At 37.0% G+C, this 144,179-nt stretch overlaps 1 protein-coding gene across 10 annotated transcripts; it reads left to right on the forward strand.

The window, feature by feature from the left end:
* Positions 1-37,410: 37,410 nt before the first annotated feature.
* Positions 37,411-115,603, forward strand: TANK (TRAF family member associated NFKB activator). Of its 10 annotated transcripts, none has more exons than XR_014294859.1 (9): positions 37,411-37,699; positions 58,379-58,526; positions 79,473-79,584; positions 80,687-80,805; positions 101,673-101,749; positions 102,405-102,520; positions 108,036-108,616; positions 109,839-110,003; positions 112,066-112,137. XR_014294859.1 is itself a non-coding variant. In XM_082630531.1 (9 exons), the coding sequence occupies exons 2-9, from the start codon at positions 58,428-58,430 to the stop codon at positions 113,872-113,874; spliced, it is 1,224 nt and encodes a 407-aa protein (XP_082486657.1). In that variant the 5' UTR covers positions 37,411-37,699; positions 58,379-58,427; the 3' UTR covers positions 113,875-115,603. The 10 variants fall into 10 exon arrangements, 9 of the variants coding, with proteins under 9 accessions (XP_082486657.1, XP_082486658.1, XP_082486652.1 ...); XM_082630531.1 differs by lacking the exon at positions 109,839-110,003 and adding an exon at positions 113,836-115,603 and having other exon boundaries at positions 112,066-112,146; XM_082630527.1 differs by lacking the exons at positions 37,411-37,699; positions 109,839-110,003 and adding exons at positions 54,018-54,200; positions 55,595-55,663 and having other exon boundaries at positions 112,066-112,871.
* Positions 115,604-144,179: the final 28,576 nt, after the last annotated feature.

The raw sequence follows: 144,179 nt of genomic DNA on the forward strand, positions 1-144,179 counted from the left end.
TCTTTTATACTGGACAGCAAGCACGCCTGCCCTTTGTTCTGGTGGGAAACACTCTCTCTGTCTTCAAAGGCTGTTTGCTATATAAACCTTCTTGAAAAGACATTCCATAGCAAAGGGCAGTCTGTGTCTCTGCTCATGCAGAAATGTGAGAGACACACAGAAAACAGTGCTAAGTCTACTGTAGCATTTATAAAGGCCTCAACCTTCAGATAATCCAGGAAAAGAGATCAATTAGCTGGTATGGGATTCTAAGCAAAAAATTTCATTTTCCAGTGCCTCTCTTCCTGTGATTATAAAGTAGGAAAGATATCTGCCCACTCACTGCTTATTTTGAGAAATAAAGGAAAAAGAACAGTCTGACAAATGTGTTGAGTTTCATGATGGACACACTAAAATAGAAGAACACCATATAAAAACATACTGGGTTCTAATCACAATTTTATTCTCTGATGCCTTTGAAGGAAGTGTGATAAACATATAGATATTTCATTCTGAGAACATGGAGATATTAATTTTTTAATGCTAACATGAATTTAAGCCATTAATCTCATCAAACTGTAAAGCTGATTACATGTATTTAAATATTCTGTTTTTACTTAAATCACTGTTTAGATTTCTTAAGAAATCCAATAGGTGTGCTGTCTCTTTATCACATCACTTTGTAGCTCAGGGATCCCTGGGTCCTTCTTACGACATCTTCCCCACACCCCACATCAACTCACACGCACAGTGGGCAGGACTGCCTTCCTGTCTGTCTTCCAGCTCAGGGGCAGCTGATCTCCTCCTCATTCCCTCAGTCTCACTTCCTCTCTACTGCCTGGTGAGTGATGACATAAAGTCAAAACTAGATTTTATGCTTACAGGTATAAGAATCACTAGGTTATACAGACTATATTTAAAAGTTTACTTAAGCTCAAATATAGAACCTAAGCATTCCATGGTTAATTCTAACAGCAATTGTGTTAAAAGATGTCCTAAATTTTCCTGAAAACAGTGTTTACTTATCAAATGTGCTCTGTAACCCCTACACAAGAAAGTCTAGGCCCACACTCTAGATCTAGTTAATCAATACATCTAAGGATAGAGCCAGAAATGTGCTTTTTAACAAGTCCCACAAGTGATTCTGACAGTCACTAAAGTTTGAGAACCAATCCTTTAAAATAATCACCAATAGAATTTTAGCAATTACATTCATCTTCTAAATTACAGAATACAAGACAGGAGCAGAGGCCAAGCAAGAGACAAGCAATGTTTTTTAATTAAATAGAATGATTTCTAAAGACCAAGTATATCTCAATTTTATGTGTATATATAGATATATATAGTATGCATAAATAGCCTGATTACCTTTATTAAAAAGCAAAGAGTCTAAAAGGATTAAATATCCAACAATAGGAAAAGAGTTAACTATAGTACATCCACTCAATGGGATATTTTGCAGTTGTTACAAATGACCATTATGAAAACTATTAAACAATATAAAAATATCTATGAGAAAATACATCAAAATGTAGAGCACAAAATTGCATGTACATAATTACTACAACTAAATATATGTGTGTGTTTAGGAAAATCTAAGAGAGAAAAGGTCAGAGTTATAAGATTACGGATGAATACACCACTCCATTTTTTTTTCAAAAATATATTTAATGTATTTTTTCTACAATTTCAGCTAAAGAAGATTGTGATAGAGCTTGGGAATCCAAATTGCAGCCTCTGACAATTCTATCAAGTAGATTAACAATGCTATTTTGTAAGTATTATGACACGAGAATAAGTGAAAGTGACTAATTCTGTTAACCTTGATTTCTGATGGGGCCTAGATTTCACATGAACATATTACGGTCTTTTCATTTCCATCATCTTCCCACTAATATCCAAATGCTTACCATCAAGACTTTTAACTCACTTCTCAAACTAGAAACCCAATACTCTCCTTCTTCTCCTCCCTCCCTGAATGGCTTCAAGTTCCTACATCTGTTCACTGTCTCTCAAGGGGTAGCACCAAGATCCACCCTCCAGAAAGTACCTACATTTCCCCTCTCTGGAAACCCACGGTAGAATCCACAATAAATTTTGCTCTGCAGTACAAAAGCCACTGACTTTTGGGGGTTTTGTTGTTTTGTTCTTCTTAGAGTTTCAACTTAGGAGGGGAGAAATTTTTCCCACTACATACAAGTTGAAAACATACGATACTGAGACTCTGAAGATGAAATACTTTTCTTCAACCATTCCCTTATCTTATAAGCAGTAAACTAATATAAATAAAATAAAATCTTGTGTCAGGGATGCCATGAATGGTTATTCAGGAGGTACACTACACAAGAGCTCAGGCAAGAGATTAAGTGGCGGCCAACATCGAGTCAGAACTCTGCTCACTACGTCTGTTCTTTTGTTGATGTAACACCTGGAAGGGAGTGTACGTTCTCCACTGGGAGAAGGAGTCTGCTATGTTTGTCTATTTTTAAAGCTCCTTGATTGCATGATTTTCACTGCATCAAAAATGCCTGCCCAGGGGCTTCCCTGGTGGCGCAGTGGTTGAGAGTCCGCCTGCCGATGCAGGGGACACGGATTCGTGCCCCGGTCTGGGAGGATCCCACATGCCGCGGAGCGGCTGGGCCGGTGAGCCATGGCCGCTGAGCCTGCGCGTCCGGAGCCTGTGCTCTGCAACGGGAGAGGCCACAACAGTGAGAGGCCCGCGTACCGCAAAAAAAAAAAAAAAAAAGCCTGCCCAGGAAAGGCTTCGATATAGCAGACAACCTGTGAATACAGACTTATTCCCTTACTTCATGCGTTTTTTCCCCTGTAGTTTTAACTATACTGGGAAACAAAGGAACTGGATCAGACCCTGCCAAGACTACGCCTGATACTCAGTTTCTTCAGGGAATACAGACTCCTGAGCAGAGCATGACTTCTGTTTCCCTGACTTAACTCTAGCATCTGTCCCACCCAAGCACAGTTCCAGGAGAGCTCAATAATAATGGTGCTAGTGTCCCTGAACATGCTATAGCTCCTTCAGAATATGGAGAACAAGATGGAAGCTGGCATTTTGTATCTACAATAAGTCCTTTCTATCAAAAGATACAAACTTCCAGTTATAAGATAAACAAGTACTTGGGATGTAATGTACAACCTGACAAATGTAATTAACGCTGCTATATGTTATATATGAACGTTTTTAAGAGTAAATCCTGAGTTCTCATCACAAGAAAAAAAATGCTTTTTTGTATCTCTTTAATTTTGTACCTATGTGAGATGGTGAACGTTCACTAAATTTATTATGGTAATCACTTCATGATGTATGTAAATTAAATCATTATGCTGTATACTGTAAACTTATACAGTGCTGTATGTCAATTATATCTGAATAAAACTGGAAGAAAACTTTTTAAATAAAGAAATAAGTCCTTTCTATTTATGAGCTTTAACTTTAGAGCTAATGTGTGCGTACAAGTGCCTAACACAAAACCTAGAACCACTGTGTACCTAGTGAATCACAAATATTCTCATCATTGTTGTCTCTCTCATCTAAACTTTGAGTAAAGAGGAAATCAGTCAAACACTAAGTTGGAGGTGGGGAGATCCCAAAGTAATGCACTGGCTAAGTTTCAGACTAGTCCCAAAACTGTATTTTCCACTTAGCTAACTCTTACCCAGATTAATGAATGTTCACACCATGCTTAGTATTGAAACCATAACTTGTGACAGTCATGTGCCCTTACAGCTGTCCCAAACCACCACAAGACTGCTTCTGCTGCCAAACCAATCTTACAACTGCTATCAATTCTTTAACCACCAGTACTTTTTTTATAGAATTGCTTATTTTTAACACTTTCTCTCATTCAAATCTAATGAAAACTACAGTTTTCATTTTAGGTGTTTAATATTTAGTGTCCATTTTGCGGAGTTGCTATCAAAAAAATTTTCCCATGAGCTCACCCTAGTGATTCAAGCAGTCTTGAATACATCAAATTTTACAGAAGAGCCAGCTCCAGAATTACCTTTGACAATAGTTTTATTCAGTTCCATCAATAATTCAGAAATATAGTCTTAGAAAACCACAATGTTAACTATTGAGTGTTAAGCCTGAATGAATCTCTGAATTAGAGTATCTGAAGTTATGATTCTATCCCAATTCCACCTGGATCGAAGTCAAATCAAGGCTCAAGCACCATGCAACTCGTTGAATTCTCTTGGGTGTCTCCAGGCTTGGTCCAATCTGACCCTCCACCTAAACTGGCAAAGACTGTCAGGCCAGAAGCATCAGTTATAGGATTTATAGAGAGTCTGGGAGTTAGTCCAGCATTTGGCTCTTCAGCTCCACAGGGAGAGAAGGAGTATACCACAGGATGGGAATAGTTGAAGATTTACCAGAAAGAGAATGATGGGATGTGATGGGAAGTGAGAGGAGCCAGATCACAGTCCATCACCACAATGTAAAACACAGCTGGACACATCTACTTAATATGCGTTTCACATGCCACTTGGCTGTGGATTCCTAAAGAAATACTTGTCAGCCATCTATCATGTGTGGGAAATATCTTTTTGGATATCAAAAAAACACGATCTAACAGGCCCTTCTGCCCTCTGGGGAACACAGCATGTGTGCCATACAAAGACCACAGGCCCTAGAGATAGACATACCTGAATTCAAATCCTGATCTGCCATTTACTATGTCCAAGTTACTTAGTCTCTGGGAGCCTACTTTATCCTCTGAAAAATATCTAATTCACAAGGTAGTTGTGAAAATGCAATGAGAAAGCCTAGCGCAGCACAGAATAGGCTCCCAATAAACGTTAGCTTCTTGCTCCTTTCCTTCATAGGAATTTTCCAACTAGGTGTTAAGGTAATAAAAAGAATCTCTGCATTTCCAGGATTAGCCTTTTGTGGAGCTGCTCCACTTCAAGGCAGTCTAATTAACAGCCACTCTTCACCTTCACCCACGCTTTCATCAGTGTCAACATGGTTAATCACTAGCAGAAGGTCACATATCACATCCAGGCCTCCCGATTCTTAACCCCAATTTAAACTTCTGAGTATCTGTTTGCGACAGGAAATTTAAAGTATAAAGACTTTATTTGTAGTTTTAGAAAAATATTTAGCTCTTCAGATTCATGCCCCTACCCCCATCCTTCTAGGTTCTAACACAATAAAAAGATATTTCTAATTAAATGCTTATCTAATTTTTTATTAATTTATGTGAGCATGTATTTATGCTATAGGAGAGCTGCTTTTTTTACGGAGTGTAAACACTTATTATTTTTTCCCCTGAAAGTCTTTATTCTAAAGGTCTTTAAAGAAATAAGATATCACAGACTTTGCAATGCAGTTCGCACAAAACAATCAACTGGGGAAATTTTAAAAATACTGACACTTGGGACAGACCTGAGACCAATTAAGTCAGAATCTCTTGGGGGGGTGCCCAGGCACTAGAGGGTTTCTAAGGTTCCCCAGATGATTTTAATGAGCAGCCTGAGGGAAGTAGGATGGAAAAGATATGACTAGTTCTCTCCCCTTTTGTTTATTATACCTCTCCCCACTGATTAATCTCTGAGTCCCAACTCCAGCCAAGGCGCTCATTGGGATTTTAGAAGAGCCACATCATCTCTTCCCAGGAAGGAGCCTGGTGAGTTTGCACTGACTTTCCAGGCACAGCCCGGCAGCATTTCCTATGACGCAGCTCTTCCTTTCAGCCCTCCTGATGACTTGGCCTGCCACTGTGTCCCCGCTGCCCTGGGCTCCTCTCTGAAACCTGTGCTAAGAATGCCCTCATCCTGTGGTCATGATAGACTTTGTTCGGTTCGCTACTCTGCCAGGTCCTGGTTTCCTTGACAGAGCAAGAATCACCTGGGGATCTTGTCAAAAGGCAGAGGCAAGGTCCTAAAATTTTGCATTTCTAATAGTCTAATGGTGCTGATGCTGCCAATCTGTCAACCACACGTAGGTAGCAAGGACATGGATGGTCTTTTTTATCTCTAAATTCTAAGGAAGAAAGCAATTCTCTTGTTTCAAGGCCTTTTTTCTTTTGTGGGACCTTCTTTGTTTGCTATTTCTGGTATATTTGATGTTGAGTCTGTGGGTAGAAATATATCCCACAATTAAAGCATTGCTCCTATGGAAAAGCACAATCCATTTTATGAAAACCCACTTTTATATTCAGTTCACAGGAAGCACCATGGTGACAAGAAAGAGAGTCTCTGTGTAAATTAACTGATAGCTACAATTTAGAGGAGTATATGCTACGTATCAAGTGAGGGTAGTGATCCAAGTTGGTAAATACATGGCCACCACACATATGTCCCACTACCTTGCCTCTGGAGCCTTTGGAAGATATCAATGACCACTGATAACATTCTTTCTCTTTGAGTACATATTTAGCCTTAGAATCCTTCCCAACACAGCAACCTAACCCAATGTCCAGCATGTGCATCCCTGACATGGATATGATGAGAGTTTAGACAAAGACACAATCAATTCCAAGAGGAGCATTTCCCAAAGGGAGTGGATTTTGATTCAGCCTGGCCAGACAATTTGACAGCATCTCTTTGTGACACCAACTTGACAGTGAATAGTAAACTAATATGTTTAAATGGTCACACACTTAAGATAACATTATATATTCATTTTATCTGTATTTATGTAATTATAGTTTGTGCTTTATCAATATTTCTCATGAAATCCTTGATTTTCATCTTCCTGATTTACTATCAATAATAACCAAACAACAGCAATAATTTCATATGGTACTCAAAAATAGCTTTGATAGGGCTTCCCTGGTGGCGCAGTGGTTGAGAGTCCGCCTGCCGATGCAGGGGACGCGGGTTCGTGCCCCGGTCCGGGAAGATCCCACATGCCGAGGAGCGGCTAGACCCGTGAGCCATGGCCACTGAGCCTGCGCGTCCGGAGCCTGTGCTCTGCAACGGGAGAGGCCACAGCAGTGAGAGGCCCGCGTACCGCAAAACAAACAAACAAACAAAAAAAATAGCTTTGATAGAAAACCCATAGATGACATTTAGGATGGTCAGCAGCTCCTACTGCTGACTTATAGGGTCTGGAATTCGATGCCACTTTTGTTCCACACTCTGTTTGCTACCATGCAAAAAACATGGTCTCTCCCTGATTAGGTTTCCTATTTCCTTGTCAGTTGGTATATAGCTGGAGAGTGTGTGGCTTAGATCAGAACTTCCAAAATGTTTGGATTTTATGAACTAGTAATATTTTCAAAAAATATTTTGGAGACTAATATAAGGTTGTTCACCTTCAATTTGCCAAGCAAAGATATAAAAACCAATAATGACCATCCACTAACACTGTTGTTTTATTTTTTAAAAGCACATATTAATACCAAAGAAAATAAAGTAGGAGGGAACAAATCTCAGACTAAAAAGCAATTCTTTAAAGTGACTAAATTTAGCTTTAGAGGAAAAACCACTACATTATCCTCCTCATTTCACGTGGTCTGATAATAGACAACAGTCCATATACTGTTTTTTGGGTACTACAGGCTTAAGTAAATGAACTCTGGGCAGCAGGTAATGTTTTCCTCATCAACAGCAAGGACTAGGGTCTTCCTTTGCTCAGGGAATGAATTGGCTCTTTTTGAACCAGGCTAGAAAATCAGTACCTGCCAAAACCAGCCCTGTGCAAATCATGCTTGTTGTGCTCTGCGTGGAGGACAGCCAGCTGTCCCTGGAAGGGCAGTTCTGTATCCATCCTTCCCATTTCAGCTTCTTTCCCTCACCTGCTTGTCCATATTGATAGATTCTATCATGTCTAAGTATGGCAATCCTCTCTCCTATCTATTGAGGAAACGCCAGGTTATAGACAAAATAATCTTTCCCAGTCTTCATTTATTCCAGAATGTGAATCTCTGATTTCTATCAAGTTGCCACAGACTGTTTTACACTGTGTGGGCTGCATTTATGAACCCATTTATGAGGCAGCCCATGCAGTGTAAGTACTTAGAAGAGGAACAGGTCTCCAAGTCTCTGTCAGGTTTTAATTCTATCATTACTTTTAAGAAGTTATGTTGGCTTTTAAGGGAAGGCAAAGCAATTATGTTTTCTCCCAGTCTTAAACTGACCTCAATGACAGTAAAGATGAAATCAAAAAAAAAAGATTTGGGGGATTAGAGATATGTTAACTTCTTAAATCTTTACTAGCAGGCAAGCTGTGAAAGCAGTGGCAGGATCTTTCCTGATGAGTCACAACAATGGGATGATTCATACTCAAGCAAATTCAAGGCCACGGAAACCAGAACTCTAGCAAGGGAGAAGCAGGAATCAGGCCAAGATTGTAATTTCAAGATTGGAAATATGATTATTGAAATCAAGAGTAAAGGTTAGAAATAGCACAGGCCACAGGCTGTTTGAGTCTGTTGATCATGCCAAAATTAGGAACACAATAGATCAGAATTGGATCATAATTTGAGGATCAGGAATGTAAAAGACCAGAGGTAGATGGATACTAAGTGAAGCCCCTTGATTCAGGCTTTCTGGGAAAGAAAGCCTAAAAGACCTTAAATAGATGTTTTGGAAATCTGCTCCTCTGTTGGCTCTAGCCTAACAAAATAACTCTCATTTGCTCAGTCTATTCATTGCCTGTGTGTGGGAACCACCCTGAAAGAGTGATGAAAGTCTCTGAGGCTAATTCTACACACCAAACTGGGTTCAACCATATTGACTGAAGCAGTACTTCAAATAAGTCTATAAATTAAGCCATTGTCTTGTTGAAAGATATAGCCCAAATCTACACTTTGTGTTTAAATTGTCTCAATAGTAAAATTACTGATGTGTGTAGCAGTATAAGTAGACTTGTTCCTGTTGCCTCTGATTTTCTTTTTTTTTAATGTTTTTTTAAAATTTTTATTTTATATTGGAGCATAGTCAATTAACAATGTTGTGTTCATTTCAAGTGTACAAGAATGTGATTCAGTTATACATATACATGTATCTATTCTTTTTCAAATTCTTTTCCCATTTAGGTTATTACAGAATACTGAGCAGCATTCCCTGTGCTATACAGTAGGTCCTTGTTGATTATCTATTTTAAATATAGCAGTGTGGATTTTACATGTCAATCCTAAACTCCCAATCTATCCCTCCCCCACTCCCAACCCCAGTACCCAAAATTTTGTTCCTGAAGTCTGTGAGTCTGTTTCTGTTTTGTAAATAAGTTCACTTGTATCATTTTTTTTAGCTTCTGCATATAAGCAATAGCATATGATACTTGTCTTTGTCTGACTTACTTCACTTAGTATGATAATCTCCATGTCCATCCATGTTGCTGCAAATGGTATTATTTTATTCTTTTTAATGGCTGAGTAATATTCCATTGCATTGCATATATGTACCAAATCTTCTTTATCCATTCATCTGTTGATGGACTTTTAGCTTGCTTCCATGCCTTGACTATTGTAAACAGCACTGCAATGAACATTGGGGTACATGTATCCTTTCAAACCATGTTTTTCTCTGGGTATATGCCCAGGAGTGGGATTGCTGGATCATATGGTAGCTCTATTTTTAGTTTCTTAAGAAACCTCCATACTGTTCTACATAGTGGCTGCACCAGTTTACATTCCCACCAACAGTGTAGGAGGGTTCCATTTTCTCTATACCCTCTCTGAAGCCCAAGAGCAGAGAACAGTGTTAAGAGCCCACGTTATCTGTACATCTGCTCAGGGGTCACCAAAAAAGCTAACCCAGAAACTCAACCCCAAAAATAAAAAGAGGCAAGGTGATGCATCCTGACAAGATTATAGCTGGCCCAGGGGGTGGAGTTTGGGTTGGGGGGTTTGGGGACAGGAATTGTTCAGAGAGAGTAATTATTTGTCAAGAAGTTTCAAAAGGGAATGGTAACAAAAAGACAAAAGATAAATGCTGGTGTGGATGTAGAGAAAAGGGAACACTTGTGCACTGTGAGACTGTAAATTGGTACAGCCACCATGGAAAACAGTATGGAGCTTCCTCAAAAAATCAAAAATAGAACTACTATATGATCCAGCAATTCCACTTCTGGGAATATATCTAAAGGAAATGAAAACACTAACTCGAAAAGATATCTGCCTCCCCATGTTCATAGCAGCATTATTTACAATAGCCAAGACATGGAAGCAACCTAAGTGTTCATCAGTGGATTAATGGATAAAGAAGTTGTGAGATATATACATATTATATTATTCACCCACACAAAAACATGAGGAAATCCTACCATTTGTGACAGTATGCATGGACCTTGAAGGAATTATGCTAACTGAAATAAGTAAGACAAAGAAGGAATAAGATCTTACTTATAGGTAGAATCTAATAAAAATCCACACAAACAAATAAATACACCAAACTCGTTGAAAAAGAGATCAGATTTGTGGTTACCAGAGGCAGAGGGGGAGGGGAAGGGGGAATTGAAGGAAGGTGGTCAAAAGATACAAACTTCCAGTTATAAATAAGTAAGAGGGATATAATGTACAACATGATGACTATAGTTAACATTGCTACATGATAGATAGGACAGTTAAGAGAGTAGATCCTAAGAGTTCTTATCACAAGGAGTTTTTTTTTCCCTTTTATTTTTTTTTATCTTTAAGAAATGATGGATGTTAATTAAACCTAGTATGGTAATTATTTCACAATATTTGTAAATCAAACCATCATGCCATACACCTTAAACTTAAACAGTGGTGTATGTCAATTATTTCTCAGTAAAATTGTGGGGAAAGGGGGAATAATGATTGAGATACAGAACTTCAATTCCAGTCTCCTCAGACTCTTGGTAGGATTTACCACCTTAATACTTTATGAGTGAATATAAATCCTGGCTAAGATATCTCCACATGAATGCTCGATTGCCTCCTGAATATCAGTTTCCATAAAAGTGAACAAATCTTCTCCACCACCATGGTCTTGTTCTCTCTACATCTTTCATCTAGGTTCTAGCGTGATTACAAAGATTCAGTGAAATGAAATATTTGCATGCAGCATCTAGAATGGTGTCTGGCAAGCATTCAGCACTCAGGCACCGGCATTACCAACTTTCCAGCCATCCAGAAACCCAGTAGCATCGTCAGCAACCTTGGTTTCCCACATTTAATCAGTCCCCATATTCTGCTAATTGTACAGTCAAATAATCATTCCTAACTGATCTCCCCACCTCTAATCTCTCTTCTCTTCATTAGATTAGATTATAATGTTTTATACCTCTCTGTATCCCATATACTAGTACAAGTAATTTATTCTACTCAGAGCTTTCAGCTATTAAATAACCGTTTCCTCAGAAAGAGAATGCGTGTATACAAAAGCTGTCTCCTCTAGATGACAGAAATTTTAAAAGTGTAATGGGAAATCCCAATAAATAAATATTTCAGGTACTTTTAGCTTCAAAACTTTACAAGGCTCCAAAGCTATCCCATCTGTGGTACTACCTGTTTCCAGATAATGCCCCCTCATTTCGGCAACTGGAAAAAATCTTCTCCGTCACACCCCTGCCCTGCTGGGCCACCAATTGGATTAAAACTGGTTCTTGTCTAGGCAGTTTCCCTGACAAGCCCCACTTCATTCTAGCTAATTTCATTCAAAGCTACAAACTTAATCCTCAAGGAAATGTTCTCTGTTTTTAGAGGAGACCCAGGTCATGCACCTAAACTAAGTAAGTGCATTTCCCACTTATTCTGATGATTATAGATTCTCTTCTCAAGAGAGACTATGTCATGTGGTAGAAAGAGCCTGGGCTCCAGAGTTAGGCCTCAATCCAAATCCTGGTTCCACATCAGTGACTGTGTGACCCTGACATCTCTGTTTTCTCATCTGCAGAGTGAGAAAAAAATCTACTTAATAGTGTGGTTGAGATGAGTCATTAAGATAGTATGGCACCTGGCACAATGAAGTTACTTGATAAATACGTTTCTTTATCTTTTTTTTTTTATTCTTTTTTTTTTTTTTTTTGCGGTACACGGGCCTCTCCCGTTGCAGAGCACAGGCTCCGGATGCGCAGGCTCAGCGGCCATGGCTCACGGGCCCAGCCGATCCGCGGCATGTGGGATCCTCCCTGACCGGGGCACGAACCCGTGTCCCTGCATCGGCAGGCGGACTCTCAACCACTGCGCCACCAGGGAAGCCCACTTTATCTTTTTTATTAATATTTATTTTTGGCTCTCTCGTCTTATGCCTTGAATTATTTTGAGGATCTTGGAAAAAAAGCTTGGAGTCCTGCCAGTCATGACTTTAGCTCGTACTGAGCATTGTCATAAAGTTTCTTTGTTTTATTTGGACCATAATTGTTATAAATGGGCAGGACCAAGGTATTCAATTGGGTGGTTTCCTTAAGTTTCTGGGTGGGATTCAATTCAAGAAAAGAGTGAATGCCCAAAGCCTTTAGCCTTTTGTTTCTGTGAATAAGAGTCTTGTTGCTATAGGAAGTTTTTCTTAACATGTAATGCCAAATAGGAAATTCTTCCTTTGATTATATAATTAACTCATAATATATCAAAACTCAAATATATCATTAACCTCATAGCACTTCTAGGTGCCGTGAGAGTATAAATTATGTGCAAGTCATGGCCTTTGCTTTCAAAATATGTGGAATAATTCTAGAACAATGAAGGAATATGTAAGATATAGCTAAACTGTGTGTTTCAGAATCTCATTGATTAGAAAAGTTCAGAAGAGACAGGAAAGTTTCCCTAATGATAGGGGAAAGTTTCAGCTTAGGGCAAAAAAAAAAAAAAAAAGACTTCTAATTCAAGAACAAAATGTCCACAATGAATGTACCATCAAATACTAAATTCACTATATTTGTTCCAAGTTGGATAGTTTCATTTTTCTTCTCAAGAACCCCACCTTCAGCCTTGCACACTGAGCAAGTCGTCTCTGCAGCCCACCTGCCTGCAACCATCCTGGCACACACTTTCACTCCCCACCTTTACCTCCACTCCACCTTCTTTTCTTCTCAATTTTCCCCTGTGTCCTGTCCCCTCATAAACAAGCTCTGTGTTAGAAATTCGATCATGCCAAGGAATAGAATGACAAATTATTGACGTGTTGGAGCCAGATGGCATCTTAGACATCATAGGCTACCCTCCCCTTCATCCACTGTATGCAGTTGAGGACTTTCCATCTTCTACTACTGTTCAGTTATTCATTATTTCACTTCAAAAATATCTAAGCCATCCAATCATATACAAAGTTCCCAGTAACTGTATTTACTGCTAAATCTCCCTTATCTTGAAGAGTCTTATTCCCTGCCTTTTCTCTATGTGATCGGTTTAGACAAAACTGAGAAATGGACAAAACTGTCTTTTGTACTCCTAGCCTCTTCATTCTTAGCCCATGTTCCTCTTCAGTGACCACCCCCATCCTAGTTCCTCAAAAATTTCTCGTTTCCCTTATCAATGGTTATCATTAGAGTCTTCAGTCACCCTAAGGTTTAATGACCCATAACAGTAAAGCAGTTTTCTTTCATGAGGTAGTTACATTTTAATTGGGGTCAAAGTCTTATATTACAAATAAAAGTCTAACCTATTTTGGACCTTAGTCAAGGAGGATTTGGGGAGCCCCAAGACTTTGGTGAGGACCTGAAGAGACATTTTATAAGAGACCTATTTTACCTACCTTCAAGTAATATAGATGATATACTTAAATAAAAGCTACCATTGAATACTGACATATCACAGGGTAAAATGAAAACGAATCCCCTACATTCAAAAGTGTTCCAGCTAAAACTGTATTGCTTCCTAGTCCCAAAACCACCTTTGTTGTCTGCCCTAAAAAAATGGAGCTGGAATGTTGGAATATTTCTTCTTTGCAATGAGCACAATGTTAAACTTTGTCAGTAAGAGAACTGGAGAGACACTACAAGAGGAACAGGACTTCTCCTACTGGTTCTGGTATCTTCCATTTGCTTCTTGTTCCTATCTCATGGCTGCCAGCTTCATGCTTGCATTTTCTCCAGTGGCACTCACCCTCATCAAGTTTCTGTGGCACATGTGCAGGCAGCTTCTCATCAAGTTTCAGTAGCATCTTGATTGACAGCTTCCCAATGAGTCTCACAGTTATCCCAGAAGCCAGTTTCCCAGCCTTGGTCCACCTGCACTTTGGAGGAGTGGTTCCTGCTTGTCCAGTATCTATGGATCAGTCCTAGTCTGGGCAACTGGATTGCAAAATTCTCTGCAATCCAGGGGTCCACAGCCACACCTTTTCCAATGTGGCCTTCCTTAATCTCAACCTTGGGGAAGAGAGATCTTTTCCACATTAGTTCCCTCCTTGGGTACCCTCCTGAGCCCTAGAGTATTCTTTTGAGTTATCTTTACATTTCATAGATCACCATCTGTTACAGTTAATTATTCTTGATATAAAACTTTCCCTGTTTAAATTACTCTAGTGAGTCTGTTTCCTGATTGGCTTCTCACTGATTTAAGAGAGGGGAGAAAAGATCTTCATTCCTGAGGAATAAACCTTCAAAGCATTTGTTTAAAAACCCAAAGAATACAAAGAACCAGAAAGATAGTTTGACTTCCTGCCGGAGTAATCTATTGCAAGTGAGCCCAATATCTTGATTATAATAAATGAGATAGAAAAAAAGGCAGTGAACATTCAAATTTTAGAAAAAAAAAATTTTCATATTAAACCTGGAATAAAATAAAGCAAAATGAACAAACAAAATTAAAAATTCAAACTTCAATACACAAGGGCCTTAATTGTCAAGTTTCAGTATTGCTGTGCCCAAATGATTATCTTCTGTATTTAGTTTAAAAAATTATCTGGGGGATCAAGGAAGAGGATGCCTGAATAATTAGACATTTACATTTGTTTTCTGTAAAAATATTAGCACAAAAATATGCCACAAACAGGACCTGCTGGAAGTATAAGGTCTATAGTCATGACACTTTGCACATGGTGTTCAGAGTTTCACTCTTTGACTCACAGAGAATGAGAATCATAATACCTGTCTCATGGAGTTATTATAAAGATCAGTACCTAAGAGAGTGCTTGCTGCATAGCAACTTCTCCAAAAGACTATTTTTTGTGGTTATTGTTGTTATTCATGACTTCTTTTTTACTATACTGAGTATTATAGCAAGAAGATTTCAGTTGCTAGTAACAGAAAATCCAGCCCAAGTTAGCTTAAACAATAAAAAAAGTGTTTTGGGGACTACATAATAGGAAAGTCAAGAGGTGAAGGGAAAGTGAGCTATGTATTCCAAAGCAGAGTCCTGAAATTCACTCAGATTAGATTGGCTTGGGTCACATGCTCACTCCAATAGCAAAGTTCAGAGAAATGTAATGTGCTGACTGGCTTAAGCCAATCCTAGCTTACCCGTGAAATCAGGGGTGTTTTCCCAAACTGCACATAGGCTATAAGGGGGAAAAGGAAAAAGAAATATGGATGTTGCATAGAAAAATAATAAGATTTCTTAAATAATTTAATTTCCCTTGTCTATTTTTCCTGTAAAGCTTGTATAAATTCACATTATGATTTTATAGATAGTGAATACAAATGTAACAAAGAATAAACAACAACAACAATCTCACATAGTCTCATCATGCACTCAGTGTTATAAATGCTTTAGATATACTCATTCATTCAATCCTCAAAACTACCACAAGATTTAAGCAAGGAGCTATCCAAGAATGGAATCAGGATTTGAAACTTAGACAATAAGGCTCCAGAAACTGTGAGCCTAGCCCTTCTATTAGACTGTCTCTCAACAAAGCGGTGATACTTAATTCCTCTGGTGTGCTACAGAAATGTTGTGGAGCTTGGTTCTATGATGCCCTCTGTCCAGGGGTGATCAGCACAGAGCAATTGATGAATGAAGGACTAATGAGTAAATGAATGACTTGGGAAGGAGGTGTTCTAGAAAGCTTTTTTTTTTTCCATTCAAACAATATTTTAAAACCTGAAACCCAATGACAAGAGACAAAGTACATAGGCCATTCACCAACAGAGTAATCTGAAGTTCTCCAGTCACATTCCACTCAGCTTCCAAACCTTAACAGCATCCTCAAATTGTAAAGTCAGAGATGATCTTGGATCTAGGATCTCTAATTCCAAAGATTAGAAAGCTGTCAACACCATCAATTGAGAAAATCAATCTGAGTCTCAGATTCTTCCCCTGTGAAGTAAAGGAATACAACAAGGTTATCCAAAGAACAGCATGTACACACACACACACACACACACACACACACACACACACACACACACAATTTCTCCTACGCTTCTAGCACTACCTCAATTTTTCCCCCTCAAACAATAGCTTGTGATTTTACTTGGAACCCGTGTTTATTAAATCTTCCATCATGGCTCTGGCATCCCTCCAAATATGATCAAACTAAAAAGGAACGTAACTGGTAAACCAAAGAATAAATAACACACAAGAAACTTTGAAATCTCTCAGCAAGATTCAGCTGGTTAATCCTCCCAACATCCCCCTGGAGTCAAGCTAATCGTTTTCAAAGGTCAGATCTTTGAAAGCCTTACTAATTTTATTAAAGCCATAGAAAAACCCAGAGTTTAAGGATTATCCTTCCTGTCTCTCCCTCTTTTCTCTTCTCCCACTGCGTTGTGTCGTAGAGGCTATAGATGGGCTAACATGTTTTTTATCTCCTTATTTATATAGACTTACAAATTGGAACTATTAATCCTGCTAATGTTAGAAACTATATCAGGACTAAGTTACTGTACTGTGTGCTCTCATAGAAAATTATTGATGACCTTAAGCACCTCACAGCAATTTCAATTTCATAAATTTATAAATCCAAAATAAATATGTTTCAGGTAATGCAAAAGCACCATTCATAAATTCTGGACCTTTGTGAAGGATCCAGGTAACTTCTATTTTCTCTATTCTAATAGCTAAATCATTTTCTGGGTGTCTCAGCTTAGAAAGAAAGTGCCTATGAGACATTCTTTTGGTTGGTGATTCTCATTAACCTCAGACAAGAGAAATCCCAGTACATAGATCAAAATGAAAGGGCTATTTGGCAATAAACTATTGCTACCTCGGCCACTAAAAGAGAAAGTAGAATGTATAATACCTGTAACAAACCTTTCCATGGTGAGGTACCTTCATTCCCTGATGAAATTCTGTCAATTTATAGAGATTTTTTTATGGAGACCTAGATAGTTCACCTTGTATCCTGTAGAAAGTATCATGGATTTTTTTTATGAGATTTACTTAGCAATCCATAACAGATTAGAAAGGAAAAAAATTGAAGGCTAAGTAAATCTGCAGAAACAAAATGTGCACTCTCATCTTCCTTAACTAATGGCATTGAATCTGTTCCAAGGCTGCCCTTTTTTTCTAAACTGACACTTGAGAAAAGGCAGCAAGTCTAATACCTCCTCCGCTTCTCCACAGGAGCCCAACTTCTGCCCCACCCTCCTTGCTGTCTCCAGTTATACCATTCTTACATGCCCATCCTAAGACCAAACTGGTAGATGTTGGGCCGGGATTGGAGGTGGCATATGCTCAGGTGATTAACTTCTTGGCAGGCTGGAAGCTTTCAAAACTGGACATAAGAAGGAATAAAAAGTGACAGAGGGGCTTCCCTGGTGGAGCAGTGATTGAGAGTCCGCCTGCCGATGCAGGGGACACGGGTTCGTGCCCCGGTCCGGGAGGATCCCACATGCCGCGGAGTGGCTGAGCCCGTGAGCCATGGCCGCTGGGCCTGCGCGTCCGGAGCCTGTGCTCCGCAACGGGAGAGGCCACAGCAGTGAGAGGCCCGCGTAATGAAAAAAGAAAAAAAAAAAAAAAAAGTGACAGAGAAAACACCTGAATTTCTTTTCACTGCCTCTAAAATGTTGTCCCCTCAGTAAATGAAGGAATTTGTATTCAATAAAGTGCATTATAATGGACATCCCAACTGCACTATAGTGAATTTGTTAAGAGAATGGACTTTGGAGACAGATATCTGGGTTTCCACTTAATAGCTACATGCACTTGGATAAATTAGTTAACTTTCTTTATGCCTCAGTTTTTGTGTCTATAAAAGAGCACCTTCCTCATAGGATACTTCTAAGGATTAAATGAGGTGATACGTGTAAAGCACTTAGAATTGTGCCAGGACCACAGGAAATGCTATATAGGTATTACTCTTTATTATCTCATCTGAGATTTTAATAACCTTTCAATATTCCCAAGAGTGGTCATTTATCCTATGCTTGATTTTTCCCCAGAACATGGAACTCATTATCTCCCAGGGTAACTTACTATTGTTCTTACTATTGTAATGTTGACCTTTCTACAGTGAACCAAAATTTGTTTTCCGTTTAGCTCCTACTTACTGGTCTGAGGTTTACCTTGGAGCTCTATAGAAGAATTTAATCCAGGTATAAATACTGTTATTTCCTTCTCATTTTCTTTAAGCTAAATATCTTCCATTCCTGCAATCATACATATATAATATGGATGAGTATTTAATAAATAGTTTGTCTATGGTCTTTTTAAAGTGTGGTACCTGGAAAGATGTGTCTGAAAGCAGAACTAGTGCTTCCCTCATTCTAGAGGGAATTCAAAGGTCCTATTCATTTTGGAATTTTTTTAGCATCCCCATATTTCCACCTCAGATGAAACTCTTAAGTCATTTTTGTATGACTGTTACAAATTGCATCTCACCACCCCTTTCTGGCCTTATGCAATTTTTTCGTGTTTTTTGTTTGTTTGTAGGATGGTGGATGGTTGTAGGGTGATGTAGGCTGTAAGTGAGAGTAGCGATTACTCCTGTTATATTTCATGTGGCAACAGCCTACAACATGAGTTTGTCAAGATATTTTTAGATTTTCGTTTTATCAACCTTCATTTCATCATACATCACAAAGTGTCCTCTTCCTTTCGGTAGTCAAAAGTAAATAGCCATCATACAATGAGGATGACAGAGTATTGTGGAAACCAGGGTCGGATTTTTATTCCTAGTCTCAAAAATAACAGGCCTAACCTACTTCTTAACTGCTCAGGCTATCTGTGCACTTCGCAGCTTTGTTTTGTAACGAGAGTTACCCAAAACACTAAAATGGTATCTACCTATCATCAAGACTGTAAATAATCCTCTAGAATGTTAAAAACCAAATTAAGATGTTAGAAAATTTTTACTTATAAAACTATGGAAATGAGCAGAAAGCCACAAGGTTAGCCTAAAAGAAATCAGAATGAATTTACTGAGAATATGCAGAAAGGTACAAAATTGATTTTTAACCCTTGATCTTTTGCTTGCTCAGTTCCTGGGTGTCTAGGTATCTCCTCATGAGTTGCTCTAGCTCTGAGAACTGCCTCTCTGCCCACACGGCACTTTGTACAGATCTCTGCTCTCATTTTGGCAATGGGCGGAGGAAAATGTTGTTTGCCTGTCTGTCTCTTTCTTAAGATCATGAGCTCCTCAAAGGCAAGAAAAAGCATTTTAATAATTCCTACACCCAGCACGGAACGTAACACCTAATAGATAATACATGTTTACTGAGTAAGCATGCTAAATGCATGTACCTACTGATACGAGGCCCGTCATTAATTTAGGCTACAGCTTAAGTAGAAGAATTGTAAGAAGTAAGGACATTTCCCCTTCCCTACCTCCTCCCTACTTCTACCAAATCCCCTTCCCCTGTTCACTATGACCAGAAATTCAGTTAAATAAGGACATTTTAATTCTACAAGCCTCTAAGAGAGAAAATGTAAGTATCCCCACTGGAGCAACACTTTGGAATAAATTTACATTAAGTTGCAAAGTAGTGATACCAACTACTCCCCACAGTGCACTTTATAGAGACCGAGGTGGTAGCGAAAGAGAGTATCCACCATCCCTGCAGATCCCAGCCCTGCTGCGGCCATGGGCCAATGAAATCCTGTAGCATCAGCTCACCAGCAAGCAGAGGCTAGAAAATCCTGTTCCTCCCACAAATACCATGCCTGGAACATGGATTTATACTGCAGGTGTCCTTGTAATAGTCTGAACGAAGTTTCCCAATTAAACACCTACCGCATGCAGCCCAGCTGCCTAACTAACTTCTTGGCCAGAGTTACAGGCACCTGGGTCCCCTCCTGAAGGAGGAGGTCTATCTCTGAATCCCAGTCAGCAATGAAGAACACAGGCTTCTGTGCCCTCCGCTATCCCCAGGGAAGATTCTGCTTTCCAGGGATTCTTCTTCGGGAGGTCTTTCACTCAGACCTGCCTAGAGAACCTTGTTGTCCCTTGGTAGTGATTTCTTCATTCTTTGACTAGCAAACCCTTGGCCATTCACCTCTGCTTAAATGGGAACCTGACTTGTGCCTCCCATCGTCTAATTTGGGATGGGAGCTCCCCACCCCCTGAATGCCCCCTCTTCTAATCATTGGACCCTAATCCTTGCCAATCCCTCAGTACCAATTTGCTCCTTCCTCCCCGGCAGGAATCTCTGCATTTCTATCTGCTCCCGTCACATGGTTTATGACTCTGAGAGGAAAAAAGGAGGGGGAGGGAATAGGAAAAGGAACCACTAGAGACAACAAAGATAAAAACTTCCATCCGCCTCACATGTTTTGCCTAGAGCCAGAACCAGTCCGTGACAGAGGTTCTAAATTCCATGCACGCAGCCAAAATTTCCTCCACAAGCGTCTCTAACTATAGCTTCTCTGTCTTGGCCTCGGGATCTTCTTGCAAACAGTGCCCTGCCAGGTTGAGACCAATTACCCTGGATTAGCCAGTTCTGCTGGGGCTTGGGCTCATGCCAAGCTCACATGCCAAAGTAAATAGAAGAGGGAGGGGGCACAGAATAAAGAGATCAAAGGGGCATTTCCCAGTTAAGACATCAGCACTGCTTTAAAAAGTAATAATAAAAATTAAAATTTTTTTTTTTTTTTTTTTTTTTTGCTGTACGCGGGCCTCTCACTGCTGTGGCCTCTCCCGTTGCGGAGCACAGGCTCCGGACACACAGGCTCCGCGGCCATGGCTCGCGGGCCCAGCCGCTCCGCGGCATGTGGGATCTTCCGGGATCGGGGCACGAACCCGTGTCCCCTGCATCGGCAGGCGGACTCTCAACCACTGCGCCACCAGGGAAGCCCCCCCAAACCCTCAGTTTTAGCTTTCAGTTTATTTAATAGAAAGTAAATAGAAGAGGGAGGGGGCACAGAATAAAGAGATCAAAGGGGCATTTCCCAGTTAAGACATCAGCACTGCTTTAAAAAGTAATAATAAAAATTAAAAATTTTTTTAAAACCTGTTTTAAAAATCCAATTCAAAAGTGTAAATTCTTGACAAAAAAAGTTTTCCTTCCACCAATGGCTATCTCACTATTTTGTTTTGATTTGCTGTATTTACAGTATTAGATAGGTTTTATTTTCCCATTACACACAAGAAAGTTTAATGTTTGATATCAGTAAGTTAATTATAAAATGTAAGGTGCTAAAGGAAATTAATACTTCATGATATGTTAGATGAGTAAATGGAATGTTTTTAATCGTAAGCTTATTCATCACTTTAGATTAGTTCAGAATTATTTCCTTTTTATAGAATAATTTTTTCAGGAATAGAAATAACTCAGGCTTATTTAACATCTAATTTAAAAGAGGTGGTGTTTTAAAGTGGAAAAGAGACTAGACCAAGAATCCAAAGTTCTAAATTTTAGTTCTTTTGCTAATTGCGAACCTTTGGGTAAGGTCTCAAACTCCTCATCTATAAAATGCAGGAGTTGAACAAGGAGACTGCTCAATTGCTATAGTCCTTTTCCTGTTCAATAACTTGCTACACTGAGAAAAATACACTCAGATTCAAAAGACAGATTTTACTCTGAGTGCTGCCTCTAACTTTCTCGGTGACTTTGAGCATTTACCCTCTCCTGTTTCCTCATCTGTAATAAAAAGGAAATGGAACAGATGGTGTCTAAGGACATTTCCAGCTCTAAAATTTTATAACAAAGAAAAATGTCTGGGGTGCATATGCTGCCTTCCATTTGCATGTAGAACTTGATGTTTTGCTCCAAGTAGCCTGAGAAGAATATATGTATTTGTAACGCATTTCCCCAGTGTGCTGGCATATATGCTTATCCACCTGAAGAGAGAATCTGAGGTCCCAGGGAGAAAAGCTCTTAAGAGCCTTTTATGTTTCACTTCTCTTCTAAGTACATGAGGTCAGGCTCTGGAATCCAGCATAAACTTTAATATTACTAGGCTTCATCCTAGTGACCTCTGTAGGCCATGAAGCAAAGACAACTATACTCAAATCTAGTCTTCACCTACTGTTTATAAATATACTGCTCAGGTTAAAAAGTGACTTCTTAGAACCTAAAAAAAGCCATTTATCAAATAAGTTTACTTTAAAATTTTCTTACATGAAAATGTGCTTAATCCAAATATAATTTGGGGTTTACAATTTCTGGATTTTTGTTAAAACGTCCTAGCTCTTCAAGTAAAGTAACTTTGCTTCAAAAGGAAGTCAAAGCTACAGCTACGGTGGTTTACAGAACATTTTCTGATAGTCTTTTACTTCATTTCAATATCTTGCCATGATTGGCTGTTGAAAGTTACAAAAAAGGAAGTCTTCAAGGCGGGGGATTTCTCAGTGGAAGTTCCCAGTTTAACTCAAGGGAGATCTCAGAACAGTTTGGGCGGCACTGCTAGAGACTGGAGATGAAACTTCCAGACTCTGTAACTGACTAATTCTTTAAAAGCACTAGACAATGAAGGAAACCTTGTAACCTGGAGAAGAGGTAATCAAAACTTTAGTAGTTCCTACCGATTCTCAAGCTAGCAAGGTGGCCTGGATGTCTTAAACTGAAGTGCTGCAGATTTGCTCTACAATTCCTTCTGTTAAGTGAGTAATTTATGACATGATTCAGTAATGCCTTTTATTTATTGCCACAGTTGGAAATTCAGCCTTTTAAAAATGGGGTCCCTAGCCAAGACTAAAGGAAAAAGTTTTAAACTGTGATCTTTTTGCATTCTTCTCAACTTTTAAGGTAGAATTTATGTCTTTATTTGAAATGATTTTTTAAAGTTTATATCTGGAATATAGCCTTCTCCAGTGAGTGGTTTTTATAACATGACTTAAAAGATATATATTTAGCATAAGTTAAGTTGTATACCGCTTACTAGGTTGAAAAGTAAATACTGTATATATTCATACTTTTTTGGTTAAATTTTTAAAGATCAATTCTAGCCTGATCCAGTGTGTTCATTCAAACATTAACTCACATTTACTATTTTTCTATCTTCTAAGAAACACATGTTCATGAATATTTCTTTACAGTAAAGTAGTAACCTTACAGAAAACTTTGCATTTCCTACCTTCGAACATTTAAATTTACACAATAATAGCAATCCAGTCTTATTCTATTACCAATTTGCCTTTATTTTCACAAAAAGTGAATATTAAAGATTGTATAGTATATTCTTAAGAATAAGTAGGTAGTTCAAAAAGATTAAACCTCAAGGATCATTACTATTGTTATATTAATAGCTGCCATTATTGAGTGTCTGCTACAGGGAAATGGTCACAGGATCTCCCAGCTAGTAAGTGGTAGAGCCAGAGCTTAACCATAAAATCCACATCATTTCTTTTTCCATGGCTCTCTGTTACCACTGCCCTGCCTTCTTACAATACTGAAAAAGTATTTTGAGTTATCTTATCTAAACTGCAAACGGATGGGGGGAAAAGGACAATACTTGGCCAAGATCACAGAGAAGCCAAGTCATTCATAGAAGCTTAGAATTCATTCCTAGGTCTTCCTTGTCCTCACTTGCCCACCCCATCTCCTCACTCCCTCCAGGACTCACTTCCACCTGGGCACAGGTGCACACATTAGTCTGCCTCCATGCAGGAGGGGGGACCTAGGCCTGTGTACCAGGTCTAACCTGACTGAAGTTCCTGCTAGCAGCCAACTAGAGCAACATCCAATTATTTCTCTTAAACACTTATGACAGTGAAAGAGATGGCCAACTGGAAGATTTAAAACAAATATGTTAAATTCCTCCCCAGAAGAGCTGGTTGGAACTTCATGAAACTTATGCACTAATTTGAAGAAAATAATCATCCTTACAGGAGAGAACCTTACTGTCTGCAAACATTCTTTCTCTCCATGTGTTAAGGCCTCAGGAAACATAGGTTGTTTGTTTATTATAAAATGTATTCCAATATATTTTATCTTCTTCATGTGTGTCATAGGGATGCTATCTTGATAGGGGTATTCTTTCCACTATATTTTCTAACTAATTACTGCTGACATTTAGGAAAGTTCTTGATATCATAATTTTATCTTGCGTCCAGTCATTATATTGATATTTTATTTATTTCTAAATTATTTTAGGTAATTCACATGCAAAGCCTAGATAGGAAGAATTTACTTTTGTCTTCTTTTTTTCTTCTGGTGGTGAAATTTGCCAGAACTTCTAGAACAGTGTTTAATAACAGAGGAGATAGCAGCCAACCTCATCATGTTCTCATCTCAGTGGGAATTTCCCTAGTGGTTAACATTAAGATTGACGTAGGCTGTTGGTTTGAGATAAACACATTAATCATAAAGACCAAATAACTACCAAATATGCTTCTAACCCTAGTTTGCTAAAAGTGTATCAAGACTTCATATTAAACTATATTCATTGTCTTTTTGATATCATCAGAGACAGCTGTATGGTTTTTCTACTTTAAACTATATAGTGCCCTGTTGTTACACAATAGAGTAATTGTATTTTTAAAAAATTACATGTAGTTAAAAATCATCCCTCGGTAATAAAAGTAGGTTTATAATTATAAAGTGTATTTTGTTATTGCCCTGGTTAAGATAATAAATTGGTTGATCAAAACAAACCAAACCTACACATTTCCTCATTTTCTCTTCAATCCACATGCTTAAACGCCTCTCCCCTATTATTTTGGCTTCACAATTCAGTTCACAACTCAAATTAACAGAAAAGAATGAAAACAACGTGGCATAGCCAAGAAATCCTATCAAGGCAGAGCAACCAATATCCACATTGTGCAAAAAGCTTTCTCCCTATTTTAACACTGCTAGCTGCAGACCACAATTCAGTTACAACCAACAGTGGTGTGCAAAATGTGTGTCCAAATTGATTTATCTTACACCAATTTATATTAAGAAAATACATACTGAAAAAGAATTAATGAGAATTTTTGCATTCCTATTCATAAGTGAAATTCATCTGTATTTTTATTTTCTGATAAAAATACCAAAACTCTCCATGTTCTAAAAAAATTTCGTGGGACTTGAAATGTTTAAAGAGCATATCTTAGCATTCTGTCCTTGACACGCACTTTTAGAAGTAATTCTTTAAAAGCTTTTCAATGTTTTCTATTGTTATTGAACTATTCAGGTTTTATGCCATTTTTTTTGCACAGTTTAGGTTATTTATCGTTTATAAATAAAATTTTATCAAATTTTTCAAATGTATTAGTATACATGGTATTGTAATTTTTACTGTCTCCATAACCATATGGATAACCCTTTTCGTTATGTTTTCTCTCTCTTTTTTTCCTGATTGGACATGTCAAAGGGTTAATCTCTTGTATGTATCTCATTTATGGTTAGCTTTTTAAAATAATTGGTTTTTGCTTTTATCTTTATTACTATTTTCTTACTGCCTTTCCTTACTTTTAGATTATTTTACTTTTCTTTTCCTCAGTTTTAGATTTGGATGCTTAGTTCGTTTATTTTTTTTCTTTCTTATTTTGTAATGAAAGTATTTAAGACTAGGAATTTTCTGAGTACCATTTTAACTGTTCTTACACGTTTATATCATTTTCACATTATTTCATTATTATTTTATGTTTTTCTAACTGCAGTTTTATTTCCTCTCTGATCCAAGAGTTATTTAGGACAGTAAAGGTTTTTCTTGTTTTTTGGATTTTTTTTACCTAACAGACTTTATTTTTTTCGAACAGTTTTAGATTTACAGAAAAAGATGAGTAAACACTACAGAGAGTTCCCGTGTACCACCCTGCCTCTTCCCCCCCACCCCTGCTCCCCAACATAGTTTCCCCTGTAATTAACATATTAGTGTATGGCACATTTGTGACAATTGAGGAACAATATTGGTACATTTTTATTAACTCAGTTTATAGTTTATTCAAATTTCCTTATTTTTTCCTTTTACAAAAATGGAGGTAAAATTCACATAACAAAGTTAAACATTATAAAATGAACAATTTAATGGTATTTAGTCCACTCACAATGTTGTGCAACCACCACCTCTATCTAGCTTCAAAACGTTTTTATCACCCCAAAAGGAAACCCTTTACCCATTAAGCAGTTGCTCTGCATTTCCTGCTCTCCTCAATCCCTGGCAACCACCAATCTGTGTTCTGTCCATATGAATATACCTATTCTGGATATTTCATATAAGTGAAATCATATAACCTGTGACTTTTTCTGTCTGGCTTTTTTTCACTTAGCATAGTATTTTTAAGATATATCCATGTTGTAGCATATGTCAGTACTTCATTCCTTTTATAGCCAAATAATATTCTGTTGTCTGTGTATACACCATTTATTTATCCATTCATCTATTGATGGACAGGATAGTTGGGCTGTTTTCACTTTTTGGCTATTGTAAACAGTGCTGCTATGACCATGCATTTACATTGTATGATTACCTATTTTCAATTCTTTTAAGTATATACATCACAGTGGAATTGTGGAGTCACATTGTGGGCTAATTCTATGTTTAACTTTTTAAGTAACTGCCAAATTGTTTTCCACAATGACTGAACCATTGTATGTTCCCACCAGCAATGCATGAAAGTTCCAGTTTCTCCACATTCTTGCCAACACTTGTAATTTTCTGGGGGTTTTGTTTTGTTTGTTTTTTGTTTTTTGTTTTTGGCTATATTGGGTCTTCGTTGCTATGTGTGGGCTTTTCTCTAGTTGTGGCAAGCAGGGGCTACTCTTCGTTGTGGTGAGCAGGCTTCTCATTGCGGTAGCTTCTCTTGCTGCGGAGCACAGGCTCTAGGTGCGTGGGCCTCAGTAGTTGCAACATGTGGCCTCAGTAGTTGCAGCACGCAGGCTCAGTAGTTGTGGCAGGTGGGCCCTAGAGCGTGAAGGCTTTAGTAGTTGCAACGCATGGGCTCAGTAGTTGTGGCGCACAGGTTTAATTGCTCCACAGCATGTGGGATCTTCCCAGACCAAGGATCGAACCCACGTTCCCTGCATTGGCAGGCGGGACTTCCCTTAACCAGGGAAGTCCCCTTTCTGTTTTTTAAGTTATTATTATTACAGTCCTCCTAATGGATGTTACATGGTACCTCATTGTGGTTTTGATTTGCATTACCCTAATGACTAATGATGTCAAACATCCTTTCATGTGCTTGTTGGCCATCTGTATAGTCTCCTTGGAAAAATGTCTTCAAGTCCTTTACCCATTTTTTAATTGAGTTGTCCTTCTGTTGTTAGGCTAATATAATAAAAGAGTTATTTATATATTCTGGATACACGACCCTTATGAAATACATAATTTGCAAACATTTTCTCCCATTCTACAGATCGCCTTTTGATCATGTCTTTCTTTTTTTTTTTTTTTTTTTTTTTTTCTTTTTGCGGTATGCGGGCCTCTCACTGTTGTGGCCTCTCCCGTTGTGGAGCACAGGCTCCGGACGCGCAGGCCCAGCGGCCATGGCCCACGGGCCCAGCCGCTCCGCGGCACATGGGATCCTCCCAGACCGGGGCACGAACCCGTATCCCCTGCATCGGCAGGTGGACTCTCAACCACTGCGCCACCAGGGAGGCCCTGATCATGTCTTTCAATGCACAAAAGTTTATTTTCAAAATTTTTTAGAGTCCAATTTATTTTTTTCTTGATTGTATTTTTTTGTTTATGATTTTGGTATCATAGCTAAGAATCCATTGCCAAATTCAAGGTCACAATGATTTACGTCTTTTCTAAGTTGTATAGTTTTAGCTCTTATATTTAGATTACTTTTTCACTTTGAGTTAGTTTTTGTATATAGTGTGAGATAGGGGTCCAGTTTTGTTATTTTCATTATGGATATCAGTTGCTCTAACATCATTTGTTGAAAAGACTATTCTTTCTCCATTAAATGGTCTTTGTACCCTGCTCAAAATCAGTTGGCCATAGATGTAAGGGTTTATTTCTGGACTCTCAGTTCTATTCCTGTGGTCTATATGTCTATCTTTATGCTCTTATCACACTGTTTTGATTACTGTAGCTTTGTAATGAGTTTTGAAATGGGGAAGTGTGAGTCCTCCAACTCTTTTAATTTTTTCAATATTCCTTGGTTATTTAGGGCTCCTTACAATTCTACATGAAACTGAAGATTGGCTTTTTCATTTCTGAAAAAAAGTCATTGGAATTTTGATACAGATTACATTAAATCTGTAGATCACTTGGGGAGTATTGCCATTTTAACAATTTTAACTCTTCCAATTCATGAACACAGAATGTCTTCCCATTTATTTAGGTCTTCTTTCATTTTTTTCAGCAATATTTTGTAGTTTTCAGTGTACAAGTCATTTGCCTCTTTCGTTAAATTTATTCCTAGATATTTCATTCTTTTGGATGCTATTATAAATTAAGTTGTTTCCTTAATTTGCTTTTTGAATTGTTCATTGATAACATATTGAAACACAACTGATTTCTGAGTGTTGATCTTGTATCCTGCAACTTTGCTAAATACAGTTATTAGCTCTAGTAGCTTTCCTGTGGATTGTTTGGGATTTTCTCCATGTAGGATAATGTCATTTGCAGGTATAGTTTTACTTCTTCCTTTTTAATTTAGATGCCTTTTCTTTTTCTTGTTTAATTGCTCTTGCTAGAACTACCATGACAATGTTGAATAGCAGTAGTGAAAAAAACACCCTTGTCTTGTTCCTGATCTTAGAGACAAATCTTTCAGTCTTTCACCATTGAGTATGATGTTAGCTGTGGGTTTTTCATAAATTTAGAATGTCTTAATTTCTCCTTCATTTTTGAAGAATGGTTTTGCCAGATATAGAATTCTTGGTTGGCACCTATTTCTTTTTTTTCCCAGCATTTTAAATATGTCATCCCACTGCCTTCTGGCCTCCAGGATTCCAAAATGAAATTGGCTGTTAATCTTACAGAGGATCCCTTGTAAATAAAGAGTTGCTTCTCTTTCGCTGCTTTTGAGATTCTCTCATTGTCTTTGGCTTTCAACAGTTTGATTATAATGTGTCTCAGTGTGAATCTGTGTTTAGCCTACTTGAGTTCATTGAACTTCTTGAATGTGCAGATTCAGTCTTTCATCAAGTTGGGAAGTTTTCAACCATTATTTCTTTAAATATATTTTCTGCTCCTTTTCTCTCACCTCTCCTTCAGAACTTCCATAGTGCATATTTTGGCTTACAAGATGATGTTTCACAAGCCTCTTAGGCTCTATGCACTTTTCTTTATTCTTTTTCCTCTTTCTGTTCCCATATCTAGATAGTTTCAATTGTCTTATCATCACATTCACCGAAGTCTTCTGCCTGCTCAAATCTGTTGCCCCTCTAGTGAATTTTTCATTTCACTTATTGTACTGTTCAGCTCCAGGGTTTCTATTTGGTTCCTTTTTACAATTTCTATCTCTTTATTGATAATGTCATCTTGTTCATACATCATTTTCTGATTTCCTTTGGTTTATTGGTCCACAGTTTCCTCTGGCTTTTTGGGCATATGAAAGACAATTGATTTAAAGTAAGAGATTTTTCTTGTAAGTACAATCTCTACACTTCCTTAGGGTGAAATTTTAAAGACATTTTAAATGATAATTCTGACTACTTACTTAAATTAAAAATCAACTGCATGGGGGCCTCCCTGGTGGCGCAGTGGTTGAGAGTCCGCCTGCCGATGCAGGGGATACGGGTTCGTGCCCCGGTCTGGGAGGATCCCATATGCCGCGGAGCGGCTGGGCCCGTGAGCCATGGCCGCTGGGCCTGCACATCCGGAGCCTGTGCTCCGCAACGGGAGAGGCCACAACAGTGAGAGGCCCGCATACCGCAAAAAAAAAAAAAAAGAAAAAAAAAATCAACTGCATGTAGAACCAGCTACTTAAGTTACAGATATTATCTATACAACATGGGTTTGAACTGCATGGGTCCACTAATATGTGGATTCTTTTCAATAAACATGTACTACACAATCTGCAGTTGGTTGAATCTGCAGTTACAGAACCATGGATATGGAGGGCTGACTGTAAAGTTATATGTGGATTTTCAACTGCATAGGGGGGTTGGTGCCCCAACCCTCTCATTGTTCAAATGTCAACTGTATTAGCTAATATTTATTGAGTTCCTCCTATAATTCAGGCCCTGTTCATATATTATCTCACTGTGCACACACACATACACACACAAATTTTGAGGCCAGTATTATTATAATCTATACTTGACAGGAGAAGAAACTGAAGCTCAGGGTTGGTCATATGGTTAGTAAATGGCAATACCAACATACGACTGGGGCAATTTTAGTGAGAACTCTCATTTATAGCCTGCTTGCATTAGCCTATGTCAGCTTGAGTTTGCCTTTGTGAGGGCAATGATCATCTAGGCCTCAGACTGTGTTACAAGTTTCTTTAATATTAGTTGTAATAGCCATCCTAACTTCAAAAACATCCAAATATGTGTCTTGGAATTTCAAGTGTGAGGCATGTCATAAAGGGGAAAGGACAGGGTGAAATAGGAGCCCATAGTTCTAACCTGGAAGAGAAGTCAAGTGGGGCCCTGCTTTGAATCAGACCATTCAGCTGAGGCCTTCACAGACCAAGCAAAATGTGAGGGAAACATGTTCTAGGATGAGGAAAACACACTAGCAAACACCTGAAAAAGACAGAACACGGAGCATTCGAGGTGTTGAAAGAAGCCAGAAGAAGAGACAGGATATGAGTCTAGAGAAGTAAGAAGAAACCTCATACTATGTTTAGAGTTTGGATTTTATTCTAAGGTTAATAGAAAGTGACTTTAGGTGCTAAAGGAACATAATAAAATTTAGAATTTGACAAGAGAAAAAGTTAGGAGAATAGTTAAGAGATTGTATGGTAAATATGAATTTGATGATGGCCTGAGCAAGGGGTGTCAGTAGAGTCAGAGTGTGACAGTGAGGACAGAGTTCATGGTGAGGACAGAGTATATGCGTGCAAAAAACTGTTGCAGAGGAGTGCTCACAAGAGTTACCTTATTGGATGATTGATAAAATGCTGGGAAGGAAGAGTTTTACATCTTCATTACATGAGCAATGTTTTCCTTTCTTTCTCCTCTATTGAGGAGCATAAAAAAATGGGGAATTCTATGGTGTCCAATGGTTAGGACTCCTCGCTCTCACTGCCAAGGGCCAGGGTTCAATCCCTGGTGGGGGAATTGGGCCCCACAAGCCATGAGGTGTGGCCAAAAACATAAACATAAACAGTAAGCATATAATTTTTTAATGGCTTTATTGGAGTATAGTTGTTTTTAATTCTACTTGTAGTTATTTACCTTTATATTTTTTTAAAAACCTAAAATAATATATGTTCAATTATAATATCATTGTTAGAATGAGAGCCTATCATTTCCTTGTTTTCACATATAGAAGATAAGAAAATGAGTAAATTAGAACGTTCTCCTTCCTGCCACCTCTCTTCTACCCACTTGAGTTTTTGTTGCTATAATCAGGAAGTTTAGAACAAATTATTACTAAACTATTTATTTATACTTGGACCTTATATCTTAAAGATTACTATTAATATTCTCATTATATTTGCAACAAGTTTTTACCTAATCCAATATTTAAATTATTTCAAATATTTACAGATATTTCTTTTATATCAGAATTTCACCTTTCTTAGTTTTTGCACTTTGATCCCCTTCTGACTAACTGTAGTGTATGTCCAGTTATTTTGGACATAGGTGAAATATCTCTGAACTATAAGGTATCTAAGAATGTCTTAGTGTTCCTTTCCTATGAAAATGATAATTTGAGTGGGTATAGACTTTGTAAGTCAAATCTTTCTCAGGCTGCTGTACGTGTTATTCTATTCAGCTTCTGAAGTTTAACGTTGAAGTTAAATCTATTTTTCATTTTTTTTCTTTCTTTGAAAATACTTTCATTTTTTAATCTGTATTCTTATTGAATTTTTTCCATACTTTAGATTCAGAAAGCTTTCTCTCACCCCCTCATGACTAGACTAAGGCCTCTCCAATGTGTTTTTTGAGTACCCTATTCTTACCCTTATTGTTATGGCGTAATACCACATTGTATAGCAATTGCCTGTTTCTTGTATGTATATCATCCACAGTAGACACTAAGTTCTGTTAAGGTAGAACTGTGTCTTGGTAACCTTTGTAGCCCTAACTTTTAGCATATAGCAAGCACTCACAAAATAGTTCCTGAATAAATGAATGAATTGATACATAATTTAACATTACAATTTTTATCAGGATAGGTCAAAATGCTCTTTTCATTAATACATTTCAAAATTCACTGAGTTCTTTTCATCTCTGATTGTCTTATATCAAAGTATTACTTTGGATATATTCTGATATATCTTTAGTTGCTATTTCTGTTCCATTTACTCGGATCTATTTTTCAGAAGTTGGAGCACTATCTTTCCACTATTACATTTAATGGTTTTCATCTATTTATCCTTTCCATTCACACTTTGAGAGAGTTTTTCAAGCTTTTTCTCTAATCATTGATTTAACATTCTGCAGTATGGATTCCATTTTTTATTATGTTCAAATAATATTTGAATTTTGATGTTGAATGTTCTGTGTCCTTACAGCCTTAACGTACCCAACTTTGTTTTTATTTCTCCCTCCTTAGCTTAGCTCAATATCATGTCTTAGATTTCAACTCTTGTATCCCAGAAAATACAAATTGGATTCTTTCCACTTACTTATGCTTCTGGCAAACTATTTTCTAGAGTCTTCACTTTCTCAGGATTTGGGTGGACTTTGCTCTTCTTCTTTTATGCAGCACAGTCTTTTCAAAGGGATGCTTTATCTTGTATTACACTCATTAATACAAGTATATTATATCTTGTATTAAACTCATTCCAAGGTTTGTGTAGCCCTTACTAACCAGATGTGTGGATTTTATTTGGTTCTTCTCATTATCTTCCTGATTTCTATTAGCTCCTCAGCACAGATCTTGAGCTGGGAGACATAAAGACATGCATAGTTCACAGCTAACTTTTGGACCTAAGGCTAACATTTACCAACCTTTGTCACTATGAATACTGGCCTGAGGCAGAGATCCCTCACCCTTATTGCCTAGTTGTTTTAATATGAAGAAGAGAATTCCTGGTTAATCAGGAAAAAATCATTGGTCTTTTCCCTGATAGGAGCCATGTATGAAAAACTAAACTCCCAGAGAGTCAAACACACAGCTCTGTCTGCCCAGGCTCTTCCATTATTTGCTTCACATATCCTTAGATACAGAGTATCACATCTGTCCACTCCCATTTAGATCATGTTGGTATACTCCAAACCAGAGCTCCAAAATATCAATAGATAATAAAAAACATACTAATGGGGGACAATGGGGCAACAAGTTGTAAAATAGTACTTGCAGGTGACACATAGTAGCGGGGTTACTGTCCAATTCACTAGTAGGTGCCATGAGGCAGATAGCTTTCTTACTATCCTTCAGGGTCACAGGTTTGCTCACCTTCAAACAACAAAGTTCATGTCCATTTCAGCCCTACAGTTCTTGCACGTGGTGGAAAATCTTGTCAAATTCTGTCAGTAGGATGTTTATCAGCAGGGTTATAGCAACTCTGGAAGACTCAAGCCCAAGTTAGCAAGGCTTGTCAAGTGAGCACCTATTTCAGCCGAGTGCCCTGTACAGGGCACAGCCTCTCAGCCTATGCGCTGGGTCTGGTCGTCAATCCTGCCTTTTGATGCTATTATGAGTTCTCATATTTTTCTGATTTTTCATTAGGAATTTAATTTAGAGAGTCTGAGACAAAAACAGCTAGTCCAGATGTCATCCTAAATCAGAAGTCAACCAGATTCTATTAATAGTGATATTTCACATCAAAGATTTGACTAAGATCATTGATGCATACCTGGCATTCCAAGTTAGTTGTAGTAAGTATTTATACCGGCAGCTTTCCTTGTTTCTAGATTTATATTCAGAACTCTCAATAAAATATTAAGCAGTTTTGAAAACAGGTCCTGAAATAGTTTTAATAAAGCTGCAGTTCTCATTTTCATTCCACCCTATCCTCCAGTACTACTTGTTAACCTGAGGTATATAATAATGTAAGGAAAATTAGAGTGAAATTATGTCATTTTTAAAGAATTACTCCTCAAATGAATATCTGAACTCAATTCCTAACCTTAATAAAACATATTGTATGTCAATTCTAAAAAATTCATCATCATTATAAAAAAAGGAAAATGTTTGACACTGTTTTAGCACAAACTCATCCACTTACCCCAGCATTTATGCATGTTTCAGACATTGGAGCAGTATGCAGCCACTTCTCTTCATGACTACAACATCATGGGAGTGGAAAGAGATAAAAATATATAGTTAAGAAATGTGTGTTTAATTTTTTCTTTCCTTATTTAAAGTGTTTAGCACTTTCATATTTCAAAATGTTCATGAATTCAGTTTTAGATTCTGAGTGTATTATTAAATTCTACTATTTAAATTAGAAATAGTCAAAGTAGCTCCTTCAATTTGCTCAAAAGCAGTGCTGGATAAGTTAGATTTTGTTAAAATTAAATTTTTCTGCTCTGCAAAAGACACTGTAAAAAGAATGAAAAGACAAGCCACCGACTGGGAGAAAATATTTTCAAAAGATACATCTGATAAAGGACTGTTATACAAAACATAAAAAGAACTCTTAAAATTCAACAATAAGAAAACAAACAACCCAATTTTAAAATAGGCCAAATACCTTAACAGATAGTTCACAAAAGAAGATATACAGATTGCAAATAACCGTGTGAATAGATGCTCCACATTATATGTCATCAGGGAAATGAAAATTAAAACACAATGAGATACCACTGCACTCCTATTAGAAATGGTCAAAATCCAGAACACTGACAACACCAAATGCTGATGAGGATGTGGAGCAAAAGAAACTCTCATTCATTGCTGGTGGGAATGCAAAATGGTACAGCCACTTTGGAATACACTTTGGCAGCTTGTTACAAAACTAAATATACTCTTGCTCTACAGCCCAACAATCACGCTCCTTGGTATTTACCCAAAGTAGTTGAAAATATGTGCACACAAAAACCTGTGCACTAATGTTTATAGCAGCTTTATTCAAATTGCCAAAAGTTGAAGCAACCAAGGTGGCCTTCAGTAGGCAAATGGATAAATAAACTGTAGTACATCCAGACAATGGAATATTATTCAGTGCTAAAAAGAAATGATGTATCAAGCCATGAAAAGGCATGGAGGAAACTCAAATGCATATTACTAAGTGAAAGAAGCCAATCTGAAAAGGCTACCTACTGTATGGTTCCAACAATATGACAATCTGGAAAAGGCAAAACTATGGAGACAGTAAAAAGATCAGTGGTTGTCAGAGATTAGGGGGAGGGAGAGGTGAATAGGTGGAGCATAGAGGATTTTTAGGGCAATGAAATTATTCTTGTATAGTATAATACTATAATGATAGATACACGGCATTATGCTCTGTCCACACCCATCAAATGTACAACACCAAGAGTGAACCCTAATGGAAACTATGGACTTTGAATGATAATAGTATGTCAATGTAGGTTCATCAATTGTGACAAACATATCACCCTAATGGGAAGTGTTGATGATGAAAGAGTCTTATGCATGTTTCAGGGTAGGGAGTATGTGGTAAATCTCTGTATCTTCCTCTCACATTTACTGTGAACTTAAAATTACTCTTAAAAATTCTTTTTAAAAATGTGCTGTACTGTCATGTTTAACTCAATTACTTATTACAAGAAAACTGTTCAACTGGTCACAATGCTATACACAAGAAGTTTCTGGGTTTTTTTTTTAAATGTTTTTTAAATTATGTTTTGGCTTTGACTTTAAAAAATAAGCCCAATATTCAAGTGAACCAAGTAGAATACACTTCAATTTGGCAAGTTTTAAAATTCTTGGACTTACTGGCCTAAGGAAAGAAGTATAAACATCCATGATTCAGAAATGTAGGGAGAAACTGAGGCAGTCAGAACCCCATCCTTCTGCTCTAACAGAGAAAAGATACTATCCTAAGAGGAGCAAGATCCTGGACTCCCCTGGGAGATAGCAGCTTCTAAGTTATATGGGACAGCATGACTAGAAAAAAAGGAGTTCAAGATTCCAGGGCTAGGCTTGCAACTTTCAGGATGAATAAAGATTCTTGGATGGACTGAAGACCTGTCCAGGTACGGCTTAGCCAAGACCACTAGGATAGGACTGTTCTCAACTTTGGAAATTTCATCAAGTCTATGGATATAGAGCTATGTTCTAGAGCAGGCTCTGCCTGACAACAATATACAGTACTCATGGTCATTTTAATCTTTGCTATGAAATCACTATTTCAGCACCCTTAGTATGCTTGTGCTTGGTGATAAAGTCTTTTTCAAATACCATTAACCCTGGTCAGATATATGCAAAAATAGTGAGTTTTAAAAATAATGCTTAATTAAATAAATAGTAGGTCATCACCATGGAAGCTTCTGAAAGTGCTACATGCATTCACCCAGAACAGTTATGCTCCAGTCCATGTGGAGAGTCCCAGCCTTCAGTGCTCTCAGGAAGCTTCCACATGTGCTGTGGATTTGACTGCTCTTTTCCTGAAAGGGAGTCCTAGGGATGACCTTGGTGGTGGGAAGGAGCCAGCATGACATGAGTGACTCCAGACAACACCTTTCATTTACAGAGCATTCTGAACTTTACCACGACTTTTGCTTACATTACGGATTGATTCTGCAACCATCCATCCAGTGAAATAGGTTATCATTGTCATTTGTCAGATTTTAGAGTATCAACGTTCATTAGGTTAAGCAACTTGCCTGAGGTAGTAGGTATTCAAGCTAAAGCTTTTCCTGAGGTATCTGTCTAAACTTTCTATCTTGGAGAAGAATATTCAAGCATGGCTAGGAAATGGAATAATGGGGAATCATAAGTCATGGGAAATGTTAAACGTCTACTTGCATGTAGCAATCATTCAACTTTAGCAAGTACTTTTAATGAAAGGTGTTACTAGTTGGGGGAAAAACAAATGTGTGTGTGTGTGTGTGTGTGTGTGTGTGTAATTTTTCTCAGAGTGTGGAGCTTAATCACCTTAATCACATTCATATAGGGATATGTTGAAAATTCGGGTTCCTGGGCTTCACCCCAGTTGCTCTGAACTCTGGGAATCTCTAGGGGTGAATTTACATCTTTAACAAGCCTCTCAGGTGATTCTCAGCTCACACGCTGGGTGATGCTAGACCCTGTTATTTGTTGTTTGGCAAAAAGCTAGCCAACACACTCAGGTGACCTTTAAACTTGACATTGTACGCCTTTCCGTGGCTGTGGTTTTCCCTGCGAGGAGGGGCGGGGCTGCGCTGGGCGGGGCTTGAATGAGAGGGGCTTGGATGAGCGGGGCTTGGCTTTGATGAGCAGGACAAGGGCGAGAGTGGGCGGAGCGGGTAGGGGCGGGGCCGGAGAGGCCAGGCCTGGAGAGGTGGAGGGTGAAGGGTTAATGCTCCGCGCGCAGGCGCTGCCCTCTGAACTGGAACGGAAAACAACTTCCGGTTGGAGTCCCTCCGCCGGGCGCCGGCGACCCGAGGCGTGAGAGACCGGCGCGGAAGCCCTGAACTGTGAGTAAGAAACTTCGTGAGCTAGTTGGTGTGTCCGAAGCCGTCGGGCACGGCGACGGAGAACTTGTGTGTATGAGCGAGAGGGATACGCTGGCCGTATGGGCGCCGCAGGGAGAGAAGCCGAGGAGCTGCAGAGACAACCAGTTCTCAGAGTAGGGAGGGACTTAGTGCGAGAGAAACCACCTGGGTCCCCATTCCCGAGCAGACCCGGGAGGGGCTTTCCGGGCCCGCGACGTCAGCGCAGCAACGACGGCCCCCGCTGCGACGGCAGCAGGCGAGGGATCCTGCCCGACTCCGCGTCGGCTGCTCTCGGTGACTTGACTTCTTGACTAGCCACCGGGGAGACAGGGCTTGCGATGTCAGGGTGAGCAGCGGACCCCGCCTGGAGGTCCCAGCCTCCTTTGAGGACGCGGGCTGCCTTGCAGAAGCTAGTACTATCGTTGTTACTCTTCCGAAAACTTCGTCGGTTCTTTCTGTTGTTTTTCCTCCCAAGATTATTGCACAGTTCCGCTCTCAGCTTTCCTGTGGGGTGTCATCATAGCCTTGTCAATGAGAAGTTAGGTAACTTCCCCGAGGGTCACGGAGAGAATAGATGGCTGAGGCGGAAAGAGCAGAAGCAAACCCTGTCCCCAGTGGGAACCGGGCGATAGGTGGAATCCCCAGCGCGGCGTAAACTGACTAGCGACGAGTTACGGGTGTCACAAGCTGTGCTTGTCACGAAGTGAAGAAAGAAGGGGGAAGACACTCAAACCAAAGAGTCTTTGTGTCTCTTATTATGCTGTAACAAGCAGAAGTAGAGCAGCCTTTGCTATGTCAAGTGTCATTTATCTCACAGATTCTTTTGACAAGTTATATCTTAAGAGAGAAACGGTAGTAAAGGAAGTGAAATGACATGAAAGTGAAGGAAAATAACGTGATCTGCTTCCCTACCACGGTTGGAAAACACATTTCAAACGAGAGGTAGCAGAGAAGCAAGCTCTGTATTCTGCTGAAAAATTATTTTGCCCCTCTCATTAGGGAGGGGAGGAGAACTCTAAAGTGATAGTCATGCATAAAGCAGAAAATGTAACTCCTTCACAGCCCTCTCCCCAACCACAGGTACTCCAACGCCTTCCACATCTCTCTTATGTGTACGTAAACATGTTGTTTCGCTTTCTTATGAAAATGAGATTATATACGCATACAGTTCTATTTGGTTTTTCAGATGAAAAATATATAGTGGAAATCTTACCACATGTAGCTCTACTTTATCTTAATGTCAGCATGGTATTCCTTTGCCCGGATGTACCATATGTAGTTAACCATTTCTTGATATGGCCTTTCTATATATTTTGCTCTTGTTCTACAAAATTATCCGTATTTCATTAGGATACAGATATATTAATCCTCTGTGAATTATATGGCAAATATTTTCAAGAACTATCAGTCCTGGTTTAAATGCCCAGGTTTTGTATCGCATAAGAATGCTATCCTTACTCAAAAATTATTAAAATATTTTCCTGTATTGTCTGTTAATTCTTTTTATAGTTTTGTATGCTTTACTCATTAAAACATATGAAAATTATTTTTGTACATTGTATAAGATAGGGTTTAGCCATTTTTCCTGAAATCATTTGCTGAAATCAATTCTTTCCCAACTGACTAGAAACACTACCTTAATATAGTAAATTTCCACCTGTACATGAGCCTTTTTTTTTTTTTTGGATTCTTCTGTTGCTATGTTCTATTTGCCTCTTCCTATACAAATACCAATCTCTTTGATTAGGCACTTTTTAGTAATTCATAAAGCAAGTCCCTCTTCATTTGCCTTTTTCAAAATATCCTTGGTGATTGCGTTCTCTTCTCAGGTAAAATTTAAAGTAAACTGTTTATGTTTCATTAAAACATAACTTTTTTGGGGGTGTTTAGCCATCCACTAATGTTTTGTGACTGGTATGTAGATAATTTATATATCTGGCCAACTTTCTAAACTTATTAGTTGTAATAAATTTTTTCTCTTGAATTTTCTAGGAAAAGAGTCATCTAAATATAATCTTATCTCCTTCTTTATACTTCTTTCTTTCTTTGGTTTAATAAATTTCTAGCTTCTCCGGAACAATTGTATATAATAATATTGATACAGGCCATCCTTATCATATTTCTTAGTTTGTGGATTTTTTTACTGTGTCATCATTAAATATGAATTTTAGAGTAAATTTCAAATAATTTTATTTATCAAGGAAGTGTCTTTAATATTTCTGGTTACTAGGATTTTTGCAGGGGATGGATTTTGGATTGTGTCTAAAGTTGGGTTTTTTTGGTTTTGTTTTTTCTTTTGGTCTGCTTGCATTGGCTAGCACTTGGAGAGCAGTTTTAACTAACAGAGGTTGAATGTTCATTTGGTCTGTATATTTCTTGTTGTCAAGATGTCTTTTCATTACTACTTAACTAAACATTTTTATCAGGAGTAGAAGTTGAGTTTTGTCATACAACATTTTGGCATCTATCATAGCCTATCATATGCTTTTCTTCCTTGACCTATTAGAATGGAAAATTGTTTTAGTAGATTTTTAGGGTTTTTGTTGTTGTTGTTTTGTTTTGTTTTTGGTTTTTATTGGAGTATGGTTGATTTACAACGTTATGTTACCTTCAGGTGTACAGCAAAGTGAATCAGTTATACATATATCCACTTTTTTTTTTAGATTCTTTTCCCACATGGGCCATTACAGAGTATTGAGTAGAGTTCCCTGTGCTATATAGTAAGTTCTTATTAGTTATCTATTTTATATATAGTAGTGTGTATATGTCAATCCTAATCTCCCAATTTATCCCTCCCCCCTTTCCCCCTTGGTAACCGTAAGTTTGTTTTCTACATCTGTGACTCTACTTCTGTTTTGTAAATAAGTTCATTTTTACCCTTGATTTCTAGTTTTTGAACCAACCTTACACTTAGTCATTGTGTAATATTTAAGCATATAGGTTTCTTTTCGGTCACATTTTTATTTAAAATCAGTAATTGAGTTTCATCTGTAGTTATCTTTTTACTGTTATCTTTGGCAGAGGTTGATATCAAGGCTATGCTGATTTTCTAAAAAGAATTGAGAAGAGTTCCTTCTTTCTCTGCTCTGAGGTAGTTTAAATACAGCTTAAGAGCTCTCTATTTGAAGGTCTGAAAGAATTCACTCATGAACCCATCTGAAAGTACAGTGGACCCTTGAATAACACTTGGGGGTTAGGGGTGCCGAGCCTACCAGCAGTTGAAAATCTGCATGTAATTTATAGTCAGCCCTCCGTGTCCGAGGTTCTGCATCCTCAGATTCAACCAACTGCAGATAGTATAGTACTGTAGTATATATTTAGTGGGAAAAAAATTCACCTGTAAGTGTATCCATGCAGTTAAAACCCATGTTGTTCAAGGGTCAGTTGTACATTGTTCTTAAAAACAGCAATAATATTCAGCAAAAAGGTCCAGAACTTTAAAAGGCGAACAAACAAAAACTCCTTAGAGTAAATCCTTATAAAAGAAAGGGTGTGAAACACCAATAATGTCAAGAAAGGAGAACTGCTGTACTGATCCTGGTTATTTTTGTCCCCCACCTTCCCCCCCCCCGCCCCGTTCTGGGAAAATGCTGTAGGTGGACTGAGGCTGATAATAAAGTGTTTTACTGTTTTTTCTCTTCTCTACTCCAGTTTATGAAGGAAAGAGTGTTGCTTCTACATGGGCAAGCTCTTCTATGCCCTGAAAGAAACCAAGAGGGAAACTCAACTGAGAAAGCATGAGTTTCACTTTGTTGTCATCAGCTTCCCAATTTTGCCAGGAAATTTCTTGCTTTAGAGGTAGTAACCAAGCCGACATTCTACTCTAGCCAAATCCCATAGGGGAGTTTCAGAATGAGTGGTTGAGAACATATGCAAACTCAGCATGCTTTTACTTATTTAATATGAAGTGAAAATCAGTAGCACAGTCTAGGTATGTACATGGCCTGTGCACACACATAAGAACAGGGCTGGCTTCTAAGGAATACAAACCATCTAACCAAAGCCCACCGTTTTACTCAGCTAACGGTTTACTGTTAATATGTGAATAGTATTGTATTATGTAATCTTTGGTAGAGTTATTAACTTTTATAAATGATTATTTTAAATACTTTTTGATTACTTTCAAGACTATTACCTTAGATAATGCAGTTTAGCAGTGTACATCTGTGAACTGTGGAGGAGAATTCAAGACACTCGTAAATGTTATTTACAGAAGAATACAGGCATTATGTCAATGCTTGGATATTTGAGTATCTTAAATTATCATCTATTAATCTAGAACAGATCATTGTTGGCATAATTTGGGGGTGTGCCCTAAATAAATAAAGACTTGCATGTTTTTTAAAAACATACCTATTATCTGTAAGGAAATGGTAAAAAATAGATAGCCTGTTGATGTAAAACTTCACTATTCTAACTACAGTTGATCCTTGAACAACACAGGGGTTAGGCATGCCAATCCTCTGCTCAGTTGAAAATCTGCCTATATTTTACAGTCAGCCTTCTGTATCCAAGGTTCCTCCATATCTGTGTTTCCACCATACTGGCAGTTCCACATCCAGGGATTCAACCAACCACAAATCATATAGTACTATAATATTTACTCTTGAAAATATCCGTGGATAGGTAGACCTGTGCAGTTCAAACCTTTGTTATTCAAGGGCCAACCGTATTCTTATGCTTTAGCTGATTAGCTCTTCCTACTATTTATCCTTTTGTTTTCTAACACCTTTCTAAGCATGAATAAATATTAACTGTTCAATTTCAACTTGGTTGTGTTTAATTATGGCAAGCCAAATTCTAGTTTCTATTTTCTATTGGATTTATGTTGTGGCTGCCATTCCTCCCATGCTATCTCTTACGCTTGCCGCTTTGGTTTTCAGTCATGGGTAGAGGGAAAGAGGAGACTATTACCAAGAATAGGTAACCAAATTTCTTTTTGGTCCAGGACCAAGATTTTGAATCATTTTCAAAAAAGGATAAGAGAGAATATGTATTGAACTCCCTTGTGGGTGGGTGACTAATTAATTAGTGTACAGAGTCTTCTGAATTACATGCAGTGTTTGACAGCTGTTCAAAAAAGTTGAGGAGGGGCTTCCCTGGTGGCGCAGTGGTTGAGAGTTCGCCTGCCGATGGAGGGGACACGGGTTCGTGCTCGGTCCGGGAAGATTCCACATGCCGCGCAGCGGCTAGACCCGTGAGCCATGACCGCTGAGCCTGCGCGTCCGGAGCCTGTGCTCCGCAACGGGAGAGGCCACAACAGTGAGAGGCCCGCGTACCGCAAAAAAAAAAAAAAAAAAGTTGAGGAGGATTGGAACAGGCAGTGGTTCCAGAGCCTTTGCAACTGAAAACAAGCCTTTGGGACCTAGTAATGCATATGTTATAGGTTTTCAATCCCTATCTATAAAAACATTTTTTTTTAATTGTGGTGAAATTTACCACCTTAGCCATTTTTAAGTAGTGTTGAATGTATTCACATTGTTGTATTATACAAGCAAGAGAAACTTCCCTAAGAGACTTACTTTTTTTTAAGAAAAAAGTTTGGGAAGTAAATAACAATGATAATTATTTGTCTCATGGGGGAAATGTCCTGGACAGTAACCTGAGTTTTCTTCCTTTTACCTTCAGAGATACACTCTCTATGATGGTAATTACCATTACTAAATTATGAAAGTAGACAGTTTGAGCACCAATGATCTGTAATAGCTTTCACTTACCACCAATACTTTTTCTTTGCGAAAAAGAAGGGTCTATTGAAAATAGGTCGTTAACAGTGAAAACAGTCTGTCTTTCAAGTCATTCCTGTAAGGAATTAGAGGAAATTGAGTAGACTAAAAAATAATATGAGTTCCATTTTGATGGTTACTTAGTCAGTTGAAGTTATAAGAATGCTTGAGATATTTGCAGTAGAATGAGGTATGGAGAATTGTTCTCTTGAGCAGCAGAATAAACGCACTCAGGTAATTTTGCTGTGGAGAATGACTTGCTCTAAGGGCAGAAATCAGGGACTCAGGTCCCTTCAAGATAATATACTATTTTAAATTGCTTGAAGAAAATCAACCGTTCTTGTGGGATATTTAAGTGGTTTTAATATTTATAGTTAATAAATATGTGGCTTTTACTTTAATGTAATTTCATGATTTTATATATTTGCTATCCCTAAACTAGAAATGCCTTTCCCTTGATATTGATGTTTTTCAACCTTTTTAAATCCATATTTCCTTTTTTATAAACATTAAAATACCACAAATCCTAGGAGGTATGTGCCCTTCCTTCCCACAAAGTCCTCTCTTACACCTCCTCATACTGAATATAAACTTTCTCTTGCAGTTTTCCCCATCCAAGCATATTCTGTAGAGCCTTTCTTTATATGATTTATGCAAACAGATTTTTAATATTAAATAGCCATTTTAAATTGATAACTCCCCCTCCCCTATCTCTAGATTCTAACATGGCCCCTACTCAGAAGAGAGGATACCCCTTACATGGGCTGAGCAAGCTAACTGAGCAATGCAGTGTTTATGTTTACCTCAGATGGGTAGAATATCACATGCCTAATTTCCTTTTTGGTGTTAATACTATTTAGTTTTGCACTTCAATCCATAGAATTTGATAAACAGTTTGAGAGAGGTCCTACTGGAGATAAAAAAGGAAATGAGGCAAAGCTGAGACTCATGGGTGTGGTCTTTGGCTGTAAAGTCTTCTTTTAACTCTTAGAAGATAGCACAAAAAGTTTCACCAAGTTTTAACATCCAGCAAAGTGGAGAACCTGGTCTGGGGAGCTTTTGGTTTGATCAGTGGGATTGTCTTACCTTGTTTATCCTGATGCATTTAGCAATCCAGCTTATGAAAAAAATACAAAATCCGAATTCTGACACTGCTGGATCTATGATATTTAAGTTTCTATTATTTTAGTTGCCTGAATGGAACACAGTAACAGTGCAGTGCAGTGTGCTATGGGTATATCCATAACCGAAGTTTACAACCTGGAAAGTGAGAACAGAAATGCAAGCTGTCATTTTGGGGAATTGGCTGCTTGTGTTATGGAACTTTCTTAAAAGTGGGAAATGATCGTAAGTAAATGTCAGGAGTGACAGTTCTCTTCCATTTCCTCTCTTCAAGCAAGGAAAACACACATACTTTTTAGTGTCTTTAAAGGTTTACCTTAACCGTCTAAGACAGAGGATGTTATTTTATTTATGTGTATATACTACATTATTGACTTATTTTCTGCTTTTTGCTTCTGTTGCTTTTTGTGAGTGAGGAGGCAAACATAGAGCTAAGATAGAGAAAAGACAGGATGTATCTCACTTATTCACCTCTTCATTTGCTAAGATGGCAACTTTTCTGAGATAGAATATGAACTCTTATTATTATTCATACCCCGAGGGGTTGGAAAAAGCAGGTGACTTTCTTTTCTAGGGCAGAGTGGAAGACGTCATAGTTACTCTATGTGATCCTTCCCCCATCCTGAAGCTTCTGTAGATTTAAACTGGCCTCTTACCACAAGTGTGAACCCTGGTAGAACACTTACCCAGAAGCAGAATAGTCTCAGCAGTGGGGGAAACCCAGCAGAGGACCTTTTTCTATTTACTAAATCACCCACACTTGTCTCTACTTGTCCACAAAAAGGAGACTTGATAAAGATTTATAAATCATTTTAGGGGTAGAGGTGGTGGATATCTACCTTTAGGCCTGTGATTCTTTTCAAACTTGAAATCCCAATGTATATAACTAATCACAGTTGAACTGCTCTGGTTGAACTGGGCAATTGGTGGTAGAACATTGTTTGGCTCATACACCTACAGCCTCAATGGAGCTCCAAAAGCACCACTACTTTCTTTGATTATTACTTTTTATTCAGGATTGGTTAGATATCATTTGGTATCATAATGCTGGCTGTCAAAGACAACAGGCTTAAGATATTTTTATCTATAAAATAAGGGAAGAAATGTTTGTTTAAAAAGAAGGAGGGGTACTTCCCTGGTGGCACAGTGCTTAAGAATCTGCCTGCCAATGCAGGGGACATTGGTTCAAGCCCTGGTCCAGGAAAATCCCACATGCCGCAGAGCAACTAAGCCCATGTGCCACAACTGCTGAGCCTGTGCTCTAGAGCCCACGAGCCACAACTACTGAAGCCCGAGCACCTAGAGCCCATGCTCCACAACAAGAGAAGCCACCACAATGAGAAGCCCGTGCACCTCAACAAAGAGTAGCCCCTGCTCGCCACAGCTAGAGAAAGCCTGCACGCAGCAACGAAGACGCAATGCAGCTAAAAATAAATAAATAAACAAACAAATAAAGAAGAAGGAGGGTGGGAGGAGTTAGAGTACCACTTCAGAAAATTTAACATCCAGATAGTAGGATTCACAAAGGGAGACAGAAGGAATGAAATTGCCCAAAGAGTTATTCAAGAAAATTTGCGAGAACTGAAGGATGAACTTCCACATGGGTTAAGTACAAGATCAGAAATCATAATGGCTCTGGACTTCAACAAAAACAAAAGGGAGCATAGTAAAACTTACAAAATTCTGAGGAAAAATTACTTCCAACCTAGAACTCATAACCTGGCAAACTATCAGTTAAATCTGAGGGTAAAGATATTTTCAGTTATGCAGGGTCTCAAAAAATTTACTTTGCAGGCACTTTATCAGGAAGCTACTAGAGGGTTTACTCCACCAAATTGGGGGGTAAAACAAGAAGGATGAAGATTCGGGATACTGAAAATGAGGGATTCAGCTAGAGAGAGAGGTGAATAAAGGGAATCATCAAATTCAAGTTGAAAGAAGGTCTCAAGATGAAGGCTTTCCTCTAGGCATAGAAATCAACAAATCTAGACTTGAGCAAGTCAGAAAGCTCAAGGAGAGATTCTTCTAAGTAGATGAAATTGATAGAATAATTGAAGTGTCTCAATGGATTGAGGAGTTGTAGTAATGATAATAAGAAATAAAACAAACAAGAAGTTTTTTCAGGAAAAATGTTTTTCAGGAAAGGAAAAGGAGCCATAGTATATTATATGGCTCAGCAGTGAATAGCATTACGTAGTCATAAGAAAGTTAAAGTAGAATGCAAATCTAACCAAAAAATAGGATATAACTATATGAGGAGAATGGGGAGGATATAAAGGGAGGGGAGATTTTAAAGAGAGCTGAATCCTTATTTTGCATAGTGGGAAGACAAGTAAAACTGAAAAATCAGTAGTGGCAATATTAGCATGTTATTTAGAGATAATACCAAAAAGAATCAACCAAATGGGACTTCGCTGGTGGTGCAGTGGTTAAGAATCTGCCTCCCAATGCAGGGGACATGGGTTTGAGCCCTGGTCAGGGAAGATCCCACATGCCGCGGAGCAACTAAGCCTGTGCGCCACAACTACTGAAGCCCACACGCCTAGAGCCCGTGCTCCACAACAAGAGAAACTACTGCAATGAGAAGCCCGTGCACCGCAACGAAGAGTAGCCCCTGCTCGCTGCAACTAGAGAAAGCCCACGTGCAGCAACGAAGAGCTGACGCAGCCAAAAATTAAAAATAAAATAAAAATAAATTTATTTTTTAAAAAAAGAGGAATCAACCAAAAGAGCTGAAAATTGTTGCCAAGGTGAAGCAGGAAATGGGAAGGGAGGAGAGTAAGGTACTACTGTTTTTCTTAAACCTTATAAAGTTATTTTACTCATTAAAATGTAGGTGTGTTATGCTTTGATTAAAAATAAAATAAAAGGGCTTCCCTGGTGGCGCAGTGGTTGAGAGTCCGCCTGCCGATGCAGGGAACACGGGTTCGTGCCCCGGTCTGGGAAGATCCCACATGCCGCGGAGCGGCTGGGCCCGTGAGCCATGGCTGCTGAGCCTGCGCATGCGGAGCCTGTGCTCCTCAAGGGGAGAGGCCACAACAGTGAGAGGCCCACGTACCGCAAAAAAATAAAAAATAAAAAAAATAAAATAAAATAAAAACTAAATAAGGGTGAAAAGAGCTAGGATGTTGGACTTTCACATCAAAGAGACCCAGGTTTATCTGGGTCTTCCATTTTCTAATTCGTTGACCTCAGGCAACGTATTTAACCTTTTGAAGCTCAGTTTCCTTATCTGGAAAGGGAACATTAAAATAAGGTGGTTTATGTCAAGCAGCAAGCAATTTTTACCTCAGCAGGTGTCAGTCTCTACCCCTGTCCCTAATGTTTCCCGGGAGGAAATAGGGAACCACCACCACTGTTGGGAAGCTTCCCATTCAATTATAAGACTAAGATTGTCCTTCTGGTTCATAGCTGTGTGCCTATTCAGATCGAAGGCATGACACTGTAGCTGTGTGCCTCTTCAGATTGAAGGCATGGCACTGGTATCTATGCCCTTTCTAAACTATCTGTAGATAGTTAGAGAATTTAAATAGAATTGAGATGATTTAGAGTATTGGTAGGGGTAGAATCAAGTTATAAGGACTGCTTGGTGGGAGAAGAGCTCTGGTCACACTCAGATTTCTCTTTCAGCATGAACTTCAGTGCAAATGCCATTAATGGTGTCTCTTCCATTAATAGAGAAAACAGTTGTCACATAGACTGATGAATTGTGGAAATTTCATGGAACCAAGATCAACAAGAGTGCTGTTGCTCTGGACCATCTGCCAAAGTATCAAAATACCTTTTTTTTTCTTTTTTTAAGAATATCTACCTTAGCAATTGCTATTTTTGTTTCTCAATTCTATACACTTCTTTTGGAACAGTTCATAAAGCAGATCACCGTGGAACAAAAGGACAGTTTATGAAAGCCTATTTTCCCACCTTGGTGCATATTTGTGTAGTGTTTTACAGAGTACAGTGCTTTTCCAGTTATGACTTGATCCCCTATGGCAGTGATTCTAAATCTATCACACTTGCTTCTCCCTCTTCCTCCCCTCACTGGCCCCCCTCCACCAAAAAAATTATGATCCAAGAAGTCTTGGACAGGGATGGCTGATCTGTTTTTTGAAACTGCCCTGGATTATTCTAATGTACTGACAGGTTGGGAACCCATGTCCTACAGCATGCTGTACCCCAGACATTCTAAACTGGGGCAGATGAGGGAACTGAGGTCCACAGAAAGGTTACAGCTTATTCACTCTCACCCATCAACAAGCATATCTAGACTGGACATGTTTTCTGCACTTCAACTCTGATTTTATCTTTGGTTGACTAGGCTTTTTAATTTTGATTCTCTGACTTGTATTAAGAGAGAAATTAACACATTTTACACAAGATGTGGTCTCAGTTAAAAATAAGATTTGGAATCTTTATTTTATAGCATCTTTTCACTTTTTCCAGTTGCAAAAGGAAATGAAACAGAGAATCAAATTTTTTAATAAACTCTTGCTCCTCCACAGTAGGGTAGCATAACAAGTGTTGGGACTTAACTAGATCTGAATATTCACATTTGAGGAAAACTGGAGTGGCCCTGAAAAGGGTAGAGATTTGGGTAATTTTGGCACAGAGGCAGGTTTGAGAAGTTGGTTTGTCAGGCTACCCAGGGATTTTTAGTCCTGTATTCAGGAGTATTCAACAATAGGAGTAAGAAAGTGTGTTGCATGGTATAAAAATATTGTATCTGGTTTTAACCTTTTATCATATTATACATTTAAAGTCACAACCTAAACATCTTGGGAATGACTAGGAATGGAGATGTGGATATCTCTGAAACCTTATTTATTTTCCCACTGGAGTTCTCTCAGTTACTTCTAATAAGACAAGTTGTGACTTGCAAACATTTGCCCAGCAGCCTCTAGGTGTCCTCAGGGAAATTAAAAGCAGGGGTATGAAGAGCCATAGAGTTCTGTGCTGGTAATTAAGAGCACAGAGTACAGCTTATAATTATGTAGGCTTTTGCCTGTTCCCATTTATCATTGGTAATATTCTCAAGGCTAAATGACTGCTCAGCAATTTCAACTGCGATTTAAGAGAAAATAGGCCTTTTTGTGAAAAGGTCCTCTGTCTCCCGAAGTTTCATTCTCTTTTCATAGAAGAGCTCTGTCCTTTCGTAGTGGTTATGATTTAGTAAATGACTCAGAGATGCTGGAGGGGCCCCTAATCTGTGAACTCATGAGATTTTAACTACTTCTTTTTCAAAAACAACTTTGCCCTTTATGAATCTGGTACATCCTGTGTCATCTCTTCTGGTTGGGGGGACCTTTTTAAGATTACTGAAAATATTTTTTCACACTTTTTAAATTAAAACCAGAAGATAGGTACAAACATTCTACTCTTGTGAAAGATCATTAATAATACTATTTCATTATCATAAATTTGGTAGAGTAGAAGAGAGAGACTTAAGAAAAATAACACTCTACCAGAAAGTTATTTTTCTTGTTATTTAACACCGTATAAATGTTAACAGAACAGAACGTCAGATAACATTCCTACCTGTTTGGCTAATAATCTCTTCATATAAGGTAACAGACTTATACTAAAATGCCTTACTGTTTTATGCATATCCTAGTTTTCCTTCTGACATTGTCCAGTGGGCCTATCCTCTTTTTTGGTTTATATTTGGGAGAAAAAAAGTGTGCATCTTGTGACACAAAGTGGTACAATAACAAGTATTGCTTCTTTCTCTCTCCACTGTTTTCTTTTAAAAAATGTAAGGGTTTTGTTTGTTTGTTTCTTTTTTGGTAAAAAGATTTTGGCCTGGTTGACTGTCAACGAGTATCAGAGGACATTAAAAACTTTAAGAATATAAGCAGGAGGGAAGGAATACTTAGCCATCATTTCTTCCTTTAGATTTCATTATCACTCAGTTGGTACATTTTTCCTGACTGTTGTTAATTATGTTTCTGTTAACACTTTTGTTCAGAATTGAATTCAATATCCTCTCCTCTCCCCCTCAGTATTTCTTCCTGTTTCCCTGTGGCTGACTAGCATCACTGTTTGCCTAATTTTTGAAAAATATGGCTGGTGGACTATCTTTAACAAAATAACCTGATTACTTTACTTATTAAAATATAGATTAGAGGACTCCTTCCCAGGCCAACTGATTCAGAATTGCTGGGCCCTGAATGCTTCCTTCTTGTCTGTTGTACAGATCCAGTTGGCCAACAAATCCTGTTGATTCTACCTTTAAAATGTCTCTTGAATCCATTCATCTTTCATTTTCCCTACTCTAGTTTAAGCCCTCATCTTTCACCCAGAATACAGCAGTAGTTTCTTAAGGATATCCTCACTTTGTCTCCCTCATTAGTTTATATTCCCTGCTGGTATCCAGTTAATCTTTCTAAAACATATCCATCTCCTGCTTGACAATCCTCCATTATTCCTTAATGTTAGCAAGTTAAAGTCTAAATTGCTTAGAGTGACATTCAAGATCTACTGCAATCTGGCCTTATCTAATCTGCTGTGTATAGTTTATGTAGTTAGTGCACTCTGTAACTCTAGGGTGTAACTCTTTCCAATTATGGTCTACATGAATGGTACCCGTAGGGTTCTTTCAGTGCCACACAGTCACACATGGTGGCCCTGACTCTGCACCTGTCTTAGCACCCTGACTTAGCACCCTGACCTCTCCATCCTATCTGTACATACACCTTACTTTCATAAATACAATACTCGCCAGCAGTCCCTAAATGCACTATACTAGTGATTTCTCAGAGCCTCTGCTCTTTCAGAGTGAATGTTCTTTCCCCTCTCATTCTCTACTTGTTGAAATCCTTCTCATATTTCAGGGCCCAGTATAAGTGTCAGATCCTCTGTGAAGCCTTCCACAGTTCCTCTCATGTTAATTGTTCCTTCTATTGAGCCTTTTTCCTGCCTATACTCTTTTTTTTTTTTTTTTTTTTTTTTTTCCTTTTTGCGGTATGCGGGCCTCTCACTGTTGTGGCCTCTCCCGTTGCGGAGCACAGGCTCCGGATGCGCAGGCCCAGCGGCCATGGCTCACGGGCCCAGCCGCTCCACGGCATATGGGATCCTCCCAGACCGGGGCACGAACCCGTATCCCCTGCATCGGCAGGCGGACTCTCAACCACTGCGCCACCAGGGAGGCCCCTGCCTATACTCTTTATCTAACAGTTCTTTCTTTTCTTCTTCTTTTGAGATAAAACTTAAATACAATGAAATGTACAAATCTTGAGTGAGCTTTTGGGTCAGTTCCTACAAATGCTTCTACCTGCGTTTCCCAGATACCTATCAAGATACTCAAGATACGCTTATACATTTTTACACATTTATAATTGACCTGCTAATATGGTTAATCATTTCCATGTGTTTCTGCCTTACTAAATTATAAGCTCTAATTAGAGCTTATAAGGCAAAGACTATGAGTTTTGTCTCTTTCCCATGGAAAAAGGAGAACCTACTGTGTGTTCGGCACTGAACCAATCTTGAATATTGTACCAGTTAGGATACAGCTCAGCTCCTCTCTTAAGAGACCCCCAAAGACAGTGGCTTGAACAAATAAGACAGATATTTTATTTCTCTCACGTATTACAATTCAAAGTATAAGATGTCCAGAGCTGATCTGGCAGCTCTATTACAATTCAAAGTATAAGATGTCCAGAGCTGATCTGGCAGCTCCACAGTGTCAAGGACCTGGGCATCTTCATTCTTGTTGTTCCACATCTCCTTGTTCCACCATCCTGGAAGTGTTGCCCTCACCACAGTGTTTCGGATGACTAATCACAATATTCCATCCAACTGAGAAAGGGAAAAAGAAGAGAGCTTGTCTTGGAAGTTACACTTTCTTGCCAATGACAGTCACATGACCACATCAGCTAAAACTCAGGAATACTAGAAGAGGAGAGAATGGATATTGAGGAACAGTTAACAGATATTGCTTCATATATGATCTCAATCTTCACAATAATCCTACAAACCATGTATAAGAAAACTAATACTCAGAGAAGCTAAGTAAATGGCTAGAAAACTGCAGATCTGAGATCTGAATTCAAAGCCTGTACTTTTTTTTCATTCTACCTAGTAAAGTGTTAGGAGGGACTATATAATTGTTATGAAATAAATAAAGTCATTCATTTTCACAGTGGTACATCATGTATTTTCATATCACATATTTTCACAGTATCGTATCTCTTCTAGGACATCCCATATAACTTTATTCCATACTTCTCACTATCTTTAAACAAATTACCATATCAACTGGCTTGTAACTTTTAAATCTATGATATCATTTATGAGGAAAAATAAATCACTATTTGCCAAGTAAAAGCTTCTATACTCTGTATTTGTTTAGAAATGCTGTCTAATCATAAAGTTGAAGGAGATTGTCTTGTAACCCCTTCATTTTAAAAGCAAGGAAAATCGAGGTCCAGAGCAGATATAGGACTTGTCCTTTATTTCATTACTACCCTTGCTTCTTTTCAAGCATCATGGACAAGCACTAGCCTAATTAATCACTTCTATAAGTAACCATAATTGTTATACTTAAGAATTGTCTCAGGTTTTCAGAGTTGTCCTGATCTGGAAATTCAAACTGAACAATGCATAAGAAATGTATGTAATCCTGGGCTGTTTTAGTGAAGAATGGATATTATCTAGCACAAAAAGACATCTTTATAGCTGTCAGGAACCTGTTTTAGAAAGGATGACTGCTACTTGACAGTCAAATAAAAGGAATGGGTGAGGTCATTCCTACCCATAATTCAAAACCCAAGTCAAATGCCATCTACCTCTCAAAGCCTTTCCTAAACCTTGTAAATAGAAGTGAGCACTTTCCTTTCCAAACTCTAGCCTTTAATATCTCCAGGTACTCATATATATTCTTTAAGTTACAGCTAATGGTGCCTTCGTCAGGGTAGGTTTCATGTCTGTTTTGTTTTCACTACATCAGTGGCGCCCAGCCCAGGCTTTGTTTTTTGTTGGCACTCAGTAACTGTTTTATGGAATGAAACATCCATCATGGCATTTTAGGAGAATACTTTGCAGCTGGCTTTAATAAATAATCCTTGAACTAAGAGTTTCAAAGATTTAGTCCCAGTCACTTGCTTATAGCTTTGTAGCTGTATGCAGGTCATTTAACTCCTCTGAGCCTTATCAGTCAGATTGGAATACCAGTAACAGGAAATGAAGAGCTGGTGAAAAACTTTGTAAAAGGAACACAACATTAAGGTGGCACTATCCCTAAAGCCCCTTGCTGCATCCCACATAGTGCCTTACATGTATTAAGCAAACAAGTACTTGAGTTTTTCTAATTTAATTGAATCATAATGGTATATATTTTATTGAAATCAAAGTTTGGCCCTAGTAGTTGACATACCTTTGTTGGAGCTGAGAAATTTTACCAAGGGAAAATAAAATTATTGCCCTCATGCAGGCTGATTCTCCTATCCTAGAACAGTTTCATTATGAACCAAGGATCAATGAAAGAGGAAGCAGCCTGATGCCCAGGGATTTTCTTAGTACTTCTTCCTGTGCAAGCACATGCTGGACCTGGGAGGCAGAATAGGAACTTGTCACCCTCCATTTTCCATCTTACAGGAACAACCCAAAAGAAAAAAGGAACTTCTGTCAGAGGAATAGAGGTAGGTGTGACAGGACTATCCTGAAGCCAGGATTACCCTGGGGGTGGGATGCTTTGTATTCTGCCCACCCAGATATACTGTCTCGGGCATCAGTGAGTTAAGTTTTTCCTTGTGTGGTATGAGGAAACTAGTAAACGAAACCTAGAAATAAATTACCATGGAAGGCTTTCCTTAAAATACATTTAAAAGAGTGAAGCCATAACTAGAAGAATGTTTCCAAGGCAGAGCTGGCTCTAGCTTGGACCTCCTGGGTTTAGGGGATGAGAGTGGCCATTTGATTTGAGTTTGAGCATGTTTATTGTAAATAAAACCATTTCCCTGGAGCCTGGCAAGTTTTGCAGAAGGCATACCAAAATGTAATTGAATTGTGACTGCCTCTTAAATTGTGAAATTAATTTTACACTTAACAAATGCTTTAAAAAATAGAGGAACAAGTGGCTTTAAAGTTCAGAGTGTTAATATTTGAAATCTGTCCAATTTAATTAGCTGGGTCCCAGAGACTCTTTCCTTTTTCTCTGGTCAGTGTCACTGATCTAACACCCAATTTTCTTCTTGGTTGTGAGATAGGAATTAAATGTATCATTTATTTAGTTGTATTGACCTGAATCATATCTCCCAGCATACATTCTTATTTCAAAAAATAGGATGCCTCCATGTGGAATTTACTCAGTAACTCTTCCTAGTGACATTTGTGTGATCTAATTCAAGGAACTGAAATGAAGGCTGCACATGATTTACTTGCATATGATGCAGCTGTTTTTAGTACTGTATTTACATTTTTTAAAGCAAGAATGCACCTTCTTGATGAAACAGACATGCATTTTTAGATTCACAGACTCAAGAACTATAGAACAAAGAAGTTCCTTAGAAATTGAATCCAGACATCTTTTTTTGTTTTGAAGAGACAGAAACTTGAGTCCCAAAAGATTTAGTGGCCCTGAACTAAGCTCACAGGGTCAGTCAGTGATAGAACAAAACAAGAAACGAGATGGGTTCCCAATTCAAGCCTCTTGTTTGTCCCAGATAAATATAGGTGTGGTTTACATTGACAATTTGTTATGACATCTGCAGCTTATTAAGACAGTGATAGACAACCTAGCCACTTAGCTACTTAAATTGTCTAATTTCTGCATGAGCATATTACAGTATACTATAGTCCCTGTAGCTACCTACCCTTATTTTTCTTTTCCTGTTTATATACTTATTTTTAATCTTGTGTGTTTTTTTAAGCCACCCTAAATCAATTTTTTGAATGATAATAGTATCTAAATAAATACTCAAAGTGATGCTTTGTGTTCATGCTAATTACTCATGTTTCCATAGTGTCTATGGTATGTCAGAGATCCTGGCAATGTTAATTATCCTAACAGTATTTCATCTTTTCCATCTATCAGAGGTAGCAGTAAAAACAAATTTCAAGTGGAGTGCCTAAAAAATATATCATTCTTTCATTGCTTCACAAGGTAAAGACACTGTAATCCCCATAATAAAATCCATGAAATTGTTTTTATCAAGCCTAGAAAATAACTTAGGAGTGTATTTAGTATCTTAAAATGAAAGACTGGCTGATGGGATTGAAATACTACCTAGGTATTTAAAAGGGCATTGTGATTTATGGTCAACTGATTTTCAACAAGGCTGCCAAGGGCATTCAGTGGGAAAAGAATAGCCTTTTCAACAAATGATACCAGGACAACTGGCTAGCCACATGCAGAGGAATGAATCTGGAGCCCTGCCTCATACCATATTACACAAATTAACTCAATATGGATCAAAGATCTAAGTGTAAAAGCTAAAATTGTAGGGCTTCCCTGGTGGCGCAGTGGTTGAGAATCTGCCTGCCAATGCAGGGGACACGGGTTCGAGCCCTGGTCTGGGAAGATCCCACATGCTGCGGAGCAACTAGGCCCGTGAGCCACAACTACTGAGCCTGCGCGTCTGGAGCCTGTGCTCCGCAACAAGAGAGGCCGCGACATTGAGAGGCCCGTGCACTGCGATGAAGAGTGGCCCCCACTTGCCGCAACTAGAGAAAGCCCCCGCACAGAAACGAAGACGCAACACAGCCAAAAATACATAAATAAATAAATAAATTTATTTTTTTTAAAAAAAAGCTAAAATTATAAAATTTCTAAAAGGAAATGCAGGTGAAAAATCCATGTGATCTTGGGTTAGGCAATGGTTTCTTAGATATGATATGAAAAGCACAAGAACAAAAAAAAATAGATAAACTGGACTTCATCAAACTAAAAACTTTGTCAAAGGGCACTATCAAAGAAATGAAAAGATAACTTATAGAATGGGAGAAAATATTACAATTATATATATATATGTATGTGTATATGAAAAGTGGGCAAAGGACTTTACTAGACATTTCTCCGAAGAAGATATACAAATGACCAATAAGCACTGTAAAGATGCTCAACATCAAGTATCACTTCATACCCACTAGGATCCTAGCATATAATTTTAAAATGACCTATAAGCACTGTAAAGATGCTCAACATCAAGTATCACTTCATACCCACTAGGATCCTAGCATATAATTTTAAAATGGACAACAATTATTGGTGAAGATGTGGAGAAATTGGAACTCTTGTATGTTGCTAGTGGAAATATAAAATGGTACAGCTTCTGTGGAAACGTCTGGAACTTTTGTGGAGTTCCTCAAAAAGTTAAACATAACTGTCATCTGACCCAGGAATTCTGCTCCCAGGCATATATCTAAGAGATTAAAAACATATGTTCACACAGGTATATACACAAATTGTAGCTTTATTCAAAATAACCAAAAAGTGGAAACAACCCAAATGTCCATTAACTGAGAAATGAATAAACAAATTATAGTATATTCATAAAATGAAATATTATTCAGACATAAAAAGCAATGAAGTACTGTTACATGCTACAACATGGATAAAGGTTGGAAATTTTATGCTACATGAAAAAAGCCAGACACAAAGGCCATGTATTTTATGACTCCAAATGTCCAAAGTAGGCAAATCCATAGAGTCAGAAAGTAGATTAGTGGTTGTCAGGGGATAGAGGGGAGATGTGAATTGGAACTAACTGCTAATAGGTACAGGGTTTCTTTCTGAGGTGATAAAAATGTTCTGTGATTAGATATTGGTGATGGTTACACAACATTGTGAATATACTGAAAACCACAGAAGTGTATACTTTAGAATGGTGAATTTATGTTATATGAACATCTTAATGTAAAATACTGAAAGTTTTTTAAAGCATGTATACCCGACGATAAAATAAAGGTGTTATAAAAGGTTAGAGACGGTTATGAAGGATTTCTAATCATAAGGGAGTGAAATAATTTGGTACCCCCCAAAATCCCCTATGACTGATAGAGAACTTTGTCTACTCTGGCTTTCAGAGGATTAAGAGAAAGGCTCTGTGCTGTGGTTTTCACAGCTTGACAGGAAGAATCAGTCATTAGATGACCCTCTGCTCAGAGTCAGGGAATGTCATTAGAGATGTTATCCAAGTTGAGACGATAAAAGTAAATTACCTCCACTGAGTAAATCACCTGTAGTTCAGAAATAGCAAAAAAGTTGGCAAACTAATAGAGCATAGGGGTAGGACTGATGGGATGTGATTTTTCTTTTTTAATGTAGAGTCCAACGGCAGCTCTCCCTAGATTTTGTGCTAAAATAAGAGCATTTTCACACATTTTAATTGCTCTGTGATAACAACAGTGTGAACTCCATCCACAAACATTTATCTACTTAATTTTGCTCTAATTTCAGTGTAGCAGGCATTTACCTTGTAAGTGGGAATAACTGTCCATTTAGTAAAAAGAAGTCCCTTCTCACATTGCTAATCCTGTTGTGCATTTCTGTAATAAAGATGAATAACAAATGGCCTTTTATATTTTTCCATTTTTAGCTTGCATTTATAGAATACCATTTGCAGAGTAGCATCTTTATGAACTGGAACCCTAATTGCTCCTTAAACATTAGTAAAGAATATTTAAAAATTGTAGAAGTTAAGGTTTCACAATATTTCTGATCAGGATTTTAAATGAGGCTTTTTTGCCTTTATAAAACTTTATAGTACTTGGTGCTATAATGTTCATGATAAACCATATAGAACTGTCTTTGAGGTACATTTTTTAAATGAGATTTATATAACTTAATAACTATCTAAATTTTTCAATTATTTGCCAGACCTGTCATTTACTCCATCATTTATAGTGATGCTACAGGACAGAGAGGAATGGATAAAAACATTGGCGAGCAACTCAATAAAGCTTATGAAGCCTTTCGACAGGCATGCATGGATAGAGATTCAGCAGTAAAAGAACTACAGCAAAAGGTATGTGGTTTTGGTTTGAAAAGTTATTTACCCTGGTAAATGGAATTTGAGTGTTGTGCAATGGAAAATATTATATTGTTAGAAAGTGCCTTGAAGAACTAAAACAGTGATATATTAATGGATGAAATTTGAGATTTTTATTTGCTACCTTTTTTAAAAACATTGTGTGACCTGTGGGAAGAATTCATTTTAAGGTGATTGTATTGAGGAAAGATAAGAATGTTATCTTCCATAAATAATTTTTAAATAAAATGACAAACTAAAAGTTAGAAGTATTACTATCTCAGCTAGTTTTATTTTTTGTATTTTTTTTTACCTGGTTATTTGGCTGGTGAGAGGACTATACAAATCTTAAGATATCCTGGAACTAAATTTGTTATTAATTTATAATAGTCTTCCATTCTTTAAATGTAACAGTTAAAAATCAACTATTTCAGTGAAATCTTTAGTGACTTACCAGAATGTTCAGCTTTTTAAAATTACTCCTGTACACATAAAACTTCTGTTTAGTGCTTTCAGTTTCAAAAGAAAGTAAATTGGAAGAAAGGTATACCCAGGCAAAAATTACTTGGTCTAGTAGTTACCAGGCACATGTCTGTTACTGGTCCATTATAAGGTTTTCACTGGTCTACAGCAAAATGAGAAAAATGAGAATAATGTAATGAACTTCTTAAAATGCTAAATTTATTCCGTTTAAAATTCTGTCCTTTATTCTGATACTGTTTCCATGTTTCAGTACTGTCAGAATAAAGAGCAAAGTTTTATTAACATATATATTCATTGAATGATGATCATAGAGTTTTTTGTTTGCTTGTTTAATATCATTATTTAGTGTTTTGGGGGTCCCCAATACCATACACACATTCTGCGATTCTCTAGAAGGACTCACAGGACTTAGTATACTGTCATACTCAGAGCTAAGATTTATTACAGAGACATTGTAAAGATAGACAGCCAGATCACTAATGGAAAAAGACATCAGGCAGAGTCTAGAGGAATCTGTGTGCAGGCTTCCTATGCTCTTTCCCTCCTGTGAGAGGTCACACAGAGCACCCTCTCTCCAGCTTCAAAAATTCACTCAACACACTTGCAGTGTTTTGGCATGGGGAACTCCATTTGAGACTCAAGAGCTTGGGGTTTTTTTAAGGGCTGGTTACATAGGCACCCTCTGTCAACCAAAATTTCAGATTCTCAGAAGGAAGGTAGTTATTTACCATAAATCTCATGGTACAGTCTAAGTAGGCTGGCAAAGCATTTAGAATCATCACTTAAATGTTTTCAAAAATCAAGTTCCCAGATGCCGTCAAGGCCCAGCCTTGCAAATAGGCCTTTCTGAAGATAAACAGCCTAAGGCCTGCTATGTTGAATTATTCCTGCACAGGCAGTTGAAAGTGGAGGATCTTATGTTGGTTCCCTCAATTAAAAAAAAAATTTACTAGCCTGTGAAATTCTGAAGTCTAAGAAGTATGCTAGCCATGCGGTTCTTAGTTTCTTCCATAAATATAGGAACTACACAATTCCCTTCCTCCTTTCCATTTAATACATCTATTATAAAACTAGCTGTTATACATACTTCACTGCATTCCTCAGAAATTATCATTATTCTTTGTGATTCTCCTTTTGATTTACAAAAGAATACTCACAGTTATATAGGTAAACTTAATGGGCTAGAGGTCTTCATTAGGGGTGCATAAGAGAAACAGAGATGGGATAATGACAGGTACTTTCTCAATTATTGAAATGAAGTTTGGATTTCTTTTCCTTTCTAGTTCATGTATAAGGCATAATCACTTTTTAAAAAACAAAACAAAAACTCCCAGCTTTTATTATTCTTATTTTCCCATTAGGTTCATTAAGAAACTTCAACAATGCTGTACTTGTCCTAGAAAAGTTAGGAAACACAGAATTAGGGAAAAGGAGTATTGAGATATTCTTGGGTTAAGGCAGACACAGGAATTTCTCTGTCTCCTCCTCTTTCTGCACTGGCCAGTGGTAAGCAATTGAAAACTTTTGTAATTTAATCTCTTATCTGCCATGGAAGAAACCTTCACTCACAGCAGCAATTATCTTAAAGAGGGGAAAGGGAAATATTTTTTTACATTTCTCAAGAACAGGGGAAGAAAAAATGCATACTATGTATTCTTATATGTTAAACTCTAAATATTCTGATTTATTTAAGAAACATTACTGAGTGTCTGCTGTGTACTGGGTCCTTAATGAGGTTCTGAGAATACTGAAATAAAATATAGTTTATGTCCTTAAGGAACTTTCAATAAGTATAAAAGGAAGATCAAGTTATTACCATAGGATACTAAGTGCTACAGTAGAGATCTGTGCAGGATAATATGTGAGCACAGAGAAGAGGCATCTGTCTCAGTCTGGAAGGATCAGGTCATAAGCCCACTACTAAGCCCAACCCTTTAGCTAAGATTAGGAGGAGTTGGGTAAATTAGGGAAGACGGATCCTGCAAGCAGAGAGAGAATAGTATATAATAAAATCTTAGAAGTGAGGGAATGTATGGTATGTTTTGTGTACCATAAGGTGATCCTATGGCTCCAAAAGGAACTATAGGGCAGTATAGGAAAAGAAGCTGTGAAGGTAGATTAGAGCCCTATCTCAATGATTATGACTATGTAGTTTGTACTGTATTCTTATTCATTCAAAATTTATTGAAGGATTTAATATATGCTTTAGAAGAGTCTTCCTGACAGTGGGATAGAGGATAAATAGGATAGAGAATAGTCTGGAAATCACTCAACAAACATACATTGATGCTAAGCAATGGTCTGAGATCCAGGAATATAAAAATAAGTGGCAAGCATCAAGTTGCATATATATATATATATATATATATATAAAATTATATTTCTGTTAATATACATATATTAAATACATATGTACATATGCTTCAATTTACAAAAGAAATAATGCAATCATTTCAAGTGATCAAAATGAGGACTTAAATTAAGCATTGGGAATAAATTTGGGAAGAAATCTAAGATTTTATTTAGGAGATAGAATGAAAAGCAGGTGGCATCTGAATGTAGGCCACTTCTGAGGGTGATGGCATAGATTCTAAGATGATACCCATGTATCTGGAAGAGAAGACTGGATTAATCGTGGTGCTGATGAACTGAAACCAAGAATGGAGAAGAAGGTTCAGATTTAAGGGATTGGGAAATAAGATGTATAGATTTTAGTTATTAGGTTTGGTTACCTATGGGACATGCAGGTGAAAATGTCCAATGGATGGTTGCAACTATGGACCTAAAAGCCTAGGTAGAGTTCTGAATTGGAGATTATAGACATAGGTTATAGAACAACAGATTTCATCATAGCCTTGAATGTTTATAACATTTCTGAGTTATATGTATGGGGTGAAAGAATATATGAAGGACAGGAGGGTAAGAGGAAGAAAATAAGGAAAACCAGTTGGTCGCTAGAGATTCAGAAATAGGTTAAGGAATTTACTATGAACAAGAGGAGAAACACCCATTCCTCTAAGAATTGGAGGGAACAAGAGGGAGAAATAGCTGCAAATGAAAATAAGTTTGCAGATAAGAGGTGGAGGTGGCAGGAAGTTAAAAGGGTTATCATGAATCACTTATATCTGGAATCCAAAAAAAGTCAAACCTGTAAAAAACAGAGAGTAGAATGGTTGTTACTAAGGAATTGGAGGGGGCAGATAAGACTGATGGTGTTTAAATTTGTAACAAGTAGTAAATAAGCCATAGAGATCCAATGCACAGTATGATGAATATAGATAATAATATTGTACTACAATTATTTAATGTGATAAATATGACTATAACCATCCTATTACAATATATAAATGTATCAAAGTAACACACTAAAAAAAAAGTAACACACTGTACACCATAAACTTACAAAATGTTACATGTCAAATTTATTCAATTTAAAAAATCAAATAAACAAAAAATAGGGTTATCATATGAGAGTCCATTTTTTTTCCTGTTAAATACAAGATAAGGTCATCTACTGAGTGAAATGATTTTAGGATATTCTGAAAGTGGTAATAAAGACTTGAAAGCGTCAGTTAAGAAAAGAAAGAAGAAAAATTTTGCATCCAGCCTTTACCATGAATTTTTGGTGGTGTCAATCCATGTTTGCTGGTTATTTTTTCAGCAAGTTTCTTGGTATAGAAGTAGAACAAGTGGGTGGCCAAATCCAGGATTAAGAGATTGTAGAGTTAAGAGTAGAAGAATTTCTGGTTAGGTGGCCAGAAAGTGCATACTAAAACAATTGAAATTATGTGCTTTGCAATATAAGCTAAAATCAGAAAGAAGCTAATCTAGGAGGAATCTAACAGACTAAGAACAAAAAGGTTTATGGCTGAAGTGTTCATGAAGTGAGAGAACAGATATAGAGGGAGTAGAAGAATGTGAGAGTTCAAAGGATAGGTTATTGTCAATGAGTAAATATTGATGTTTAGGATCTTCTATCTTCATAATGAGTCATAAAAGTGGGTAGCTGGAATGAGATTGAGGAATTCAAGAAACTCTAAGACTAGAGCAATTCTCCCAGAATGTTGGTAGGTTTAGGAGCATTTAGAGAGACTGTTGTGAAAGGAAGAGCAAACATTCTTGAATGTGAGGGAATGACTAGTATCTTGGAAGATAACTGTTTTGAGGAGAGACTGGTATAATTGAATGCCTTGTGAATGGTCTTTTGCTTAAGTTTAAACAAGTAATGGCCCAGAAGTGGCAATAATGAAGCAAGATCATACTTATCTTTTTGTTCTCCCACATCTAACTCCATCACCCAACCCCTGTGGTTTGATATGACACTAGACAGCTTCATATGAGGGGGTTACAGAGGCATCTGTATCCTCAAGAGACAACATAATCATTCCCATTTTAATGTGAGATGCCAGGCTTGCTGAAATAAACATTCTTTTTTTTTTTTTTTTTTTTTTTTTTTGCGGTACACGGGCCTCTCACTGCTGTGGCCTCTCCCGTTGTGGAGCACAGGCTCTGGACGCACAGGCTCAGTGGCCATGGCTCATGGGCCCAGCCACTCCACGGCACGTGGGATCCTCCCGGACCGGGGCACGAACCCGCGTCCCCCGCATCGGCAGGCGGACCCTCAACAACTGCACCACCAGGGAAGCCCTGAAATGCACATTCTTAACCACTTAACCACTGGGCCACCAGGGAAGTAACATAGCCCTTTCAAAAGAACAAAATAAATTTCCAGAAACAGCCCCTGAAGAAACACATGCATCAGACTTAACAGACAAAGACTTTAAAATAACTGTTGTAAATATGCTCAAAGAGCTGAAGGAAGCCAGACTCAAAGAACTAAAGGAAATCGGGAAAGCGATAATATGAGCAAAATAAAAATTTTACTAGAGGGGTTCAGGAATACCCTTGAACAGGCAGAGGAAAGAATCAATGAACTTAAAGACAGGTCATTTGAAAAAATGGAGCCTGAGGTACAAAAAGAAAAACGAAAGAAAAGTTAACAGAACATAAGGGACTTATAGGACACTATCAAGTGCAGCAATATATGCATCATGGGAGAAGGAGAAGAGAGAAATTCTTTTGAAGAAATAGATTATTTGAATAAATAATAAAACTTCTCAAGTTTAAGGAATAACATGGATATACAAATCCAGGAAGCTCAACACACTTCATGTAGGATAAATCCAAGAGTCCTACATCAAGACAAATTATAATCAAACTGTTGAAAGACAAAGGTGGAATCTGGAAAGCAGCAGGAGGAAAGTGACTCATCATGTACAGGGGAGCCCCAATAAGGCTGTCAGTGGATTTCTCAGCAAAACCTTGCAGACCAGAAGACAATGGGATGATGTATTTAAAGTATTGAAGAAAAAAACTATTAACCAAGAATTTTATATCTGGCAAAACTGTCCTTAAGAAATGAGGGAGAAATTAAAATATTCCCAGACAAGCAAAAGTGGAAGGAGTTCATTACCCCTAGACCTGACTTACAAGAAGTGCTAAGGAATGTCCAAGTTGAAGTGAAAGAGTGCTAGAGAGTAACTTGAAGCCAAGTAAAAACATAAAGTCCTCTGGGAAAGGTAAATACATAGACAAATATAAAAATCAGTATTACTGTAGTTTTGGTTTGTAACTCTGCTTTTTATTTTCTACAGGATTTAAAAGACAAATGTATAAAAAATAATTTTAAGTCTATATTAATGGGTACACAGTATATAAAGGTGAAATTTGTGACATCAATAACAAAGTGGGGGGCAGAGCTATAAAGGCATAAGGTTTTGGATGCAACTGAAGTTAAATTGTTGTCGATTTGAGATAGATTGTCATAACTTCAGGATATTATATGTAATCTCAGTGATAACCACAAAGCAAATATAAAATATGCACAGAAGGAAAGGAGAAGGGAATCAAAGTGTGTCACTACAAAAAACCAACTAAATACAGAGGAAGGCAGTAGCAGAATAAATGAGGAACAAAATGCTATAAGACATACAAAAAATAAAGAACAAAATGACAAAAGTAAGTACCTCCCTATGGGTGATTAAGTATAAATGGGTCACACCCTACTCAAAAGACATAGATTAGCATAAAGGATAGAAAAACAGGATTCCACTATGTGCTGTCTATAAGACTCACTTTAGATTTTAAAACATGCATAGATTGAAAATGAAAGGATGGGAAAAGACTCCATGCAAATAGTAACCAAAAGAGAGCAATTGTGGCTATACTAATATCAGACAAAGTAGACTTTATGTCAAAAATTGTTACAAGAAAAGGAGGGACATTACATAGTGATAAAAGGATCACTGTATCAAGAAGGTATAACAGTTATAAACATATATGCACTGAACATCAAAACTCAAAAATATACGAAGCAAACATTTATAGTATTTAAGGGAAGAAATAGATGACTCTACAGTAACAGTAGGCGGCTTCAATATCTCACTTTCAACACTCCCATTAATGGATAGAACAACCAGACAAAGATGATCAATAAGGAAATAGAAGACTTGGAACAACATCATGGACCAACTGGAAATAGCAGACATATACAGAATATTCCACCCAGCAGTAGCAGAATTCACATGTTTTTCAAGTTTACATGAAACATTCTCTAAGACCATATTTTAAGCCATTAAAAAGGCACCATAAATTTAAAAAGATTGAAATCATACAAAGTGTCTTTTCTAATCACATTGGAATGAAACTAGAAATCAATGGCAGAAGGAAAACTAAGAAATTCACAAGTATGTGGAAATTAAATAACTCTTAAATAACCAGTGGGTCAGAGAAAAAATCATAAGGGAAATTAGAAAATATCTTGGAGACAAATGAAAATGAAAGCACAACATACCAAAACTTATGGGATGCAGTGAAGGCAGTGCTGAAAGGGTGAAGAAAGATCACAAATCAGTAACCTAACTTTACACCTTAAGAAATTAAAAAAAGAACAAAATAAACCCAAAGCTACCAGAAAGAAGGAAATAATAAAGATTAGAGCAATGATAAACAAAATAGAGACTAGAAACTAATAAAGCCAATGAAACCAAGAATCAGTTCTTCTAAAAGATCAACAAAATTGACAAATCTATAGCCAAATTGATTAAGAAAAAGAAGACTCAAATAACTAAAATCAGAAATGAAAGAGGGGACAGTACTACCAATTTTACAGAAATAAAAAGAATTCCAAAAGTACTATGAACAATTGTACACCAACAAATTGGATAACCTAGATAAAATCTACAAATTCCTAGAAACACACAACCTACCAAGACTGGAACATGGAGAAATAGAAAATCTGAATAGACCTATATCTAGTAAAGAGGTTGAAACAGTAACCAAAAAGTTTACAACAAAGAAAGCCCAGAACTTAATGGCTTCCCTGGTGATTTCTACCAAACATTCAAAGAAGAATTAACACCAGTCCTTCCCACACTCTTCCAAAATATTGATCAAGATGGAACACTTTCCTAACTCAGTTCTATGAAGCCAGCAACCCTAATCCCAAGGCCAGACAAAGGCACTACAAGAAAACTACAGGCTGATATGTCTTATGAATATTAATACAAAAATCCTCAACAAAATACTAGCAAATGAAATTCAACAGCGTGTTAAAAGGATTATACACCTTGACCAAGTGCGATTTATTCCTGCAGTGCAAGGATGGTCAAGTAAATCAATGTAATCAAAATCAGTTAATGTAATACACCACTTTAACAGAATGAAGAGGGGGACAAAAACCACACGATCATCTCAATTGATGCAGAGAGTTGATAAAATAACACCTTTTTTTAAATAAAAGCGCTCAACAAACTAGGACTAGAAGGAAACTATTGCAACATAATAAAGGCCATATATGAAAAACCCACAGCTAACATAATACTTTTTCTCTGAGATCAGGAACAAGACAAGGATGTCCACTTTCACTACTTCTATTCAACATAGCACTGTAAGTCCTACCCAAAGCAATTAGGCAAGAAAAGCAATATCCAAATTGGAAAGGGAGAAGAAAAATTATCTCCATTTGTTTTCAGATTACTTGATCCTGTGTGTAGAAAATCCAAAAGATTCCATCAAATAAACTAGTAGAACTAATAAACAAATTCGGCAAAGTTGAAGGGTACAAAGTCAACACTCAGAAATCATTAACATTAAACAAACTGAAAAGGAAATTAAAAATTCAATTTACAATAGTATCAAAATGAATAATATACTTAAGAATAAACTTAACCAAGTAGGTGACAGACTTACACACTGAAAACTACAAAATGTTGCTGAAAGAAATTAAAAGAAGAGGGAGTTCCCTGGTGGCTTAGTGGTTAGGATTCCAGGCTTTCACTGCCGTGGCCCGGTTCAACCCCTGGTCAGGGAACTGAGATCCTGCAAGCTGCACAGAGCAGCCAGAAGAAAAAAAAATTAGAAGAAACATATGGGGGAAAGTCTGTGTTCTTGGGTTGGACCCTTACCTTTCACCATATACAAATTAACTTAAATCTGATCAAAGACCTAAATGCAAGAGCTACTATAAAACTCTTAGAAGAAATTATAGAGGGAGAGCTTCATGACATTAGGTTTGGCAATGACTTCTTAGATATGACACCAAAAACACAGACAACAAAAGAAAAATTAGATAAGTTGGATTTCATCAAAATTAAAACTTTTGTGCATCAAAGGACGCTATCAACAGAGTGAAAGGCAACCCAAGGAATGAGCGAAGATAATTGCAAATCATTTATCTGACAAAGGATTGATATTTAGAATATATAAAGAACTCCTACTCTCAACAACAAAAAACAACCTGATTAAAAAATAGGGAAAGAATTTGAATAGACATTCTCCAAAGAAGTTACGCAAATGACCAATAAGCACGTGAAAAGATGCTTGAAATCATTAGGGAAATGCAAGTTAAAACCACAGTAAGACACCACTTTGTACCCATTGGGATGGCTATTATAAAAAATTAAATTAAAAAAAATCAGTATTGGTGAGGATGTGGGGAAATTAGAACTCTTGTACATTGCTGAAGGGAATGTAAAGTAGTGTATCCACTGTGGAAAATAAATGATGTTTCTTCAAAACAAAACATAGGATTACCATGTAATCTAGCAATTCCACTTCTGGGTATATACCCAAATGAACTGAAAGCAGGGATTCAAAGAGATATTTGTATGCCCATGTTCATAGCAGCCGTATTTAGTGGCCAAAAGGTGGAAGCAACCCAAGTGCCCCTCAGTGGATGAATAGATAAACAAAATGTGGTATATACATACAATGGATAGACTAGTTGGATTCAGAAAGACAGAAAGTAGTAGGGTGATTCCTAGAGGCTGGGGGAAGGGAGTGGGGAATTAGTGTTTCAAAGGACAGATTTTCAGTTGGGGAAGATGAAAAAGTTCTGGAGGTGGATGGTGGTGATGGTTGCACAACAATATACGTGTACTTAATGCCACAGAACTGTACAGTTAAAAATGGTTAAAATGGCAAATTTTATGTTACATATATTTTACCACAACTTTCAAAAAATCTATCACCAAAAAACAAAAATCAGTGTAGCCTAGATTCTCCTACTATCTATGTTTTATTGCTGTTCACCTGTCATTCATCAGTTTGTACAGACTCGCCTGCCTTTTACCACTTAGCTGTCCATACTCCAAGTCAGTTCTTCTCACAGCATTTCTTCTAGTTCACTGCAGTTTAAGACTCAGAAGCTCCTCTTTGAAAAGTCAATGTGCTGCATCCATTTAAGAACATTCTGTCAAGCAAAGACATCTGAGTATTCCAGATCAATAAAGGAGACAAAGACAAATAAGGCAGGTAAGTGATTTTTTTAAAATACTATTGGCCAAAATTACAAAAGCAGCACATGCTTATTGAAAAAAATGCAAATAATCCAAGATACACAGAATATAAAGTGATGGTCCTCTCCCTCACTTCCCAGAGGTAATCATTGTTAGTAATATATGTACATCCTTCCAGAATATGTGAATCATGTTTTTTCAAAAATGGAGTTATGCTAATTTGAAAAAGGTTTTAAATTTTTAAAAATATCTTTATCTTCACCATCATCATCACTAAGATTTACTGAGGCTTACGTTTGCCAAATTGCTTTACAGTCATCTGATTTAATCATTATACAGCTATTACGAGGAAGCATTATCTTTCATAAGAGGAAACTGAAGTACAAAAAGGGTGAAATAACTTGCCCACAACCATATCACTAATAAGTAGTAGAACTATGATTTGAAAAAAAAAAAAACTGCTTGACCACAGAGTTCATGTCTATGACTTCTTTGCCTAAAACCATCCATAGTCTTTCCAGTTCACATGTACAGAACTACCTCATTCCATCTAATAACTGATCATATCTCTTGTACTACCTCTTACTTAAAGCACTATTTTTCTTTAACATTTCAGACACCATATTTGATTTTTCTCATTCCTTTTTGGGTTGCATTTCCTCATTCTTCTCTGTAGGTTTATTCTCTACTACCAGGTCACTAAATATTAGACTTATTCAAGGCCTTCTTTGCATCTTACTTTATATTCTTGTATGAGCTATTTCATCTTCTCCTGTGGCTTCAAATACCTATGACAGTGACTCCTAAATTTAACTCCCTACTCCAGATTTACCCTGTGAGCTCTAGACCTATATATCTTATTGTCACTTGGAAGGCACATTAAACTGAATGTCAGACCTGAACTTATATATCCACTATTTTTTCCCACCTATACCATATTAATAGAGTAATGAGTTTTATAAGGTACTGTGTGGAATAATACTGCCTTTTATTTATCCTAAATTACCTCACTTAAATTTCAAAGGATGATCCTTCATACTTCTACTAATATCCTACTATTGATCATCAAGTATATTTACTTTCCCTGGCCCCTAAGAGGTGTTCTTATCTATACCAAATTTTCCATTGTTACGTCTAGGCACTCCTACCACCATGACATTAAATTGTTTGTCTTAGAACCTCTAGTCTGTAAGAAAACATGACTGTTTTTAGCCCTTCCTTACAGTATAGCCTTTATTCTAGACCATATTAAAATGACAGGTAATCCCAGAAAATACTGAACCAATTGTATCCTTTTCCCTCCTTCAATCCTTAAATTCTTATTACTTCGGAAAGCAGAAAGGAGAATTAACTTTTTATGAATGAGTATATTTTACAAGAGTCACATACTTTATATGTAAATACTCCCAGCCCTACAAAGTTGGCATTGGTAGCCCCGTTTTCAAATGAAGAAACTGAGACTCTCAGAAATAAGTTAATTTTTTAAAGTAAGTGGCAGAATCTATACTGAAACAGTTTATCTGACTCAAAAGTCCGCATTCATTATACTAACCTAGTTAAATCACAGCCCATTCCAGGTTTTCAAACTGTTTTCTTCCCATTGCTATAAATAACCAAATATAATCTTCCCTATCCTTGGATAAATCCTTACTTTGTGTTATACATCTCTTACTAAGAGAGGCTAGAGTATGAAGTTTGCCATTCATATTTCTTTTATTCGTCCTACAAATAACTTATGATGTTCCAGGAACATAATAAATGCTAGGGATTCAAAGATACATAAAACATAAAATGTACCTTTTAAAGGATTCACAGTCTAATATGGCTTATTCTGTTTCTTGCTTTGTATAAGCACTTAGGTATACCCAGACTAAAAGGTTTTCTGACTGTTGCAAAGTAGAGGAATATTTTAATCACAGTAGCCCCTGACATAAACAACTTTTAATGTGCTAAAGAATAAGAGAAGAGATTATTATATAGGGCAGTTGGTAGAGTTGGCTTGGCCCCTGAATTTTGTGCAGATAGAATAAGCTATTGTTACAAAGAGATCAGGAAATACCATGCTTAAATAAGATAGAAGTTTATTTTTCTCTCATGTAACAGTCCAGAAGTGAGTAGCCAGGGCTAGTCAGGCAGCTCATTCACCCCTAAATTACAGTTTCCCTCTCTGGAGTCACAGTGGCTGCTCCACTTGTTATCATTTCCCTGCCAGTAAGAAGAGAGAGAAGTGGGGAAGAGCAAACAACTTCCTTTTAATGATGTAGTCCAGAATTTGGACAGGTCACTTCTGTTCATACCCTGTTAGCCAGAACTTAGTTACATGGTCACACCTAGTAGTGGGGAAGGCCAGTAAATATATTCTCTAGCTGGATGATCATGTGCCCACTTAAAAGTCTGTATTACTAAAAGAAAGAATGAGAATGCATACGTGGTAATAATTAGCAGTCTTTGCCATATCTTGTGACTGACTAGTTAAGTTGCCTAGGGAGTTTCAAATATCACAAGATTCCACAGTGTGGAATTAAATATTAAATCAGTTTTATTATACCAAGTTGCTTGTCACTCATTTCTGCCACTGTCCTGTGGGAGAAACCAAATATATTTTTAAAAGACTTAAGTACCCTCTATTGTTTCATTGACCAAGAGAAGAATCATTAATAAAGTAATAAAAACATCTGAAAATTTAAAAACTGATTGCCAGTTTAAAAGTCAGATTACCATATTCATAAATGATTAAGTTACAGAAAACTTCCTGCATTTGATCTGCTTGTCCCCAGAACCTTTGTATTTGTATTATGTAATCAGAAAATATCTGCTTGTTGAGAAAAGAAGTATTTGTCTCTTCTTGCCCAGTTCTTGATTAAAAGAGAAAAATCTACAATAACTTGTATAGAAAGGAAGAAATTTTCTTAATTCTAAAATAGTTCAGATGCTGTGCTATAAAACTGCTTTTTCTTTGTACTGATAAGTAAGGTGAAGGATATAAAATATTTCAAGTCATGCTGTGTGCTAAGCAGAGAGCCTTATTGACTAACCAGTGGGTATAAGGTGAAAACCTCAAATAAGACTAAATTTATGCTGTCTTTTTATCATAAATTACAGTTCTAAATGTTTTTCTGACAATAAATGTAAAGTCATAAGGATTGTGTTGTCCGATTGCTTTATTCTAGAGCTAGTCTTGACCCATGTGAAATGTAAACTCTCAAGGCTTATGTTACCTATTAAAGCTTGTAAAACATGTTTTAAAGGAATGCATAAAGGCCTAACATGCCTTTATTTTACGTACTACTTTATTTATTTATTTATTTATTTATTTATTATTATTATTTTTTTGCGGTACGCTGGCCTCTCACTGCTGCGGCCGCTCCCGCCGCGGAGCACAGGCTCCGGACGCGCAGGCCCAGCGGCCATGGCTCACGGGCCCAGCCGCTCCGCGGCATGTGGGATCCTCGCGGGATCCTCCCGGACCGGGGCACGAACCCGTGCCCCCTGCATCGGCAGGCGGACTCTCAACCACTGCGCCACCAGGGAAGCCCTACTACTTTATTTATTTATTTATTTATTTGCGGTACGTGGGCCTCTCACTGTTGTGGCCTCTCCCGTTGCGGAGCACAGGCTCCGGACGCGCAGGCTCAGCGGCCATGGCTCACGGGTATTAGCCGCTCCGCGGCATGTGGGATCTTCCCAGACCGGGGCACGGACCTGTGTCCCCTGCATCGGCAGGCGGACTCTCAACCACTGCGCCACTAGGGAAGCCCCCTACTACTTTATTTTAAAATGCCTTTATTTTCACTTAAGATGTGAATGGCCTCATTATTGTTTACTACTCTTCCTTTTTTCCTTTCTTTGCTCCTCAAAACATTTATCTTGGTGTAAAGTGTCGGTGGGAATAAAGTAGTTCACTCTTTTTTTTTTCTACTGAAGCTACTGGTATTAGAATAAAGGTGCTTCTGGCTGTTTCTGATCGAAGCCTTATTTCTTTTATTGTACATTGTGAGTACTTTGCCATAAACTTGTTTTCCATCTATTAGAATTTAAAATGTTTGTAGCCTTTGTTCCAGATCTTAATTTTCAGAAATATGTCCTGTCAGAACTTTTAGGCAGGTATGCTAAGATACATATTCAAGAAGATTCATTAATAATTAGGAATATTTAAATTATGATACCAATTCAAAGATTATTTTGAGCACCTACTCAATGTACTGTATCAGGAACTGCTCTAAGTTACTGGGTCTACAATGAGCAGCAGAAATGCTCCCTACTTCATGAAATGATGGCACAGACTAGTTAAGCAGAGACTAGTCAAACAATCCTGTAAATGTAGTTTCAAACTCTGATAAGTATTAGGAAGAAAAGTAAACTGCTTTTTAAAATGTCTGTTAGGGATTTGACCTAATTTAGAGAAGACAATTTTTATGAAGCGATGTGGAAGGGCAAGGTTGGGGGGCTTTCCAGGTACAAGACCCTTTGGCCTAAAGAACTGAAAGTATAAGGGAAATAATGCATTGAGAAGAGTCAAGGGCAAGACTTTGTAGAGTTTTAGAGGCCATATTGAAGATTTTTGGTTCTTTATTCTATAATCAGTAGGGAGCCATTTAAGGTTTTTTGGGGGGAGGCATAGGAGGAGGAAAGAGTGGGTCTTATGATTAGATTTACATTTTGCAAAGAACACTATGGCTACAGTGTAGAGAGTGGATTGGCTGACAGATTTACGAAGAGCAGTTAGGCCGTTGCAGTAGTTCATTAATGTTTGATGCTTGAACTGTTACGTCTACATTGGAAATGAACAAGTGGATAGATTTGAGAGTATTTAAGATTAAAATTGACACTTGGTGGTAGATTGGCAATAGAACAAGTAAATGTCAAGGATGGTTGTAACTTTCTGGATAAATAGCGGTGCCATGTATTGAGAGAAGGAATACTAGAAAAGGACAGATTTGGTGGGGTTGCGGGGGGTTTGAGGGGTTTGTTAGTTGGAGAGAGGAGATCATTGGATTTGAGTAAGTAAAATTTGAAATGCTTTTTCAGTAGCACTTGGCCACATAGATATAGAGTTCAAAGGAGGGTTCTGCTAGAAGGAGAATTTGAAAGTCTGGGAAATAACCAACCACTGGGAATGAGATTGCCTGAAGGGAGAATATATAGCAAAAAGAGGACCTTGGTAGAGCTAGATAGACTCACATGAGTCTAGCCATGGTGCTTATTTAGGGGCTTGGGCATTGTAGTCAGGCAAACCTGTATTCAAATCCCAGCTCTACTACCTACTGAGAAACCTTGAGCAGGTTATTTTGTAACTCTTTGTGCCTCAGTTTTCTCATCTATAACATGTGGGAAATAATCTCAGAAGGTTAGTTTAAGGATTAAGTGAGATAGAGGAAATAAAGCTCTCTAATTTCTGGAGCATAGTAAATAGTGAAATGATAACGTGTTGATGAAAAATTTGGTTGCAGAACAGTTCATGTTTTTAAAAAAAGATACATACACATGTACACAGAAGTTTTGAAAGGGCAAATGCCAAAGTGTCAGTAGTAATTACCTCTGAGGAGGAAAGGAGAGCAAAGTAAAGGAAGAGACTGTCACTTTTACTTTGTACGTATCTGGGGTTTTCTTATGGTGGTGATGGTGGACATTTTGTTGTTTTTTGCATTGTTTTCAACAAACGTGCTACTTTTGTAGTTTTTAACTACAGTTTTATTTCTTAATCATTTCTGAGCCTATTTTGTCTCTTTGTAAACTTTGAACAACCAGAGTTTGTTTTTTTGCTTGACAGAATGTTTTTGATTCAATGGAGATACCACACTGATTTCTTGAAGAGAAGCTTCTGAGTCCTAGATTACAGTGAACTAGAAGGACTAAGAAACTGGCTTAGAGAATGGGGTGGTTGTGTGGTAAGTCTGGTGACAAATTGCCTATGTACAGTGATAATCAGAGCTTTAGTTAATGGACATATGCACTACATGCTATAGTAACAGATATTATGTGGAAACGTTCATTATTACAGGAAAGTGACTAATGTTTACAAAGAGCTTATTATGTGCCATAATAAGCAATCTCCTTCAATCCTGTAAGTAAATATTATTTTCATTTCAAAGTGAAAGAAACCAAGGCTCAAATAAGATGAATAAATTAATCAGGACCAAAATGAAATATTGTAAAATAAAAATAATTTACCATTTGGCATGCAGAGAAATTGGTGACAGCACTGTCACTTAATAGTAGATAATCAGATTGATAATCTGATCTGTCAAATTGCAGATCTCCTAGGTAAGTCTTGGTATCAGGAAGGTGGGAGAGGGCAGGGTTTATAACTCCCTAGTTATAGGAGAATACAGCAGAGAATGGTTTAGCAATGAGCTGTGTAAACCAGATTTCTGAGTTGCTAATCCTATACCATCTCTTTTTTTTTTTAACCTAAAATTGAAGTTGGTTTTTAGTTTACCGAAGTTTCAAGATAAGACAATTAGTTTGTGTCTGAAGTGTTATATATTGGAATAACTGATATTTAATTATCTTCCTTCATGAACTGTGGAGCTTCCTATTGAGAGCTTTTGTGGTAGCCAAGCAAATCCTTCAATAAAGATTTTGTTCTCTTTGTTAATCTTGGAACAGTTTGAAAGGTTTTTAAACCAAGGCTTTTTCTTTTAATCCATTCAATATTTACTAAAATTTTTATTCTTTTTATACTTAGAGGAAAAGAATGGTATGTCTCAGAATATTGGGATTAGTTCTTGAGGATGGGAAGAGATAATGTTTGACCTATTTAGAGAATTATGGATGACTTAAGGACACTTGAACTTTTTTTTCCCAGTTAGGAAATACGTGCTTTGGAAAATATGAAAAGTGAGAATTTTCAGTATCAGCAGTAGGAAAAAATTCAATTTATAGAACTCTATATTAATATTTATGAAACCCATGAAAACTTGAGCAGCTGTATGTCCAAAATTATAGAGAATATGCTGCCTTAGTTTTGAAGATGGATTGAAATTTTGCCTGGATAAAGGGACATTTCTTAAGATAAGCTTTTTGCTTTATTTATGATAGTTGAGAGTATGTATGGACAACCATTTATAGTAAATTCAAGATGTGTACTGTATTTAATCACCATTGTTTTAAGTTTTGCTTTTGAACACTGAGAAGGAATACAAAGTACATTCTGGCACCAAGTACCTAAGTACCTGTTTACCTCTTTAGATGCTGATAGACCACTTGTTTTGCTAGTCTTTGGAACTGGAAGGAGTGTCAAATACACAGAAGCCAGAGTCATCTCGGCCAGATGGTGTTTGATACAGATGGATGGTTAGTTGTCATGCAGATCTCCTAGCTGGTAACTTGTTGCTGCCATCTGACTCAAAGAATCATTCACACACACTGGCTGTCAAAAGCATCTTCTCTTCTGTCTGTTTTAGCTGTCATGTCTGTGCTCTGTACAGAAGTGTTGACAAGACATTGCTGTTGTACATTTTCAATGTGGTTGTTAGTGATTTTTCTGTTTTGTTGGGTCTTTGGTAGTGCTGGAATGTACTTGCTTTTTAATTGTACTGTTTTTTTTTAAAAAAAATACTGTGACAGTGCAACAATTATCTGACCTTTTAAAAAGACTTTTCAGATAGTAAGTTTTTTAACATCTGTTCAGTGAACAAAAGCATTTACTAAAAAGAAAAAAAAAACCAAACTTCTTGTTCCTGTTAGTTTCCAAACATAGCAAGTAAACTGAATTCTGCTGGTTATTTCCTAGTTTGATACAGTATCCTCTTCTGGACTTCCCCTCTCATAGCCTTGTGGTCAGAAGCTTTATACTATTTTCTAAATATGTATTTTCTCTTCTCAAATTAGTACATTTTTTTCTGAGAGTATAAGCTTCCCTTTTTTTCCAGAAAAGGAAAAAGAAAATCTTCAGACATGGCCTTTTTTTTTTGCATCCATCTTCTGAAACTTAATTTCCTTTTGTCTTATTTACCTACTGACCTACTGTCTCTATTTTTCCTATTTTCCTTATAGAAATGTAAGCAAAACCTTATCTCCATTCCTTCAGGTTACTTCTGAAGGCATATCTATTTCTCTTACATTTCCTTATAAAACTTAATTAGTTTATTTATTCGACTAATATTTATTGAGCATCTCAGTGTGTGCCAGGTACTCTGCTGTACTTTGGAGATGGGGTACTCAGGAGAAAATAGTCTCTGCCCTTGAGGAGGTCATAGTCTAAAGGGAAATCATACATATAAACATTTAGGCTAGACTACTATAATTGATATAATGTAAGTATGTGGAAAGAACAGTAAAAGAACATGGGTCATTGCTGTTCTATTTCCCCTGCTATACTTCCAGAGTATTGGTTTTTAAATTATTACAGAATTTGCTTAAGTTTATAAAGTACTTTGTTAAGTTGTTTAAGAAATAGTTCAAAGCTTCAACTTGAAATTATTGTTGATCTATAGATTTTTTTTCCAGCTAAAACATTTTCAGCATTATTCATGTATTGTAATATGTTATATGCAGATGTGCTAAAGTATGTTTTTAAGCCAAAAACTAGAAGATGAAAATTACCTGGCAGAGGCTTTCTGAGTTGATTCCAAGAGAAAATGCAAGTCATTTGTTTTTTCATTAAGGTTGGGGGAAAATATATAGTACATGGAGAATGGACTGAGGCTTGAATAACTTATACATTTATTCTGGGCCCGTCTCTAACTTACTAAGTTTTTTGTACTGGTTACTTAATGCTGGATAGTAGAATATATATAGCTCTCAAAGAATAGTGAAAGAATGGGTAATTTTTCATTGATATTTATGAAAAGCTTTTGAGTTCTTTAGAGAAAGTTCTAAATACACAGAAGTAGATAGTACAGACTGTAGTATCAGCGTGTTTGCTGATTCCTCAGCCCGGGTGGCTCTGTGTAGCCAGGTAAATTTAAAGTATTACAGAATTTGCATTAGAGGTTTAAACCCTTCTTACAGTCAACCTACCCACTCTTTCTAGGGACTTGGATGTAAGTTTATTTAGGAATAAGAAGTCTTATTTGGGGAAGCCTGGCCCTCGACTGGAATATGGTATCCAAGGTTCTGTTCTCAGACTCCTAGTCATATGACATATGGTTCAGACAGATTCAAAAGACTCATTCTTTTATTCATAATAATAAAATTTACTGGGATTTTCTTTTAATTGGATTCTTTCTTTTATTTTATTTTTTCAATAAGCATGTACTGAATTCCTCCTATGTGTAAGTTACTTTGCAGAGTTCTATGGGAGTATCAAGTTATATGGTACTACCCTCAGGCAACATGCAAACACACCACTTGGGTTATTTACCAGCTTTGTCAGTTACTCATGTTTGAAGTGTAATACTTATAAAATTTCACCTTTTATTTGGGAAAATGTGGTGTTTTGCTTTCATTTCTTAAGCTAATTTGCTTTGGGAACCTAGGAACAGCTGTATATATAAAGAACTTTAGGTTTATAGATCGCTGAAAATAATAGAGCTTCATTAATTTTGAACTTTGATTAAGTATCAATTCAAAATAGAATATTTAGTATCTATTGAAGGACAGTCCAAGATTATTAGAACCCCATTTCATATTTCAAGGAATTTACAATTTAGTCATTTATATGTTCTTCTAGTGATAGAAATTGTTAAAGAATTCTCTGTTATTTTTTGGTCATATATTTTTCAGACTTTGTGCTAATTTGATAATTTTAATGGAACGTTTTCAAATTTCGGGTTTGCAACATTTGTATTCTCTAATGCAAACTCGTGTCTTCTTTCATTGCTTAATTCTCACAGCCACTACAATGAAATAGTAAGGTGAATGGATTAAAAATATAAGGGAGGGCCTCCCTGGTGGCGCAGTGGTTGAGAGTCCGCCTGCCGATGCAGGGGATACGGGTTCGTGCCCCGGTCTGGGAGGATCCCATATGCCGCGGAGCGGCTGGGCCCATGAGCCATGGCCGCTGGGCCTGCGCATCCGGGGCCTGTGCTCCGCAACGGGAGAGGCCACAACAGTGAGAGGCCCGCATACCGCAAAAAGAAAAAAAAAAAAAAAAAAAATATATATATATATATATATATAAGGGAAATTGTAGTGTTTAAGATATCCACTAGAGATTAACCATGTGTTCTCTTGACTTCTTAAAACTTAATCTTAGAAGTTTCTGATCAATGTATTTTATAATTTGTACACATCCCTTTGATTTTCATAGTGTTTTAGCTATAGCTACTTCCTTTGTGTTTTTGTACTCTAAAAGTAAATTCAAAAGTATGTTTATTTAAAAGACATGAAATCTTCACTTTTTAAAGTTAGTGGGTATTTTTATAGAATAACTTTAATATAATATCCATTTTGTCATTCAGTGCTTTTTTTGTTATTATTAAGGATTAAATTCTAAATTATAATTTTTATCCAAGAAACTATACATTGAACTCTTAACTGAACTTTCTTTAATTAAGAAGATTTTTAAAATTTTACAGTGTTTAAAGCATTTTAAATCACTTATGTTTGTAATGATTATAAATGCATTATTGGATCCTATTTTTAGCTCATAAATAAATGCTCCAGCACCTGGGAAATGGCAATATGGGTAACTCATATCTATATGTAATTATTAAGGGACAGTAAATGTATGTACATGTCTGTCAGTAAATATCAGGCTAACTGGTTTTTATGTCAGCAGACTGAGAACTATGAGCAGAGAATACGTGAGCAACAGGAACAGCTGTCACTTCAACAAACTATTATTGACAAGCTAAAATCACAGTTACTTCTTGTGAATTCCAGTCAAGGTATGTTCATGTTAAATTTTTATTTATTTCTTAAACCTCTGGGAGAAAAGAAAGATGGAAGTTAAGTTTTTCTATTTTATTTCTCCATTGTTTCTCAATAGTTCTGATATTTTAATAACTGTGGTACAGTTACGTTTATTTAGAAATGAACAGTTGCAGGGAATGGGAAAATGGACATTCACATATATTATCTGGTGGAACTCTTAAGTTGATAAAACTTCCTAGAAGACAATTTGTCAATAAATAGCAAAAGCTTTTAAAATGTCTGTGCCTTTTAAACCAAAAATTCAAGTCCTAAGAATATATCATAAGAAAATATTTCTGTAAGTACTCAAGGTATATATGCAAGGATGCTCATCACAGTATAATTTCTAATAATGGAAAACTAGAAATAAATGTTCAACAGTTAAATTACAGTCATTTGTGTGGTGAACAGCTATGTAGCCAAGAAAAGTGATAATAGGTGTTCAGTTACAAACATGAGACATATTCATGATATATAACAAACTGAGCAAAGCAAGATAAAAAATAAATGTAATTTTATCTATGCAAAAAAAAAGATTCTTTTGTGAATTTATAGGTATTGGAAAAGAAAAATTCTGATAAAATATAAACCAAAATGTTAACAGGAATAATTCATAGATAATAAAAACTGTGGGTAGCTTTTATTTTTTTTATTCTTTTCAGCATGTCTTCATTTTCTCATTTTTTAATAATAAGCATAGAGTATTATGCAAATAATTATCATAAACAAGAAATGCATACCTAAAAATATGACAAATAAAAGTTTAATTACATTGCTGATGATAAGATACAAAGAACATACTTCTAGTTTTCTAAATTCTACATATTTTATATACTATTGATATTGGAAGAGTAGGGGTTTTGTGTGTTTAGTAGGAATGAAAGTAAAACAATATGAATCAAATATGCCAAAATCTAAATTGTCAAAGTAACTATTATCTAAAGAATTTTTAAAATTCATAGTTTAAAATCTCTACTCTTTAAAATTAGGGGTTTGGGTTTGTATTCTTTTTACTTTTCCAGATGGTACCAAAAACAAGGATTTCCCGCTTATGTCTAAGAGGTTTTTGTCTTACAGATAACAGTTATGGCTGTGTTCCCCTGCTTGAAGACAGTGAAGCAAGGAAGAATAATTTGACTCTTGATCAGCCACATGATAACGTAAAGTCACGAATACCAAAAGAAAAAGAATCAAAGGTAGACTGCGCTGCCGGTTTATTCCCTAAAGGAAATAAATGAGAAATCGGGCTTCTTGAATTATTTAGTCAGTATTCTATCACATTTGGGATGGGCAGGAATGGTGGAGAAAGTGGATAAGATTCTTTTCAACCCTAACACTGCTATTGCAAGAATCAAAATTTAAATGGTGGTGCATAACACATAACACATCTTCCCCATTTTATTTTCCTGAAATGGATCCACCACTGGAATTCTAAACAGAAGTTCTTTATATACAAACAAGTTACTTACATGTTCCTAAGTATATTTGAAGCACTATTTCCAAGTAAAATAAAGACTTAAATTCCCTATTTCCTAGTATTCTCTTTTCTATCTCACAGGTGTTTACCAAAGAAATAAAAGATTTTACATAGAAAGAAATAAGATAGTAAGACACAGATGATTCTGGGCTAGAAAATAGCATTCTAGTTTTTTCATTTGCCTGTGCTTAATTAAAAAACAATATCTGCCTAACTAGCTTAAGCTAAAGTCTTCATTGAAGCAATATAAAAAGGAATATTGCGTATCTGCAGAGAAATGTGTACAAAGATGTTCATGGTACATTGGTTAGAAACACCCTAAACATCCGTCAGTAGCAGAATGGTATATCTTTACAATTAAACATTTTAGAAAAATTAAACTAAATATTTATATATTAATATACCTAGATTTCAAAAGCAATGTTGAGTAAAAAATGGAAATTACAAAACGAAAAAATGGGAATAATTTATTTAGATTTTTAAAAAATATAAAACATGATATCATTTATAAAAATATAAATGTGTAGTAGAAGTATAAAAACATATGCAGGAAGGGTATTCTTTAGAAAAAGGAAGGTGGGGAGAAAAGAGACTGATTCTGGGAAAGGAATAAAGAGGGCTTCAGGTATATCTGTAACTTTTCTGTTTTGGTTTTTTTTTTTTTTTTTTTTGCGGTATATGGGCCTCTCACTGTTGTGGCCTCTCCCGTTGCGGAGCACAGGCTCCGGACGCGCAGGCTCAACGGCCATGGCTCACGGGCCCAGCCGCTCCGCGGCATGTGGGGTCTTACCAGACCGGGGCATGAACCCGTGTCCCCTGCATCGGCAGGCGGACTCTCAACCACTGCGCCACCAGGGAAGCCCCAACTTTTCTGTTCTTAAAGAAAAGTTCTGAAGGAAATGGCAGAATCTTAATGCTTGTTAAATCAGGGTGGTCGAGATATAGATGTATATTGTATTCTCCATGCTTTTCTGAATCACTGGAATTTTATGTTTAAAAATGAATTTTTTTAATGAGATGAGTTGGGTTTTAGTGAGATGAAACAGCTCTTGAGTGAAATAATATCTCCTAACAAATGAGGATACTTAACAACCACAAGACAATTAAGTCAAGAGTGCTATATTTATTTATTTATTTCCTTCTAAATCAGGTAGGAGATTTTAACTTTGTGTGTCAAGGTTATTCAGTTACTTATCCCATAACTAAGACTATCTTAACTTGTTTTTATTTAACATGAAATCTGAGAAATCCAGTTTGACAGTTCCCTATAAATAAAAATTTTAGAATGAAAAATTCCCTACAGTGTCTCCCAGTTCATATTTCTTTATTTAGAATCATTATTGGTTTTTTTATTTGAATCATTCAGCTCTCTTCACCCCCACTCCAATTTCCGTTTATCTAAAACTGCTAGCAAACACAAGAAACTGTGCCACTGGAACATGTTCGGGTTTATTTTGCAAAAGACAAAATTCAGAAACAGTGATTCTGACTTTTAGAATACAGTTTTGTGATAGAGCCTATAATAGTACATTTTAAAATCATTGAACTACTATAAAATGCTGACATAAATTTAGTGATTAGTAACTAATATTTGCAGACCATTTTCCTGTTTCAGAGACTTCTAAATGTCATGATTTATCATCAATTTTTAGTCAGAATTCTTATATTTATTCCAATTATAACATTTCTTTGACAATAATAAAATATCTCCAGTTCAAGTACATAGAAAGTATTTTTGAAAGTAGCAATCTTGATTAGAACAAAGGGGATAATGTGAAAGGCTCTAAGATATATTAATAATTTAGTTTATTTTGAATTTGGATAATTTGTCATTATGAAAGTTTTAGAGTTTGTCAATTAGTGTTCAAAGAGAACCTTCAAACATTTCTTTTTTAAATTATGTTTGTTTTAATTTGTAAGATGTCTTTATGTCTCAAATATATATATATCTGAACAGCTGGGCTGAAATTAAGTGTAAGTAACAGAAATCATGTCAAAGGTATTTCCAAAAAATTAATAATGTTGCATCAATTATAACCTTATTTGTGGACAGACCATAAGAGGGAAAAATATAAAGCTCCAAGTAGGAAATAAATCTAAATTCAGTGAGTTCTTTTAATTATCTTTACTAACAGGGGAAAGATTTATTTGACAGCTACATATTTAACTCCTTGAATAGCTCATCAACTCAATCTTCTTGTACTATAATAAAAATTAGCAGTTTTATATTTCAGTTTTCTCATCTTCCTTTATATATCTAGAGCCAAAGTGCTAATGAACATTAAACATATAAAGGATTAGAGAGAAGAAATATATTCTAAAAGAATGGATAAATTGGATTTATTGAATATTTAAGAGCTGGCTATATATGCGTTGCAAAAATTAGTCCTAATTTAGAAAAATACTGGCCAATTGAAATTAAAATCTTTTCCATTGGCATATATGTTGATCTGAGCTAATTAAGTTATAATTAAATACACTTTTAGGTAATACAAGTGAAATCCTTTCCTGACGGAGTTTGATTGGCATGGATATCATTAAGGTTTTTCCAAAATGAAAAAATTCCATATTGGTTGCTTGCAATTTTGTCAAAGTATGCATGTACACACTAGACAAAACCTAGAAGGTAGTATGCAGAAATGGCTAAGATAATGGTACAGTTTTCTGTTTTCAATATGCTTTTATTTTATTAGCCTTCTCAAAAACTAATTGATTTTATTTTTTTTACTGAAGTATAGTTAATTTACAACATTATGTTAATTTCTGCTGTACAGCAAAGTGACTCAGTTATACATATATATATATATTCTTTTCCATTATGATTTATCATACTGAATATAGTTCTCTGTGTCATAAACAACTTAACTGATTTTAGAAATTACATTCCCAATCAGTTGGCCTAGCCTCTGTAATGAATTAGTGACTTAATAGAAATGTTTTGAACCAACAACAGAAGGAGGCTACTGCTAACCACTCACAGTCCTTTCCTCCTCCTATTTTTGGTGGGTAGTTTGAGGACTGTTTACCTTGTTTAGGACTTGGTTAGGATATTTGAAAAGGGAAAGACCCCCAGACATTATGGCAAATGGCAACTATGGCTGCCTTGGAAAATGAGACACATAGAGTGGAGGAAAAAGGAATATGTTGAGGGAAAAGAGGACCTTTTAGAAAATTGTATTTGAGAAACATGAAATTTATAGTTTAGTCTGTTCATAGAAATCCTACACAAAGAGCATGCAAGAGTCCTTTGATTTCTAAAAGGACATAAAAAAGTCAAGGTCGCAGAACCTGTGTCATTGGATGACCCTTAGTATTCTGCTTATAGTTTAGCGACATTAGAGGAGAAGTACTCAGTTTAATGGAAAACTTGTGTTTCACCTCTTGTACACCACTGTAGTTTGTACTGTATTTCTTGTTGAGATAGGATTCATTGTATTATCTATCATATAACAAAGTACCCCAAACTTACCCCAATATATAGCAACAACTATTTATCAATCACTTTTTATGGGTCAGAAATTCAGGAGTGACTTAGCTGGATAGTTCTGATTCAGGATCTTATGTGATTGAAGTCAGAATGTGGCCAAGGGCTTCCAGTCACCTGAAAGCTTAACGGTGGTTGGCGGATCCACTTCCAAGATGGCTCACTCCAAGATGGCTGTTGGCAAGATACCTCACCACATGGGCCTCTCATCACAGTGTGCCAGCTATCTTCCTCAGAGTAAGAAAGAAATAGATCCAAGGGAGCAAGGAGGAAGCCACAGTGCTTTCTACAAGCTAGTCTCTAAAATCACACCTTTGCTTCCACTTTATTCTGTTCATTAGAAACAAGTCAGTAAGTGCTCCAGAGATAAGAAAATAAGTTCTTCTTCTTGAAAAAAAGATTATCAAAGATTTTGTAGACATACTGTATTTAAAAGCATCACAGGGGGACTTCCCTGGTGGTCCAGTGGTTAAGACTCCGCACTCCCAATGCAGGGGGCCCGGGTTCGATCCCTGGTCAGGGACCTAGATCCCACATGCCGCAACTAAAAGAGCCTGCGTGCCACAACTGAGACCCAGCACAGCCTAAATAAATAAATATTTTTAAAAATAAAAATAAAAGCATCACAGGGATTTTAGATTGTGGTATACAGAAGAGGGTACCAAAAGATCAAGGGTGTGTGTGGGGGCAGCATAGTACATCATTTACCATATGATAAATATTAATGAGAGTTAAAGGAACCTGGCAGAATTCAATAATGAATTTGACTCTCCTGAATCCTATTGTTATTCATCTCAGAGCAAAGAAGTAATCATAGCTTATTATCTTGAGAATAATTTCAAAAGTTCTAATATGAATATAGACTTTCCAGAGGAGATTAGCTGAGCAGTGCTTTAGAGAACCAAGAAACTGTTGCATGTTATTACTTTAAAAGTTAAAAATTATAAGAAATCAAATAACACAGAAATGCATACACTTATTCTTGGCAAAGACTACTATCTTGTTTGCAGGACACCATTGTCAGACATAGTAACATATGTCATGATAGCAGTTATTATTTAGCAAATTTTATATTTTAATATAAATACAAATTCTGAGCAGGGATCGAACCCAGGCCCCCTGCAGTGGAAGCTCAGACTCCTAACCACTGGACCGCCAGGGAGTTCCCCTGGATCATTTTTATGATCTTGGAAACGAGATTTTTTTATAATATGGCTCTGGGAACCACTTCAGTTGCAAACTAAATGCTACCCTAGGTGTGTAGGGTGTGACAAAAGATTTTGTCATCTTTCTATCCCTTTTTGTGTGTGTGTGGAAGTTATACAGAAGTCTAGAGTGTTTTATTTTATATAACTATGTTTATTCTTCTTTAATGATATTTAATTAATTTATTTATTTTTGGCTGCGTTGGGTCTTCGTTGCTGCGCGCGGGCTTGCTCTAGTTGTGGCGAGTGAGGGCTACTCTTCGTTGCGGTGCACGGGCTTCTCGTTGCTGTGGCCTCTCCTGTTGCGGAGCACGGGCTCTAGGTGCGCAGACTTCAGTAGTTGTGGCACATGGCCTCAGTAGTTGTGGCTCACGGGCTCTAGAGCGCAGGCTCAGCAGCCGTGGCGCAGGAGCTTAGTTGCTCTGCGGTATGTGGGATCTTCCTGGGCCAGGGCTTGAACCCGTGTCCCCTGCATTGGCAGGCGGATTCTTAACCACTGCGCCACCAAGGAAGCCCGTCTAGAGTGTTTTGACACAAGAAAATATAGAGAGCAAAAATGTAGAATACATAAAAGAATTTAGTGATGTTGGTAAATTTTCTTCACTCATTCATTCAATAACTCTAAACTGCCCTCTGACTTAAAGTCCTGATTTAATAACCAAAATAGACGTTATTGAATGTTGTAAAGTTTTTTCAGATTCTAGGATCTGAGATACAAAGTATATATTATATGAGTTTATTTGAACTTTTAATTATTTAGAAACCATGTGTTCATGTGTATAGAGATGTTTTTATGCTTTATTTCTGATTTTCTATATATAATTTATTCTTTATACATCTTTTTTCATCTGAGTTATATGCTTTAAACAAAAGTTTAAAAATACAAAGAATGCAGTTGTTACTGAAAAATGCCAGTTAGACAGTTGGCAAATTTCTAATGTAGCTATCATTGTGATTAGATCAGCAGATACATGGTAGCTTTGAGGAGCAGGAAAGATTTTATAGGTTTAGAATAGTAAAACAGTGATGGAGCTGTGGAGCTGCCGTCAGTGCTAACATTAAGGAAGTAGGATGTGCTGTACCTGGCAATTGCAAGTAAACATACAAGCTCTGACATGTTTGAAGAAAGCTGATGTCTAAAAATTGACTTGTCAATCAGTTAGACAAGAAGTTTTGGGGGGTTTTCTAACATCTTTATTGGAGTATAATTGCTTTACAATGGTGTGTTAGTTTCTGCTTTATAACAAAGTGAATCAGCTATACATATACATATATCCCCATATCTCCTCCCTCTTGCGTCTCCCTCCCACCCTCCCTATCCCACTCCTCTAGGTGGTCACAAAACACCAAGCTGATCTCCCTGTGCTATGCGGCTGCTTCCCACTAGCTATCTATTTTACGTTTGGTAGTGTATATATGTCCATGCTACTCTCTCATTTTGTCCCAGCCTACCCTTCCGCCTCCCTGTGTCCTCAAGTCCATTCTCTACATCTGCGTCTTTATTCCTGTCCTGCCCCTAGGTTCTTCAGAACCACTTTTTTTTTTTTTTTTTTTTTTTTAGATTCCATATATATGTGTTAGCATGTGGTATTTGTTTTTCTTTTTCTGGCTTACTTCACTCTGTATGACAGACTCTAGGTCCATCCACCTCACTACAAATAACTCAGTTTCGTTTCTTTTTATGGCTGAGTGTACAAGAAGTATTTATTGAACTATTTTCCCAGTCTTGCTAGTCCTTGATAGGAATACAAAAAAAAAAAAAAAAAGAGTAAGATCTTTCCCCTTTAAGGAGCTACAGTCTGGTTGGGGAAACAAAATTTGGAGACCCAAAACAATTAGCAAGCAAATTAAAAGACAATGTGAAGTCCTAATTACATGACAAAATGAAATCCTAATTATCATTTTATGGTACAGATAAAACATATAGGACCTTAATTTAAAAATAAAAATGCCCAGTGAGCTGAAGGTAGGCTTGATCAGGCACTCAACATTTAGTTTAAGTAGGGGAAAGAAAACAAATTCTTAACTTGCTTATGTGGTAGTATGTGCATAGATATGTAAACTTAAATTTTGTGCAGCATTTTAATAGAAAAAGAATAATCTCTAGGCAAGAACCCATATTATTCCAGGCTACTTTGCAGAACATTAAATAAACTGAAAGCTAAAACTGAGGGTTTGGGGGGCTTCCCTGGTGGTGCAGTGGTTGAGAGTCCGCCTGCCGATGCAGGGGACATGGGTTCGTGCCCTGGTCTGGGAAGATCCCACATGCCGCGGAGCGGCTGGGCCCGTGAGCCATGGCCGCTGAGCCTGCGCGTCTGGAGCCTGTGCTCCGCAACGGGAGAGGCCACAACAGTGAGAGGCCCGCCTACCGTAAGTAAGTAAGTAAGTAAGTAAGTAAAAGTAAGTAAGTAAGTAAGTGAGTAAAGGTAAATAAATAAACAAACAAACAAATAAAACAAAACTGAGGGTTTTGAAAGAGCAATTTCATTTACTATAATTTTTTAAAATTACATAATCATCACTTCAGAGGAGAGAGTGCTTCTTTTTGTTTCCTTATTCTTTATTTTTGTTTCTTTATTCTGTAGACGGTTCTTCAGTGAAAGGCATTTGCCCATGGTGTATTCCTCCATTTATTATATATGACAGTTTTGGCAGACACTGTATGAACTTTAACTTGTTCTGCTGTCTGGCCTTCTGTAGCTTATAAAATCCTAGCCTCACAAGTCTAGGTCTTGGATGACATCTCCATCCTTGAACTGTTCATATCTCATATACTCTGGACTTCAGGTGCACCACCCACTTAGGGATCTCCATCTGAGTTTCAGGCCCCCATAGCTTCTCTCAACGTCTAGATACTTTCTCTATTGCAAGTCTCTTAAACTATATTTATTTATAGGTTAGGTTTATTGTCAGGTACCTGGATTTATATACATTGTAAATGCTTTAAAATAGAGTATCGTATACAGATGTATGATGAAAACACCTGTTTTTAAATATGTTTTTATTAGTTGAACAGAAGTTAGAAATTATATCATTAGTCAAGATATGTAACTATCAAGTGATTTCCTTGGCAAAGTAAAATATGGTTTACATTACCAAAACACATAGTACCTTTCCTGAGAGAGGAACTTTAAAAAAAAATATGACTGCTTATGTTCTCACCTTTGTATTACTCACCTTTGTAAATAACAAACAAAAAAATTATCCCTGTATTCCTTTAAGGCTTGGTTCTTTCCTTTCATCATCTTTTATTAGATAGAAATGCCCATTATACAATGGCACATGACGGCCTAGCCTGGGGATTACAGAGGATTGGAGAAAACGTGTGTATGTAGCAACTTACCTTCTTGGTCAGAGCAAATGTCCCATTCCCCCTGGTTTTGTTTTTAGAGATTGGATCAAATATACCTTCTTTTTATATGTAACACTTCTATATTACTTTTCTCTGGAGATTAGTCTTTGTTTATAAACTCTCTGGTAGAATAATAATTAGAAGGAAAAAAGTTATTCAACAAGTTTATTCATTAAAGTTCATAGTTTTCCCCAAGGTGTCATAATAAATATATCACAGACTCTAAGAAAATTGATATCCAAATCATTTTAATGTTTACATTGACACTTCTGTTGTAGAAATTGTTTCCAAATCTGAATTATTAATTCATCCTAACTCTTTCCTGTTCTGAGTCTCTGGTTTTGTTTTTGTTTTTTTTATTGAAGTATTGTTGATTTACAGTGTTGTATTAGTTTCTGGTGCATAGCAAAGTGATTCAGTTATATGTATATATACATATTCTTTTTCATGTTCTTTTCCATTATGGTTTATTACAGGATATTGAATATAGTTCCCTGTGCTATACAGTAGGACTTTGTTATTTATCTATTTTTTATATAGTAATTTGTATCTATTATTCCCAAATACCTAATTTATCCCTCCCCCACCCCCTCTCCCCTTTGGTAACCATAAGTTTGTTTTCTATGTCTGTGAGTCTGTTTCATAAATAAGTTCATTTGTGTCATATTTTAGATTCCACATGTAAATGTTATATGGTATTTGTCTTTCTCTTTCAGACTTACTTCACTTAGTATGATAATCTCTAGGTCCATCCATGTTGCTGCAAATGACATTATTTCATTCTTTTTTATGGCTGAGTAGTATTCCATTGTGTATATATACCACATTTTCTTTATCCATTCATCTGTTGATGGACATTTAGGTTGCTTCCATGTCTTGGCTATTGTAAATAGTGCCACAGTGAACATTGGGGTGCGTGCATCTTTTCGAATTATGGTTCCCTCCGGATATATGCCCAGGAGTGGAATTGCTGGATCATATGGCATCTCTCTTTTTAGCTTTTTAAGGAACCTCCATACTGTTTTCTGTAGTGGCTACAGCAATTTACATTCCCACCAACAAAAGGGTTCCCTTTTCTCCATACCCTCTCCAGCATTTGTTATTTGTAGACTTTTTAACGATGGCCATTCTCATCAGTTTGAGGTGGTACCTCACTGTAGTTTTGAATTGCATTTCTCTAATAATTAGCAATGTTGAGCATCTTTTCACGTGCCTGGTGGCCATCTTACGTCTTCTTTGGTGAAATGTCTATTTAGGTCTTCTGCCCATATTTTGATTGGTTTTTTTTTTTTTTCTGTTAACGAGTTGTATGAGCTGTTCGTATATTTTGGAAATTAAGCTCTTGTTGGTCGCATCATTTGCAAAGATTGGCAGGCGGATTCTTAACCACTGCGCCACCAGGCAAGTCCCCTTGATGGGATTTTAAAAGGGATTGTTCTTTTACTTTCCATTTCTGATACTTCATTGTTAGTGTAAAGAAATGCAACAGATTTCTGTATGTTAATCTTGGTGAGTCTCTGTTTTTAAATTTAATACATAATTTTAGTTTTTGCTTTGTTATTATATTAGAAATAATTTTTGAGGGGAGAAGAAAATGAGAAATGGCATATCACTTTTTAAATCCTCTTCCCTGGCTTCTAAGCAGATTTAAATAGCTCTAATATGGTATTTCTCCCCTTATTTCCCCTTTTTGTACCCTTTCTCACATTTCCCATTTTTCTTTTTCTACTCTTCTCCAGAGCCCACTAAACAGAGTTACTGTATTCTGTTCTTCCCTGATTTATCTTGACCAAGGCCTGAAAGGCTGTTTTTTCAACCTCATAGGTTGGGGCTAGCCCTCCAAAATAATCTAGTTTCTCTTATTAATATATTATAATCTGTCATCCTAAAAGTTCTCAAAATCTGTTTTAAAGATATTTGTTTCTTCATATTTCCCTGGTGGTCCAGTGGTTAAGACTCTGCGCTTCCAATGCAGGGGGTGAAGTTTTGATCCCTGGTCAGGAAACTAAGATCCCACATGCCACGTGGCGTGGCCAAAAAAAAAAAAGATATTTGTTTTTTAGTTAGAAATGCTTTTTGCATTTGATCTGTTGTGATATGTTGTGGTGGGTGGTTTGGGGGGGGTTGTGGGGGTTTTTTTGTTTGGTTGGTTGAATTACATGAAGAAAATCCAGCTTCACACAGATATGTAGTTGGGAAAGGGAAGAGTATTTTAATAACCTTTTTAGAAATTGTAGATATTTTCCTTTGATACTATACCAAAACTTCGCAAGTGGTAATTTCTTAATGTTAGCTGCAGTATGAAACCAGTGAACTCTTCTGGTACATTAAAAGCCATTGGTCTGTCTTGTTCTTTGAATGCATCTTTTACTTATGTATGATTTTGTAGCATCGTGAATTGGTCATTTGGAAAATACCGGTTCAGGGAGCTATGCACAACTTCCAAATATTGACTTATTTCATTATATAATATTTTAACTCACATTTAACATCATCACTGATCTCATCAGAAAAGTCGTTTTACTGGGCAGCTGTCAAGATTACTATAACAGAAGTTTTCCAAAATTTGCACTTGAAAACTTAAATTTTTTCGTAAACAACAAATCTTTTCAGTTGTTTTCCTTAAAGTGGGAAGCTAGCTTCATTTGCTTTTGAGAAAATGTCTGAATAACCATAGCTTGCATGATAATCATTCTTTCAAGTGAAAATGACATTCCATTAAAAAAGTGACTAGTACAGCTTGCAGCTCGAACACTTGCACAAGTGCTTTCCCCCCTGTACTTCAGTATGAAATAGAAGTCCTTTGTGTATATTTCCCATTTTGTCACACAGAATACTAAAAAATGTTAGCCTGGGATCAAAATTCAATAAAATTAATAGTTTTTACTGTGTCATCATCAAGGATATTCTTAGGTGAAACTGGCTTCCTTTTTGATCCAGTATACGGCATTGAAGAATACAATGAGTACAGTTTGGTAACATGGCCTTGGTCATACTCAGGCACCAGCAGTTTTACTCACCATTGCTTTTGTATCATCAGTATAAATGCCAGCACAGTAAAAAAGGCAAATAATATTTAATACTATTGTGACAGTTGTTGACCCCATGAGTTTCAGGGTCTGGGGTTTGATTTTACCCTACCTACAAGCTAATAAGTTATAACTTCATGGATGCTGGAAGAAGACGTGAGACTCCTGGATCAGAGTAGAAAAGGTCTCTGGTAATTATAGAACAGCAAGCAGCTAGAGCATTATATTTGCATTGGTCTCATGGTGGGGGACACAAGGTGGACGCAGATGGGTGCCTGCACATGCAAATGGTTATGCTGTTAAAAGATGGTGTGGTGCCTGATGCATTTCTTGAACTATTCCACAGGACCCTAGACCTGTGAAATGTTGCATAGTATGTATTCTTCATGGTAATTTTTAAAGGCACAAGAATGTATTATAGGATCCAAAATCAACAGTAAGAAAACTACTTAGCGGGAATTCCCTGGTGGTCCAGTGGTTAGGACTCCACAGTTTCACTGCTGAGGGCCCAGGTTCAATCCTGGTTGGGGAACTAAGATACCGCAAGCTACGTAACGTGGCCAAAAAGAAAAAAAAAAAGAAAACTACTTAGCTTCATTTTACCATAGAATCTCTAGCTAGCATGTTTCCCAATATTGTATTTTAATAACTCTTACTGAATTTGTAGCCCCCTTTAAGATATTGCTAGAATTTGATGGGGGAGAGATGGGGAGGGCACACCTTATTTATCATTTGCACTTAATGTGCTGTGTTCTTTCAGTGTCTTTGTTGCTTGCTTAAGGCACTCTTGCCATGTTATGAAAGCTTTTTCCCTGAAAGATTTTTTTCTTTGCCAATTAGACATCTTTCCATATACTTGATACTCAGCTCTAAGATAAATAGATAGATCCTAGAATCCTGATAAAACTATAGTAAGGTAGTTCCCAGGCATTCTGTAAGTCATTAAACTATGATTTTTTTTTCTTCTCTGATAAGTTCCTTTTGGAAAACCAAATAATTCCGAGATGGGTATCTTTCGTTTTCTCTCTCCTGTTGTGCTTATCAATAGTGGTGTGATTTTTATATTCCTTATTGGATGGGTTTACCCACCGTTATTACTACCTCTAATTGCTCTTCACTATTTAACATTAAAGCAGCATGTTTCCCTCTATATTTCATCCAAATAATGATGTGCAGGAGGTCACTGACTTGTCCAGATTCCCTAAAAAGTGTCATCTAGAATGTATTCCTGCTGGATGGCCAGTGGCCACAGTAAATGTTGCTTTCCTTCTTGCTGCTGCTGGTTGAACATTTTCTCTTCCTCCTCTTTCCCCATGCTGCAGCCACAGAATCCCTGTTCTTGTCCCCAGCTCTTGTTTCTCATCTTGTCCTGAGGACAGAATGAAAACTTTTTAAGAAAGCTGAATCTAAAACTCTCCCTTCTACTTTTTTGATAAATGTCCATTTCTCTTTTACATGAAGAAGATAATAGATCTTTATAGTTAGTTGTTTTTACTAAGTTTTTTCTTGGCAAAGTAAAAAGTTGGTAGCCCTTTATCAGACCTCTAGTTTTGTTTTGAATTTTGCTATTCCTAGGAATGCTTAATTTCAGTTTCTTTAAGGTTTTATCTTTCCCTAAGATTTTTTTATTTTAAGGAGAATGGCCTTGCATTAACAAAGGAAAATGAAGATTAGAAGTGTGAACCAGATTTGAGGAAAAGGTGATTATTTTAAAAAATTTTTTTAAGATTTTTTTTTAAATTTATTTATTTATGGCTGCATCGGGTCTTCGTTGTGGCACGGACTCTTTGTTACGGCACGTGGACTTCTCTCTAGTTGTAGCACGCAGGCTCCAGGGTGCGTGGGCCCTGTAGTTGTGGCACGCAGGCTCCATGGTTTTCGTCACGCAGGCTCTCTAGTTGAGGCGCATGAGCTTAGTAGTTGTGGCATGTGGGCTAGTTGCCCCGCGGCATGTGGGATCTTAGTTCCCTGACCAGAGATCAAACCCACGTCCCCTGCATTGTAAGGCGGATTCTTTACCACTGGACCACCAGGGAAGCCCCTGATTATGTTATATTTTAAAATGTGGTGCTCTACAATAGACAACAGAACAAGTGAAAATATATTGGATTGAAAGAGAATTGAGAATGGCTATCAAGAGAGAGGGTGGGGGCTTCCCTGGTGGCGCAGTGGTTGAGAGTCTGCCTGCCAATGCAGGGGACACGGGTTCGCGCCCTGGTCCGGGAAGATCCCACATGTCGCGGAGGGGCTAGGCCCGTGAGCCATGGCCGCTGAGCCTGCGCGTCCGGAGCCACGGGAGAGGCCACAACAGTGAGAGGCCCGCTTACTGCAAAAAAATAATAATAATAAAAGAATTAAGAGAGAGGGTGGGCCTGAAGATACAGACTTTAGGAAATGAATACTCAGTAGACTTAACACGAGAATGAACAATAAGAAAAGTGTATAATGAGGGAAGAACAGTGTACCCATGTGTGAACCTTAGAGAATGCCCACATTTTTAGTCTAAGAGGGACAGGGACCAATGAAAACACCAAAACTTAAAAAGAAAACCTAAATATTATACTGGTAGCCAAAAAGGCATCAAGAAGGAGGAGCTGCTCACTGCTGTGAAGCACTGTCACTAATGTGAGATTCCAAGTTTTCTGTGGTTTTGTCCTGAGGGTGGCCACAATTCCAGTGGCTAAAATTCCAATTGAAAGCCCACCACCATTCTGGCTGGAAGAACCAGAAAGGAAAATGAGCCCAGAATACCCACAGTCACCAGAGAAGGAAGGAGCCCCATAAAGGAGAAAGCCAGAGAAAGTAAACCTGAAGTTCTGTATTTAAACTCAGCCCATCTCTGGCTCTCCCTAAAACCAAGGATGTGTGGGCAAACTGAAAACAGTTTGCAGCTGAAGCATAAAGGAATGAACTGAGATCTGAGCTGCTGCTCTTCAGAGGAGTGGCAGTTTGGAGTCTGAGTCTAACCAACTTAATTTCCTGCAAAAACAAAAACATCAACACTCTTTGGCACCATATAACCGAATATCTCCCCAACATAATATTCACAATGTTCTGGGTACAGTCCAAAATTATTCAACATATGGCGAGTCAAGAAAATATGACCCAGTTTCAAGGGAACAGATACCAACCCTGAGATGATGCAGATATTGAGATTATCAGACAAGGATTTTAAGTCAGGTACTATATATGCTCAGTCATCTATTAGGAGGTAGTTAGGAAGGCAGGAAGAGAATTAAGGTTTCGAGAGGATAGCATTAACAGTAAGGTACTCCACTGTCATGCTTTGTCAAATGGTTAACTTTTAATGACAAGTTTGAGAAATACTTAAACTGTGAAATTCTGGTTAAGAAGCTATTGCCAAATTGCCTCTGTTAACACATAAACTGCTTTGGCAGAACTTGAGTAAGTCTATCTAGGTGATTTTGGGGTGTAAATTTCTTCTTGGACATTCTTGAGCACAAAAAGGGCCATACCAAAGGCCATTCCCTAGGCAGTATTTAAACATCAAAACTTGGCTTATAACTATGCCTCACTGAGAAATATATTTGTTGTATGACAGGTTTTAGAGTCTTAAAAGTAGTTTGCATTGGTGCAGTGTGTAAATGTTACCCTTCTATATCTTCCTCACCATGCTAGATAACCCTACTACTTCACTTCTCTAGCAGTCGGGACCTGTAAACTGAGAGGTTAAGAGCCTGAGGCGGTAAGGCTTGGGTTCCAGTTGCAGCTACTCCACCTACTAGACTGTAGACAAATATTTGATCTCTCCAGAGCCTTAGTAACTATAGTGAACTTTAAAATCAAATTAAAGTACTTAATTTACAAGATTATGTGGATTTAGTTAAATAATTAATATATGCAAATTGCTTAAATAACAACTATTTTCATGAAGATATTTTCTGTTCACCATGGTAGTGGTATGACCAAAAAGTAGTAGTTAATGAAAAGGATTTTCCCAAATCATTTCATTTTAAAGTAGTGTTCAGAGAAGGGGTGAAGGAAGTATGGGAAACCTTACTTTTTAAAATTAGTCACTTAAGTTATTTTTCTATTTTGCATAAAAAGGCATTCCCACAATTAGATATTTCTTCCTATTAAGAAAATTAATCAGAAAGATAACTTTTTTTAATGTTTTATTGCAACATTGAATTGATAGAAGTTTTGGGGGATTTACATTAAACCAAAACCTTGTAAAGAACTTGGAAGTAATTGGGATATTTAATTTTATTTTTATATTGTTTATTTTCTTGCCTCTTCCTTCAGAACTCTGGGATGGATCCCATTTTGCCCTGGAATTGTTCCCGCACTGGCAGTGGATTTGCCTAGCACACTGTGTCATGCGGAACAGACAAGGCTCCTAGGATTTGTGTTCCTCTTGCTTTTCTAGATTTTCAGTAATATTATTGAGGGTGAGAGAACCACAGATTTCACATGGCCATAAGTTCTTATAAATACAATTTCTGTGTATTTTTTTCAATTACCTTTTGTCCTCAAACTTCTTTTTTAATATGCTTTTATATTCTTATCAAATCTCTTGTAACTTTTTTCTGTTCCTATTTTCTACCTTAAGCTCTTCACTTTCTCAGCCCTTTTTTCACTTTCTCCCTAATTCAGCCATATTCAATGCTTGACTTCACTGTAACATTTTTGTTTCAATATATATAAAACTGGTAAATTCAACCTCAGTTTCTCCTTTAACATTTCATTCTTAGTTTCAAAAATCTAAGTGATAAGTGAATCCTTATTTTCACTTTCTTTTTCCACTACTCATTTTTTCTTTTCCTATAGTAAATTTTATTAAGTTAGTATTTATAACTATTCCACAGTTTATATTCCCTTTACTAATCCATCCCATCTCACCTGGGCTAACTTCTTGGTTGACATTGTTCCAAGTAAGAACATAGCTCTTTTCTGTTTTTAAAGCGTAATCTCAGAAACGAAATCAAATATTGGCTACACTCTGTTGCCTGAGCCACCTGAAAATAAATACTCCTTTTGCATGAAAGGATCTCAACTAAATTTTAGAGAGAATCTTTGATATGAACCCTGGAATAAAGTGATAGTCATTGCTATAGGTTAAATGTGTATCATTGAAGACTTACCACCTTTATTCAGTATTAGCCTTTTAAAGTTTAGATTCCGGGGAAAAAAAATGGAAAAAATAACTAAGAGGTTGTTTTATCTTATATACCATAAAGAAGAGAACGTTTCTGTTTTTAATTTCCTTTTGAAGTATATGGCTTCAGGCAATCAAATAAATTGGTACAATGCCAAAATAAATAAATAAATAAATAAAGTTTAGATTCCTTCCATATGAGAGATATTAATGAGTTTGAATTGAATTATCTTTAAAAGTTCCATAACTCAATTTAATTTTGCTGACTTTAGTTGCTTAAAATTTTTAAGAAAAAACATGATTCTGATTAAAAATTTTTATTGCATTTCTTCTTCTCCCCTAGCTTTTTGGAGCTATAAATTGACAAATTAAAATTTTATATATTTACAATGTATAGCATGATGTTTTGATATATGTATACATTATGAAATGATTACCACAGTCAATCTAATTAACATATCCATCACTTCACATGGTTATTTTTCTTTTTTATTGTGGTAAAAACATTTAAGATTTATACTCTTAGCAAATTTCAAGTATACAGTACAGTAGTATTAACTATAGTTGCCATGCTATGCACTAGATCTCCAGAATTTATCCATCTACATGACTGAAACTTTGTACTCAACATCTTCCTACTTCCCCTACCTCCCAAACCCTGGCAACCACCGTTCTACTCTGCTTCTATGAGTCTGACTTTTTTAGGTTCCACATATAAGTGAGATCATGCTATATTTGTTTTTCTGTGCCTGCCTTATCTTATTTTACATAACATAATGTCCTCCAGGTTCAAACATATTGTCTCGAATGACAGGATTTCCTTCTTTTTTAAAGCTGATGTGTTCGGCCTTAAAATGTATGTGTGTGTGTGTGTGTGTGTGTGTACACAATATTCTATTGTATATATACCACGTTTTCTTTACTCATCCATAATCAATTGACACTTAGAATTGAATTCATATCTTGGCTATTGTGAATCATTTCTGTATTTTTCACATTGATTTATAAAAATAAAAGTACTTTCACCTTTAGTACCAAATATTAAAAAGGCAGGCATTGGGGAAAATATACATTTCTTTCTTCGAAATGTTGGTATCTAACAGATCTTGGATTCCAACACAAAAACATTTTCCATTATCGCTGCATTAAGAATAAGAAGGTTTTGAACTAATTAAATATTAGCCACTTTTTTTTTCTCCTTCTTAAATATCATTGCATATTCAACTAAGTCTTGAACAGAACATTTTTTATATATAATACACATCTATGAGAAGCTTAAATTGATTTACACTAAAACAAATTCTCCCAATTTACATAAGAGGAAATTTAAGGAATCATTTCACAACGTCTTCCAACTGCTTCAAATGGGTTTATCTTAATGATTTAGTTGAATGACTTACCCAGTGCCATACTGGAAGTGTAAATGAAAAGTACGACGTGTAAAACTCTTATTTCAGTATTCATTCCACAAGTTCGCCATTTCCAAACTAGTACTTGGAACAGTTTATAATGTTAAGTATTTTAAGTTTTAGTACCTCAAAATAAATTCATTTGTTGAATGATTTAATGTTAAAATCTCCTAAAATATAATGTTCAGAATTCTCTTGCTTTCTTATTTGAAGTTGTAATAACTTCAACTTCCTTCAGTGCGGGGTCCACCTGGATCATATTTGAAAAATACAAATTATCTCTTTTAATATTTACTTACTCTCTGGGATGCTCAGCAAACCGAGTAGTCTTCATTAGGTAAGATCATTTAGCATTTAAAAGAAAGTCTGAGTTTCTGGGGGAAGTGTTGGAGTTGCTGTTAGCTATACTAATCCTAAATCCTTTGAAAAAATAAATGATCTTTTTCAGAAAGTTGTGTTCGATTGCTACAGTGGAAAATAATATTAACATTCTATACCCATTTTAGATAAACCCTACTTCAAAATGTCAGAGAATTGCTTTGCTTTTTTTTGAACTAACATGTTATGGTCTCTTTCGAAATTTTTTCTTAGGATGTGGGGACATAAAACTTTCTTTTGAAATATATCAATAGACTTATTTGGTGCAAATGGTAGAAGGTGCAATGTATTGCTCAGTACAATCAGTAATATGTCTCTTCAATAATGATAACAAAAATGATAGTAAGCAGAACTGTTCCTAACCCCAAAGAAGCTTGAAGTCCTTAGTTTAGATACTTCATAGAAATTCCTCAATAAGTCAGTCCTCCTTTTACCCCCTGCCATCAACAAGCAAGAAATCTTTTCCAGATAAATTCACCCACCCCAGTTATCAAATCTAAACGTCACAGAAGTAAGTCAACACCAGTTATTTGGCGAGCCAGCTAAAATTTATCATTCTTCTCCTGCCTTTTCCTTCACCTCTTTCCCACCCCCACCCCCACCCCTTAGTTTTTAGGCTTCTTTAACTTCAGAAGCAATCATTCCTACGTTATGTCAAAATCAGTACTTTGAAAATTGGAGTAGTCTTCATTACTGTTTTCTGTAACTATCTTCATTTTCAGACTAAAATTACAGAAGCACTTCTTTTTGGTTCTTCCTAGCTCCTAATAGAATATTTTTATTTCATGTTGAGAACTTCAAATAGTAAATTTTAAAAGGAGATTAATTACTCTATTAATCACTTGTTTTATTATTTATTCAATATCTTAAATTGTCAAATGTTTCTGTTCTCTTAATATTACTTCTTCTCTGATTTTGTTGCTATAGATTTAATATAACCTCTTAAGAGTTTGTTTTTATACTTATAGCGTCCTGAATGATTGGTTAGCTTTAAAATGTTGCCTTTTTTCCTAGTCCACACTAAAATCCATTGAGTGTTCTAATTGCACATAACACTAAAGAAAAGCCTTGTCTACCGCTTTTAAAAACAAACTGTGAATGTGAAAATGTCTTTTGATATGACTGCTTTATAAAGCTCAATAAAGCAGTTTTAATCCAGAAGAAGACATGGCCTAAATATTTGTCAGACAAAAAGTATGCAGCAGCAAATGATCTTTATTTTACCTAAGTCTAATGACATAATATATAAAAAAAATTGTTTGGGTTGCTAAGATTATATTTTACTAATTACTGTAAAGTAATACACTACTTTAGAAATGGTAAGCAAACACTAGTATTTAGAAAAAGCTGAAAAAGTAGAGCAATAAACTGAAGAAATTGGAGAAGATACTAATTTTAAGAGAAACAAACTGGAATCAGGTTTTTTCCCTAAAGAACAAATAAGACTCTTAAGAAATTGAAAGAACCTTTTGAAAAGCAAGATTATAAGGGAGATGTACTCAGATGATAAGAAACAATGAAGTAAAATCATCCATTTTAGTAAGAGCGACAATGACCTTAACTGAATAAAATCTAAAAAGTCACCTAATATAAAACACTGGTTTGAATTTGAACTTAAATAAGACCCTATACAGTTTCGGCCAAATTATAAATGATTGAATAATATTAGGACTTCTTCAAATATTTGGATTTATCAATTTGTAGTTTTAAAAGGTACACAAAGTTCTCTAGGTATGACTGAAGATTTTTAAAAAATCTAAATGTTGACTTTTGTGTCATGATGAATGTAATACCAGTGGAAGCCACAGGGTGGTGGCAGGAACTTGTGTTAAAGGAGCTTAAATACATAATTGCACTATCTTTAAAATGTTTGTTAAATGCTAAGGAGCTGTAACTTGGTTTTCTTTATTCCTCTAATACAGCCGCATTTCTCAGCAAAGAATCTATAACAAAATACAAAGACATTGATTTAAATGTATAGGCGGGCTTCCCTGGTGGCGCAGTGGTTGGGAGTCCGCCTGCCGATGCAGGGGACACGGGTTCGTGCCCCGATCCCGGAAGATCCCACATGCCGCGGAGCGGCTGGGCCCGCGAGCCATGGCCGCGGAGCCTGTGTGTCCGGAGCCTGTGCTCCGCAACGGGAGAGGCCACAGCAGTGAGAGGCCCGCGTACAGCAAAAAAAAAAAAAATAAAAAAAAAAAAAATAAATAAATGTATAGGCCAACAATGGAAAAAAAAGTAAACTCACACGGATATTTTTCTTAAAGTTTCTAGTCATGTCAGATGCTTGGTGATCAGAGTAGCAATTTCACCAAATATGAATTTGAGGAAATTTCTTGAATTAGCAATACTGGAAATAGTAATTGAAGAAGTTACCAGAAATTCTTCCTGTCTTCATCTTATTTTTCTACTTTCATTTTCCTTTTTCCCTGAATGTTCTCGTTGAAAAAAAAAATCTATTGTACCATATATATATATATATATATATCTGTAAGCTAACTAAACTTATTTTTCATTGAGGAAGATAAATTTTCTATTGTGTTTTCTGTTAACCCATTCTCATTTGAGTTTAGAAGCAATTTAAAGTGGTAATCATTTTATATCTTTAAGGTAAGAAGACAAGAGGTTTCTTCTCCAAGAAAAGAAACTTCACCAAGGAGTCTTGGCATTCCTTTATTCCATGAAAGGTAGTTCTATATCCTTTTTTGCCAACCCTACAAATTATAAATATTGAAATATATTTTTATGTACATATTTTAAATTTTTAGCAATTGTAAGAAAAAGCAGCCTTTTAAAACTAGAAGAGACCAACTCAAGGCTCCTCCATGTTAAAATGACCTAAATAAGTCATACAGTTAATAGCAGAGATGGGTCTAAAAACTGAATTCTCTGAAGTTCTCCTGTTTCAATAGAACAAGTACTATGGCCACATTGCTTTATATGGATGGCTCTTAATGTTAACCTTATCAAAGTGAGGAATATTTAATTTTTTCTATTTAAGATGTTCTCAGGACAAAAAGTCAATACACTGAAATTATTAATGTAAGAATGAGACAGCCAGCATAAGTGTGATACATGAATAAGTAGGTGTGCTAGTCTTTGCTACATTTATGTATTAGAACTTTCATTTATCACTTACTTTGTACCAAATGTTAAAGTTGTACCAAATATTAAAGTTGTTTCAGGAAACATTTTCTAGGAATGTAAAATGATTTTTCTTTAACTTTCAGAACCTTTCAGTAATTATTTTGTGCTAGATTAAAAAGTGCTATGTAAATTCAATCATGATTTTTAAAATTTGAAGATATAGCCTTACATTTTAAAACGTTGATTTATTTTTAGAGGTTATATAGAGAAGACTTTCCGGGATCTGAAAGAAGAATTTCATAGAATATGCATGCTAGCCAAAGCACAAAAAGACCACTTAAGCAAACTTAATGTACCAGCCACTGTAACTGGTAAGGTTTGATTTAATGTACAGTAATATTAATTTTATTGGTTGAAACTGATTTATTTTTGATTGTGAAAATGTTTCTAAATGCTTATTAAGTGCTGAGGATCTATAACTTGCGCTTCTCACCACTTATAATTGGTAAGTACTGTTTAAATTCTATATGTATTGCATATACATGTATGCATTATATAATTATTGGCCTTTTCCCTCTCTATTTTATGTGGCATTATGTAGATTGAACTGAATGACATAATTACTAATCATCTTAATGAGAAGTCCCACCTTGGAAAAATAAATATAGGATATATCTCTCAAAGTCTTCAGTTGCTATTTGGGGGTCTTATTAAACATTAATTTGTATATTAGTAAGCAACCTTGAAGCTACACTATCACATATGAGCTAAGTAAAATTATAATATTAGGTTTGTTTTTAACTTCTGCCTGAAAGTTAATTGGACACCATGGATAGATTCTTGTAATTTGATTGAAGAAATAAACATTTCACATTTCATGAGACCAGTTCTGTTGTAGGTACAAAGTACAAACTAAGTACAAAATATAACTTAAAAGGGATATCTGTTTTACAGATATATTGCAGTGTGTTTTTTAGAAGCTCCACCCTTCCCTAAAACCCCAGACCGGCTTCCTGGTATTTGCCTCAGTAGTTCGATATGAATAGCAAAATACCAGGGATTGAATCTGGCTACCATGCACCCCTGTAAACAAAAGGAAGGTAAACTGATGGTTCATAATGATAAATTCTCCTTTACCCTTGTGATTTGAGATATTCTACCTACAGTTCCCAAGAGCTGTGATTTACAGTTTTTACTCTGAAAGATGTTGCAGCAGTGCTGACACTCCTTTAATTAAAGATCACTTTCCACTTCTTACAGCTCTTATAGCTAGGCTGTTTAAAAAATCATTTTATAGGGTAAATTCACTTTTTTGCTTACTACTACCGTTTTATTTTCAGAAAAGGTACACAGTGTGCTATTGGAGAAGCAAAACAACCTTTGTAGACAAACATAATTCACTTCTTCCCCTCCCTTCCCTCTGCTTCCCCAAAAGGAACTCTAATGTTTCCACCTTAATTTTTGTCATTTTCTTGAGAATTTGATCTTTTGTGCAGACTAAAGACACTAGGTACTTCTGAAGTACCAATAAAAGAATTATCTTTATTTAAAATCTACTAGCTGTAGAGATGTAGTACCTAAAATTAATCATGCGTTTTTGAACATCAGCGTAGTATCAAAACATTGTAATGGTGACATATTCATTGTTACACAAAGAACCTACCCCGTTATCAATGGCTTAATACTTTGACCATTTTTAAATTGCACAAGTCTAAATCTGAGTATGTATCTGTCAACTAGAATACTGAGTGTTTAACTTCAATTTCCTTCCCACTAAAACTGCTTCCTAACATTATTCTTATGTTTTATATTAACTGTGTCGCAAATAATAAATACAACATTATTCTTGAAATGTTTTAGGTCTTTTGTGCTACAGACTCCAGTGGAGTTTTGCTGGCTCCAAACAAACCACAATATCAAATATTATGCTTCTGACAGTAGTAGATCAAAGGGGGAAAGAAAGAAAAAGAAATATTTTGGAAAAAGATGCCTATTCAGGTTTTTTAAGAGTGAACACTACATTGAATACAAATGGAAAAGAACTATTTTAAATGTGATTTGCATAATACAGCTGGAAAGAGTTTATTTAACATTATTGTCCCGTGTTATTTTTTTGTTAAAATTTGATTTTTCCTTTTAAGTAAACAGATATAATTCATAAATTGCTGAGTTAGTAGAATTGTACATTTTCTTTATTTTTTTGCTTCTCATCCACATGACAGTAGTCTTGAGAAAGGACAAAGGTAAAATGTATGTTTAAGTAATTGTGGCTTCAAAAAAATAGTACTCTTTGGTCCATGAAGTAGGATCATATTTTAGTGGCAATCAGGAGACAAGAATATAGGACTAGAGGTTAAAACAACCCTCAGATCCTTTTCTTTTGTCAGTATACAAGGTAATTAAACTGAAAAGTCATCCAAATGAACAGCCTATACTTAAAATTTAGAAACCTAAAAAATTTTCTCATTTTACTTTTTTTTCCTTGCAGGAATACATGTCTTGAAGTAAACAAAATAGAAAGACAATTAGCTCACCTGATTATGTTTCTTAGTATAGTGTCAGAATGACAAGTGCTTTCATGCACCTTGTTTGATTTTTAAGTTTTCTGAGCTTGAATTTCTAGTAACCTTAGAAATCTTAACGTTTAAAAAAAATTTTTTTTTTTGTAAATAGTAACTCTCATTGCTTGAACAGATTAATTCAAAAGATTACTTTAATGTGTTGAGGTATGCCAGCTAGCTATACTAAAAGAAAATATATGCTTTATTACACCTGTTTGGGTTTTCCATGTTTTGTTCACAAAGGGGATATCTACTACTGGAAAAGAAATTCAAAGCACATTTCTGTCATTTTGGAGACTCTTCTCTATAATGTAGAAACCAGCATGTTCAATTTATCATAATGGTTCAGAGCACAGGCTCTAGGCTGCCTGGGTTCCAGTTCCAGATCTGTCACTCATTCATTAGCTGTGTAGCCCTGGAATTAACCCCTAAATTAATGCACAAACAATGGTTATAAGTGTGTGGCACATAGAAGTGCTGTATGTTAATAGTTGTCATTAGCAGCAGCAGCAGATTCTTTATTCTCCTGTTCTACTGAAGAACATTTTGATAAGTGTTTCCTCCTTCTCAGGTGTTGTAATCTACAAAGAAAGTACTGTTTCCTAGAATTTCCTGCCACTCTTATGTCTACTACCAGGAAAAACAACAGCAGTTGAGCTTGGTCTCAATTACTGTACCACTCCTAGTTACAGACAGATTATCTAGTAAATGTATATTATTATGCTAGGCTCTGTGGGAAGGAGAACACAGATTCATTCAGAATGCATTTATTGAAGGCATACTATGTGCAGGCACTGGGCAGGGTACTGGAGATAAGTGGGAAACAAAACATAGTTTAGGACCTCAAGAAACCTACTTTAATGGGAGAAAGAGGTATATTTGCAAATACAATGCAGTGTATAGTCCTCAGGGCACCCAAGAGTCATGACTAAACCAGCCTTGGGAAACCAGAGAGAACCATCCAGAGAAATTAATGCCTAAGCCAAGAAATGAAGGACAAATAAGAGTCAGGCAAAGAGTAATGGAAGGGGGAAGTTCAGGTAGTCTGCACAGCATGTGCAAAGGCCCAAAGACAAGAGAGCATGGCTGTTTGGACAACTGTACCGAAGTTCATTACAGCTGGAGTAAGGAGTCGAGCCGAGGTGGTGAAAGATGACAGCGTGGAGAGGTGACAAAGGGCCAGTCATGCACAGCTTTATATGAGTTTTAGGGCCGAAGGTCTTGGAGATCCATGAAAAGGTTTTATTAAAAAGGTAACATGACCAGATTTGTATTTTAGAAAAACTAAGAGAGGATTGGGGAAAGCAGTGTAGACAATAGAGTGGATATGAGAAAAATTTAGAGGCAAGGAAGTGGTTCAAAGGCTGCTGTAATCCAGTGAGAGAAGATGGTACATACTAAAGAGAGGTTAGTAGGCATATAACAGGGTGAACCAAAGAAGCTGTTGGCATTGTACTATCATGTCCAAACAGAAAACATCTGTGTTGGAATGTGCTGTGGCAAAAGAGAGCAAAGTGTCACAAGACTGCAAAGACCAAAGGAAGGGAAGAGAACTGACATTTGTTCAGTGCCTACAAATCTGGACAGACACTGTGCGCAGTGCTCTGTATACCCTGTCTGCTCAAATAGGCATCGTTGGTTAATGTATAACTTCACTGATGACTACTTTTTTAAAGTGCTAGTTTAAAATAAAATGTTTACCCTTTGTCCATTTAATGAAAATATACACATTACCAACCTCCAACCTGTCTTTTTTTTTTTTTTTTTTTTTTTTTTGGCTGTGTTGGGTCTTCGTTGCTGCCCACAGGCTTTCTCTAGTTGCGGTGAGAGGGGGCTGCCCTTTGTTGTGCTGCGCAGGCTTCTTATTGCAGTGGCTTCTCTTGTTGCAGAGCACAGGCTCTAGGCGCGTGGGCTTCAGTAGTTGTGGCACGCGGGCTCAGTAGTTGTGGCACGTGGGCCCTAGAGTGCGTGGGCTTCAGTAGCTGCGGCACACAGGCTCTAGGGTACGCGGGCTCAGTAGTTGTGGCTCGAGGGCTCTAGAGCACAGGCTTAGTAGCTGTGGTGCACAGGCTTAGTTGCTCCACAGATGTGGGATCTTCCTGGACCAGGGCTCGAACCCGTGTCCCCTGCATTGGCAGGCAGATTCTTAACCACTGCACCACCAGGGAAGTCCCTCACTGTCTTCTTGAAGTAACATTGTGGAATATAATCTAGCTTTTTCTAATGTCTCGGTATCATCAACATGGAGAGTGCTTTGATCATTGATTTTTTTGCATTGAAAAATGTAGCCCTTGTTGGCTCTACACTAGACTGTAGTGTTTTCTGAGTTCTTATATCTGCTTTTTTGTTTTTCTTGTCTCCTCTCGTGCTTTCAGCTCTTACTGATATCTATATCTGCTTTCAACAACTCATATCCATACCTTGTAGTTTGCTGCTTGTTACCAGCTATGAACTAGGGAGACATCATCAAGCTTGTTAGAATAAATCTAAAATGAGAATAAGAGCAAAATTCATCTGTGGGCCTTGTGGCTCTTAGCCTGACTCCTGAAAAGCACTATTTACTTTCTAGCTTTTGCCTATGTCCTAGAGAGCTGAATTTGTTGGATAAGTGGCTTCTAGATAAATGAGCTACAGAGGTCCTGGTATCTACCTGATATCTACCTGTTATCTACAGAGGTCTTTTTCTAATAAGAAGAGAAAATCATATATTCACATAGAGCTTTCTGAACATGCATCCTAAAATTTCATCCTTCTTTTGCCTCCAGTCTTCTCTCTCCCAGCACCCGCCACCACCACGCCCTCACATAGTATTAAGAGTAGACAATGGCTAAGCTGATTGGTGATACACTTTGTCACACAGAGATATTAGGGGGAATAAATGACCTAATTCATATAGATTCATAACCTGTATACTATATATGTGCCTGGTAAGGGTTTTCCCTTTTAATAACTTATTTGTCTAAGCAAGCTCATAGTTGCAGCTTCCATTACTGACAAAATGTTTAGATGTATACACTACAAGCAAATGTTTTTTTAAGTATAGAGCAGTATAACTGTGAACAAGATGCAAGGCTTACAGCACAAGGACCTAGGAAAAGACAAAGTAGTTAAACTGTGACTAATAAGCTACGTTCCAATTCACCCACTGAAGACTGCTAATATTTCTGTGTAAGGTGGTAGCAAATGTAAAAAAATCCGAGTTGTCTTCAGTTGCTGTAAAAGCCAGTAGAAAAAATACTCATCTATCCAAAGCTAATTGAACGTTCAGATTTTTAAGAAGGATTGAAATGCGACTGTTTTCCTTTTGTTTTTTTTTCCCCTGCAGAGACACAGTGCTCTGTGCCTATACAGTGTACGGATAAAACAGATAAACAAGAAGTGCTATTTAAGCCTCAGGCAAAAGATGATATAAATAGAGGTGCACCATGCATCACATCTGTCGCACCAAGAGGACTGGGCCAAGATGAGGAAGACACCTCTTTTGAATCACTTTCTAAATTCAATGTCAAGTTTCCACCTACGGACAGTGACTCTACTTTCTTACATAGCACTCCAGAAAGACCCAGTGTCCTTGTTCCTGCCTCATGTGAGGCTATGTGCCAGGATAAATGTAATATGGAGCCCAGAGACAACCCGGGAAACTTTGTCAAAACAGAAGAAACTTTATTTGAAATTCAGGGAATTGACCCCATAGCTTCAGCTATACAAAACCTTAAAACAACTGACAAAACAAAACCCTCAAATCTTGTAAATACTTGTATCAGGACAACTCTGGATAGAGCTCCGTGTTTGCCACCTGGAGACCATAATGCATTATATGTAAATACATTCCCACTTCAGGACCCATCTGATGCACCTTTTCCTTCACTCGATTCCCCAGGAAAAGCTATCCGAGGACCGCAGCAGGTAACTGTTTTGCATTAACAAATATATTAAGTGTGAACACACATTTTGCCATGCATGCACAGATACGCAGCTTTCAGATTATCAGACACCTTTTTTAAACTAATGACTAGCCGAAGTTAAGCTTTCAATAAAAATATCCAAGTCCTGTAATAAATAACATGAAATTTAAAAGATGAATATGGTGAAGCTCTATTATAAAGTACCTTAAAATTTATGGCACATTTTAAAATACATGTAAACCTTATCCATATCTAGTGTGTGTCACTTTCTTACTTAGTCCCTTATTCAAAGCTTTTAACTCGGTATCATTGTTATAATAGGATTCTTTATTAAATTTCATTCTGTGAAGCAGGTGGCATTTTTTTATCAAAAAGTTTGTGTGTATCATACTTATCTTTGCAAGAATGCATGATTTTTTTATAAGTAAATAATCACATTGTATGTTTCTATTTCTGAAAATAAGCGAACTGTCTTTCAAATAATACTTCTATTACATTCTCAGTTATACAGTACGTAGATCTGTAGGGTTTGGTTTTGGTTTTGGTTTTGTTTTCTAATCTGCAGCCTAATATATTTTTTAAACAGTCTCTACATATGTATGATTCTAATCAAATACTTTCATGTTTCTAAAGCTTGCAGACTACTTACAGCCCCCCACCCCAATCCACTCCTACCCTCCCTTTTATTCAGGTTCTATTACAAAATGATTCTTTAAGTTTAAAAAAAAAGGTGTTTAATGCCTGAAGGCAAATGAAAATATGTAATTGTTACAATAAACAGAAGCTCATAAAAAATGCAGATTGGTAAAAGTGTCTAATATAACTTGCAGACATTTGTTTGATTTCTCTTTGCCTTGAGATATTTAATTTACCAAAAACCAAAAAACACCAACAACTTGATTAATACCCTTTGGGTTTATAAGTACTTTTATAGGTTATAGACTTTTAAATCAGCATACAAAGAAGGCAATAGTCAAGCTGTGGTATATTTTAGTAGTGGAGAAAACTAGGCATCTCTGACAATAAGCTTTAATTATAAACTCACTTATGTTCTACATTGTACCTTATTTCACATCATAGTCACAGTTATAGTTACTACTTAATGAAACAGATTAAACAATTTCATTTATTGCAAGTAGAATTCCTGTGGAGCTGTGAAGTGCATCAGTTCTAATGCTTGTTATTTTTTTCTCCATTACATCTCTTGCTTGTTCTTTTACTAGTCTGTGCATTCATGTTTCAGTAGATGGCACCCTGCATTGTGCATTTGCTTTCTAGGCTACAGCAAGGGAAACAGCTGGTATGTGATTACAACTTGATGGAAAAGTATTCAGCTTAAAAAATGCAGGAGAATTGGTGTTGAGCTGTCACAAGACGTGGGGCATAAGGTTAGATAATTGATATTTTGGCAGAAAGGCAAAGAAATTCGTTTGTTTTGAAGGCCATGTTACAGTTTAGGATTCAAAGGATATTTCTTAAAATGGGTTTTTTAAAACATTTTGTTGTTTTATTTGTTTTAATAAAGCTACTATGAGAAATACAAAATTCTTGAGTTGTCGATAATAACAAAGGGAAATGAAATTTTGGTTGCATATTTCAAATTTTTACTTTTATCTCAATCATTACTACTTAACACCTTTTTTTTATACATTCAGCTATCATAATAAAGTCTAAAATATATCTGCTTATTTTTGCTCTATGTGATTTTCTTTTCTTCCTACTTTTGCTGAGTCAGTGATTGGGGTCCCAACTGAATTCTATGAAAAGCTCAAATCCGAACTAATAGCTCCTAATAGAGAAGGATAAGTATGGACTTTGAAAATAAATTGGCAGTAGAAGATTGGCTCATCAAATTTAGAAGCTAAATTGCTTCTGAGTCTATTACTATTTTATAGATCTTAATTTAAAGTATCTTTAACATAATAATCTTTTATTTATATCTATATCAATTTCCCATTAGAGTGGTGCATATTAATCAATTGTACTTTTTGTTTAAACTGCCAACACTAAAATTTAAATCTAGTTAACTCTGTTATATACTCACAATTATTACTGCTTTTCTTTTATCATGGAAGAGAGGAAATTATTTTACTCCAGATTTCAAATATGTATTTTAATATTACTGTTTTTTGTAATAAAATTGCCACTTCTCACAAAAGTATTTGAGTCAGTGTTATTATACACCCTCTGTACTGATATTTGAATGTATCTTGGTGCTTAGACAGACTTTGTATATTTACATCAACTGTACACAGCTGTCCAGTAAAATGTTTATAAGAAGACAGTGATGTCGTGAAACCCAAATGCTTCAATTAGTGATATACTGTTTATGTAATGATTGGTTAACTAGGATGAAAGAGATTGGTTAAGGGAATGAAAACTAACACTATGTCAGGAGTTGAACTAGGTTGTTATTTTAAAAGCATATTAGTAACAGGAACACAAAGGGGTCTCTTTAAGTTGGCATTTCGAGGTGATTTTCCTCAAAGTGCCAGAATTTAGATATGTCAAGATAAGAAAGCAAATTTTAGAAGTAATTTGGTTTACAACATTTCAGGATAATAAGATATTCCAGTCAACAAACATATATTGAGCACCTACTCTTGAACTAAATGCTTTTTCTGGCCCTTCTAAATATTTTTTAATAATAAGTACAGTTATGAGTATGTAGGTGTTGCTTATAGTAATGGAGGTAGCTCTGTAGAATTATGCTTCCCATAATCCTTTAACTGGCAACTGTTGACAGGCTTCACTTTAGTTAGCCACAAGAAAGGGTAAGAAGGCCAAAGTATGCGCTTGTAACAGGAGCAAAATAAGAAGTCAAAAGAATGCATCCAATGTTGGACTTTGTTGAACGATTAAATATTTGAGGTTTCAAAAAAACAACTGATCAATAGAATTTGTTTCATACTTTTAAAAAATTTTCAAAAATTAGAACTTATTTCTATATGATTTATTCATTGTGTATTTGCTTATAAATAGTAGCGAAATTACATTGCTCTTGATCAAAATGCATGTACACACACATCATGTCTAGTGTGCTGTGTATTAATAAAGGTCCTATAACTTAAAGTTCCAATATAAAATAGAAGAGATAGAATTTAATTTTTTTCAAGTCTCAATTATTGACTATTGTTCCAAAACTCCAAAACCCGTTGGGATAACGGGTATTAAAAGATGCTGGTGTTAAAGCTGAAAGATGTTTTAATGTGTGAAGATAAAGTGCATGAATGTGTATTTTAAGGGATTCCTAAAGTTAAATTATGCCCTTTATGAGAAAGAGAATTGAGTCATGTCGTCATGCCAATTCTAAAGGAAAGGTAATTCGCTTTCATATTAGGGAATTTCATATATTCGCACAAAACCGATTCAAAAAATTTGAATTTGAAATTCAGTGCAAGTTGATTTTAAATACAAATAACAGAAGATGTTTTTATTTGTTTCCTGCAGCCCGTTTGGAAGCCCTTTCCTAATCAAGACAGTGACTTATCGGTACTAAGTGGCACAGGCTCAGAACTGCATATACCTCGAGTATGTGAATTCTGTCAAGCAGTTTTCCCACCATCCATTACATCCAGGGGGGATTTCCTCCGGCATCTTAATTCACACTTTAATGGGGAGACTTAAGACGCATTTGAAAACAGACATATCAAGTTCTATGCGATGATTTCTGGGTTTGTAATATTATGTACTTGATTGCAAACTTAGCTCAAGATCATTTATTGAAAAGTCCAGTGTCACAGCTATTTGAATTTTTTTCTAAACTTATATTGTAACTTTCTTTTATTACCTTTTAAAAGATCATTCTGTACAAAACTAATTCATTGTATTCATGTTTACAGTGTTTATTGCCCTAATTCAAAATTATGTATGTGACTTATGGAATTGTATAACAATAATTTATGTTTTTTTCAAATGTCTAAGCTTATTGCTTGGATTTTTAGTTAGATCTATTGAATTTGGTGATGTCAAATGTTTATAGGTTTTTTTCACTTGTTTTCATTTAAAAGATTAAATTATTTATGCTGTGGGTGTTCTTTTTGAATAAACCAATAATAGAGAATAGCAGACAAGTTAAACATCTGAGTTAATACCAAACCTAAGACATTTGTTGCTCAGTGATAAGATCACTGGTAGGATTATTTAAACTCTTTTTTAAAAAAAATAATAGACATGGTTTTAATTTTTACTATACGTATAGCAACATGATGAAATTAGTTAAATATTAAAAGAGTTACTTATGTTGTGATAATGTGTTCTTTGTTCTTAAATAAATAAATAAATCACATTTGGGAGAAATTCATAAAATTCATGTTTCTTTCCAGTAATCTGATAGAAGGGTGATACCAGATCTGGTGACATTTTATTATAACTAGTAGATCACTTCGAATTTTAAAATTATTTTTCAAACTAAACTTACTAAAGAAACACATTTGTCTTTAATGGGAGCAAATCTAAAACCCTGTAAGGATTATCCATATTAATTAATTTATATTAGAAATGTTCACATTCTTGTTGAGAAATTTGTTAATTCATTGGTAGCATCCTGCCTGATGACGAGAGGAAGATATTTAAGAAAGAGGATACCAAATCCAGAGGGTTGCAGAATTTTGTTTAAAATGAGACTTTCCTTTCATTTTTCTTCCCTATGATTCTTGTCTTTTAGGTTTCTCTTCCCTCCCCCACCCCACACTTAATTTTTTTAAAATGTTCGAGGCATGGCTTCCATTTTATGAAGTAAACACTGATTTGCAACTCTCAAAACAGAAATTTAAGCCTTCTTGGGAACGAGTGTTGTAGAAAGCTGGAGGGTTTCAGATAAGGGATTGCAACAATTTGTTCAGGTATCACCTGTGCCACAGTGAAGAGCCTTAACTTGTGGAAGAATGAGAGTGGTGCTTCGACTTCTCAGGGTGCCAAGCACATCACACTGACATCTTCCTCACCAAGGTGACATAGCCATTATTAGGCATTCACTGTGAAGGGTTCTGAGGCTTGTACATCTTTCTTTCATTGCCGCTGGGGCTGAATGGAAATGCCTAGACAATTATCCCAGTCTCTTCCCTTCCCCCCTACCTCCCGCCCAGCCAGCCTCCCCTCTCGCTCACTCCTCCCACACACACGCAAAATTAAACATAAAAACTTCCCAGCGTGTTCCAGCCAGAATATACCACTGTACCTATCTCATGAAAGGGGATTCTTTTTCCTTCTCTTTTCTAGGTGAGGAAGAGTTCCTCTCACACAGTTGACATCTACTAGCCTGCTGACAACCAAAGGAAATTGTGGCCCAGAAAGTGACTCGAAGTGGATCACTGACTCTTCTCCAGTCCACCCTTTTGACACCTCCACCACTTTTAGTAAGCGGGGAACTCTTGTTTTCTATTGGGTTCCAGTGCTACCCCAACTCCGGCTTCCGAGGGACAGAGGCCCTCTCGGGCCAAGGGACAGGCAGCCTGGAGAACAGGCTCCGGGCCCGCACTGCAGAGGTGGTGCTGGCTGCAGCTCGAAAAGTGGAGTTGGGCACCCGCCGGGTCTCCCCTCTGTCTCTTAGTTCCGAGTCGTGTAGGGGCTGCATCTTGGCATCTGCTACGCGTGGCCGGGTAAGAACAGTTCGCAGGTAAAAAAGCTTCACACGCGAAACGCTGAGTCTGAAAAAACCACCCCCGCCGAGGCGAGGCAGTTGTGAGCGGGATGCCTGAGAAGTGGGAGGTGAATGTCCTCGGGAGGGCCCCCCCGGTGCAGCTTTCCCCGGAGGCTGAGGCTGCTGCCAGCGGGGACATCTGCTTTCTTACTCTCCAGGCTGGCTCACCCCGCCCCCTCAGCCCCGGGTTGCGTGGTTATTTTACCAACACGGGGGGAGGGAGAGCTCGAGGAGGTAGAGAAGTGGTGGATGGAAGCTCGGGAGATGTTCTTCCCACTCCCCCACGTCCCCTCCTTTTTTCTTCACATCTTTTAACCTTCAAAGTAAAGACTTTATAAATATGAAAAGATAAGCGTGTCCGCTGGCTCCCAGGCCCGCCTTCTGCTCGCGGGGCTCTCGGGTGCGGGGCCTTGCCCTCCTCTCCAGCCTCCCCGGAGGCAGCCCGGGTTTCGGCGGTTCCGCCGGGCGCAGGGGCAGGCCGGGTGCGCTCAGCCGGTGGCGCCTTCTCTCCCGGGCTGCTGCCTCGACAGCTGCTTGTAGCTACAGTAATTAGACTGTCAGTGCTTGTTAGAGGAGAGGGGGAAACACGCTTATGACAGCAGATTCCGAGACTCCCCAGTTTGTTAATTTCTAAGAGATCTTTAAAGCATTAATTGAGGTCTCCCTAACTCTCCACCCCCCGTCCCTCTCCTCTCCCCAACTCCTCCCTTCCCAAAAATATCTTTAGGGGAAGAGAATTCTCTCCGCGTGGAAGCAGTGTTTCCCGCAAAACTGCAAGCCCGCCCCCGACTCACGCACACGCACACTATTTTATATATACATCTATATGCACACATGTATACGCAGAAGGTTAACTCGGCAGAGGCCTCGTCCAAATAGGAACCAGGATTGCATTTAAAATAATAAATAAATAAATAAATAAATAAACTAGGACGGAAAGGGGGGGAGGGAAGCAGAAGTCGGGAAGAAAAGAGAAAAGCAGCAGGCTGATTACGAGGTGTCAAAACTGCCAGGAGCAAGAAGGTGATAGCAATCAGGGGTGAGAAGAGTGCGGCATTCGTGCGGGGCAACTAATTATCCGTCTCATTTGAGAAGAGCAGCATTTGAGGCAGCAGCGTTCGCCTGCTGAACGGTGACAGATTGGCGCGGAGGAGAGGGGAGGTGTTAAAACAATGGAGCCGGGCGCGCGAGCGCTGCTGCATGCTAATCAGCCCTCCCTCCTCCTGCCTGCCGCGCTCCCTCCTTTCTCCCGGCCTCCCTCCTCCGCGCTCCCCCTCCCGCCTGCGGCGCTCCCTCCTTTCCAGCGGGCCCGCCGCCGCCGCCACCCGCTTCCTGCTCCCTCTCTTTCCCGCGCGTCCTTCCCGCCGCTGGCAAGTGGAGCCCGGGCCGGGCCACCGCGTCCACCACGGCCCGGCAGCCCCCGCGCTGCCCCCCGCGGGCGCCCTCCGGGGTCCGGGCCGCTGGCGAGCCGCTGGCGAGCGCTGCCCCGCGCGGTGCTCCGAGGGCCGGCCCGCTCCCCGCGCGCCTCTTGAGAGTGGGTCTTGGAGGAGAGGCCGGGGAACCTGCATTCTCGCGCCCACCGCTTTCTGCTGGTGAATTGAACGCGGTGGGCAGCGAGTGGGAAGCCAGGCGAAGTCAGGAAGGGCGAGGGGTGGGAAGAGAGTCGGAGCCAGGAAGGCGGAAAAGGTCCCCGGACCGACGGCAGGCCCCCCGACTCAGCCCCAGCGCCGCCGCCGCCCCGAGCACCCTCGCCGGTCGCGGGCGAGGTCACCGCCGGCAGAGTCTCCCGGGTCGAGCCCCGCAGACCTCAGCAACGTCCCCTCGCCAGCCAGGCCCCAACTGGACTTACATGGTTTAGTAAGCACCGAGAGGAAGACAAATACAGGGCCTGAGCGTTCGTTGTGCTTCCAAGGCTTGACCTCCTGACCCCAAGACTAGACTAAGGGGCTTCCGGACCCCCGGAGATCATACCATTCAGTCGTTGCGGGGGAAAGAAAGCCTTTAAGAAACCGGCCACCGGCGCCCTCCGCCGCGGTGACCAGAGGCAGGACCGGGCCGGGGCATCTCCGGCAGCCCGGCTCCCCGCCTGAATGTTCCGCTCCGCGTTCTGGCCTTGGGAAAGCTGGTCAAAACCGCAGGGCCGTGGCTGCCCCTGGACAGATAATCCACCAGAACCTGAGTCTGCTGGAAAAGGTCTCCTTATACCTGTTGAGGCAGGCCCAGGACCTGAGGTTCTGTCTACTTTTTGAATTTAAAAGCTGATTGTTGAGCTTTTGCTTAAAATACACTTTTGTTCGTACGTTTTTACTACTACAGATTTACGTAAACTACCCTTAGAGATTAAAAATCATTGAAACATTGACGTTCTTATGGCTTACGTAGGTTAAGTGAAACACAGCTACAGAGAACTGGTAGGAATTTGGACTGCAGGAGAATGCAGTTTCTTCTAACGTGTGTTCCGTACTATTTAGTTAACCAGGTGTCTAAATTAACATAATAAGACTTCCTTCCCTCAAGCCAGACATGGAAAAGGAAAGCAGTTGAAAGGTAATCCATGCAGTATAATTTTTGTTCTGCTAACCTTTACCATTGCATAACTTCACACACAATTGTTTGTTTTAAAAAATCAATATAAAATGTGAAAGTTTGATAAAACTGTCATATATATATATGACGGTTTCGTTTATATTACTCTCTACCCTTCTCTGTTTGAAATGTTTCATAACAAAAGTACAACACAAAAAATAAAATGACCTGAGTAAATTTTGGTATTTTCTATCTTGATCCCTGACCTAGTCCTATGAAAAACTACACAAACACACAGAGTGAATAATTTTTCCTTTTAGAATATGCCCAGGCATACCAATACAATAGCTGAATGCAAAATTGTTAGGATCTACTGAAATCATACAGAATGTTTAAAAGTTTTAAAGTTGAAAATTCTTAAAAGGAGTTGTATAAAGAATTGTGTGTAAATAAATGTTAATGCTTTTTGGTTTCCACTTTTGGGAGAACCACTAAGTAGGCCTCTCTGCCCTTAGTACATTACAGACTTCTTAGTGCTAGAGTATTAGCTGGCATTTGGAAAATTCCCTGGCATCTCAGTCTGTTAAAATATCAACCTATCTAACAGAAAAAAAAAATTAACGTTACATTTCTTAATGTAAACTTGGAGATTCAGATGCTCCATCAGCATCAAAATTAAGCAATTTATTAACTATTCATCAGCCTTTTCTCCATTAACCAATTCTGTGTAACCAAAGTGTCTCTCTCTGATGTGGTAAACCTATAAGTTCAAATAAATTTAGTTCAATTCCATGTTGTGTTATGTATTTCTAATATATAATCAAATCCTTTACCTTCCAACAACTTGGTTATTATGGATTTAGTGTAATTTCTTCTCCGTCTATAGACTTCACAAATTTGCATGATTGTTTTAATGGTGTATTTACAGATAAGTTTTTATTTGCACATAAGGACAAAAAGGTGAAGTGAAATTTGGTCCCAATGGAAACCTGTTAGGTTCCCTGAACATATGGCTCATTGGGCTGTTACTTCCTTTTTGAGATCATTTTCCAAGATTTTTTAATATATACATCAATTTGACACCAGTTATAAAGAAAATATATTGGCTTTGAAAGTGCCTCCACCTGGGACATATCTCTCAATAACAAACCATGTAGTCAGGTGTACCTCTGAATGTACAGGTGTCCAGTCTCAAGAACAGGGCATCATTTGAATCTAGTCAAAACTGACAGTTGATTTTACACTGTCTTTGAAATTAGGTAGTTCTTTGTATTCTTAGAATGCCACAATGACTTGATTAATACAGTTTAGGGGTGACTACTTAAAACTCTTTTTAGGGAAGGCTGTGCATTTGGAATCCACAGTATTACAATGATTACTCTCAGTAAATACAAGTGATGTTAAGTCTCATTTATTGAAAGTGTGTGGTGCCAGCTTAAGACTTAAGGGGAAAATCACAGCACTTTGAAAAAGATGTAAATGTTCAATTGGTAAAAAGGTGGGGGGAAACCGTGCTAAAACATGTGCCTATTTCCATTATGCTTAATTTACTATTCAAAACAAGTTTTTCCTAATAAGCTCTATTGTTTCTTTCTGTTTTGTAAAAGTTAATATGTGTGAGACAAAAACCTGATTCAGAATGTGAATGAAGTCTGTTTAGCGAAAGCTTGTTGGAGCTTACAGTTCAAGGAGGGCCTCAAATTAAAAGACACTTCACCTAATGACACTGATAATATATAAGGAAGCAAGTCTCTTAGGTCATTTCTAGAACCAGTTACAATTAGATTGGTAATTTCCTCCAGTCTCAGAGTGAATTCATACACTTAAAGTGCAGCGAGCACTAGAATATTCGGAATGAGGATGCTGCGTATATTTATTAAATAACTTTAGCTTTTGCTTTATTGCAATTCTCTTCTTTCTGAGGTCAAGTTTCCCAAATAGGACTGAAGTATAAGTTCTCAAACATGTTATCCCTTTGTCCTGTCTGTACAGGGCTGTTTGTCTTTAAGTCACTCACACTTTTCCAGAGTATTTGCACCTGATTATGCAAGCCCTTGATGTTGAACTGGTCTCCCTCATTTGAATATCCCCTTGGGATCTGGAATGCCCGGATAACCTGGAGTCTGCCCATGCTTTCTTTGTTGTTTAGGGCTATATCATGAATAAATTTTTAAAATATCTTGCTTATATCTTTTGGAAACAGTGTACAAAAGATGAGTTATTGCTTATTAATTCAAGGAATAATTGTTTTAGAAATAAAATCTTATAGATTGCCTAATCCAACTTTCTTTTTGTGTGGACCAAAAGAAAAAAACCAACCCAGAAAACAGCAAAACAAAGCTGTGTCTAAAGAGAATGAATGAGTCCTTCAAACCCACTCAGAAAGCTAGAACCCAGCTCAAGCTCTCCTGCATTTCAGTCCACTATTTTTCCCATAATAATCCTTTACCTCAAAAAAGATATACTTTTTCATTGGCTTTGTACTTGACTTCATAGGACGCTTAAATTACTTATATCTGGAATCTTTTGTACACAAAGATACTACCCATTATGCTAAACCACAGAGACAGTAGGGAGCCTGACATTCCCTGACCATGGGATGGGGTGTACTTACTATAGGGGGATTATCAATTTATCACCACCCTAACACAGGGCCCCAGAACGTGTCTGCTGGGAGAGGAAGCATCTTAGCGAACTGAGCGTTGAGATACCTCATGCCTGCTCCAATGAACAAACAGCAAGTGTTGGAATGTATTTTGCAGCGTGAGACACAATCTGAGGTAGGAGAGAAGGTAAAAAGGATTTGTACCTCTAAAGCATGGGGTTAAAACCTCACTGTGACACCCAAACCACAATGCTAACCGTTTAATAATCCAAATTCTAAATCAAAGGTTATAGTCTGTATGGGAAAGAAAAACAAAAGTAAACCAGTATGAACTGGAAGTGAGCCTATATATTTTCTAAAACTATTAGTCTGGAACTAAAACATTCTCTAAAGCAAACAGAGACTTCATGTTCTTCAAGAGGTGGCCTTCACTTGTCTTGATGGACCTGAGACTCACCAGGAGGTCTCAGCTTTACACTGTCTTCGCTAGAGTGCTGGTGAATCAACACTGAAAACAGCTCTCATTAGACAAGTAGTTTCTCCGTTTGCAGTTGTTAAATAGCACTAATTGCCAGCAAGAAAGGGGCATCCTGTGTGGGTGTATTCATACAACTTCAAGCAACTGGCTTAAAAGGAAGGCAAGCTCACTAGGAATCCGAAGTATCAGTAAGGGTGATAAAGCTTCCTTGAAAAAGCTCTCTCCAACCAGGACTGAGGAAGAAATGCAAGCAGCAGGCTTCCTCTGCTAAGCAGCTTTGTGACACACTTAAACACACACTTTCTCTCTCTCACACACAGACACACACTCACTCCAATATCCTGAGGTTTTACCACTGGCATTTTGAAAGTCTTTTCCTTCAGCATCTAGGAGGCAAGGCCTGGATAAGATCTACTTGTAGGTTAGAATGCTTGATAAATTTCAAAGCAGATTTTGCTCCACCCTGCCATCTTTAAAGTTGTCAAGTCCCAACTTAGTTTCCTTCGAAATACAATTAATACCAAGGAGTAATGTGGCTCTATAGTAAGAGTTAGAAAAAAATACACGATCCCAATATGGGAGTGCCACTGTAATTGACACTCCACTTCTAGGCGGTGTTATGGTACCCTGGACTGGCCTGGAAAGGAGCCAGCCTCAGGGAAGGGACACTGGTCCATTGTCCAGATAAGAGTCAACAAGAGTCAAAAAACTCTGCCATTTCCTCCAAAATATAAGGATGTTTCCAAGTGTTTCAGTCATTTCATCCTCTTCCACCCCACCATGTCCTTGGGAAAGTGTGCTGTGGGGATGATTCATTTCCTCTCCAAGGCAAAGTCCCATTAAAAATGTCCCGAATATCCTGATTAATACACATCGGAGAAAGAGCCTTGCTTCTCGTACAGTTTTCCTCGATAAAGTATTTTTTAGTTAAGATCGCCCGGTTTAGCAAATAAAAATACAGGATGCCCAGTTAAATCTGAATTTTAGATAAACAGCAAATAATTTTTTTACCGTAAGTATGCCCTCTGCACCCCTATTTGTAATATCTTGTTGACTAAAAAGATGTGAAGTCAAATCTCACCTAACAGATTTTCCCGTACTTTTTTTGCTTTTTTGTACATGGTGGGGGGTAGGGAATTAGGGGTAGAGCAAATACCCCTATTGTGCCCGGAATTTTCTTTCTTCCTTTCTCATTCCACAAGGAGAGTTTCAGTGCCTCTAAAATAGCTCTCAGGCTTTGCCGTACACACTGCTCTCCTCGCTTTTGATTTTACAATGTTTTGCGTTGTGTCGAAACGCGTGTGTGTTGATCTAGTCTCCTCCAGCATAAGGTGAGCTTTTCAAAGGGAGAGAGGGCGCGTATTGCCTGGCTTCCTCCCTGCCCCTGGGTTTTCTGGAGTCTTGCTAACCTCTCCTTCCAGGCTGCCCAGGTGGGCGAGGAGGCGCAGCGGGAATTCTTCACTCCAACCTCTGACCCAGGTGCCAAGGGAAACTGAGACTCGGGAATTGGGCCCTTAGAAGCGTCGGGAAGAAGGGAAGGGAGAGGAGCCAGGAGCTCTAGGTCCTTCCAGGCCCGCCCCGGGAAGGGGTGAGGGCCCGCGCAGGCCCTTCCGGAGGCCCGGCCTGGAGGCCTTATCTCGCCGCCCGGGGCCTGCCCGGGCCCGCGAGGCCTGGAGCCGGGCGCCTGGCCCCGTGGCCCCTGTGGGCGGCGGGCGACGCGGGCACCGACGGCTGGGGGCGCCCGGAACCCTCAGCCCCCCGCCCCGCCCTTCCCGGCCCGGTCGGCCGCTCGACGACTCGCTTCAGCCGGGCGTTTCTTCCCCTCATTTGTTGCATTGTTTGCATTAATATGAATATCTTGTTCTGTTTGTTTTGTCTCCTGGGAGCCAATAAAGCTGTGAGTTTTTTCTTTACACCAAATGCAGCTCTATGGGCGATCAATCAATGGGTAATCTTCGGATAATCTGTGAGAGTGAGAAATCTAATAAAGCTAGCGACTAAAAAAGGAAAACAAAATCTATTTTTCTCTTAGGTTCACTACGTCAGGATGAGTGTGTTCCACTTCTGATGCTTGAGGTGGGTTTAACTCCTTTTTTTGGGGGGGGGCGGGCGGGAGTTTACTTTAAACAAATGGAGTTAAATGTCAGATGGGAGGGGAAGAGATTTGAGGGGAGACTGAGAAGAAGAGGGATGTTTGGGGGCTTCTTACATTCTCTGATGATTGGGTTGTTCTGGCAAGGAGAGGGAAGAAAGGACTTTCTAGCCTCCCAGGAAACGAGAGACATGCACTTTGCATCTGATAAGACGGCACTTTGGCAAAGAGGTCTTTCCTCAGTTTTCCAAGCAGACAGGGAATGTAAATTAATAAAGAAGTTTAGTAATGATACTAAATCCAGTTATTTTAGTGTTCCCTGCCCCCATCCCTGGTTTCCTCCTGCTAGACGCTAAACTCCCCAAACGCATTTTGGGAAGGCCCCTCAGCTACCCTGAGCAATGCAAGGAGGATGAGAAAGACTTGCCTGGGCTGCTGCAGCCCCCTCACAACACAGTGCAACCCAAATCATTTATAAACAGATCAAAATAACCATCTGAATTATCTAACATTAACAGCAGAACTGAAGAGCCCAAGATTATGTGATGAATTGTTAAATTGCAGTAGCATTGTTTTGGATTGCTAATTAAAAAAAAATAAGCAAACCCCATGACTCTAGATATGACAACTGAAAATACCCACAAATTATTTAATAAATGAAGCGTCTAACAACTTTAACACTTCCTGGTCGCCTTGTTAATAAATGTAATTTGAGGTAGATTTTTAAAATCTTCCATCTAAACAGTGAATTCATTACGTGCCATTCAGATATCTGGATGCCTATGGACTTCTTGGAATTAGGTGTTAAATAGACAAAAGTGAACCAAACTGCCTTTAAAAGCACAGCATGACCATGTAATTCTTTTTCCAGTTTGTGGTAAAAAATGATGAAACTTCTTTCCAAGTAGCTATCACCCAGATTTAGTGTGAAAAGTAGTGTAATTGTAATTCACGCCATCAGGGTCTATCGCTGATAGACGATCAGCTGTTCTGTAGTGGGGAGAGGCTTTCTTTTCAAATAGGAAAGCTGCCAAGTGCTCTGCGATACCTCCAGCAAGCTTATCGGATTGAGTTCAGAGCCAAAACAGCAGCTGCACACATATGCAAATTGGCAATTAATAGTATAACATTCTGCAAAAAAAAAAAAAAAAAATGTTTAAAAAAATTTTTTTAAGAAAATGGAAAGAAGCTACCTGAACATTAACCTTAACTGTAACTGGGACTTCTAGGATGAATGACTAAGGATTAATTACCCTCTGGAGAGGACTTGCTCTGTATTACCTTTTCTCCTACAGATCAAGTCTTTGTTGTCTTGCTGAGTTTTGTCTGTTTTGTGGAACGTAACAATAGACTCTAAAGGAAGAAGTTTAAAAATAACTAAAACCCCTTATATTTTGATTCCAGAAAAGGGTGGAAATGAAGCCCTTTCCACTGATCATTCTTTCTCTGCACAGAGAACACAAAGCAAGAGCTTTAGCATCCTCATGGAAAAGACATTTTGTTCTGGATGTCATCATCTCTTTCCACTACAGCTTGCAGTGGGAGCAGGCTTCACGTCCTGGGGTGCTGCCTGTCTGTGTCTTGATTTCTGTCTGTCTCTTCCTCCCATTGACAGGAATGCCGTTTGTGGGCTTCACGCAGCAGTTTGCAGAAATCCAGCAAGATTTATGGTTTATGTTGCCCAGCATGTATAAACACAACACTCTCAAATGTTTAAAGAAAAAAATCGTATGAATTTGTTAAATTTCTTAACATTCTGGTCCCCCCACTGCACCCCAATTCTCACACACAAGTACTCTGTTTCCCCTGATACAGTCACACAATAGCTGTGGCTGGGAATAGGTTGACAACCTAAGCCCCAAGAAGGGCCTGGCGTTTTCACAGCAGGCTTTTCCCAGTGCTTTGAGCCTTTCTCTCTAGCACGGGGATGGGGTGATTAGCAAATGTTTCAGATAATCTGTGAATTCTTAATAGTCATATTTCCATGGTTGAAGATCTGCCTCTTTCTGGGATGTGGCAGGTTTCAGAAATGTTGTTGTTGGGGGTTTTACAGATATTTCCAAGTTCCGGGAGTTTGAAATTTGGGTCAGGATCCTGATTCCCTTCAGTGTAAGGGTGAAGTAGGTTTTATTTTGCTTTATTTTCAAGATGTCTCAGGGTGAGATACAGTCCTAGCTGTAACATGTACCATAAATGCAGAATTGCGACCATTATTTCTGCCTTTTTATCCTTCTATCACCTATGCTTCTGGCATTAGTACTTTCAGTTTTACTGCAAATCAAGTGTGCCTTTAGCTTAAAAACATTCTTTTTCTTACACCCTGGAAACACTTCTTTTATAATCTGAGGCAAGTTTTGGATTATTAACGCTTGGAAGTTTGAATATCAAATTTTTAATAGGAATTTCACTCGTGTGGAATTTAAATATGTTTGTTTACACTACTTGGAAAAAAATTTTGGATAACGGTCAATTCAACAACCAATCCCATTTGGGGTACAGAAAATTTTTAGCCCTTAGAAGCACAAAACTTTCCTCTGGGTCGGTAGATTGCACTTTTCTAAATGTTTATGATTAACAGAACTTTTTTGGTCTGATTCCAATAAAAGTATCCTGTGTTCTGAAGATTATAAGGTATAGGAGAAAAATTATCAAGCCTAAATTCTATTCATAAGTATTATTTTTCTTGACTTGTGATCCAATTAGAATGCATTCTTAGACTTTTCTGTTTTCTTATGACTCAATGAAAACTAGTTTAAAATGATATATAGTCAATTGACAAGTTGCTTTTGAATAAAACAGAACAATGGGAATGCCAACTTTCTTTCCTTCTCCATAACTTCATTAACATGGTTGTATAGACATTTGCATGTAAAATGTAGTTAACAAAAATTACACAGAAGTAAATTTAGTCCTTTAGTGCGTACCTCTATGGTAAAATCAGACCATTTGGCATAGTTTGAAGTCTTCCAAGAAGCCTGGTTTCCACCTGGAAAATAAATTACTAAATTTGAATGTGTTACTTATACTATGATGAGTTGTCTATCTGTTACATTTTATTTTAGTACATATACTAGAAACTGTACTTAGAGTTTTCTAAAATTGTCATCTGTTAAGGTAGAGAATTATAATAATTATATAATTATACCCAGAAAAAGTGTTCTGACTTTAGATTATTTTGATAATGTTACAAATATGACGCATTTTTAAAAATTCAGGATGTTTGTCACAAATTCATATGTTTCATTGTCGAATTTTGAGATTAATTTAGATTAGCTATAACGGTTTTAACCAAAGTTTATTTTCTTTGCATTTATTGATATACAGATCAAGCTTATATATGGGCTTCAGTGTAACACATATACACTATTGCAATATCTAGCTGTACTTACTTTGCTCCATCTTTAAACGAAACTTCATCTCAAAATTTTCTGAGTTTGATAAATATAAAATATTTATTAAATCACTGTATTCTCCATTCAATATATCCTACTATTTTAAATCACAAACAATTTGCATTATAAGAGCTATATTGATTAATCAAAATTCTACATTGACAGAGCATCATGAGATGATTGGTGAGATGTCATGTACAGTGAGGACAGCACTCAATTAATTTCTCCAGATAGAAATCCTGTTTTCTAATGCTGCAGGTGTGCACAGTGGGAGGAGATGGAGATGTGGGACCACGGCTCAGTAAAAACTCTTTACAACAGCCAGTGAGAAGTCTTATTAAAATGTGTCTGTAGGTTTTTCTTCATCTTAAAGGAAAGTGCATTAATCTCTGAAAGAAAGCAATATTTCTTTCTGAAGTGTATGTTTTCTCAGTTGAGTTAAATAACCAGAATGGGCATGGTTGTGGAACTCTATATTCTCAAGCCCAGAAACATTATAATTCACTACAATATACCCAGATATGTCTAATTCCTATACCACCTTCATAATAATTATAAGTTTTATGTTTGACTTTTTTTTTTTTAACTCTAAAGCACTTTGTGAATCCAGGTGAATATATAATAGACACCACCTTCTGTGCGAGTGAAAAGAAGAAAAACTTCATATTTAAAGGTGCTATATTTGAACATGATGCTAAAATATTTTATCTTAGCACAGGGTATTTGTTTTGAAGAATCTATCTGGAGGACTCTATATAATAAACTGAATGAGGAGCCTTTACTCAACATGCTAAGAGAATAATATTTTTAGAAAATCATGCCTCTAGGTAATCTACTTGGCCATTGGATTAATAGTCTAGGAAATTATGGTGATAGAATAAAATAATTTCTTGGTTCTCTGTGCTAGGTACTTCACATACATTTCCTCATTCAATCGTAATAACCACCTTATGAGACAAGCATTATTATTTTACTGATGAGGAAAATGAGGCTAAGTTTAAATCAAATAGCTGGTAGTGGATGAGCCCCTATGGCCATGGAACCCTCAATTCTGCACTCTCATCATGTAAGGCACTTCCATTCTGATATCTGAAGGATAGAGGCATGGAGGGTAGAAAACCATCTCTCTCCTCTTAAAATTCCATTTTTCCTTTACTAAATCAAAGAGAGTCAATGAAGTAGTTCAAGAATGTAGCAGTGTAGTCAAGGTCCATCTGATTGGGAAGTCTTTATATGACTAGGAACAGGATTGCTTTGGCACATGCATAAAGACTCAGGCGATCTACACATCCATCCTCAAATTTAGCAATTCGAAGCAGTTAGCTACATGGACAGTTTTGTATGCATTGCTAAATGCAGACACAAAAACTGCATTTGCAAAAAGAGGAAACCCAGTTAAACTAGGTTGCAAATTTGGCCCTAATTTAGCGTAGCATTTGTGATACATATAGGTTAGAGTGACATTTATATAATGGTGTGAAATACGAGAAAGTTCCAATGCTAGACACAAAGACTTTTCAAAATTGCTTTTGCCTACTTTGGTTAGTTTAAGAAACAGGAGGAAGAATTTGGTTTTTCAAGTGATGGGAAGCCTTTAAGGATGTTGGAACACTGTTCGGTCCCCTGGGGTTCTGCCTGCTGTACAATTTTAAATGTCTTTTAGCTAAAAAATTGGCCAACAAGGGAAACATAGAGATGAAATCTCTTCTCCCTTATCTGGGAAGTGAGAAGCTATAGGTGGCTAACATAATCCAATTGTGATAGTCATATAAATGGTCAGCTTTGGCGATCATATGCCACAATTATTCCTCCTAGTTAATGTTTCTATTTAACTAGAGTAACTACCTATATATTAGAATTTACTTTGGATGTTTTGTCCTTATGCTCGGTTGTAGACATAGGCTTCAGCTTAAGAAATATAGCCAGAGATGAGACTGGATAAATATTCACAATGTTTTACGTAAATGCTGCAGTCATGGTACCTGAAACTATTTCCATTTTTCCAGTGAAGACCACTGGAGGGCAGTGTTTTCTCCTTTGGGACCAACACCAGTTTTCAGATGGAGAATGCATTGATGTGTTAAAAAGGCATCTGGGTTATGGAAAATGAGTTGCACTTCTCATTCAGACAGTGCTTGGAATTTACCCCCTCCTATTTACCTGTCATTCAGGTTGTTGCTTATCATACTGCCAGCCAAATTACACAATAGCAAATGCACAGTATTTGCTATTTGGGAGTCTATATTAATTTGTCATTTGAGGATTGTGCAAAGTTTGTTTTATTAACATAAATAGAAAATGAAAGGGTACATGAGCAAGAATGGGTCGTTTTAACTATGAAGTTTTAACTATCAAGTGCTTTGCCCTTCATAATTTCAATATTTCATTAAGTTTACATTAATTTTATTTTCAGTATAATATATGTACATATGCTTGTCACAAAATCAGTTGTCAGCAATTTCTGGAAAGAACAAATGAAGACTTTTCCTAGAAGTTATTTGCCATATTTTATGGTATGACTTGTTCTCTAGCGATAGTATATGGAAAAATATTTAGACATTTTTTATTTAAAAAATGATCTGCTACTGTCAAATTATAAAATTATACTTATTTGTGTTCCCACTAGTTAAAAAATTAAGCTGAACTACATAATATAATTTAAGGGAGAGCCATTTAATCTTTATTTAAAGGCATATAATGCTAATTGAATTCTTTTAATTATACTAATTTGAAAATATATTTTACCTCTGAAAAAAAGATTCCCATTTTTTACAAAATCAACATATAATTTTATTATAATGCTTTATTTGATTTTTTTTCAGTGAAATGCCTAGAAGCTGGCCTCGGATCATTCCTAAACAACACAAAGCAACCCAAAACCACCAGTCTCTTGAGGAAAAACATAAATTTCAATGTCTACATCTTCAATAATTGTTTAACGGACCTTATTTTTGTAACATTACTTCTGATTATAAAACTAGTAAGTGGGGCCTCCCTGGTGGCGCAGTGGTTGAGAGTCCGCCTGCCGATGCAGGGGATACGGGTTCGTGCCCCGGTCTGGGAGGATCCCATATGCCGCGGAGCGGCTGGGCCCGTGAGCCATGGCCGCTGGGCCTGCGCATCCGGAGCCTGTGCTCCGCAACGGGAGAGGCCACAACAGTGAGAGGCCCGCATACCGCAAAAAGAAAAAAAAAAAAAAAAAAAACTAGTAAGTGTTTATTTTGGCAATTATGGAAAATTAATATAATGAAATAAAATCACTCATAACTTAGCCAGTTAGAGAGAGAACCACTGTTAATTTTTTAGACTATATCCTTACAGCACATTTTCCTATGCACTAACATATGTTTAAAATAACTAGGACACATGAGCTACACTTTTCACTTAAAATATATCATAAATATTTTCCCACGTCATTAAATATTTCTCAACAGAGTTATTTTGAATGCCTATCTAGTGCACCATAATTTGTCTAAGTTCTCAGACACTGTACTTGGTGGTTTCTAATTTTCCTGCGTTATAAACAATGCTATGATGAACATCTCTGTAGACAATATTTGCATACATCTATAATTATTTCCTACAGATAAATTTCCTAAAGAAGAATTTCAGGGTCAAAAAGTTTGTTGTTGTTGTTGTTGTTTTTTTTACAAGTTTTGCTACTTAAGTTCAAAGTGTCCTTCAAAATGGAAATGTATGAGAGTGTCCACTTATCCAAACCTTCACCAGCACTAAATGTTACCAGGTTTTTAATCTTCTTTAATTCGATGTTTGAAAAACATTTTGTTCTTTTAGTTTTTGTTACTTTGGTTACTTGAAATTTTTAATATATTTCATATGTTTATTTGCCATTTATATCATTTCATTATGGCTTGCTTTTTCCTAAACCTCATCCATTTTTTTTTCTCTTGGGATGTTTATATTTTTAAATTAATTTATGATAGTTCTTCATATAATAAGGATACACTGACCCTGTTCCATACATTTTACAAGTAGTTTTCTAAGCTAATATCATATTTTGTTACTGACTTTATTTTAAAATTCTCATTCAAATGTTTTTATTAAAATTTCTATCCTTGCTTATTACATTTAAATAATATTCCTCACAAAGATTATACACTTATATTTTTCTCTGATACATTTGATTACTTTGTTTTATTTCTGTTTTGTTTTTTGTTCTCATTTCATGCATTTAATGCTTTAATCAATCTGCAATTTATTTTAGTTTATCATGTGAAGTTAGGATTTGATCATTTTTTCCAGTTGTTAAGCAATTGTCTCTGGATGTCTATTGAATAATACTTCTTTCCTACTGATTTAAAAAGACTTTTTGAATCAAGATGAAAACTTTTATGTTCCAGGGTCCAATCCTTAGATTAATTTCTGCTCCACTGATTATCTTCCACTTTTATCACAATATTTTATTTTATTTATTTATTTTTTAATTTATCATACTGTTTGTGCATGTGTGTGTGTGTGTATGTATTGTTTGATTATTTTATCTGAGGGACCACATTGTGCTGTGGATGTATTTAATAGTATGTTTCTTTCTTTATTTTTTTTTTTTGGCCACGCCGTACAGCTTGCAGGATCTTAGTTCCCCGACCAGGGATGGAACCCATGCCTATGACAGTGAAAGCGCAGAGCCTTAACCACTGGACCGCCAGGGAATTCCCATACTATTTTATACATTTTTACATCTGGAATTGCAGGTCCCTCTTAAGTAGTTTTTTTTTTCCTGAAAGTTTTCTTTGTCATCCTTGCCTATTTATTCTTTATATCCTTCAGAATTACTTTACTAAGTTAAAAAATTCACTTGAGAACATATATTTTGCTATGGAAAAATGCCCAGGATATATTAAGTGAAAAAAGCAAGTTGTAGAACAGTGTATATAGTATTATCCCTCCTAGAATTAAAAAAAAAGTAAGAAAGAGCATAGAAGTGTGTCTGCATGCCCATGTGTATGTGAGTACATGCCTTATAGATATGTACAAAATTTCTGGAAAATAGACAAAAAAATTGTTAACAGTGATTACCTTTGACGAATGGTAATGGACATTGTGGGAAAGTGGAACTTCTGTTTTTTACTATAAAGTAGTCTTTTTTAAGCAGTTTGTATTAAAAAATTTACCTGAAATTCTAAACAGAATTATAATACATTAAATTTATAAATGAAGTGGGCATCCTTATAATATCATCATTTTCCCATATAAGAACACTTCTCAAAAAATTTTATGTTCCTCAGTAAAAGTTTTGTAATTTTCTTCAGATGGGTACTACACAAGCCCTGTAGTTTATTTAGTTGTAATTTTATTCAGATGGGTACTACACAGGCCCTGTAGTTTATTAGTTTAGCCCTGTAGTTTATCTGTTATATATCTATAACTATATGTAAATTATGTATCTATAACGATTGATATATAGAAATATAAAGATATGTTTCATAAATAATATTGCATAATTGCCATTGTTTGTAAAGTTGATTTGTCTCATGGAAGACTATTTTCTAATTGTTTTTTCTTTAAATGAAAGAAATGGTTGATTTTTAATTTTCTTGACTTTAAAAATAATCCTAATGTAATTGGTCAGTTCAAGTTCAGGCTAAAATTATTAGTTTAGGTAGAAATATTCTAATTTTACTTAATATAATTGTTTTCATTTATATGATTTTTTGAGTCATAGAAACATGGCTTGAGAAAATACCAGTTATGAAGAATCCCTTGAAATATGAATGACTGTAGAATATAATACCTGTCATTTTCTGAAAAGAAATGCAAAGGAGTAATGAACAAAAATGATTATTAGAGTATAGATAAGATTTCTATGAATAATTTATGAGAACCTAGACAAGGAAGAGACTGTAGATATGACCTATTTTGAGTCCTGTAGACTTTTTGCCATATTTGTAGCAGAAGATACTGCTATTTTTCATATTTTTTCTTTTCAAAAGTACAGTATTTTATTCCTGTTATTCCTAACTATAAATATTTAACATTCTCCCTGTAAAAAGCATTCAAATATAAAAAAATAGTTTCTTTTTTTGAAGCTCAACCATAACCCTATCATCCAGAAAAAAACTACTGTCAGTATTTTGCCTAGGGACTTCCCTGGTGGTGCAGTGGTTAAGAATCCGCCTGCCAACACAGGGGACGTGGGTTTGAGCCCTGGTCCGGGAAGATCCCACATGCCTGGGAGCAACTGGGCCCGTGCGCCACAACTACTGAAGCTGTGCTCTAGAGCCTGTGCTCCGCAACAAGAGAGGCCACCGCAATGAGAAGCCCGCGCACCCCAACAAAGAGTAGTCCCTGCTCGCCGCAACTAGAGAAAGCCTGTGCGCAGCAACAAAGACCCAATGCAGCCAAAAATAAATAAATTAATTAAAACAAAATATTTTGCCTACTCTTCAAGAATTAATTCTATTCATATATATTTCATATATTTATAAATGAGACCACACTATACCTACTGTTTTATAGCCTCTTTTTTTCTTTTAATGTATAATCACTGCTGCCTTTTAATGTCCATAAATGCAGATCTTCATAATTCTTAGTGGTTACCATTGAAATGTATATTTTATTTCATGACGTTCCATAATTTATTTGATCAATCCTCTATTGAGCAACGTTTAGTTTTCAGTATTTTACAATGAACATTCTAAAACATCTTTTTACATTTGACACATTATTTCCTTAAGAAACAGAAATGCTAGATCAACGAGTATGCATAATTTTAAGACTTTTGATTTCATACTGCCTCTCTTTCCTCCAGAAAGTCATAGTGATTTTATCTCAAGCCTTCCCAATACTGAGTGTTAATATTATTTTAAAAAATCTTTTATAATCTGATGGGTGGGGAATGGTATTTCATTGTTCTCTTAATTTCCAGAATTTGATTAGCAATGAGGTTTATCATTTTCTCATATATTTTTGGTCTATTTTATCATGTTTTCATATGTTTTATGGTCTATTATTATCTCTATATTTGTGAATTAACTATCTTATCTGATTCCTCTTTTTCTTCTGGAGTATATATTAAGGAACTACTTTAAGTAAGTACTTACATTACTTATTTAAGGAACTACTTACAAGTCAAGTATTAGTTATACTTTTGTTTGAAAATTACTTCCTGTTTTATATCACATTTTTAAAGGATGTGGAGAAATTTATGAGAGTCGAAAAAATAACAGCAAAAAAATAGCTGAAGATCTAATTCAGGTCCTTCAGGAAAGCTAAGGAATTGCCATTAGTCAGTCTTAAAAGACTAAGGTGTGACTTGCTTGGTATTCAACTGTAAGATTTATTTTCAGAGGAAAGATGCTGAGCAGGGGTTCTTCATGTCTAAATAAGAAAAAGATGTTTATTAAAACAGACAGTTTTATGTGACTTTTATAAGGAAGCATTGTTTGTTAGGTCAAGGAAACACTACAGATAAATACCAAGAAAGATTTAAAAATTTCTATTCCTGGAAAGACAAATATTATATTTTATAAGTAAGAGAATAAGCAATTATCAGTCTGGTTAAAACTGTCATTTGCAGGTCAGTGACAAACCAAATGAACTCTTCTGACAGTGTGAGCCTATGAATTTATCTCAAGTTACCTGACACTTCTTTTCGTTTTAAAGAGAAAGATTTTTTTTAAAGAAAGACGTCATTTGAGAGGTTTTTGTTCTTTTCGTTTTTTTTTTTTTTTTTTTTTTTTGGCCACACCGCAAGGCATGTGAGATCTTAGTTCTCCGTCCAGGAATCAAACCCGTGCCCCCTGCAGGGGAAGCGCAGAGTCTCAACCACTGGACCACCAGGTAAGTCCCAAGTTGCCTAACACTTTAATCTGTATTATTCATTAATGAATTAACATAAATATTTATTATATGGTTTCATCATAGCAATAAACTGACACATTTATGTACATTTTGAACATAAAACAAAATAGCAGAGTTGTCTAATTTACTCTTATTTCCTCTTAATAAATAGCAATGAATATATTAGAAATACATCAGTTATGCTATGTGGATCATTTTGGGCTATTATGCACAAGCATCCAATAAAATGCTGCTAAAAGTATACCCATTCATTCTTGATTATAACATAGAAATTCAGGGTTTTAAATGTACTTTTAAGCATCACTTCGAGACTTAGAGCCATATATTCAAAGTTGTCCTCCAAAGACCCAAGTTTTGAAAATAAAATGCCCTCTTAAGTGTTATTTGCTAGTTCTGAAATACTGAAGTTTGAAAGGGGGCATCTTCAAAGCATTTAAAAAGGGGTATGTAATATAAAACCCAAGAAATTCCCAGTAAAAAGGCGATTGGGAGGAGATGAAACATCCTTTGCTTTTAGTCTTATGAGGCACTGACTGTTTCTTGTGTGTGTGTGTGTGAGTGTGATATATATATATGAGTTGAGAATTTTTAAGGAAGAATAAATGTCATTTTTCAAAAATATGACACAAACCTGTCAATTAATTTAGATCCAATCATAAGAAATGTGTTTTGGTAGAAAGCAAGAATGAAGTAAAGTTGTTTTGTTTTCATTTAATCATATGTCAGTGATTCTGAGAAAAGCATATATGTACATGGAAAGCATATTAGTTTATTCCCAGGTCTCAGCTCAGTGGTGCAACCTTTGTGTAAGAAAGCAGTGTATTTGCATATTATAAATGGGTCAGTTAATCTTGCTCAATTTTTAAAAAATATTCTTTCCAAGCTACTGATATCATTTGCCATGATTTTATTCTGGCCCAAGTGAAGGCCTGCTTTCATGTTTTACCACTTTACTCATCTCTGTCTGATTAAACAACCTTCACTCCTTGAAAGCCTTCCAGTGGATTCCATGTTTTTTTTCACTGCATTTTTCCAACTATTGATAACTTCATATTTGCATAACTAATAGGCTGTCAAAGTGTGTTGATGTCTGTGTTAGTTTTGAATATCCCTTAAAGTTTTCTTTGCATTCGATATAGAGAGATCAACCCATTTGGAGGACAGTATGTTCAAAAGTGATAGCCTTTCTCTCTTGGTCATAGAATTGCCAAGGCATATGTATATGCATAAGTTGGAAATAATGTAGGATGCCTACTTCAATTTGAAAAATCAATTTAGTTTTATATTATTTTCTATTTTATTCAAACATTCATTCCTTTTTTGTAAGACAAAGGGAAAATTGCGTCATAGGACTCCACTGTCAGAACTGACTGTGATCTTAAGGGTGAAGATAATGTTTATTCTGCCTTGTAACTTACTGTCCTCCACTAGCCTGCACCTGAGGTATGGCAGCACTCAATACATATTTGTTGCTTGGATGAACTAACGATGCAATATAACAGTCAAGGGGCTTCCCTGGTGGCGCAGTGGTTGAGAGTCTGCCTGCTGATGCAGGTGACACGGGTTCGTGCCCCAGTCCGGGAGGATCCCACATGCTGCGGAGCGGCTGGGCCCGTGAGCCATGGCCGCTGAGCCTGTGCGTCTGGAGCCTGTGCTCCCCAACAGGAGAGGCCACAGCAGTGAGAGGCCCGCGTACCGCAAAAAGAAAAAAAAAAAAAAAAGAGTCAAAACTGGCCCTTTGGTTCTTTGAACGTCTACACAACTTTGTTGTTTTTAAAGCTACCGTTTAAAAGTGTTTAGCTGGCATTTTCATTCATTATGGTCAACAATTGACAGTGTTTATCAAAATTTAATACACATGCATTTGATCCACCATTTCCAGTTCTGTGAATCTATCTTATAAAATACTCAAGCATACCCACAAATATAGGTATACAAGGCTACTCACTGAATCATTGTTTTCAATAGAAAATACTTGAAAGAAACTGAAAGTTCATCATTGGCAGGGTTAAGTAAATTGGAGTACATCTTTACTTTGGAACACTACACAGTAGTTTTAAAAGAAGGAGGTATATCTATATATAAGTACATGGAAAAATCTACAAGATGTATTGTTGAGAGTTAAAAAACCAAACAAATAAAACTCTCCAAACAATTTATGTGATGCAAATGCTTAAGAATATGTTCTGAAATGATAGACACCACACTTTTAATCTTCTTTCCCTCTGGGATAGGGAGGTATAGTGATAATAAAATGGTAAGTTTTTGTTTTTGTGGGTTTTTTTTTTTTGCAGTACGCAGGCCTCTCACTGTTGTGGCCTCTCCCGTTGCGGAGCACAGGCTCCGGGCGAGCAGGCTCAGCGGCCATGGCGCACGGGCCCAGCCGCTCCGCAGCGTGTAGGATCTTCCCGGACCGGGGCCCGAACCCGTGTCCTCTGCATCGGCAGGCGGACTCTTAACCACTGCGCCACCAGGGAAGCCCAAAATGGTAAGTTTTAAAGGTGCTGAGAAGTGCTTTCACTTTTTACTCTAATGTATTGGTATATTGTCTTAAATTTTAACCACGAGGGCTTCGCTGGTGGCGCAGTGGTTGAGAGTCTGTCTGCCGATGCAGGGGACACGGGTTCGTGTCCCGGTCCGGGAGGATCCCACATGCCGCGGAGCGGCTGGGCCCGTGAGCCATGGCCGCTGAGCCTGCGCGTCTGGAGCCTCTGCTCCGCAACGGTAGAGGCCACAGCAGTGAGAGGCCCACGTACAGGAAAAAAAAAAAAAAAAAAAATTTTTTTTAACCACGAGCATGCACTTGTATATTCAATAATTGAATAAAACCTGTGATTTTTTAAACAATACTTTTTTATACAAAGAAAGTTTTCCTTCTTAAACAATGGTTAAAGTATGATGTATTTATAATTATTCTCTATAGCTCTGTCTTTTCTGCCATTCCTCTCTTCACACATCCCACCCATTACAAGGCTACAAGGAGTAAACAAAGAAAACTCTCTTAAGAATAAAAAAGGGAAATAAATCAAGATATGCCTAGAAAATGCCTTGTACAGATTATGTCCCCCTCTTTGTTTAGAGGCAAAGTAACAAATTTCTATTTAATCCAATGGATACTATTCATACATGTGGTGTTGAGACCACTGTGAACCTGGAGTGTTGGTCCCTCCTGGTAAACTTCTAGGGAGATGCAGCTGATCATTTCTACCAAGACTTAAAGATAGAATAGTTCTTAAATAGTTCTTTGAATGAGTAGATACATCCCATGTTAGGATTTTATCTGATTGTCTTATATTGATTAATATCTGAGTAGTTTAATATTTTTCTTTAAGTCTATCTTACTTTGCTTTAATCCCATTAGGTATTAATATTTATTAATGTATATTCCATTGTGATATATTATTTCCTATTTATTTGCCTCACACATGGTATTTATTGCTGAGACTAAGTCTTGTCCATGCCTTTGTTCAAATTAAAATACAAAAGCATTACTTATCTCTTGTCATTTCTTATTCTCTTTTACATATACTTGTATACAATCTAATGTTTTGTTATAAAATTATTTTCCTATTTCTATATTATCATATGAGAAATATTTTAAATAATGAATAAAGAAGAGAAATTCTCACATATAATGAGAAATTGCCTTCGAAAGAAGGTAAACTTTTTAAACGTTAAATGCTTTAACTTATGCTTGCTCTATGTAAACTCTCACTTAGATTTCAGCTACAGGTTTTGATCTCCACTTTTTAAAACTTCTAATATCTAAACTAAGTCTTTCATTATTTTCTCTGAAGCCTAACTTAATCTGAACAGATTTCTTTCTTGAAAAGACGAAAATTTTTTCATGATTGAGGCCTGAGGTTGTCTCATTCAATGATCTTTTGAGCTGACTTCTAACATTATTAAGAAGCAAATTTAGGCATCACCTGTCCCCTTAGCCTCTACAGAATCTGATCTAGTCAGTAGAAGAACCACTAGCCAAATAATCATTTCATAAAACTTATCACAGTTTTTCAAATTAAAAGGCATTAAGGTAGTAAAATGATACAAAATCTAATGATGGCTACCCTCTTCTGCTCTAACTATTCAAATTAAGAAATCGCCACCCATTTTATCAAGAAGAGAAGAATTTTAACTAAATAAGTAGAAAATAAGCTACTTTCATACATTTTTCTATTAAAACATTCCAAGGAAGAAAGAGGCAGGTAAAACCCTTAAAGCAGGAAAATACAGCAAGAAATAGTGTGGCTTTTTGCTTGTTTTTCATCATTCATATTATTTTCTTTATTCTTTAAATCTACTTCTCTCTTCTCTCCTCCTAAAAGCGTTGTATGTTGGGACTTCTCTGTCTGATGTTCCCACTTGCCGTGAGGCACGGCCAAAAAAAAAAACCAGTTGTCTACAATCAATGGAAAACTGAAGATGTTGTTGTAGACCAAGTAATAAGAGATATGTTAGTGATTTCTAAAAATATGGAAAATCCTACTGAGGTCTTTACAGTCCTTCAGGACGTTGGCCTCTCCTTACATTCTATTTTCTTACCTCCCTCCACCTCCATTTTTAATCATTACTGACCGAGGCCAGCAGAATCAATGATACTGAGGGAACTATAACCTTCATTTAAATGTAGTTCAGATTTTGAAACAGTTGATGGTGTAACAGGATAGACAAGATAAGCCCAAAATGAATTTACTTAAAATAAGCTAGTATGGATTATTTAGTTACTCTAGTTATTTTTATAGATTTGCTTCTTATATAGCTATTTACATACATCCATTACATATATTATTACATATGAACACATGCACATGAAAGGAGGAAGTGGTCAATTGTTATGCATTAATCAGAAATGGGTTTTAAGAGAAGGGAATTCCACATATCTCAATGTACGGTTGGCTGATAATTTCATGCTTATGGAAAGCTCTAAGATTATAATGGACCAAAGGACTACCTGAACTTTTTACTTCTAGAAATTGCAGTGTTGTCACAGGAATGATTGTTCCTAATGGAACAACTAAAAAATATATATTGAATATATAGAAAATTATTATATACAATTATTATTATTGGCCTGTTCACCTTAAGATGAAAAATCTCCCTTCTTTGAACTTTTTTTCAAAGTTTTGTTTCTAATGAACTGGAAATGACTTCACATATAAAGAAGAAAATTTTCTTTCTGTTTTCCACTTCTGTACACAGAACAACAAACATGCACAACAGACGTAGACAACAAACAAACACAGTTTGATAACTGAATTCTACTTTAGGACTATTTTTCACACAAATCTAAATAATACACATTGAAAGAAATGTCTGTTGTCAGCTGGAATGGAAATTTTAAATTGTTTTACTAAAAATATAACCAGTCCTCATGTAACCTTCACTCAAAAGAGCCAAGAGCAAGATAAATGCATCCCATGTATTGAAACCACCATTCATCTTTCTAACATTGATGATTTTAGTAATTTTATACCTTAAAAAAAGTAACAGGCTGAAAGGATTATATTTCCTTGTACCTGTATGAAGAAATTAATGAGACTATAAAAATAATTTTATTTATTAGCTAGCATATGTTTCTATAGGAATTGAGCTCCAACAAATCTGCTCTTAATGATCTTTTTTCTTGTCCTTGTTGGGGTGAGTTGGGATACCTTTCTGATATTTTTTGTACTGACGATACTTCTGTAGTACTTCAAAATCCAAATAATCTTGAAGATCCCATCTAGCATAACTTTGGTTAAGGATATATTATCTACCTGTAACTGAATGGCAAAAATAAATTTTTGTTCAATAATAAGGTGGGAAAAGTATGCTGAGTTACATCTCAAACTTGGTCCATTTCTCTATAGGGTACACTGACTGAACAATTAATCAACTTCCCCCCCCGCAATTGGTTAAGTGAACTTCTCACAGGAAAACAAGCCACCTAAATGGTTTTCTTTTGAGATATGAAGTCCTATAGAGGGATTGGATTATTTTTTTTAACATCTTTATTGGAGTATTGCTTCACAATGTTGTGTTAGTTTCTGCTTTATAACAAAGTGAATCAGCTATATGCATACTTATAGCCCCATATCCCCTCCCTATCCCCTCCCTCTTGCATCTCCCTCCCACCCTCCCTATCCCACCTATCCCACCTCTTTAGGTGGTCACAAAGCACCGAGCTGCTCTCCCTGTGCTATGCGGTTACTTCCCACTAGCTATCTGTTTTACATTTGGTAGTGTATATATGTCCATGCCACTCTCTCACTTCATCCCAGCTTACGCTTCCCCCTCCCTGTGTCCTCAAGGCCATTCTCTAGGAGACATTGGATTATTTTACCCAACACTTTTTTTTTTTTTGCGGTACGCGGGCTTCTCACTGCCGTGGCCCCTCCCATTGCGGAGCGCAGGCTCCGGACGCGCAGGCTCAGCGGCCATGGCTCACGGGCCCAGCCGCTCCGTGGCACGTGGGATCCTCCCGAACCGGGGCACGAACCCACATCCCCTGCATCGGCAGGCGGACTCTCAACCACTGTGCCACCAGGGAAGCCCTACCCAAGGCCTACCCAACACTTTTTTGCCGTGACCAACACACGGTTACGTTCTGAACTAGACTGTTACACGTCTTTCATGGTCTAATTTTATAGGTTCTGAGGAATGAGACTTCCACTACTTTCCTGGGAAGACAGTTCTCCAGTGCAGTCCCTCTAATTATTTAAGGTAGGTCTTCATTTCTTTAAAAGAGCCGAGTTATTCAAGTTGGAAAAGCAGCTACTACGTAAGCAGCCTGACTTAAACTGACAAAAGCAAGGAAATTCTGGATCCATAATTCACCTTCCACCCCTTGACCTCGCAAGCCGCCATATTAGCGTGATCACACCAAAATACCAGCTTGTGTTTACAGTTTCAGCCCTCCTGATGGCGGACGGGCGCGTGTACACGAGCACTCGCTCTGTGTGCACTGAATAGGATCACGATCCGGAGAGCTGAAAATGTAAACACAAGCTGGTATTATGGTGTGACTGGCGGTTTGTGGTTCTTTGTTTGAATACTTTAAAAATGGGCACCCTGGCAAGAACAAAAGAGGCAGAAAGCAGAACTGCTCTGAAATGGCTTCTCTCATCCTTGTCCCTCCTCAGGTACACCCAAAATAACTCATCCACTTGATGGGGTCTCCAGCAACCATTTGTTTTTGCCTAGTTGGCTACACTTCAACGCAACAGTTTTGTTTTCAAAGCCAGGCCGTTCATTCTTTGCCTTTCGTAATTTTAAATTAGCTTCTGAGTATTTACAAGCACTATACTTCTGCAGTCATTATTTGCATCAAAATCTTCCACGTGGCAATTTCATGGCAAGGTTTGATGGGTTTAAGCAAGAACCTAAATGCCTTCTGTGGCTTTGTTTTCATATTTGCAAATCAGCAGTGGTTCTTTTACCTCAAATGAGGATTGGCATCAACATAAACCTATCAGACAATATATCTACCTACTGCTCTTGCTTATGCTACTTTAGTCATTGATTTTGAAGTGCAGAAGTTGACCTTAAGAGAAATGTAAAGCGTAAAAAAACCCCAAATTATAAACTTTATTTTAGCATAACATCTACTTGCATTGGTGGACCTTTAGTTTTCTCTGCAGTCTTTGTCATTTCTCCATTTTTACACTAAATATGTTCAATCATTGGCTCTCTGCTGTGCACTTTGATTCTGAAATAGATTTACTTGTGGGATGAAGAGATGATTGTATCATTTCAGGGAGAAAATTAAGACATATAAAGAAGGAAGGCTTAAAAAAAACTCATTTCCTGAAAAATGTCAAGGTAGCTCATGATATGCTTGGTAAAGTACACTATCTTGTTTTTTACAAAACAAAATTTTCTCTTTGGAATTAGGTATACCATCACTACCAAAAATCGGTAAGCAAAGGAACAGTGGATAGTATGGCAGGTCCCTTTTCTTAAATAAAAATTACAAAATCTGATTTTACACCTATTGAGGCAGCCATTCGCCACTGTAAACTTATTTCTGACAACTGCTTCTTTTGGAATCTAATAAGTAATTGAAAAACAAAAGTGATTTTCTCAATATAATCGAAAGGCAGTTAATGCAAAGACATAAACACAAACAACTCATGGTTGTAGACAGTTTTGATGTAGACTGCAATACTTAATAAAGGAATAAGAGGGATCCTAGCTTGGGATTTTTAATGAAATGCCACTCAAATGGAAGCAAGTGATTTCAGAAGTGTTGTCAGTCACTTTAGACTGAAAAGAAATAACAAGAAATAGCTTTTAAGATATCAAATAATTTGCACTCAAATACTGTACTATAGCACCTTGCCTTTGAATAAGCCAACAATTTGCCTTGTTTGTTTAAAACTTATTGTACTTGATCACTTCACGAAACTGCACAACTTGACTGACCTTTGCCATCTTGTATCTTTCTTATCTCTCTCCATGTGAGAATGAGAGCGCTTGCAAGCATTCCACAAATTATAATAAATGAACCATCTGCATATACACCAATACTGACAGATCTGGATCATCTTATTTTCACCTGATATATGTTCAGGCTCAATTGAAAACTAAATTATAGAATGAATAGATATACTGGAAGAATGAGTTTGGCCTTATCTTACACATATGTTTTGAGAACAGCTGTATGAAGCTATTTTGGAGGTTCAATATCTATGGTAATATGTTCAGGTATACAAATAATTAATGTACAAAGCATTGACATTTTCACAGATTTTATCCCCAATATCATATAATTTCCTATCTTGTGAGCTGTATTTCATATTCTGGAGGGAATAGGCTGTGCTACAGGATTTCATAGCTTTAAACTTGAGCTTTTAGTTTTATAGTTTTTTTTTTAATTCTTTATTTCAAATATACGATTGTAATTTTACAGAAAGTTCAAAACATCTTTGAGCCTGTAAACATTCTTATTACTCCTCATAATTTGTGTTGGCCCATCTACTTGCTAATGTGATCACTTTCCTTAGCTACCTCATGCTACTAGTATCTGTTGATAGTAAATACAAACAAACGCAGCCTTTAGGTTAGAAGGCCTTTGGCAAATTTATCTTGTGGAAGCCAGCTAAGGAAGGGAAAATGGGGGTCAGAAAAGCCGCAGCAATGGTCCAATTCTGCATCTGTAGCAATAAGGGTTAAAAAAAAAACAGAATGGACGGTTAAAGGTGGATGGTGGTGATGACTGTTCAACAACGTGAATGTACTTAATGCTACTGAACTGTACACTTAAAAATGGCTAAAATGGTGAATTTTATGTTATGTGTATTTTACCACAATAAAAAAGTAGAGGTTAAAATTGACTCTAATGAGAAATTAGGGACTGACTCTAAGAACCTACTTGCCCAACAAAAAAGCAATTTTACTGCAGAAAAGATATATGAAAGCAGGAAAACCAAACTTTTCATTCCCATTCATTGTAGCAAACACTTAAGAATTCTTTGCCATTGGAGTTTATTCAAACACAAATTATCATGTAAAATAGCCAAAAGTTGATATTAAAGTAAGGCAAAGTTTATCAAACATTCTTTAGTCCCTATTCTATATTTTTTACAACAGGCCATCTTCTTTTTCCAGGTTTTTTGTGTGTGTGCGTACGGTATGCGGGCCTCTCACTGTTGTGGCCTCTCCTGTTGCGGAGCACTGGCTCCGGATGCGCAGGCTCAGCGGCCATGGCTCACGGCCCAGCCGCTCCGCGGCATGTGGGATCTTCCCGGACCGGGGCACGAACCCGTGTCCCCTGCATCGGCAGGCAGACTCTCAACCGCTGCGCCACCAGGGAAGCCCCCCAGGTTAGTTTTTTAAAGCCCATGCACATAAGCATATAACTTATCTGTATGACTATTTATAAAAATGAAAAGGAATGAAGTTAAAAGAAGTGAAAAATAACTCTGCCTTAAATACTAATGAATTTTAAGTAGTTGAAATATTTAAAAGTAAACTATAAGTCATACTGTAGGGCCTACTTTCCTAACTTTTAATAGATTTCTAAAAAAATTCAAACCTTGAAGTGCATGCAATTAGAAACATGCAACAGTGAGGCTAGGCTTAGTCACAGTACTATTTCAATGCAAACTTCTATTTTTGGTGTCCTACAGAGAAGTAGAATTAGAATGTTCTAACCTCTGCTCATTCTGTAGGTGAGAGTATAAAGCTGACTGCTTAAAAAATTAGGGTGGGGGGAGTCCTTTCTAACCAATTTTTTCTCGTGTTTTATGTATTAGGTGATTGTTTTACAATGATGTGGACGATTAAGGACAAACAATTAATTTTGTATGCATAATCAGCTCCAAACTCTCCTGGACAGATTGCCATGAATATGGCCTATCTATGAACATCAGAACATGGTTGATTCCCCGTATTTGTACTATCCTGCTGTTTTTTTGCCCTGCTGTATGGTTTTTAAGGCTAAAACAGAGCAGTGTTACATAAATTTATAGAATCTTAGGGTTGGATGAACTTTAAATTCATCCAGTTCAAGCACCCATTTGATGCCTTAATCTCTTCAAGTACTTACACAGCCTTAGCATTAATAATTCTAGGGATGGTAATGCTTACTTCCACTGGAGCATATATAATTGAGAACAGGAAAACTAAGAAGTCAGGAATAAATTACAATTTCTTCATCTGTAGAAGATATATACAATTGAGGATTAAATGAAATAACCTATATGATCAGGCCTAGCACAGTGCTATATATATAATACATACTAAAAAATAGTTATATTTAAATTTATTTATATCACACTCACTACTCTTTATGTTTCAAGTGTCTAGTGCTTGGTAAATGTCACATAATTTGGGAGGGGGGTGGTACCTGGTTGTCTTATTATGTTAAGGTTAGGGTCACTGAAGTGTCATTAGACTAATATTATGATATAAAACCAGCTCACAATTTTTTTAACATGAAAAAAATAAAGATACTTCTACTATACACTAGATTCTTGTTGTGTTAGGGTAGTGGCTGTGTCATGTTATATTTACATAAATATTTA

The sequence above is a fragment of the Mesoplodon mirus genome (genome assembly GCF_964341445.2).
Source record: "Mesoplodon mirus genome assembly, chromosome: 8".
Lineage (NCBI taxonomy): Eukaryota > Metazoa > Chordata > Mammalia > Artiodactyla > Ziphiidae > Mesoplodon > Mesoplodon mirus.

Bases quoted from the DNA above. Each gene is read 5' to 3' on its own strand.
- TANK (XM_082630525.1), top strand. From the start codon at position 58,428: ATGGATAAAAACATTGGCGAGCAACTCAATAAAGCTTATGAAGCCTTT. The intron at 58,527-79,472 runs GTATGTGGTTTT...TTTTTATGTCAG, and splicing joins TAAAAGAACTACAGCAAAAG to CAGACTGAGAACTATGAGCA. The intron at 79,585-80,686 runs GTATGTTCATGT...TTTGTCTTACAG, and splicing joins TCTTGTGAATTCCAGTCAAG to ATAACAGTTATGGCTGTGTT.